This window comes from Aotus nancymaae, unplaced genomic scaffold (assembly GCF_030222135.1).
Source record: "Aotus nancymaae isolate 86718 unplaced genomic scaffold, 86718_ANA_hifiasm-v0.15.2.pri h1tg000029l, whole genome shotgun sequence".
NCBI classification, from domain to species: domain Eukaryota; kingdom Metazoa; phylum Chordata; class Mammalia; order Primates; family Aotidae; genus Aotus; species Aotus nancymaae.
This window is the reverse complement of record NW_026988442.1, coordinates 88,823,511-88,967,689: the sequence shown is the minus strand read 5'-3', so window position 1 is coordinate 88,967,689 and position 144,179 is coordinate 88,823,511.

Genomic DNA, 144,179 nt, shown 5'->3' with positions numbered 1-144,179 from the left:
GGGGTCTGATTGGGGGAAATAGGGGAGGGACAGCAGGGGATGGGGAGTTGGGGAGAGATAGCATGGGGAGAAATGCCAGATATAGGTGAAGGGGAGGAAGGCAGCAAATCACACTGCCACGTGTGTATCTATGCAAAAATCTTGCATGTTCTTCACATGTACCCCAAAACCTAAAATGCAATAAAAAAAATTAAAAAAAAAAAAAAGAAATCGTTTTTACCTTGGGAAACAGGCATCCTGTCCCTTTCCAATGTCTATGTTGTCTAGACTTGACTTTTGTCCGATTTGGTTTTCTCTGAGTCTTTGGGCTTTGACTTTTAAAGGTGTTTTTCTGAAGCCATCTCCAAGAAGGGTAAAAACTTCTTGATGCTGCTGTCCTCTCTTTCTTTCTTTTTCTGGACAGCACTAGCAGGCCATTTCTGTTTTGTGTCACCTTCTGATGGTGGCTTTTTGTTTTCATCTTTGGAGAGAGCCTATGTGATTTCTCGCTGGTCAAAGCAGGACTTCTCACCAGTCTTCCACTCGTGAAGTACTTTGTCTTATGGAAAGATTTATGCTTCTTGGTTTGAACACAGCCCCTTCTTGACTGACTCTTGATCTGTCCTAAAGGGCCTTTCCAAGTTTCTGGTGTGGAACAATGGGTCCTCCACCAGGAATCTCTAATAGTCCACAGACAGCGATGGGATCTGAACATGGCCATAAACAGAAGATTCCCGGTTTGAAGATAAGCTGATGAAACTTGGTGGCACCACATTCTTTCATTTCTCTTCTCCCGACTTTGAAACAGTTTGGAGATCTCTTAATCTCTGAAAGTGCTCTGTGCTTTTTTTTCTGTCTGTGGTCTGGGTCTTACGACTGGAGGTTTTTCAGTTGTCATTTCCTCCTCCTTCTGAAGAGCAATCCTGTGGCACTTTCTGGAGTTGTACTTCTTCAATTCCAGTTCATTGCACAAGGAGTAACTCCTTTCACTGTCATGCTGAATCTCTGGCAAAGCTCCTAAAATGCTTGTGATTTTTTTTATGAAGCTATTCACTATTATCTTAACTCCAGTCCCTTTAAGGATGTCTATTATAAGAGGCAAGGTAGAGAGTTACTGCAATTTTTTCTATAGGTTCTTAGGATACAGGTTTGTGGCCATGGCACCTGCAGCTTCTCCACTTCTTGGAACACAAACTCCACCACCACGTCTTCTGCACTGGTGTGGCTGCCCTACAAAACTGGAATCCTGTCTCATCCTTGGGAGGTAGCACTGCTCTCTGAGTGTGCACCCTATGAGTGACTTCTCTGGTGTGCAGTCCAAGACGGAGTGAAGTCCTATGTCGACACTGGCCTTATAAATCCTGACCTGCACCACCCATTCTCCTACCTTTCTCTGGGATGAAGAGCTACACCTTAATTAATACCCACAGGTGGTCCACATAGGATGCCTGGAGTCAGCAGGAATGAATCAGTAACCACTCTAGCTTGAGTGCTACACACCAATGGTCAACTATCTTAATTTCAACTGCAACACAACCTGAGGAAGTAAGCCATATTGTACCAGTTTTACTGATGAGGAAACTGAGGCTCAGAAAGCTCAAATTAACTTGCCTGTAGTCACACAGAAAAAGCACAGATAAAATTTTAATCTAGTCTAGGTCCAGAGTGAGCACATGCCTCTAATAGGACTAGAAATGGAAACTGAGAGAGAAAAAAATTACTCTAAGGTCAAATAGCTTAGCCTCAGACAGTAAAAGTTCATGTGTCTGATTTACTCCCCATAAAATGTCTGCTACATAGACATCAAATAAATTCTTCTTCAATGAATAAATGAATGGTCATTTGCTCTGATGACCTGTCCATTGGCAGTAGGGCTTGGGTCAGACTAGTCTAAGACGCTATCTTTTAGGGTAGTTATTTTTTTCCTATAGGGCTAAATTAGTTTATTACTATTATTACTACTAATGATAACAAATAGTCTCAAATTAAAATTTTTGCATTGATTAAATCTTATTTGATTAGATAACACTAGATTATATCTTACACAAATCTCAAGCACTTGTGTTACACCTATCTTGACTTCTCATCCAAAACCAGAAAACCCAGTGGTTGATCTTCCTTGATTTCTTTTCCTTTAAATAGAATAGTTTCATAGAGCAATTTTAGGTTCATAGCACACTTGAGAGGAAGATATTGAAACATTCCTTATATCCCTTTATCGCATACATGCACAGCCTGCCCCACTATGAACATCCCCCACTAGAGTGGTACAATTGTGACAATTGATAAACCTACAATGACATGTTATTACCCAAAGACCGTAGATTGCATTAGGGTTCCCTTTGGGGATTGTAAATTCTATGAGTTTTAAGAAGTGTATAATGATAAATCTGCATCATGGTACAATACGGAGTAATTTCACTTCTCTAAAAGTCCTCTGTGCTTTGCCAATTCATCCTCTTCAAATAACACCATATTGCTTCCTAGTTAGTGTAACTGTCCAATTTTCCCCTCCTGTCACTTGTATCATTGTTGTCATTTATTCCACTTTTACACATATGTTATACACATATTTTGTCCACTTTTTACACATTTACAACAAATATGCATATATTTATTTTTATAAAAGTGGTGTAAGAATGGTGAAAAATTTTATTTATTTTTACTTATTTCTTATGCAGTGCCTTTTCTTTCTTTATATGGGTCTGAATTTCTAATCTATACAATTTACTTTTTTTTGAGGAGTTTTTTTTTTGTTGTTGTTAAACACTTCATGCAAAGCAGGCCTACAGACAACGAATTCCCTCAGTGTTTGTTTGTCTAAGAAAGTCCTTGTTTTTCCACTTTTAATGGATAAATTTGCAGGGTACAGAATTCTAGGTAGTTGGGATTTCCCTCCCTACCCTTTCAATATTTCACTCCACTCTTTTCTTGGCATGGTTTCTGCAAAAGAGTTGAATAAAATCCTAAAGTTTATTCTTCTCTAGGCAGGTTTTTTTTTTTCCCTCTGTCTTGTTTCAAGATTTGTTTTCTTATTGTTTATATTCTGCTGTTGGAATATGATATGACCAGGTGTAGGCTTTTGTTTGTATTTTCCATTTATCCTGCTTGTTGTTCTCTGAGCTTCCTGAATATGTGGCTTGATGTTTGACATTGATTTAGAGAAATGTTCAGTCATTATTATTTTCTTTTATATATATAAATATATATTTTTATATTTCATATATATATTTTACATGCATGTTACATCTTTTGTAGCTATCCACAGTTCTTGGATATTCTGTTTGGTATTTATTTTTTAATCTTTTTCTTTACTTTTTATTTTTGAAAATTTTAACAGGCCTATCTTAAAGTTTAGAGATTATTTATTTAGCCATGTCCAATCTACTAATAGGCCAATGCATTCTTCATTTCTGTTACAGTGCTTTTAATCTCTAGTACTCTTGGGGTTTTCCTTAGAATTTCCATCTCTCTGCTGCTTACATTACTCATTCGTTCTTCCATACTGTCTATTTATTCCATTAGATCCCTTATCATACTAATCATAGTTATTTTAAACTCATTGTCTAATAATCCCAACATACCTACCACAGCTGAGTTTGGTCCTGAGGCTTGCTTTGTCTCTTTAAACTGACTTCTGTTTTGCATTTTCCTATAATATGCCTTGCAATTTTTTTGAAAACTAGACATGATGTACTGGGTCAAAGGAACTCTGGCAAATATGCCTTTAGTAATATAGTGGTGAGGACTGTGGGGAGGCACTATTATTAGGTATTAGCTGTATAGCGTTCCCATGCCCCCTTGGCTGTTAACTTTACAAATGCCTTTCCTTTTATTTTGTTTTTCAAAGCCTTTGGTGGGACATGGCTGGAGAAGTTGGGTATTGTTCTTTCCTGCAGGCTGTTTAGGCTTTTTTTTTTTTTTTTTTTTTTTTTTGGTAACATCGCAGTAGGGAAGTGCATTAGTAAAATAATTTCTCTTGAGGGAAAATCTTACTAAAAATAGAATGCTCTGTTGTATTTCAAACTAGACACTTTTCCCTTATCCCTTCTTGAAGCATAAGGGGAATTTTCTCTGATTTCACTATGACAACCTAGCAGAACTCCAGGAAGTAAAAAGTATAAAATGTGGCTGCTCACACCCCCATCTGCAGAGTCATTAACTCACAGATTTGTCCATATCAGGCCTCCAGCAATTTGTCAATTATAGCTTAGGTTTTCCTACTCCAGCACTGCCTCAGCAGTCAGATACGTTTTCACTACCATCTTTGATCCATGTTTTCACAATGCCCATTTGTGTTTAATTTCATTGAGAGTCCTCTCATAATATACAAGTTATTTGGGTTAGGGAGTTCAGGTCAGTTTATCTCGTGTGTGTATTGACTAGACAAAGACTCTAAAACACTACCTAGATGATAGGAAGAAATCAAATAACAGTTTTTCAGAGTTGACCGCATGTCAGCCCTGAGGGTACAAGGCCTGCTCAGCACATGGCCTGCTCAGTACATAATCAAGAAATATTAGGATATGTATGCTTGGTGATAATAGGAATGGGTGTTATGGAAAGGAGGGAGGAATCACTGAAGTAATTTACTAAAATTCTGGAAAGTGAGGCTAGGTCCACAGTGTGGAGGACGTTGGGCAAGGAAAGCAATGGGAAACTGTCAAGATTTGGCTACCTACTCACCACCCTACCTAAGCACCAGAACAGGGTAAGAGTCCCTATTTTCCAATGATCAAACTAAGATTTTTTTGACTATACTGTATTGCCACAAAAATGGTTGCATTTTGCTTTTATCTCATTTTAATGGCAACAATATTGCCTGCAAGAAGTGCCCATTCGTGTGAATAAGTGATATTTTCAGCTCTGGTCAGTATATTGGGTCGTATTTATGTATATGAGAGCCCAGCTTTTCCAGTGTCCTGGGATTTCCATAGGTGAGTTCACATTCAGAAGGCTCTGGGACACCAAATAGATGCAGGCAAAGTCTTGGCTTGCAAATGAACTTGGATTATGTTTGTGGTAATTAGTAGGGTTAGCACATCATGTATGGCTAATAGAAGAACTTGGAACAAAATCCTGGAATAAATTATATGTATAGTAAGAGAACTACATCCAGAAAGCAAATCCCAGTACCACCGTTTACCAGTTCTAAGCAACAGCAATAAAAACAAACAAATAGACAAAACGAAAAACCATGAAAGTGATATGCTGCTCGAGTCTACTAAAGTGAATTAAATAAAAATATTTACTTTTACTTCCCAGAGCCTTTAATCAATGATAAGTAAAATATATACCAGGAACCAGATTTTCTTACAATTTCAAATCTGAAAATAAATCAAAATGGCATTTGTCTTTCAGCTGGCAGCAGATTTTGAGTGAAAAAGCCTTTCCCATAATTCAGCTTCCCAACATATTTCTTCATCATAACTAAAACTCCCTTAAGGTAAGGTGCCCTATGCTGCCATCTCTGTGTGTGGCACAGTTCAGAGCACCAATAAAGTGCTCAGCAAATATTTTCAGTCTAAAATAAATTGAACTTAAATTTCAACAGGGATGGTAGAATCATGATAACTTATTTAATGAAAGCAAATGGAGTTATTTATTTCTGATGTGTGGGCCAATCATGTCAGAAGGAAGGAAAAGAAAAAGTTCTAATAAAGTTAATTTAACAAGCCAAAGCATATTTATTTATTAGGAGACTTTGGTGTCATTCCTCCAACAAGCTCCAATCTGTGCATGAAATTTTAAAAGCATAAAATATTCACAGATAGTACTGAACTGGTTGGGGGAAAATGTCAGGAAAAAATTAGTGATGCTTGAGAAAAGTTGGGAAGAGCAGGACACAGCAACTTTTAAAAATTGACTTCACACCAACAACTCTAAGGCACACGGAAAATTTTATAAACATATATATAACTCAGTAAATTGCTGTAAAGTTAACAGCTACTTTATATAACTACCTCCATAAAGGGAAAGAGCATCACCAAAACTCCCAGTGGCCTCTGCGCACCACTTTACCCTCTTCATCCATGGAGGTTAACTAATTATGCCAGGTATAGAAAAATCTTTTTTGCTTTGCTTGTTAGCCTTACCATCTTATGAATCATCCACAAATAAAACTATTTAGCTTTGCATGTTCTTTATTATTATATAAATTAAATCATACTGAGTATATTTATATATTTTAATTGATAATAGTAATATTTGAAAATATCATCTATTTATGATATATTTTATCTTTAAAAAATAATAAATATATTTATTAGCTCTGTTCAATGACAAGGCCTAAAAATAATGATCAAGTCAGTAACAACCACACCTTGAGACAGATAAAATAATATTCTACCTAAATGAACCAAAAGGCTTCTTAAAAAAGTAAATGGCTCATCTCTGGTATAGAGCAAGAAATATACTAGGTAAGTTTGAAATGACTTGTTACGTCTGAAAATGTGGATACTATCAAGGACTATGGGAAAAAAAAATATGCAGGTCTTAGAGATAAGAAGGAGCTTGTTAGTACAAGTAAACTCAGCAATTGAAAGATGATAGATGCATGAGTGGACGAAGGAATGTATGTAAGGTCGGATGGATGAACCGTTGAATTCATATGTACTCAATTAAATGGCATTTGAATCTGCCTTTGAGCATGTTTATCCCATGCCGGTTATAAGTTCCGGTTGAGGTTTTAAGGTCCAATTGAGCTTTTTCTTTGAGTGACAGCTATCAACTCCATTTATGTAATTAGAGCAACAGACCCATGAAAAGTAAAAAATTAAAAAATAATAATAGGCCATACTTGTAAAACAAATTTACAAGAAAAAAATACAAGCCCATCAAAAAGAGAGTAAAGGATATGAACAGACAATTCTCAAAAGAAGATATTTATGCAGCCAACAAACATATGAAAAAAAGCTCATCACTGGTCATTAGAGAAATGCACATCAAAAGCACAATGAGATACCATCTCACACCAGTTAGAATGGGGATCATTAAAAAGTAAGGAAACAACAGACACTGGAGAGGATGTAGAGAAATAGGGAGTGTAAATTAGTTCAACCATTGTGGAAGACAGTGTGGCGATTACCCAAGAATTTAGAACCAGAAATATCATTTGACCCAGCAATCCCAGTACAGGGTATGTACTCAAAGGATTATAAATCATTCTAAGATAAACACACATGCACACGTATGTTTATTGCAACACCATTCACAATAACAAAGACTTGGAACCAACCCAAATGATCATCAATGATAGACTAGATAAAGAAAATGTGGCACATATACACCATGGAATACTATGCAGTCATAAAAAAGGATGAGTTCATGTCCTTTGCAGGAACATGGATAAATCTGGAAACCACCATTCTCAGCAAACTGACAGAAGAACGGAAAACCAAACACCACTGTATGTTCTCACTCATAGTGGGTGTTGAACAATGAGAACACATGGACACAGGGAGGGGAACATCACACACTGAGGCCTGTCAGGGCGTTGGGGGCTAGGGGAGGGATAGCAGGGGGTGATAAGGGAGAGATAACATTAGGAGAAATACCTAATGTAGATGACGGGGTGATCCACACCCCATGTGGATGCAGCAAACCACCATAGCAAGTGTATAACTACGTGTTCTTCACATGTACTGCAGAACTTAAAGTACATATATATAGATAGATAGACAGATGTAAAAAAAATAAATACATAATACATAAAATTGCAGAAGATAGCATGTTCTTAATATATCCTAATGGCTATTTGTGAAATTTTGGTCATTAGTTGTTTTGCTTCATAAACAATTATAATTCTTTATGTTGGATAATATAATTTCTTGGTAACAATTTTCAATGGCTCCACGTTACCCACAGAATATAATTTAAGTTCCTTATATAGCCCTAATTCTCTGGTTTCTTCCTCCCTTTCCTGCTTCATCTTTCTCCTGTCTTTCCCTTCACTGGCAGCAATTTGAAAACACTTTGTTAGTGTCCTGGGTATGCTGTGCTATTTCTCTTTTGAATGGCTTTGGTGAGAACAGTGTCCCCTGCACTTAAGTGCTGCCCTTTGCCTCTGTTGGTTAACTCCTAAGACATCTTTAACAAGCAAGACTTACTTCTGCAGTAAACTTTGCCTGGTACTTTGGTTACTGACATTTGACACAAAAGATGCCATGTGCGCTTCCAGGGCCTAGCAAAGGGCCGGAAGTAGGGCGAGTATTCAACCAGTATTTATTTATTACATTTTGTAGTTAATGGTACATAGGTTTTCCCCACTACCTTTTGTTTGTTTGTTTGTTTTTTGGATTTTCAATCAAGACAGGAAAATTTTATTATTTCAATCAGGTTTTTGTTGACTGTAAGAGAACTTAAACTATTCATATATCACATACAATTATTCATGGAGTGCACATATCTATATTTAAAATATCTTTACATTCTAACTCAGATAGTTTTTAAAAAATGATTGTATCTAGGGAGGCTAGTATCTCTAATTAAAACAGAAAAGTCTTATTTACAAGAGCAGAACTGTAAACAAGCACGTGGATTATTATTAGGCGAATATTTGGCCACTATTTTTATACATGAGCGTAGGGTGAATCTTTAACCAGAAGAGGCACATTTATGTGCAATCATTTATATAATCACCAGAAAACTTTATATTAAACAGATGTTTTGTGTAGCACAAGGTGAAGAAACTGTCTTCAAAATGCATCTAGAAATGAAGTAAATTAAGCACATTTTTGGGCTTCCTGTAGAAATAGCTCATAATGCTTTTTTCCTTGCCTTTAATTTCATACCTTTTTAAGCCCAGTAGGAAATATTACTTTAACTAAGTTCTTTTTTCTTCTCTGGTAACGTTTATTATAATTGTTTTTATTGAAATTTGTTTTACCTCCTGAAGTGCTGAGATACCGGCTATGTGTATCCATCAAAATTTTATTGCATTATCTTGTAACCTTTTAAAATAATTGATCAGACAATAAAAATAAAAATGGACATCAATTATGTCGAGGAAAGTTTTACTTTACTTCCTTTTCAACTTGATACATTTTTCTTCCTCAAATGCTTTGAAATTACTAAGAGCAATGTGATGATACCAATAATAAATTTGGGGAACTAAGTTGAATGGATATAAAATGACAAACTTAACTGCATTTATATTAAACACTTTTCTTCTCATCAGAATGAGATGAGAAAATTAATAAGTAAACCAGTAAATTCTACCCAGATGTATTGTGTTCTACAACTGAAATTGATATTTGATGATATTATCACCAACATTTTATTCCAATCTCTAAGAAAAATGATTTAGAAAAATAACTGGACTACATCCAAAGGATGTTTATTAAAATTTTATACATTTTGAAAGATATAACCAATGACTTATATGTTACCTTGTATTCTGTACTGTTTTTAATTTATTTTACATATTTATTAATATATATTTTTCTTATCTGTTTTTTAAATAACATTTCCATTTATAATACTGAAGAGTGTATAATCTAATTCATCCAGGAAAATTTTAATTTTCTAGGTTTTCTCATTAATTCTTGACTATCCTGAAAGTAAAATAAACCTTTATGATTAATTTTATGCTATATTTAAAATTTTTTTTTAAAACTCAGCAATTTATTATGCATTGGAGAATTTTATGCAATTCTCCAATCAGATGTTGGGATCAGATGTCTGGAAATTTAACATATTTGAGTAACTGGTGGGACATTTTTGTGCCTAAAGTTTCCTGTCTATAATATTAGAATTTATTAATTAATATATCTCATAGTTGAATCATTATGAGGTTATTTAGACAATTATATCTTTCATCAGCTTTCAAGTATTGTTTATACTCGAAATAATATTACAAAACACAGTCTATGGGATCCCATTCTTCTTGACTGCTGGAAATCCAGTTTTTCACAACACTAGATATTTCTGGGTACATGATGAAGATGGCCATAAATGAAATCTAAGTACTGCTTACCCCTTGGCAATCCATGTGGTTCTGGAGACTGATCTTTTTTTCTCTTGGAAGTCTTTAGTTTGCTTTGTATGATCACCTCTAGGTGCTCCTAAATTGCCCACAGGGCATGTTTATTTTCTATATTATTTTCAAGCTTAGATGGCTGTTTGGCTAATTCACCACAATCTCACCTGAGATCCAGTTGTACCATTTGATAAAGACTTGGTGATAATGAAAAGGAAGTAAAACCCACACATAGCTTATAACTAGATTTGACATTTTTGAGGATCAGAAGGCCCAGGCATGACATTAAATATGTAGTTAATTATACAGCAAACTCCACTCAACTTTTAACATTAGGGTTATGGAGAACCTACTGTAAACCAGGCACTGTCATGGTCACTAGAACTACCTTAAGCAAACAGATAAAAATCCATTCTCTTTCAAAGCCTACATCCTACTGGGGAAATAGACAAATATAATAGAATATACTTTTTTAAATTGTCATTTTGAAAATGTCAGTACTATCAAAACTATATTGGGTTCAGGTTGCTTTAGAGTTTTTATGCATAGTCTTATTTTAAATGGAATACTCGGTGTTGACTTTATGGAGAAATTACATTTGAGTAAAGACAGGAAGCATTGAGAGAATTCATTGTGTAGATAAATTTGGACAAGCACAGAGGAAACAGGCAATGCAAAGACTCTGGGGTAAGATCTCGCCTGGTCTTTTTTTTTTTTTTTTTAATTGTGCTAAAATATATGTAGATTGATCCTTTTAACAATTTTTAAATCTACAGTTCAGTAGCATGAAGTCCATTCATATTGTGTAAATGTCATCACCATCTATTTCCAAAACATTTTGTTTTTATTTTGTCAAACCGAAATTCCCAAAATAAAACTTGGTACTCAGTGGCAATAACTTACCATTATCCCCTTTCTCCAGTGCCTGACAGCCACAATTCTATTTTCCATCTCTATAAACTTGAGTATTAGGTACCTCATATAAGTGGACTCATATGGTGTATGTCCTTTAATGACCGCCTTATTTCATTGTCATGATGTCTTCAAGGTTTATCCATCTTGTAGCAAGTATCAGAATGTACTTCCTTTTTAATGTGAAATAATGTTCCAGTGTATGTATGTCCTGCATTTTGTTTATCCATTCATCTGTTAATGGACACTTAGGTTGCTTCCAACTTTCACCTATTACTTGTAATGCTTCTATGAAACATAGTCATACAAACACATGTGTGAGTCTCTGTTTTCAATTAGTTTTACATATACTCAGAAGGTGTCAAGCTGAATCATATGGTAATGTTACTTTGAAGTTTTTGATGAATCACAACGTGTTTTTCATAGCAGCTGGCCCATTTTACGTTCTGACCAGCAGTACACAAAATTTTAAATTTTGACACATCATTAACATTTTCTGGGTTTTTTTTGTTTGTTTGTTTGTTTTTCATTCTTAAAGATGTTATTTTTAAGAGAGATTTTAGGTTCAGAAGAAAATTAAGAGGAAGGTACAGATATTCCTCATATATCTCTAGGCACATACAGGTATAGCCTCCTTCATTATCAATATCTCTTGTCAGAGTGGTACATTTATCGCAACTGATTAACCTATATTGACACATCAAAATCACCCAAAATCCATAGTTTATATATTAGATTTCACTCCTGGTGTAGGATAGGTCTGTTTGCAATCAACGGCTTAAAAAAATCTGAGAATGTCAATTTCTCTTCGCTTTGAAGGATATTTTCACTAAATATGAAATTATCTGCTGACACCATTTTTGTTTGTTTGCTAGTTTTCTTTCAACAGTTTAAATACATTATTCCATTGTCTTGTGGCCTGCAACATTTCTGTTGAGAAATCTGCTCATTGTCTTATTGAGGATCCCTTGTACATGAATAGTTAATTCTCCTTTGCTGCTTTCAGGATTCTCTTTGTCTTTTGCTTTCAACTATCTGATTAGAATGAGTCTTGCAGTGTGTCTCCTTGGTTTTATCCTAGAACTTGTGTTCCTTGTATTTGTGTATTTATTTATTTCCCTAAATTTGGGAAGTATTTGGCCATTACTACTTTCAGTAAGCTTTCCACTCCTCTTACACTTCTTCTTCCAGAATTTCCATAAAATGTATATTGGTCTTCTTGGTGATGTTCCACAATATTTTAAGCTCTATACACTTATTTTTATTGCTTTTTCTTTTCACCTCTCAGACTTGATCATTTCAAATGGCCTGTCTTTAAATTCCCTAATTATTTAATGTGCTGGTTTCAATCTGCTGTTGAATCCATGTAGTTAAAAATGTCAATTAAGTTATTACATTTTTCAATTCAGGAATTTCTGTTTGGTACTTTAAAAATAATTTCTATTTGTTGATATGCTCATTTTGTTCCTATGTATTTTTTTCTGATTTCTTTTAGTTATTTATTTATTTTTCTTTTGCTTTTTGAGCATATTTTAGACAGTTGTTTTAAAGTCTTTTCTGGTAAGCCTAAAGTTGGTGTTTCTTCAGCAACATTTTCTGAAGATGTATGTATCTGTTCCCTTAGTGGATCCTATTTTTCCTTTTCTTGTATGTGCCTTGAAATTTTCTGTTAAATTGGGTGTCTTAGTCCATTTTGTGCTCTTATAATACCACAGACTAATTTGTAATGAACACAATTATTTTGATTTACAGTTCTGGAGGCTGGAAAGTTTAATATCAAGGTGCTGCCAACTTATAAGGACCTTCTTGCTGTGTCACCGCAATGCAAAAGGCAAAAGGGCAAAGGAAGAGTCAACTCCTGAAAGCCTGGTCATTAAGGTATTGAATGTACCTATGAGGGAGTAACCCTCATGACTCAATCACCTTTTCAAAGTTCTATCTCTCAATACTATTTGATTGGCAATTAAATTTTAACATGAGTTTTGGAAGGGACAAGTATTCAAACCATAGTATTAGGCATTTGAAGAGACATTTACCTTTCCTTATGTTTGCAGACTGACTCTTGCGTGAGAAGACATTTTTAATCAACTGGCATGGAGTCTTAAGCTCTTCTCAGCCCTTTTCTACACGTGTCTTTCCTAGACCTGAGTGTATCTGTTTTCTGGTTTATTTGTGTGCTGTTTTCTTCCAATTCATTAGTATACACAGTTGCTTTTCAATATACTAACTTCCCTAACAGTCTTACCCCTGCCCCCTGTTTCTTTTTACTGTCTTAGCTATTCTATTATATTTCCTTGCCTGAAATATCTTGTTCCCAGGCATCTGCAAGTCTGTAGTTCATTTTCAGTTTTCACGACCTGAACCCATTGCTTCTCCTGGCTTTTAGCCTTTTGAGATCTGAGTTAGGTGAAACAGAGAAAAATCCCTTAGTTAGCCTTTTTACAAGGTGGAAATTGCAAATTTGATCTACTCTGCTTCCTATGGTTTCTTGATGGGGAGTGGGGCCAGCTTGTCAGTCCCCTAAAACTGTGAGACATTGTGCTAGGGAGAAGAGGAAACAAGGGTGAGTCAAATCACAGTGACATTTCTTGTATGTTTTCAAGCTTTTTCTTTGTTTCTTCACTTGGATGCTGTAGATATTTGACTAATTTTCAGTCAAATAATTATTTTAGTCAGTTTCTAGTTGTTTATTTAGTGTCTCCATAGAAGAACACGAGCCTAAAGACTCGTGCAATGTGAGTAAAGGAAAACAATCCAAGTCTATTGGACTGAGCCATTGGAAGGATTAGTTGTCATTGATCTCAAGTAAGTTTTAAAAGCAAAGAACATCAGGAATTGTTTTAGATGAGTTATTCCCATTTTGTGGGTGGTTAACTAGTGCCTTTTGAAAATAGCCATACTCTAGGAATTCGACTATATTTAAATTTCTAAGAGAAAAGTTTTTTCTCCATATAATCTAAGTCTGGCTTCCCCATTTCTCACCTCCCTTCCAAAATCAAGCCACATCTTAGTATATTTATGCTGGAAGCATTTTTTTTTTCTTTTCCCAGGGAAAACCTCATCAACAAGTCATATCCTCCCACACTGATTAAATATAACAATGACATAAAAATATTATAGTCTGACATTATTACTTCCATAAATAATATCCTGTGTAGGACATTAACATTCCCATCCAAGTTGAATTTTGGCAATCTCTTTAAAGTTACTTGTTATAATCCTCACATGTCTTTTATGGCCTTTTCCAGCTATTTCATCTTAGCTTCTCACTTCCCAGGAGAAACTGCTCAAACAAGAACATGCAAATATCTCAAGATCCAGCAACAGTGTGTTGCTTACAGTTCAATCTGTGTATATCTGTCAGACAAAAGAAAATCTCAGGCAGGTAGAATCAGGCTTAGCAACAATAGCTAAAACATTTAATTTTAATTTTTTTTTGTAATTTTTATTTTATTTTATTTTATTATTATACTTTAAGTTCTGGGGTACATGTGCAGAATGTGCAGGTTTGTTACACAGGCATACACATGCCATGGTGATTTGCTGCATCCATCCACCAGTCATCTACATTAGGTATTTCTCCTAATGTTATAGCTCCCCAATCCCCCCATCTCCTGCTATCCCTCTCTTAGCCCTCCCCACCCCTGAACAGACCCTGGTATGTGATTCTCCCCTCCCTGTGTCCATGTGTTCTCATTGTTTAATACCCACTTATGAATGAGAACATGTGGTGTGTGGTTTTCTGTTCTTGCGTTAGTTTGCTGAAAATGATGGTTTTCAACTTCATCCATGTCCCTGCAGAGGACATGAACTCAACATTTTTTATGGCTGCATGGTATTCCATGGTGTATATGTGCCACATTTTCTTAATCTACTCTATCATTGATGGGCATTTGGGTTGGTTCCAAGTCTTTGCTATTGTGAACACTGCCACAATAAACATACATGTGCATGTGTCTTTAAAATAGAATGATTTACACTCCTTTGGGTATATACCCAGTAATGGGAGTGCTGGGTCAAATGGTATTTCTATTTCTAGATCCTTGGGTAATCGCCACACTGTCTTCCACAATGGTTGAGCTAATTTACACTCCCACCAACAGAGTAAAAGTGTTCCTATTTCTCCACATCCTCTCCAGCATCTGTTGTCTCCAGATTTTTTAATGATCACCATTCTAACTGGTGTGAGATGGTATCTCAATGTGGTTTTGATTTGCATTTCTCTAATGACTGGTGATGATGATAATTTTTTCATGTTTGTTGGTTGTATAAATGTCTTCTTTTGAAAAGTGTTTTTTCATATCCTTCACCAACTTTTTGATGGGGTGGCTTATTTTTCTTATAAATTTGTTTGAGTTCTTTGTTGATTCTGGATATTCCCTTTGACAGATGGGTAGGTTGCAAGAACGTTTTCCCATTCTGTTGGTTGTCGGTTCACTCTAATGATAGTTTCTTTTGCTGTGCAGAACCTCTTAAGTTTAATTAGATCCATTTGTCTATTTTGGCTTTTTTTTTTTTTTTTTTGCCGTTGCTTTTGGTGTTTTAGTCATGAAGTCCTTGCCTATGCCTATGTTCTCAATGATATTGCCTAGGTTTTTTCCTAGGGTTATACCTAAAACACATAAAGTGATGCTCCCTATCAAACCCATCTGGACTCACCAACAGCATGCATCCAGTGTTACTTCACCTGTCTTCCCCAAGCAAAAAGAGATGAGTAATTTTTTGACATATTTATTGCTGTTGTTACTGAAAGTTTTATTTCAACCATGGCCCAATCTCAGATTAAGAAAAATTACTCCAAGTTTAGATTTAATTTATATTGCTTACTACATAGAAACTGCTTAAAACTCTTGGGTACTGTCTTTTTACTCACCATAATCTACCAGATTGTATTTACATTTAAATTCGGGGTTTAATTTCAGGGAATTACTTTTTCTATAATAATTAGCAACATTATTTGGAAAGTTCATAACATATTTTTTGGTAAATAAGAGGTACTTGCATAATATCATGTAAGTTTCTAGTGGCTGTTTTGCCTTCTTTTAATTTGCTGAAAAAACAATTGGAAGATATCCTTTCATCTTTAGTAGAAAGTGAGGATTTCCATGTGCTCTTGGGGGAAGGTTTAACTCTAGGAATCTATTTATAAGTTATAGATATTAAGTAAAAGGAGTATGTGGCCAAGGATTCTATAACAAGCTCTAACAAATTAGGCAAAGAACCAGCTCTGGTTCATGAGTTTACATGAAGAAGACTATGACCAAGAAGGTCAGCAGTAGAGGGAACAGCTAGTGAGTAAAGGGGCAATCATCTCTCCATCAGCTAAACAACAGAATGCAGCTACAAAAGGATGGCAAACCAGAAAGTCCATAAAAACTGGTGAGATGGGACCGGGGAGGAAGGACAGGTGTATATGGCGCTGAGAGAGAAAAATGCAGAGCTCGAGGCATGGCGGATTTCTAAACCAGAGTTTCCTGCATAGTCTGCATCTGGGTGAGGGAAGGCTTATAAACAAGTGGGGAGACAGGGAGAACCATGCAGTTCCCAAAAAGATGGAAGACCCAGACCCTGGGAAATTCCTAAGACCATAAACACACTTTTTAATCTGTTTGTGACTGACTTCCCTCAGGCCTCAACATTTAAATTCTTACCTCTTATAGAACTGTTTTTAACATTGCTTTTCTATGATTAAAGTGTATAAAATACTTTGTAAAATAATTCGTAAGACAAATCTTGAACAAAATAAAACTTCAAATTTGGCAATATTACTGTCACATAGAAAGTGAAGGGATGGAAAATATTGTAAACCATGTATTTTTATGATGTGTCTATTTAAATGCTTAGATTTAATCTCCAAATGGAGTAAAGTTAGGCCATTCACTTTGATTCAGATTTGATTAATGGTCTTCAGTCTTTCATTTAGAGAGTATGTTACCATTGATCTGACAAAGTATTTGTGCTATTTAAGTGTTTTGTGGGGAAAAACAAGACAATTTAGTAGGATATGTTACAACCACCTCTCAAATTGCTTGCCAAATTGCCTTACTCACACAGAAAGGTTTGAAATAAAAGAAACAGTGAAGCTGTGCTAAACAAAGATAAGTGAATAGTCTCGCATGTAATATGAATCACACAAAGGCAGTCGATTTGTTATTGCTGTGCTCTTTTACAGTATGTTTAAATATATTTATGCATCTCTTCATCAATGTTCTTTTTCCCATTTTTAATGCTTTCCAATTCCTGCAGTGATTAGGCAGCACCATATCTTCTGGATGATTTTACGTCATGTAATTTTGAGTGTTTTGCATAAATGCTTGGTGACTTTTTGAAAAAATAAATACATTATAATATTAATCATGTAATTATATTCTCATTTGCAATTCTCAGTGTTTTTCAAAAATAATGCTTTTTGGTAAAGGTTTTTTATAGGCTTAAACAAATTTTAAAAGCTTTTAATTTGCATGTAATGTACTTCCATTTTTAAATAATTTGGATGTCTATTTTCAATGCTACTTTAAAAAGTTTATTTTTTCCAGTATACCTAAGATTTTATTATTATTCTTCCACTGGAATAGTAGTGGACATTTAATTCCTTGCATAATGATAGCCATATCAATAATATTTGTCATATGTTTAACGCTTTATAGTATAGTCATGTGCTGTATAATGACATATTGGCCAAGGAGAAACCTCGTATCTTGTGGTAGTATTGTAAAATTATAATACCATATGTTTTCTGTCCCTTTTGTATGTTTAGATATGTTTAGATACACAAAATACTTAACCATTTTGTTACAATTGTCTATTCATCATATGCTGTACAGGTTTGTAGCCTAGGAACAATAGGTTATACAACACAGCCTAGGTGTGTAGTAGGCTATACCACTTTAGTCTGTGTAAGTACACTCTATTTATGATACACAATAAGGAAATCATCTAATGACACACTTCTCATAATGTATTCCTGTTATTAAGTGATACATGACTGTATACAAAAATGTTTTCATATAATCTATTATTGCCCTTAATCCACACCAAATATGAGTCAACAAAGATTGTACCATGTTGCTATTTATATCATTTTCTTTCTTTCTTTCTTTCTTTTTTTTTTTTTCTGAGATGGAGTCTCACTGTGTCACCTTGGCTGGAGTGCAATGGCGTGATCTCGATTCACTGAAACCTCCAACTCTCAGGTTCAAGCGATTCTCATGCCTCAGCCTTCTAAAGTAGCTATGATTACAGGCGTCTGCTACTACACCCAGTTAATTTTTGTATTTTTAGTAGAGACGGATTTTCACCATGTTGATCAAGCTGGTCTCAAACTCCCGATTTCAGGTGATCCGCCCGCCTTGGCCTCTCAAAGTGTTGGGATTACAAGCGTGAGCCACTGCGTGTGACTGATACTTATATCATTTTCTACTATAGAAGGCTCTCTCTCTCTTTATATATGTGTGTGTATATATATATGTATATACACATATATTTCTAAAGAATATATTATAAATACTCATATATACACATACACAATTTTTAATTAATAGAAAAAATGAACAAAAATATACATATAAACAGATACATACAATTCATATTTTGATAACTTGCATAATGGCAGCAAAATCATGTTCCAATTAATTGTGTACCTGCAATTTTTTTCTAGACTAAACTTGGATAACTTAAGAAATTTCTAGATATTATTTAGCTCTCTTTTTCTGCCACCAGAAAACAATATTTAAACTCTCCCTTTAATCTTTTCAAATTCAAATAGCTTATAATTAATTTTTAAGATTAGTGTTTTGTTTTGTTTGGTTTTTGTTCTTATTGGATGTTGGGCAACTTAATATATTTACTCATATGGAAACATATTTATCAATAATGAAGAAAGTCCATTAGCAATCGTATCTGGGATGTTCAGGTTTTTGGCTGTCTTTTGGCTTTTATAGGTCACTTATTTGTTTTCCTCAATTAGATTTAAGAAGAATCATATCTGCTAGACTCTCCAATACTGATTTGCCATGTACATCACTCAGAATTCTCTATATTTCAATTGTTAAAAAAAGAACAAAAATATACATAAGCAAAATGTAAGATTTATTTTCTTTAGAAAAAAATCTGTAGAGTAGACTTCAGGACTGGTTGACTCAAATACCCAAAATATGTCAACAGAATCTAATTTCTCTCTCTCTATAACTCAGCCCAATCTTATTTGTGTTGATTTTACTTTTAGATAATTTCTCTACTTTTATTTTAGATAAAATCTCCTGGTAGAGAAAATGGACACTCATTCTGCACCACATGTCTTCTAAGCTTCAAATACTACAACAACAGCAACAACAAAAACCCAGAAACTTCCATCATCAGCAAAAGTCAAAGGTTTCTAACTTGACTCTTATTGTCCCTAAATGGAGCATATAATCATTCTTAATCTATCGTAATTATGCAAAGTATGGAATATATTGATTGGCTTATGCCAATTAAGCCCTGTCCCTGAAGATTGAAGGAAGATCTGCTTACTCCAACTGGGGCTTGAGAGAAAAAATGTTGTCACACTGTTTTGGCAGGTTACAAAAGTAACAGATGATCCTTAAAATCATGTAATTATTTCTTTTGATGAACTTTTTGACATTGTTAGATAAACTGGTAATCTTGGGATACACATTTTCAAAGAAAAATACATTGAAAGAACTCGGCCAGGCATGGTGACTCTGCCTGTGAGCCTGTGATCTCAGTACTTTGGGAGGCTGAGGTGGGCAGATCATGAAGTCAGAAGTTTGAGAACAGCCTGACCAATGGTGAAAGCCCGTCTCTACTAAAAATACAAAAATTAGCTGGGTGTGGTGGCGTGCGTCTGTGGTCCAAGCTACTCGGGAAGCTGAGGTAGAAGAATCACTTGAACTTGGGAAGCAGAGGTTGCAGTGAGCCGAGATGGTGCTATTGCACTCCAGCGTGGGTGACAGACTGAGACTCTGTCTCAAAAAAAGAGATGAACTCGAAGAAAATATACCAGCTAGTAAGCAACAATGCTACAGACTGTTAATATTCACGTCTCCTATTCTGGGACATGAAGTTGCCCTGGGAAGAAGATTCTCAGTTCACAAAACTAATTTTTCAGTCTCCCCTTGCATACAAGTTTGGCCCTGGAACTAGGTCTCACCAAAGAAATAGCTCAAGTTATGTATATACGATAACCTTGAAATAGACCTAAAAGTCTCAGACATAGAAATTTACCTTTCTGGTCTTAAACATAGAAATCGACCCTTCTGATGGGGAGCCACCAAGATGGTTGAGAGGAGGCAGCTCTGGACTGCAGCTACCAGCAAGTGAGAGGCAGAGAACTAGAGGACTCCACGACTCCAGGCGAGGTGCTGGGTTCATTTTAGTGGGACTGGTAAAATGGTGAAAATAGTCCAGGGAAAGCAAGTCAAAGCAGGGCAAGAGCAGCCCAGGGAGGGTGAACTGACCCCACCAGGAAAGTGCAGCTGGCTCAGAGGGTCAGGGACTTAACCTCCTCGGCTCTCCCATTCAGATCCTGCACTTCTCTCATTGCTCCTGCAACCCACGGTCCACAAGATCCCTGCCAGACTGAGGGGTGCAGTGGGTTGTCAATACAAATCTGAGTGACATCTCCAGCCTGACTGACACTTCAAGTTGTTGGCATGGACCTGGGCAGAAGTTTAGACTAATACCAGCAGGACGGAGCTACTCATCCCACAGAAAAAGGCAGAGTTGAAAGCAGGGAAACAGGCCTTATGGCCTGGCAGGTCCCACTCCCACAAAATCCAAAAAACTGAAGCCCGCAAGCTAGAGAGTTTCACAGCAAATACATAGGTTTGACCCAGACCAGGAAGATTGAGCATGGAGAAGGAAAGATGTCGGCCATTGGGAAGGTGGGGCTAATCTCACCTGCCTAAACAAACTTCAGGGGAAGATCCCCCAGCAGCCTGACTGAATCTGAGGCAGCCCAACAGCACCTCTACAGGCAAAAAAAAAAAAAAAAACCTCATCCAGGAGATATACCTCCAACCTCAACAGAAAGGACATCCACTAGAGATTGCTCCTGAAATCACCAACTTCAAAGATCAAAGGGAGATAAATTCACTAAGATGGGAAGAAACCAGCACAAAAAGGATGAATATGTCAAAGACCAGAACATCTCTTCTCTTGCTAGGGACCACATCTCACCACCAAGGTAACAAAACAACATAGAGAATGAGTTTGATGATTTAACAGACGCAGGCTTTAGAAGGTGGGTAGGTGGGTAATAACAAACTTCACTGAATTAAAAGACCATGCTGTAACCCAATACAAAGGAACTAAGAACCTTGACAAAAGGTGAGACGAAATGTTAACTAGAATAAGGAGCTTAGAGAAAAACATAAATGACTTGAAGGAGTTGAAAAACACAGCATAAGAACTTCTCAAGGCTACACAAATTTCAACAGCAGAATCGATCAAGCAGAAGAAAGGCTATCAGAGATTGATGATCAAAAACAATGAAATAAAATGAGAAGGCAAGAATAGAGAAAAAAGAGTACAGTGGTATGGATCTGCAGTCCCATCTACTTGAGGGGACTGAGGTGGGAGGATCACTTAAGCCCAGGAGTTCGAGGCTACCACGAGCTATGATCACACCACTGAACTCCAGCCTGGGCAACAGAGTGAGACCCTGTCTCTAAAACAAAAACAAAAACAAGCAACCATGGTGAAAAAGTACAGACAAATCAGTAAATGAGCAAGGAAAGGAATGAATAAGTGAATGGGTTTACTGCAATGAAAAATCCTGTGATTCTCTCTGGTTGTAAGAAACATGGAGAGAGAATAAATGCCTTTGCTATGGTTGGCAAAAGTTGCCACATTCCCAGAATTCTCGAGTCATTTGAACAATGTGAATTACCAAGTTTTATGATAGATTCATCAATATGTTGCTTGCTCTCAGTATTCAGTACATACACTCGCAAGTCCCCGAATCATCCATGTGTTTATGTTTTTTAAATAGCTTATGCTAGCAATAACTGTCTTGCAGAAAATATTTCTTTAGGATAAATGGCCAGCTGATGTTAAGAGGAGTCTGCTACTTGAAACCATCAATACCACCCAGGAGGCTATTTGTCTCCCCACAAGTCCTGCAGAACAACTGTCACTGTTTAAATGCAGTGCATTTTAAATAATTGAGTTTTAATTTCCATAGAATTCAGTGAAAAAAGTAGATCAGTATAACTAAAATAGCCGAGGCAATAGGAATTGGTTGTGACACTTCATAAGTCCCTGTTTTCACTTAGTTTACTCTCAGCAAAAGAAGCTCTTTTCTACTGGTTGTGAGTATGTTCAAGGTTGAAAGCGCTTCTGTTTTGCTTTGTTTTGTTAAGGATGATGCTTAGCTCTAGTTGGCCAGCTATGACTAAAGATTGACAGAACCTACGGTTAGAAGGCTATTGAAGGTTAAAGGCCGAGTGCTTGGATTATGGACAGCTGCTCTGCTCATTGCTAGCGTAAGGACTCTGAGGCAGTTATTTAACGACTCACTCCTCTTCCTCCCTTACTCCCTTCCTTTTTTCTTCTTTTTCCTACCTTCTGTCTACGAAAAGAGTCAATCTCTGGAAAATATTTTAACAAATTTATTCTGAGCCAAATATGAGTGACCATGGCCCATGACACAGCCCTCAGGAGGTCCTGAGAACATGTGTCCAAGGTGGTCAGGATGCAGCTTGGTTTGATATATTTTAGGGAAGCAGGAGACAGCAATCAAATGCATTAAAGAAATACATTTGTTTGGTTCAGAAAGGCTGGACAACTCAAAGCAGTAGGTAAATTTAAACATTTCTCAAAGGCAATAGGTAAATTTAAATATTTTCTGATTGACAATTGCTTGAGTTTGTCTAAAGACCTGGGATCAATAGAAAGGAAACATTAGTTAGATAAAAGATTGTGGAGACCCAGGAGGTTCTTTTGAAGTCTTATACTGGCTGCCCTTAGAGACAACAGATGACAAATATTTCCTATTCAAACTTTTAAAAGGTGCTGGACTCTTACTTAAATCTCTTCAGGATTGGGAGAGCCTGGAAGAAAAGGATCTAGGGATGTCAATAAAGATTCTTTACATATGCACATTTCCTCCCACAAAGAACATCTTTGCAAAACCATTTCAAAATATGGCAAACAAATGTGCTTTTGGGATAAAACATTTTGATTTTCTTCTTTGTTATACCAAAGAATATATGTAAAACATGTATGTATGACATACATGTTACACCAGAGTCAGATTGGAAAATAAGCCACAATATATAGGGTTAAATAAAACCCATCTGATGAGAACTTATGGTTTGTAGAGAATGACTCCCCAGACCAGTTAGATAGGAATTTGGGTAATATTTAAAAATCAGCGTTTAGTCCTCACTTCCTTGCTTCTTTCCTTTATTCAAAATACATTTTTGAGCTTCAACATGTACCAGCACTGGAGCACTGGGATTCTAAATCAAATAACATGGTTTCTGCTTTTTAATAGCTTATTAGAAAATGGGATAATCTTATTGTTAGGTCCTCCAAAGATGGCAGCAGTGTTGTCAAGCCATTATGAACTCTGTAACCTACATGTTCACCTCCAGGTGGCTTCCTGAAGCCTGAAAGTCTAAAACAGTAAGAAAACTATAAAGAAGCACAACAGGTTTCTGTTTTAGCTGACAGATCAACCCACTGAGTCAACAATAACCAACCCTGAGCTGTAACATTGCCACGGCCTATAAAGCCTGCTCTGCCCCCCAGCCTCCAGGCTAACTCCCTTTTCCGACTCAGCTCTCTCACACCAGGGTGAATAAACAGCCTTGTTGCTCACACAAAGCATGGATGCTTGCTTAACATTTGGTGCCAAAACTAACCAGTTTGGCCTAATACGAGATGCCACCCAACAGTTAACTGAATATGCTTCTAAAATCAGGCAACGTCTTTCAGACTCCTGGAGTAATCTTTGGCTCTAGGCACCTTGGCTCTTCCTGCCGGCAGGTCCCCTTGTTTCTATCATTCTCCTCTTATTTGGACTCTGCCTCTTCTGACTAGTTTCTCAGTTCATACAAAATCACATTCAAGTCATCACCAATTGGTCAGTGCAACAAATGCTACTCCTAACAGCCCCCAATACCACCCCTTGCCCCCCAAATCTCTCTTCCAATTAGGCCCTGATGCTGCCCCAAATCCCACTCAAAGAAGCCCTGAGAAACATCATCCAGCTCCCCTCCTCTTCTTATTAAAACAAAAAGACAAGGATGTTAGGTCTCCCAAAGATGGCAGCACTGTTGTCAAGCCGTTATGAACTCGGGTAATCGGCATGTACACCTTTAGATGGCTTTCTGGAGCCTGGAAGTCTGAAACAATAAGAAAACCACCAAGAAGAAGGACAACAGGTTCCTGTTCCAGTCAACCGATCAACCTGAGCTGTCTGGCCTATAAAGTCTGCTCTGCCCCCCATCTCCATGCTAACTCCTGTTTTGGACTCAGCCCACTTGCACCGGGGTGAATAAACACCCTTGTTGCTCACATAAAGCCTGTTGAGGTTGCATCATCAATCAGATGCATGCTTAACACCTACTGCCTTGCAGAATTTATTGATAATATGGTAAAATATCTGGCCAGTAGGAAGTACTCACAAGTGGTAGCTAATTGTTCTTCTTTCTCTCCTCTCTCTGTCTTTCTGGAGGGGAGAATTTGGCTATTTGTCACTCAAGTAGTTTTTCAATATCTTCCATGCCTGGGAAGAGACATAAATCATTCATACTTGTCAATATCTCTGCTCATTAGCATTTTGGTGGACAAAAATGATTTATTGGTTAAAGCGAAAGTATCACCTGAGTTTAACATAATACTTTGGTATCAAAGCTAGTTTTCTTATCTTCAGATATTTAGTTTTCATTCAGTAGACTGGGATCTAAAGTTTAGTTCATGGAATCTCAAAACTGCATGGATTGTACAAAGTTTTAGAAGGGAGAATCCTGAGGCCCACTAGGCACTTGTGAGGTAACGGAAACAGGAGAGATGCATAGCTAGTCAGAGGCAAACCGCAGACTGCATACTCCCTGCTCAGTGATCCTAAACTATGCTGTGTCATCTGAACATACAGGCAGTGAGCAAGATTGTAGGAGCAGATCTGTAAGAAGGACTTGTGAAGAGAAATTGCGAAGCCCACTAGATGAGCATTTGTAAGAGCAAAACCAGGTGGCAGGTGGCGCTTCAGTTAGCCCTGACTTCAGAAGAGAGAGTCTCTGTAATCATGACACTGGACATGAGTGTAAGTCCTGGAGCCTGCAAGGAATTCATTAGGCAAACGAAAGCCAAGATCCATTAAATGATTTCAACAGGGCCTCAATCTTTACTTTTTCACAAAAGTAATGTTAAGTCTAATAGAATTTTAATTGGGATTTTTCTTTTCTTTAATAGCAACATTTAGAAAACAGACAACAACTTAGCTGCAGAATGCTAAAATACAGAAAATAGGTAGTCTTTGGATGGGTGGGAGGTGGTCAGATTTTAGACTGTGGCAGTCAAGGTGCAGACTTTGTGTCGTATGGATATTAGGTAATTGGACAGACATTCAAGTTTCATAAAATGTGAGATTACCTCTGTGGATGAGAAAATAATTGCTGTGAGTTAAACTTTCTAATTTTGAAGATGCTTGAAAGCAGAATGAAAGCCACTAAAGTCAATTCTAAAGTGATTTGAGATACATGAAATTCCAACGCCCTCTTTCTGCCCAGTAATCTTTGCAGGCAGCAACAATGCATAGTTTCAAGCTGTAAAGAAGATCAGTGTTCAAGGATTTGCTCTTACTTGGCAAAAAATAAAGTTATATTTTCTTGTCATTACCGTTTTCCTTCAAACAGAATAGATCAGAAATATACACATTTTTTCTTCTTTTTCATAAGAAGCCTGCTCCTTCGTATACGTGTGTTTGTGTGGGTTGATTCCTCAGTCTGGAATCCTTTGGTATTTTCCTTTCCAAATTTATCATTCTAAGCCCTATATCATCACTACTTGAGGCTGTCTCCTCTCTTTTATTTCTTGTCTTTCTGTGATTTCTTCTTCTTTTGACTTCAACGTTATTTGTGAAGTCAATTCTACTCCTTATGAGCTTATTGATTAACCACTTTGAATTGTCAACTGCACAGAAATAATGAAGAAGACATATAATTTAAGATCAGGAGATATTTGGTACATTATGATCCTACCTCTCATTAGCTATTTGAGCCTAAGTTTTTCATCTCCAAGTCAGGGAAGTTATGTGAATACAGTGGTCTGAATGTCCCTCAAAATTTACATGTTGAAATGTAATAGCTGTAATGATAGTATTAAGAAGTGGAGTCAGCCGGGTACGGTGGCTCATGCCTGTAATCCCAGCACTTTGGGAGACTGAGGTGGGCGGATCATGAGGTCAGGAGTTCGAGACCAGCTTGGCCAATAGGGTGAAACCCCGTCTCTATTAAAAATACAAAAATTAGCTTGTGGGTGTGATGGCATGCACTTGTAGTCGTAGCTACTCTACTCAGGAGGTTGAGGCAGAAAAATTGCTTGAACCCAGGAGGCAGAGGTTGCAGAGAGCTGAGATCGCGCCACTGCACTCCAGTCTGGGTGACAGAGTGAAACTCCACCTAAAAAAAGAAGAAGAAAGAAAAGAAAAAAAATGGAGTCTTTAGGAGGTGATTAAGTCAGAGGGTGACATTGACAGTGGATGGGATTAGGGTCCTTCTGAAAGGACTTGAGGAAGTGGTTTCATTCACCTGAGTCCCTACTGCTGTCTTAGGACGTGGTGTTCATTCTTTTGGGAGGGTGCAGCAACAAGGAGCCATGTTAGAAGCAGAAAGAACAGCCCTCGCCAGACCCCAAACCTGCCGCAGCCTTATGTTGGACTTCCCAGCCTCCAGATCGCTCAGACAATGAATTTTGTCCATTTGTGCTGCTGTAGCAGCACTACGCTCAGGTATTTCATTACGGCAGCACAAATCTGTTGACTAAAACAATAGGTAAAATATATATTATCTGTTAGAAGTGAGACAGTATTTAATTTGTGTTTCATGGTTTATTTTTTTATTTTACATATGTGTAATTTTTGAGGGAAAGAAGTTTATTTTAGCCATTTGCAATGTAACTATTGTTTTGAGTTAGAATTGAATCCTCAATAAATATTTGCATAATTACTTAACTATGCCAACCTCTATGTAAAATTGCAAGTATTTCCTTGTACAACTTCATACCACCTCATCTATGAATCTGATGGCTAGAAAATGAGACGCATGTCTATCTAAAATGTACCAGACTCACAGTCTTTCTCTCTTTTACAGGTAACAGTGGCTGGAAGATGCAGGGTCCTACCCTTAGCCTCCCTCCTAACATTAGAATGCAAGGGAAATGGATCTCAGCTGCTCAGCTGTATAAATTGCTTTCAATAACAAATTGCATTCATATGCATATACCCAGTAAGGGCTTTTAGGTGACAATGGCATTGATAATCACACACACACGCACACGCACACGTGTGCACACACACACAAATGATTGAGTCAAAGCTGGGAGGATCCAGTTTATGAAGTAAAAACCGAAGCATTAACATGTTTACCATGACCTAGCAATAGCTAGGGGGAACTATCCTTAAGCATTCTTACTCCATTTCATTTCTGCATATATCTTGTATTTGTCATAGCCCCAGGCAAGTTACAATAAAGAGAGCAACATATGGCATTTGAAGAGTGTCAACAAGGAGAGAGCATGATTTACAGAGGTACTATCCAGGGAAGAGATGGAGTAAATACTTATGCTAAGATGAGGAAATTGGTTCCAGTAGATAGTTAGGTCCTGTTTCTGTGTTCTGTGAAATTTATCCTTTTCTCGTTATTTTGCCATCTTCTCTTTTTTCTATTTTTTTCTCTATTGTTGAACAGACTGACCATTGAAACAGGATGTGCATATCGCACAAGAATATAGCTGACATTTTGTAACTTCCAGCAAGATGGATTTTGATGACCTATAAAAAGCACAGACTCAGTTTAAGGTCTATTGAGGTATTTCTGTGTGATGACCAAGAGGAGACAAACAAATTATAAATGATCAACTCTAGTTAAGTAAACGATTTGGTGTTAGGTAGAAAAACAAAATGTAAAGTTTCGGTCAATTTTTAAAACATTTAGATCCATCTCTTTTCACCTTTACTTATGATAATCGGGAAATATTGATAGTGATTTTGTAATCCTAGTAGAACCCTAAAACCAATGTAGACAACGATTGCTTTGCTATATATTGAGGCAATATCCTCCTTTGACATTTTTCAAGAGTACACTTTTTGTTTTAGGAAAATTAAAAGTTTTAAAATAAACCCAAATTTTTGGAATTCTTTGAAAAAATATAACTAGAAATTTCTCCAAGCTCCAAGGGAAACAAGGGTGCACCTAAAGAAATTAATAGGAATTGTGCTAGAAAAAGGAGTTTCAGGCTGAAAGTGTTTGGGAAAATCCACTTGGTCTATTTCTCTCTTTTTTTTTTTTTTTGAGACATAGTTGTGCTGTGTCTCCCAGGCTAGAGTGCAGTGACACCATCTTGGCTCACTATAACCTCTGCCTCCTGAGTTCAAGCGAGCACATTCAGCTAACTTTTGTATTTTTAGTAGAGATTGGATTTCACCATGTTGACCAGGCTGGTCTTGAACACCTGACCTCAAGTGATCTGTCCGCCTTAGCCTCCCACAGTGCTGGGATTATGGGTGTCAGCCACCATGCCTGGCCTGCTCTATGTCTCTTTGGAGATATTTGCTTAAGAATGAGCAGTCTCCAACACCGGAATAGCTTTTTTATTATAGGAAAGAGAAATGACTGTGATGATGAAACCGTGTTTGAGAGTTGTGATACTGGAACATACAGACCTGTGACAGTTTTCCTTTTATAAAATGCAGATAAATTGTTCAACTTTGGGGGTTTTAAAGCTGTTTAGAATAACAATGGCTATGTGATCTCAAACTAAGTAGGTAAAGTCTGTGAGCCTTACATACCTCATTTGTAAAAGGGGCACAATAGCATTTAATTCATAAAAATGTTTGGGGGAATGATTATGACAATATATGTAAAACGCTTGCAACTTTTTCTGGAATGTGAATGATAATTATTTGCGGTTATTATATTGTTATTATTATCATCCTCATCCTCATCAGTGAATCTAATGATGCATATATAAAGCGCCTAGCACATCTGGAGCACTGAAATGTTCTTGTTTCTAAGAGTAGCAACTGTCCTTTAGCACATTCTTGGTGTCAATCTGCCTCCTACATGTGATCTTCAATTTGGCCTCTGTCTGCATTTGTAACCCCATTTGCTAAACCTGTGCTTTTACTGGAGCCTCCACGCGTATGCCAGTATAAGCTTTATTAGTAGCTCAAGCCCAGACATCCAGACATTGCTTATAGAATTCCAGAACATAAACATAACATGACTACATGACTGAAACTCTTGACCATGACCTTTTGTCTAATGTCACAAAGATTTACCCCACCTTTGTCCAGATCTGCTTTTATAAACAATCCAAGAATACCTATGCATGCCAGGCACTGAGCCAGCTGCTGCACTTTTAAAGGTAAATAAAATTTGATTGCTGCTCTTCAGGAGACAGACAAATACAACAAGCTACCTGTTAAGTGCATGGTTAGGAATTAGAATCATGAAAGTACAGCGGGTGGGAGCTGTGTGGATTAAAAAAAAGAGCTGATATTTGATCCAGGTTTAGAAACAAGCATAATATATCAACTGTGAAAAAAAGGGAGAAAAGGAAATTTGAACAGAAGGAACAACATGAGCCAAAGCTAGGAGATACCAGTGTGCATAGTATATTTGGGGAAGAGTAAGTGATTCAGAGTAGCCTAATATAGGGTGTCTGAGGGTGGGGCTGGAGAGAGTGGCAAGAGATGATGCCAGAAAAATAATTTGGGACAAATTTTGAACAGTTTTAAATGATATACTGAGGAGTATTACTTTATTATAGACAGTGGTCAGTCATTGCACTTTTTTTTAGTAGCAGGGTGATGCAATTCAAATAATGTCTGAGAAAGACAATATTGTAGTGCTGGGGATAAAGCAGTGATATTAGGGCGACTAAACCACTGGAAAACTTCAACATCAGATAGAAGATGACGGTGTTAAGTGAGAAAGTGGCAGAGGAATCAGTATTCTGATTCTAAAGGTGTTTTGAAGGTAGAGCCACTAGTTCTGGGTGACTGGTTGTACCTGAGGGATTAAATAAAAGGAGGACTTAAAGATGATTCGAGGTTTTCACTACTGAAGACGTTTCTGGCCCTAAGTTTTGAAACTAAACCACATACTGAATATACACTTTTTTGTTGTTTTAATGAAAAAAACAATGTTATTTCTGATGCAGTTCTTGGCCAAAACAGCAATGAGTCAGTGTATATAATACAATTCAGATAAAGGGCCTGTCTATTTAAAGACTTCAACAAGATTAACATTTTAACTGACAGTACAGAGTCTAGTAAGTAAAAATTTAGGGCTGATTTGTTGGCTGAAAACTACTGTAACCAATAATAAATGTTCCTACAAAAAAACAGTCAAGAATATACAGGATCTAAATATGCATGAGGTCATTTTGTTTCAAGAGTCATAACTCAGGCTGGCATCTAAATTCTTCATGGAGATTATCTTCCATTTGTAAAAGCTTGTGGGACACAGCTGAAATCGTCCAGTTCTATTCAGAACCAATGAATATTTTATATTGGTTCATCTCCAAGTTGTAAAAGATTTACATCTTGAGAACATTAAAATTAACTTAAGAGATTAATGCACAATAAGAAAAAAGTAGCTTCACTTTAAAGTTAAAATCGGGGGGAAGGCCATGTTCTAGATTTGCATTCTTCCACTAAAGGCGTAACCCCGTCTATGGTGACTCTGTTATTGTATTGTCTTTGGGTCATACATCAACAGAATTTTATTGTATTTATTTAAATAATTAGTCTGTCAATTGTTTCTTTGATGAAATAGCTATTTCAAAAAAGTACTCTGGGGCAGAAATGATGAAGCCCTAGAAAAAAGAACTCATTCTCCGTAATTAAAAAGGACGTGGAGAGGAAGAAATCTCTAGACATTGAATTCAAATGTTGATGCATATTACAAAGAGTCCTTTCTTTCTTTCTTTGAAATATCAGAGTCAATAATACAGTGAAAAGCTCAATGACAATTGTCTTAAAAGCAAAATTGTTTGACTTTTATGGTGAATTTGAATCTGTGGTTGCTCAAAGGAAGAATTTATTTTAGAATTTCAAATAACTGGACCAGGATAAGAATCACTTGGAAAAGTCCAGTCCATCTAAATGCTTTTAGTGAAGTGGAAATAGTACATGAGAGCGACATTTATCTCGGTAGCAATTTCAAAGTTTCATCTAGAGTCAGGAGACTTTTAGTCATGATAATGAGTGAATGACACACAGAAGCTCTTAAAAGATTCCAAGTCAACTCCGGGTATGACCTTGAACAAGTTGTTTTCACTTTATGAACTCAATTTCCTCCTCTGAAAAATGGTTATAATATTTACTGAGCCAGGAGGCAGAGTAAATGTGATTATTTACATACATAGCACAGAGTAGTATCTTCATTGATAATACATGTAGAGTTCAAAGCAGTTCAATAACAGTGAAACATTTTGATTGATTTCAGGAATTAGTGCATTCTCTTTGTAGATCTGAATGCTAGCGTCCATGCAAGTGTTCACCTCTGAGTGTGTATGTGAGACAGAGGTAAAATAAACAGAGGAAGAAAGAGAGTAAGAGAGAATGAGAAAAAGTGTACGGGCACATGAAAGTCTTCTTGGTAGAGAAATTGATGAGCTGTCCATGGTCAAGATGGAAAGAAGGGTGAGCTGTTATTTTCCTCCTGAGCTGGCACATTAGCTCCTCTCAGGTTCAAGTTTTTTGATGTTTATGGTGAAAATCAGTGATAGAAAGCAAGATTTTCATATCCATTCTATTCTGCAGCCTGCTGAGCCCAACCAGGGAACGGCGTTACGCCTTCTTCCTACCCCAGAGATGACTGTGAGTCTTTTGGTTTTCATGACTGCAGAGTAAAATCTACCATGAATTTATATCCTGGTACACTCCAACTACTACGTTATAGGACAAAAGGGCATGGCAGGATCACCTTTAATTTTCAAATTAATAATAATATACAAAACAATAATTATATACAAGACAGACTAGGCCCTTCATATCCACTAACACAGAGGTCTCAACTGAATAGAAGGATGATCTCAGTCCCCCATATTCCCTGAAATTCAGGGATGCTCCAGAGTGCCAGCTGGCTTATTCCCACCTGCTGCCCCTCACCATGCTGACTCCGCCCAGGTCTGCAGTTCTGCCTTTGATCTTGCTTGTCCCCATTGGCTGCTATAAAGAGAGAAAGTTCACCAAGTCTGCACCGAGGATATATTTCTAGATCCTCTCAAGCTTCAGGCCTTGATGGGAGATGTAGGTAGAGAAGGAGGTCAGAAAAAGTGTTCTACTGTGTTCTCTGAGGGGCTTGCAGGGGGTGGGGAAAGATGGGGGCAGTTTTGACACATTTTTTTTTCTAGTTCCCGGAAGAATTTATTTTTTCCAGTCTTTTACATTTCTGTGTATCTTCTCGATTTCTCTCTTTCACCAAGGAGCTCAAAATCAATCTAGATCTTAAAAGCAACAACCTTTAAGAGGCAGACGCTCATATCTACCTCACCAGGTTTCTGTAAAGATGAACTGTGATACTCTATGGGACTACTCTGAAACAGTGCATGGCACAGAATGAGTATTCAATAAATGAAAGCGACATCACCATCACTGCTATTAGGATTGCTCTTGTGACTAGAAAACGTATTTGTGTTTTATTAGTTTATTTTTTTATGAGAAACTAAACAGACAAGAGTCCTAAGGAGGGACGCTATCTGTCACTGTCTGGGGATGTTCCTAAGGCATCTGGAGAGGCTCTTTAGTGTTATGTCTCATCGTCCAAGATTTTCTGTTGTGAGCCATTTTCAGGATTACACTTCTGAAAAGAAGGTAGGATGACGTGTTAGAAATGTGCTTTGAAGAAGTGAGAATCTTCACAGTGAATGATTAAGATTTCTTGAGAATGTGAGATAAGAGAATAATTGCAGAGGACCTGTTAGGTTAATGATATCCTGTCTTTCGCACATGGAGGAAGCATAGTTCACCTCCCTTAAATTGACTTTTTATGTCAAATGTCAGAAAAATGTTCAGTTTTACTCAGTGTTTGATCTATATCAGGAGCCTCATGTCAATGTTAAAGTCAAGGCCATTGTTATACTAAAATCTCAGCTCAGGCACTGCATAAGTTTGTGTACCACCAAACAGAATATAATTTTCTTTTATTTTTCTAATTTTTTGTTTCTGTCTGTGGGGAAATGACTTTATTCTGTCAACATCAAGCAGTGACAAAAGCATTAGGCCTGACCATTTGGTTGCAAAAGGATTTTATCCACATTCATGATTATGACGATTTTTCTATTTGTCCTAAATGTCCCTTAGTACAGTGATTCTCAAGAAGTAGTCTCCACGCACTGTAAATATGTGTGAGAATCCTCTGGAAGGCTTGTTAAAATAGAGATTACGAGACCTGGATCCTGGAATGTTTGGTGTGATAGGTCCAGAGTGGGGGCCCAGAATTTGCATTTTGAGTATCTTCCCAGTTAATGCTTATGCTGTTGTTTCATGGTAACACATTAAAAACCATTATTCTGGAAGGTGTCTTTCTTATTGCAGACTTTAGCAAACAGAAGATAATGAGTCCGGGTTTCCTTTACTGAGAGATAATACATTCCTTACTGGATTTGGGATGCATTTTACTTCCTATGTCTCACTAAATTGGTTTGGCAACCGATATGCTTTGAACTTGCTTTTCAAACATGGGAATGAAAGGTCAGTAAACCTCTCTTGTAAATGGGTGGATATTAAATGTTTCAGGCTTTGTAGTTCACATATAATCTCTGTAGCAAACATTTAACTCAATTATCGTAGCATGAAAACGTCCATTGACAGTGTATAAACACATGCGATAACTGTATTCCAATAACACTTCTTTACAGATACTGACGTTTGAATTTCACATACATTTTGCATGCTATAGAACATTGCTATTCTTTTGATTTTGTTCAAATATGTAAATATATACATATGTATGTAAAAATCTTAATTCTCAAGGCATAGAAAAGCAGGGGGATAGGGTCAGGTTTGGCCCACAGATCTTACCTTGCTTACCCCTTGGACAGATTCATACATGCAATGCATTTAATGATTAATAAGATGTATTTGTGTTATCAGCATAACAGATGATAGTCAAGAAGGATGATTTTTTTTTTTTTTCCATACAGCACAAGCTTCCAAGGACCAAACTGGTGGCTTCAGAATTACCTGTGAAGATTATTATATACATATTTTTTCAATAGATGAGAGCTTTCTGTGTTGCCCAGACTGGCCTCGAATGCAGTCTTGCCTCCTCAAGTGCCAAGACAACTGGGCTGAGCCACTGCAGTTCCCAAGATTATTATATTTACCCACTTTCTCTTTGCTACCAGCCCCAACCCAGGTTCTGACTTGCTAGGGTTGAGAGAGTTGGAGCATCTATTTTACAAATAAACAAACAATAACCTAAAAACATGCGTGATTATAATGGTCAGTGGGTTTTGAGAGTCGTCAGTCTTGTAGTATTCAGTATAGTCTTGAACAGACTAGATATTGATGAATATTAGATATCAGCCAAGTGCATTTTCATAAATAATCTAAATTATCAATCAATCAGTATAACATTCCAGTTTTTATATAAAATTTTGATTAAATTAATTACTTTGTTCTCAAGAACCTTTATTTTCATCTAATTCACATAACACTTTTAAAAGATGTTGCCTAATTTTTCTATTACTTCTCCACATCACTGCATCGTCTCTGTATGTACATCTCAGTGTCAACTTAAAGCTCCCAAGAAATTTGACTTCCCAGTCATTTTGTTGGACAGTGATGAAACATTTTACATTTTTAGTCCAATTTTTTGCTAGGACTCTGTATTACAATGTCTTAGAACGTAAAGACAGAAAGAAAAAATAAAATGGATTTTGTTAATGTGTACCTAGCCTGGGACACAGGAATTCTGCAGGTGGAGCTGACTGAGCAAGCAACTGCTCACATCTCAGTAGAATTAAACTTAATCTACCTATTGACTTTTAATCTCCAATTAAGAGTAAGCTGCTGAAAATAGATTTAGAAATAATGCCAAGCCAAATTATGTATTCAACAATGTCTGTGACATTTGTGGCAAATACTAATAGACACGAGTTAACCTGACCCCATGCTTTGTGTCATGCTGTTTGTACCAAGAAAAACAGCTCTGCTGAGTTATATTCTCTAAGCTGCAAAAGACAGGTAGACTGAAGAAATGTGCGGCATTAAGACGCAGGTCCTTGAGGGAATACAGTAATTAATGATGGCAAGGCAATTTCACCCCAAAGCACTGCATTATTGTTAAAAGTGTTATTATAATTGAATTACTTGGTTTATGGGGGAGGAAAAAGCTCACTCTGAATGTACAATCATCATTTGATGATGTGTCGAACAGTGTCACCAATCCTGGAATTTTTAATAAATGAATTCCTTATTCCATAGAACTTCCAAAATCTACCAAGAGGATGAGCTGCAGTGGCAATTCTAATCTCATTTGGCGGACTTGAATCATGGAATAGTTGTGATCTGGGTATTTAGAGTACAGCCTCAGTCACTTGATAGCCATAAGCACCGGTTCTTTCTTATACCATAATTTTTTCATACGAAAGATTGAGCTAATCCATCTGCTCTACCTACCTATAGGGATTAGTTGAGAACGAAATAAAATCTAAGAGTTTAAAAATTATTATATGGTAACTCTTCCTCAGCAAAGTTTATGTGAGTTGGATCTTTTTTGGATCTGGAGTCCTGGGTGCCAGATTTGAAATGAAGCATCCTTGCTGAGGAGAGGGAAAAGATAGAGGCTAAGAGCCAAACCCTTACATAAAGCTCGAATTTGGCCCAGCCAGGCAAACCACAGTACGTTGTTTATATCCATAGGAAGGCACAGGTCCAAAGCTGGGGGGCAAAACTTGTCCATGAACATGTCAGACAGTGTAAGGGCACAGAGTGTCAGAAAAACAAAATTCTGAAAAAAAAAGAGAAAAGTGCGTGCTCATTTTCTTGCATTCATGTTAAAGGGCGTCTACGGCCCTGCACCCAGATCCTTCCGCTTTGCTAACCGTGTGGGGCAGCCCCCTTACTCTGCAGTTTCACTCCCCTTTGTAACATGCATCATGAACCACTTCCTCAGATGTATAAACGTGAAGCCTCACACATCTTGCTTTGTTGTTCTTGTTGTTTCTTGGTGGCTTGCTTTTATTTTTATATTTTTCATAGTGACTTTTGGTCAGTTAAGCCTCAAGGGTTGGCAGCAAATGGAATGAAATGTTGTCAGACTAAAATCTATTTATTCCCCTTCCCAGATTTATGGTTCATCACATCTCTCCATTTATATGTTTATGTACATTTCTATCTTTTGACATAATTGCATTTTACGGAATTTATCTAAGATATTTTTCTAATACTAAGAGGATCGTATGCTCTCAAAACTTTATTTGCATTTTAAAGAAGTGATTTCATTGTTTTTCTTCACTTAAAAGGAATACTTGGCTTTCATTTGACTTTAGAATCAGTTACATCAGGGTTTCAATCTTCACATGGCTTATTATTTGCTATATAGCATTGGACAAATTTCATATTGTTCTGGGTTCCAGTTTTCTTTCTTGTAGGATGAAAATAAGACAATAACTTCATGGATTTAAGATAAAGATAAATTTACCTGTATTTAAAGCACCAAACATAGTGCCTCGGCATAAATAAAATATTCAAAATTGTTTTCTTTAAGGAAAAAAAGATACATAAATGAGACATTAATATCCATTTTCAAAAGACAATGTCAGAAATAGAAAGCAGAGAGTGTTGTTTTCTGTAACCACAGAACATGGTGTTAGACTAAGAGAAAGCCCTTACTTTCTTGTGTATCAGGGTGAAATTTGCTAGAGCCTGAAGATAAACAGCAATTTTCTTTCATTGTCCTTTGAATATGGTTTGTACCTTTTAACCCTTCCATCCCTTTCTGCCGGTCAAATGCCTACCCAAACTTCCAGTCTGAGTTCAGTCTTGTCTTCCAACAAACCTTTCTTCATTATCAAGGACACAGTCTTTCATTTTGGCATTCATTAGTCTACATCTTATAACATGTTTCCATATTATTTTTCAGTAGTCACCAAACACTAGTTAGGTCAGAGGAATCACCTGGCTTTTATTATGAATACAGATGAAAATCTTGTTAGAAAAAGAAAATATAATCAAATAATTTCTGCGGGCAACCAACAGAGTTTATTCACATCTCTATAACCTTATCCACTAACTCCAGAGATTTTTATTTGGGACCTGGTAACTCTATGTCTAGGAAACATTTTCTGTGGTGTCCACGTAGCCACAGATTTGAGGTCCTTTATGTGAATATAAATGTTAATATTGTAGGTTGATGTAGCCTGAGGGCAGTTTTATCCCTTTTACTCTTTCATGCTTCCCCTGTCTTACATGCTCCCACAGTGTGGTTCAGCCCTCAATCTGTGGTCAAAAATGGGACTCCTGGAAATCTCCCTGCATATGCCAATATTTGTATGTCACCCAAAATAATTAGATCTGAATCTATAGGGGTGGGGTCCAGTGCTTCCCAGGTGATTCCAGTGTGCAGTCATGGGGGAAGTGGCTTTTCAATAAGTATTTACTGACATTCCTTAGGAGAATAATTCATAGCAAACTATGATAAGTTGTGCTAGGGTAAAGAGAGGCATCAATTCTCTTAATAAAATGCCAAGGATGCTAAAATAAGCTAAAGAAAGGATGTAGCTAAAGTAGTTCAAATAAGAAAAAATTAGAATACAAACAAAGGCTACTGGTTGTTGACTGCATTTACCTGTCACACCTCCTGGGTTTCTCAATCTCAATCAAAATGACTCCAGATGTTTGCCTCCTCCACCTACACTGCCTCATATCATCACCACGGAGAAGGAGCTCCTATAGGAGTAAAGTATAAAATCAGATTCTCAAATTAGGTCTTTCTCTCTTTTCTTGTTCTTAGATTAACACAGAACATGCCTATTTAACTCTCAACCAAGAAGGGCTCAGAGAAGCCATTGTAACAACTCTGAAGGTAGATATTAAATTAGCAGAGTTTTCTGGGCATGAGCTGGCTCCAGGAGAGTGGGAGGGCAGAGAGAGTTATTGAAGATTCCTAGTTGCCTAGTGAAAATTGCCACAGTAGAAAATAACATTTAAATATTGCATCTGGCACCCATACATCAATAAAGTCAGTGCAGATGCCTAGCATCTTTCGTCTTTATCATGACAGAGGGCAATGAAAAGAGATTCCATTTACCACTCTTATTTATTACTTTTATACTAGATAGAGGTCCGTATTAGTACAAAAATGCAAGGAAAATATATAAATGACATACGTATTGGAACAACAAAAAAACTACCACTATTAGCAGACAGTAAGATTATATATGTAGGGTATCCCATGAAATGTTACAAAGAAACTCCTAGAACTCAGATGTGAGTTTAACAATATATCACAGGATTCAAAGTCAATAGACAAAAAAGCTATTGTAGTTTTTATACATTAGCGATAAATAATTATAAGTATCTAAAGTCGTCCAACTCATAGAAGCAAATAATAGAATGGTCATTACCAAGGACTAATAGCAGAGCAAAATGGAAAATTACTGTTTGATTGGTTTAAAGTATCAGTTATGCAAGGCGACTTCATTCTAGAGATTTGCTGTGGAGCATAGTACCTATAGTCAAAAATATTGCATTATGCACTAAAATTTGTTAAGTGGGAAATATCGTATTAAGTGTTCTTAGTAAAAAACAATAAGAAACTAAATGATATTAAACAGACAAATAAACCAAAACCAAAGGGACATAAAAAAGCTTTTGAAGGTGATGTATATCTGTATTATCTTGATTATGGCAATGGTTTCGTAGGTGTATGCTTATGTTCAAACTTATCAAAATACGTAATTAAACACATGCAGCTTGCTGCCTGTCAATTAAACCTCAATAAAGCTATTTAAAAAATGAATCCACTAATACTCTCAGAGAATTGGCTTTAAGATTGTTAGCTCCCTAAGACACCATGGCTCATTTCAATCACTTCTTTGTGATGACAAATCTTTCCATATATAAGACTTCAGGTATCCAATCTCTGAAAGAAAGAGTTGAATTACACAACTTTCTTAAGACATGTTTATTAGGAAAAGTCCGATATTCCAATATAGCAAGGACATTAGTGTAGGACAATCTGAATGCAAGTAAGTTCTGGCTTCAACGTTTCTTGGTGGTTTCAGCTCAAGGAGTTTCCAGAACAAAAACACTACTGTAATGAGCATGAAGTACAAATGTAAGGAATGATTATTTTCTATTTCTTTTTTTTTTTTTTTTAATTTTTTTATTTTATTTCTTTTTCTTTTAAGATGGGGTTTCACCATGATGGCCAGGCTGGTCTTGAACTTCTGACCTCAGGTGATCCACCCACCTCAGCCTCCCAAAGTGCTAGGATTACAGGCGTGAGTCACCACGCCCGGCCTATTTCTTAATTCGTTGTTTTTTTGTATATTGCACTGTCTGGAACTGTTGAGCACACTCATACTCATGCTTCTTTACAATTTTTGTAGTCAGAAAACATTAAGGTGCTTTCTCCCTTCACTTAAGAAGCCAAGTATTGAGCTATGGTTATTGACTAAAGCTCGAATGGTTCTTCACATATTCAACAAATATTTACTGAGGTATCACTGTGTGCCAGACACTGAGCTAGGTACTGAGGCTACCACACAGGCAACACAAATGTGTGTCTACTGCTGTGAAGCTCATAGCAAAAACACGGGAAATTTTTATAAAATAATCCAGCCTGGACAAAATAGTAAAATTCCATCTCTCAAAAAAAAATTAATTATAGTAGCTGGACATGGTGGGGCACACCTGTGGTTTTAGCTACTTAGGATGCTGAGTCACGAGGATGGCTTGAGGCCAGGTCCAGGCTGCAGTGAGCTATGATCCCACCATTGCACTCCAGCCTAAGTGACAAAGTGAGACCCTGTCTCTAAAAATAAATAAATAAATACAAATAATTAAAATAAATACAAAATAATACAAAATAAAGATATATTTGAGACTGCTGCAAGTTCTCAGAAGGGAAAACAGAGTATTTCATGAAATGTATTACACTTTCCAAAGTTTATAATTAGCCATGGGAAACAATGGAAGACATTTTAATTTCTTTTCGGCTATGGAGAAAGTTCAGCCACGTGGAGAGTCAGAGCTTGGTAATGGCATCACACAAGCAAAGCCAAGGCTTTTCTAATTCTGTGCCCTTCTACCTTGCCATATCACCATGAGCAATTTTAAAGGAAGAGACATTGAACTTTTACCCATCTAATTATTAGAATGTTTTGGAATTACTGCAGTATGTCAATGAGTCAATGTCAAATATGTCAAGCTGTCAGGAACATTAAACAAAAATTGGCAGGTGAAAAGGTGATTCAGGCAATTAAATCCCAGCTATATGCTTTGGCCGGAATGTGTATTCTCAGAGAAGCTAGAGAGACAGAATAGAAAAAAAGAAAAAAAGCTGCCCCTTTATAAAACATAGAAATTCTGGTTATGCTTTCAGAAAAACAAGCAAACAAACAAACAAACAAAAAAACCTTCTTCAAATCAATTCAGTTTACTTTTGTTATTAGAGAACATTTAGCAAGTTCCAGCATTTCAAGCCAGATGGTATTCCTCAAGGATGTAAGAGAGGAGATTTCTAACTGTAACGTGAACAAATACTAGTAATTTTCACCATCATTATATATGTCTTTTTCTTCCTAACCAAGGAGTTAAGTACAATAATGGCATATATAATTAATGTCAGTCTTAATTCTCTAATCTTAAGAGGTTTATTCACTGCAAAATCACATTTGTCTACAGATGATTATCTTTTATCCTAAGATACCCTCAAGAATAAGCTGCTCTAATTGAATATGCACATATTCAGGTTTCTTTTTTTACACTTTGGAACTCATCAATTTGCATATGTCACAAAGCTTCCTATATCATTACAATAACTGGATCTTAAGAAGAGAATGCATGTGGTTTCTCTTCAAAAACTGATGTCTGAGCTTTACCAAGACATTTACCTGGAGAGCTGTGAAGACAGGCTGCAGAATGGCTGACCAATAGACTAGGCATATGTGCATACTAGGATATGCATCCTCCTCAGTAGGACACACAGGTTATTAAATAGCAAAACTTCCCAGTCTTGGCTACTACTTCCCTGTCATGCACTGAGGATGTGGTAGAGGAAGGAGCTTTCCCTATTGAGCCTCCACTGTGTGACATTTACTGTACCAGGTACTGAGGAATAAAGTAAAACTAAGATACTGATAATCACAGCCACAACCAAACCATTCATAGTTTTCAGTACTACACAATCAGTAGGAAATACAAATAGAGCAAAAGATAACTGTGATGCAATGAAAATGTGATGTTATATGGTCCTGCAGACAGCAGAGGACTGACTAATTCAGACCTGTTGGGGACAGTAGCCAAATAAACCTCCAGAAGGACACACGTGAAGTAAGTTCAGAGAAAAACAGTGTTGAAGGGCGTAACCAGGTCTACAAAGCGTAAGATGTGAAGTGGGTAGGATCAGAAGATAAAAGGCCATTAGGGACTCTATTGTAAAGGAACTTGGTTGTATTTGGTAAGCAACATAAAATCATCTAGGAATTTCCAGCAAGGAAATGACATGGTCATATGTCTCTGCCATTCTAATACTGACTGTTTTTGAGAGTAGCTACTGCAATCTTACAGCCTTACGGGGGAGATAAGTGATAGTCTCACCTTATACACTATCGGAGAAGATAAAAACATGTGAATGTAATCAAATCATATTAGGGAGGTGGAAGTATGTGCCCTCAAACGGATTTTAAAGTTTTCGAGATCCCAGGCTCGAAAGAGAAGCCAAAACAAGAGCACGCAAGGATGCATATGGGAAGAGGTTTGCTGGAGAAATGATGATTTCAGCTGTAGATACGTTGTTTATGATTTCTTTGGGATAGGTAGGTAATCAGAGTTGTTTAAAAGATCAAATATATTGCCTCCCTAAAGTTCCAAATACAGTCATATCTTGGGTTGTTATTTCAATGTATGAATTTTCGGGAACACAATTCAGTCCATAACAACCCTGGATGCAAAATTTGGGTTGAAGGACTCAATTTGAGTTGGTAAGATACAATGAGAAAAGAAATTTTCTTCCTTTACTTCTTCAACCTGGATTTAGCATCAAAAAATATTGGCAACTATTCTGGCACACATGGGATGAGATTGTCTCCCAATGAAGTAGATTTTAGGGAAGTGAAATCAAGGACTGGAGAAAGGAAAAAAGTGATGTTGGCTAAACATCTGGGTTCTAGAGCAAACTTCACTGGAAACACCCCCTAATATTTTAACTCCATGAATATTTAATTTCTATTTTGGTTTTCAGAAGTCTGGGTTACATTTTCTGTCACTTACAAATAAGCAGTTCAGAGACAACCAGCAATGGAGCAGAAAGTCACAGGAATTCTCTCTGCTTCTCTTAGGATGCACAAACACTCCTTTTCTTTCTGCACAACTGCTTCGTTCTCTCTCTGCAGACCAGCTAAATGCCTCTTTGATGCACGTGTTTGCAAATGGACTTTATATTTCCAGAGATACAGTAATTTACTCCTCCAAAACCTGTACTCAACTGACCAAAACCTAAGAGTCCTAATTACAAGTGTTCTAAATATAAAAGCTTGGTAGGCATCATTAATTCAGAAGTTCACCCTGGTCTTGGAAGCTGTGACGTTGTAAGAAGTCGCCCTCTGGAGGATAAGCCCGGTTTCTACATCATCTTAAATACAGGTGGGTAAAAACCCCTAAACACTAGAAAGGCAATTGTGTTGATTATCAGCTCCTCATCTACCAAATGGTAGTGGAGCTGTATTGAACTTCAGTGCTTATAGGTGATTCAGGTCATTTAGTCTGTCACTTATATGGTTTTTTGTTGTTGTTGTTATTGTTGTTTGTTTTTTGAGATGGAGTCTCTCTCTGTCACCCAAGCTGGAGTGCAGTGGTGTGATCTCAGCTCACCACACCTCCGCCTCCCAGGTTCCTGACTCAGCCTTTAGAGTAGCTGGGATTATAGGCATGCACCACCACGCCTGGCTAACTTTTGTATTTCAGTAGAGACGGGGTTTCACTCTGTTGGCCAGGCCGGTCTCGAACTCCTGACCTCAAGTGATACACCTACCTTGGCATCCCAAAGTGCTGGGATTACAGGTGTGAGCCACCATGCCTTCCCCACTTACATATCTTTTACTGTCAGAATTCTAATGTTCAGAGAAGCGGGAACCCTATCACAATTATAATGTCTAAATGTTTAGTTTCTATAAATGTCAAGAGGTATAGCATACAAACTGTAATTTGTTTTTTAATGAGAACTACAAAAATAGTTTCTTCTTCAAGTTTTTAAGTACAGGTTTTGCTTTCCTAATTAGAAAAAAAGAGGAAACTGAATCACAGAGTTGAGAGAAAGAAAATTCATAGCACATTAAAAAAAAAAAAGCCTTATTTGAATCAGTACCCAGAAAATATTGTCAGAATAGTCAGTAGGTGCCAATGTGTTTACATTTAGGGATATGAGCATGTGATGAGTGCCACATCACCTGCAGTGAGAGAAAACAAGTGTGAAATGAGATCTCTAAGTTGAAGATCTCATTAAGGAGAACGAGGCAAAGTGAAGGCCCGCAGCCCACAGTCTCCAGACATGAATTTCTCAGATATTACAAAATTATACAAATAGGTAGTTCTGGTTCTTGGTCATGAGATCTGAGGAGCAGAACAGGAAATTGAAGCTTTCAGCTGTGTCCATACAACTTCTCCAAGGGAAGTAGATGATTAATTTCCTTTATACTAATGTTCATGATGGCAGCCACTCTTGTCATGGGTGAGTGTGTCTGTGGGCGACCATACAAATAAGCACAGACAGTCTTTTGGTTCTGATATATTTCGCATTAATCTATCCATAGAAATCTAGTCCAGTACCACTACTATTTAACTGAGACATCTACTTTTTAAAACGTTAAGTTAAATATTTTATTGTTATAAGAAATCAGCATTATTTTTAAAATGAACTAAAATAAATCATTTTTCCAACCCTAATTCCTATGTTTAATCCTAAAAGATAAAATCATCTAATATTTTTTGTATAATCTGTGAGAAAATTTCCTTGTGTACACTAACATATGAGTGTTTTTTCATTTTGTTTTCCTGTTTGATTATACCTTTCACTTAATATTTCTTGAAAACTTATAAATTCTCCTTATTGTTTTTATAGCTTCAGCATACCTATCTTAGAATTAATTCACTATTCTTTTCTTTATTAACGTTTAGACTAGTTCCAGTTTTATTTATGTTATTCAAGACATATTTGTGTTATTTCTTGAATTTTTGTTTGATTGTAATTGCTATTACAGGCAATGCCTCAAAAAAAGTCCTGATATACAGATTTTTCCAACACATGAAAATATGCATTTAAGACTAATTCTTAGAAATAGAATATTAGCTATTGATGGGTAATGCTAGATTGCCCTTCACTGACGCTGTATATAATATACACTAACAGTACATAATGTGCCTATATCCAAACCCTGTTGTAGACTGAACTGTTAAATTTATTGTTGTTTAGATCCACTCCATGATTTCTTACATTTTATATTTGATACATCATAAAAGGAGATAGCTAAGTTTATTCATCATTATAGAGTTGTATTTTTACTGTTTTCTTTGTGTTTTTATTTATACATTTTAATGCAATATATGTAAGGAATGATTTCAAGCGTATGGGTATTTAATATTCATAATATGTGTTTATATAATAAAGCATGGCCAACAATTATTTTTTTCTTTTAAAGGGTCAGATAGTAAATATGTTTGGCTCTTTGGTTCATATAGTATCTGTATCAACTGACTGATAAGTTCCTTATATCAAAAGACATAATCATAAAATTATATTCTGCTTGTATAATTATCTTACCTCAGTTGCTATTATGTTCTAAGCATTTTTGTTTATATAATAGCCTATTTTAACTTTTTAAATTTTGATACTTTTGGAAGATGTATAATCTTCTTTATTAGCTGATTATTGTATAACTTAAGAATGTGCTTGAACATATATATATGTGTATATATATATATATATTTTTTTTTGATACAGAGTCTCACTCTGTTGCCCAGGCTGGATTGCAATGGCACAATAACAGGCTCACTGCATCCTCGACCTCCTGGGCTCAAGCGATCCTTTCATCTCAGTTCCCTACGTAATTGAGACTACAGACATGTGCCACCATGACCAGCTAATTTTTATATTTTTTGTAGAGTTGAGGGGCTGTCTCATAATATTGCTGAGGCTAGTGATCCTCTCTCCTTGGCCTCACAAAGTAGTAAGATTACAGCATGAGCCACTGTGCCTGCCCTTAAACATGATTTGATTTGTTTTTTTTTTTAAGCAGTATTATTAACTGTGGAATAAAAAATGCACAGGTAGCAAATTTATATTAAGTCTGTCTTTTAAAATATAAATTACATTTTAGAAACCTAGGTACCACAGATTCTTATTTTGCTTCAATTATATGTTTAAAACTATTTAATTTTTAAAATAATTCTCCATATATATTTTTTTAAATTCAAAAAAAGCCATTTTTAGGAAACAATAGTGGGTGCTTTTCTTTCCTGTATTCTTTTTTTTTTTTTTTTTTTTTTTTTGAGATGTAGTCTTGCTCTTTCACTCAGGCTGGAGGGTAGTGGTGCAATTTTGGCTCACTGCAACCTCTGCCTCCTGGGTTCAAGCAATTCTCCTGCCTCAGCCTCCCTAGTAGCAGGGATTACAGGTGCGCGCCACCACTCCCAGCTAATTTTTGTATTTTTAGTAGAGACGGGGTTTCACCATGTTGGCCAGGATGGTCTCAATGTCTTGACCGCGTGATCCACCTGCCTCAGCCTCCCAAAGTGCTGGGATTACAGGCATGAGCCATCGCTCCTGGCCAACTCTTCTGTTTTTGAATCATTCTTGAACATGTGGAGAATGCTCATTGTGTCTTTGTATTTGAACAACAATGTTCTAGTTACCAAATTTTTGTCTTACACTTTGTTCTCATGAATTGTTTGTAGACTTTCTTCCACTGTTTTCTACAGTTAGTTGTTGCTGGACAGGATACAATTAACCTGAATTGTTTCTTCCTGTAAATTATTTGACATACACATTTTTCGACTGAATTAACAAAAAGTGTGTTGTGTTTTTTTTCTTAAATAAGGTTCTGTAGCTTCAAGTGGATACATCATAGGTTAATTATTCTTATCAAGTTTCCTAGATAGAGTACATGTTTTCAAAATACAGATTCGGGTTTTTTTTTTTTAAGAAGTTTTCTCTGCTATTTTTTTCATAGTTTTATGTTCTATCTGTTGCATTCTTCTAGCTCAGGGATAAAAAATATGTTGGATTAGAAACTTTTTAGATTTCTATCATTCTTTCTCTTATTATTTGGAACACTACCTTTTTTTCAATTTATTTTTCTGGATGTTATAAATTTTATTTGATATCTATAATTCTGTTTTAATCAATGACTTTCTCTTTTTGTTTATATAATGGATGTTCACACCAGTGGTGTGATTGTTTTAAACTTAATTCTTGCTGAATTTCATCAATTGCTGTTTACATCTGCCTTTGTATGGCTGTATTATTAAACTTTCTTAAAATTTCAAAGTGTACTTAGTATGTTTAATATCATATAGAAATGTGTCTTAACATCTACTTTCTGATATGATTCTTCTATTATTCTATATTCATTTTATACTTTTAACTCATTTCTTTCTCTCTCTCTCTTTTTTTTTTTTTTTTTTTGCAATTTGTAGCCATAGACTTCATTCTGATTCTCTTATGATTCTTAGTCATCTCTGAATAACACATATGTTTTCTAGGACAGCTATTTTCTGAAGAATATTTTAGGGAAGAGCTAAGGGTATAAGCTGGAGGCAGGAGGCTTGAACTAGTCTACGTTGTTTCACTTGCTCATGGATTCTGCTATGTAGTTTATTGCAGAGGTCATGTGTCCAGTTTTCTTCATCCCTTTGAGTAACATGTCTCAATAGCTAATTGTCAAAGCCTGTATGACACAGTGTGTTTGTGTATGCTGGTGTTTTACTGATATTTCCTCATGTTAGTGAGATCAGTAGTCATTTAACTGTGTTTCACTCACTGTCTATGGAGCTCAGATAGAGGACACTTCCATCTGATGCCTCATTTAGGCTTGCCCAGTGTCTCTCTGAGATACATAATGTGGTTAGAGGCATTTTTATCTCCCCCACACTCTCTAGACTTAGGCATCTAAAACGAGGAGCTTTGTTGGACCTTTCAAAGTAATAGTCCCCATTTTGAAGACTCCCAACATGCTGTGCAGTATTTTTTAAAGTAAAAGGCTATTCATAATATGTTTCCCATTTCACCAGTATTGTACAGAAGTGCAAACATATTCCTTATGTTTCGTCTTATGAAAATTTTCAGTGTCCTTTAAGATTATTCCAAGTCCATCTGAAAGGGTTGGTTTAGTGGGGCTGAAGGTCATTTGGTTTCAGGAGAAAAAGAAGTTAAGATGTGTTCCTGGACTCTACCATATTAACTAGGTGATCCTTATAAGTCAAATGCCTGCATATGAAAATATGGAAGTTGCTGAGTCATCAGAGCTATCAGAGAATGCTTTTAAATTAAGGGAAAAAAAGCACCAAGGATGATTGTAAGCTCATTTTTACATTTGGAAACGTAACCTCCTTCCTTGTACTTGCATAATCTCCCTCCTTGCACCTCCCTTCACAAAAGTTGGTGTAATGCTTTTGGTGGAAGTCCTGGAGCACAGAACTTGGTTTATATGCCTCTTAAAATAGTCTGACAATTTTAATTGCGTTTTTTCCAATGTTATGCAATTTTTCTTCTTTGGACTGAGTTATTTGAAGGTAGAGATTTTTTAAATTTGTCTTTATTTTGTCAGTACGTAAGACACCTGGCATTGAGAAGGTGTTTAATAATGGTTGACTAAAATAATGAATAATTGAGTGTAGAGGCATTATCTCACTGACAAAATAAAGTTTATTTAAAGTACATGTTTGTCAAAAGTGGATGCAATCAACATAAAATTGCTTAAGTGAAACTTTATTGGATTTGGTTTTTTGTACAGTATATCCCACATCTGTCTCCTCTGATGCTTCCTCCTTTTCCCCACAAACCCCAGTATTGTGGGGAAAAGGAGGAAGCATCAGAGGAGACAGATGTGGGATAAATTTTAGTTTTATTGTCTAAAATTTGGATAAATCTAAATTTTAGATTTATTTCACATCTAAAATTATATTCATTGATTCTCTTCTGATTTTTAACTACACTCACACCTTAAATGATCTCATTTGGCCCCATGGCTTTAAATACTATTGGATATATGGACCTCCAATTTATATACTCATTCTAAACCACTTTCATGAACTTCAGACTGTATACTTACCTTCCTATTCAATGTTTCCATTCACATGTGCAAATCATATTTCAAACTGAACATTCTCAAAACCTAATTCCTAATTCACACTGGCCCTCATGTACCCACCAACTTGCTCCTTCTGGAGCTTTCCCTATCTCAGTTCATGGCAGCCTTCCATGTACCCAGGCCGAATGCTAAACTCTTTTATTACTACTCTCTTTCTCTCATTCCAAAAGGCCAATTCTTTAGGAAATCTTACTTACTTTCAAAATATGTCTCAATTTCTATTACTTCTCACTGTTTCTATTTGTATATAATATGTTGAATCTTAATACATCTTCCCGTATCTATGCTTGACACCCTCAAGTCTCGTCTCAAGCCAGCAGCAAAAAAGATCCTGTTAAAGCTTAAATAAGATCCTTCAACTTCAAAACCCATCAGTGGCTGCCAGTATCTCTCACTGCTGACCGCCTGTAACCCCTGATGACAGAACATGTATGTGTTTGTAGGGGGAGAGGGAAGAGTCATATGTAAATATCCCTAATCTACAGGTGACTGCAGATTCCTGTTTCAGGGTGGGAAGAAGTGGCAATATGTGGCCCCTAAACTGTGGACTTACCAGAGGTGGGGGACATGGGCTTTGAGATCAGAAACACTGGGCATTTAGTCTAGCACTGTCACATTCCAGCTGTAAGATCTTTAGAAAATTACTTAGTATGACAAAAATGTCTCACGAGGATTGAAGGAGACAAGATGATATCAACTGATTAAAGTAAATATTTTAAATCTTCAATAAATGTTCAGTCCTCATCAAGCACTTTTGAATAGTCATAAAATACAGAAAACCCTACGTTTATAAAACAGACGCAGTATTTTCATTGGGAGATCATCTTGAAGCTAACCTGAATCAATGAGTTAAAGAGAAAGAGAAGTGATTCTCAGGAACTGATTCTTTCTGCGTTTATCGTTCATTCTCTGTCATGTATAAGCAGATCAAGCAGAGATATAGGTGAACATATATTAACCACATCACATGGTGTTGGCTTGAAAAAGGTACAGCCAGAGAAAAATGAAGTTCCTAACTCAGATGACTTTGATTTAGAGAATAACTTAAAAAAAACCAAAGGGAAAGTTGCCTAATTTTTCTATAAAAATTACATTTTTATCTACGACCTTTGTGTTCTTCATTTTTTCTTCCTATTTTTACCCATTGCTTTAACCTCTCCTATTTTTGAATATGATTAATCATCAGTGGGAAAACAGAATTTTATTTCAGACAATTGGCAGGATAAAGCTATCTGAAATTATGAATCATCTCCAAACTTCTAGTGTGAAGCTCACATATACATTCTTTATTTGATGGGATTTATGTAACAGTTTTTCTCTTAAGAGCTTAAAGGAGCTGAGCAGTCATAGTCTATGTTCCTGTCACTGTCCTTTGTGATCCCAGATGCCCTCTCTGGATTTGTTTTTTAGACAAATTCCATTCAGGGCTGGATATCTCTTCGGATGTATAGGTGCATATGGCAGAAAGAAGCATCTTCAAATAACTTCTTCTGAATATGTGCTTATAAAACCATTTTTGTGTTAAACTCTTCCATTCACTGAAAAAAGAAACAGTTAATGATGAGTCATTCTGAATGCAAGCTTCTATTTATTTTACAGTACTGGATTTCTCTATGGGCCTATAGGCAGGTGTGGCAAAATAAATAAGTAAAAGGACAGGTGAAATAGATGGTAAGAATCTGGAGAATCTGTAATCGATTTCTCAATTTCTTTATTGCACATGCTTTCTGGAAGTATTTAGGAATTATGAAAAAAGGCACAACACTTTAGTAAATGAAATGTTCTAGCTAATAATTAGCATGTTCCAGCCTCACTTATATGACTGTGTCTTCTACATGATCCTTATTGTTTCAGGCATAACAGGCTCCACACTATTCTTTCTATATACCAAGCTCATTTCCTCTTTGTCTTTTGCTCATCATGGCTCCCTCTTGCCAAACTTTTCTATACATACGTCCCTAATTCCTCCAAAACTCATTGACTGCAAACTTCTCTCTACTTCTGTTGAACTTGCAACTGGTCCAGATTGGGCATGGATTGGACAGAAGTTACATGGATTGGACAGAAGTTCGTCACCTCAAGAACTTGAAATTATGTCAATGTGGTTATTAGGAAATTTATTTGGCTATTTGTAGCAAAGGGCAAAACATCAATAGCTTAAAAGAATAGAAGTTTATTTCTCTCTTTATCAAATCAGCCCAGACAAAAACTGCATAGAGCTAATATTGAAGTTCCTGGTAGTAGGATTACAGAAATTCTTCACATTTATTTTTCTGACAGTCTCAGTATGTGACTTAAATCTTTAGAGGAATGTGAATGTTGTCCTTCCCATCACTCCATGTTCAGTCCACCTAACATTGCTTTGTATAACTCTTTCCTCAGATGTTACTTACAAAGTGCATCCATAGAAACATTGGTAAGACTTTTAATAGGTGGCCAACTGAACAATATATATGTATTTAATATATGGTCAAGCTGCACACAAGTTGTTGTGTGGATGGTCATGAGAATAGCTGGAATTTAGAGTTTTGAATGTATAAAGAAATGGGGTGGGCCAGGTGTGGTGGCTCACGCCTGTAATCCCAGCACTTTGGGAGGCCGAGGCGGGCGGATCACGAGGTCAAGAGATTGAGACCATCCTGGTCAACATGGTAAAACCCCGTCTCTGCTAAAAATACAAAAATTAGCTGGATGTGGTGGTGAGTGCCTGTAGTCCCAGCTACTCAGGAGGCTGAGGCAGGAGAATTGCTTGAACCCGGGAAGCGGAGGTTGCGGTGAGCCAAGATTGTGCCACTGCACTCCAGTCTGGCACCTGGTGACGGAGCGAGACTCTATCTCAAAAAAAAAAAAAAAAAAGAAAAAGAAAAAAAAGAAATGGGGTCAATGGATGCTGACGTGCCAGATACCATTCATCTTCCCATAAATGTAATCTCCCACTAGAGAGAGAATGTTTGGGTCTCCTTTATGCAATATGCCAACATGTTTTGCAGTTTTGTTTCTATTTATTGTGAATTGTTTGGTTGGCATGTTAGTCTTAAACATTGGTCTCAGGAGCTTTGTTAGCATGAACTGGCATCTAAAAATCCCATCAAACAAGTCTAAGTTCCAGAGCCTGAAGGACTACAGTCCAGCAGATGGTGGATATCACCATGGGAACTGCCATCTCACAGGGTGTCCTGGTATCCAACCAGCATCTATCCTTTTTTCACCAACATGTATCTGCAAAGCCATGTGCCAAGAGATCTTATTTCAACTTATAAATGCTCTCTCTCCCAGACATTTAGATACTCAGTCATAGTCTACTGAAACCAAGGGCATATCCCCTATTGGGAAACAGAATCCTGGTTTATCATTTAATCTGCAGAGTTGGCTCAGTTCTCCAGAGTTTCTTGGACTTCACACTAGGTCATTTTAATAGCAATTAAATTTTCTTCTTTATTCCTAAATTTTGAAATCCTATTTTATTACATTTCTTCCTCAATATACCTGCGCTGTACCAAAAAGCAATTGTTAGGTACATGAATTGACCTGTATTGCTTATATAAATGTTAAAACTAAAGGAAGTGAAATATATATCTCCTCATTTCAAATATGAACTTCTTTATGAAAGACTGTGACTTGTGCTGTAAGTGGAAATGCTATCATTTATCAACTAGTGCATATAATTTATACTTTATACTTTATGCATCAGATCATTATATAATAATATATTTATAGTGTAGTAGATATCAAAGATAGTAACTATGTTAACTGCTTTAATCTTTAGAAAGGTCCTGAAATCTGTCTATCTGCAACTTAAGTATCCAGATGAAGATGCTGCTGAAGTAAAGACATAATCATATGCTCAAGTTCATTTTCAGAGTTCTTGGAGGAACATTCTGATTAAGATCTATATGCTTGAAATTATTGCACTCCTTTGCCTATTTGATCCAACAAAAAACATGGTTCACTCTATACTTTTTCTAACTGTAATACAATATGTATTTATTGGTTGCAAAAATATTGAGTTCATCAGTGTATCTAGGATCAATATTAAGAAAATTTATTTTCCATTATGTGTGGACACTTATCAAAATTGTACTATAATGGACAAAATTATCTTCATTTAGGTTTTCAGATTATTTGAAATATTTTTAAAAAAAAATTGCAAAGAAATGTATGATGTTTGCAAAATACAGAAAATTGGAGTTAAAAAGAAGAAAATTGATTTTTTTGCAAAATACATGAATTATCAAGTGATGTCTAATAATACATTCTCTTGTGTGGGCATTGAGATTCCAAAATTTCAGAAACCAGTTTTACAGTTAACTTTTTTGTTGTGGTTTTGTATCTTGGTACATTAGGTAGGCTGGGGTTGGCTTGGATGTGTCTGAGGTTACAGAAGTATCAATTGAAATTCTTTATATTTTGACAGGTATGGGCAATTCCTAGATTAAAATTAGAAATTTTCACATACATCCCTTCTCTATTACCTAGATGATTTTTGGTTTTAATGTTGTATCTCTTACTCTTATCTTAATTTTATGTCTCTTACAGAATTTCAATGTAAGTAGAGAGCATTGAGACTGAGCTCTTTGGATGCAGTGTTAGGTCCACGTTCATATTCTGCCACTTACTGGCTAGCTGGCATTGGGGAAGTTGCACAAACTTTATTGCAGGAAAAATGGTTAGAAACTACCTATATACATTATTGTGATGATGAAATATATTTGCAAATGTAAAAAACTACAGCATAAACTCTAATATATTTTACATTAAAATAAATGCTAGTAGAATTACTATTATTATCATATGTTGGACTAAACTAAAATCCTTCTCCCTTAAGTTTATTTTCTATAAATTGATTCTCATTGCTGAATTAACTACCAATTAAAAAATAATTTTGTAGGAAAATAATTAGGTGTATATATTTATAGGGTTCATGAGATATTTTGATATAAGCACATCATGGGAAATTGTGTATTCATCCCCACAAGTATTTATTCTTTGTGTTACAACCAATTCAAATATATTCTTTTCATTATTCTTAAATGTAAATTAAGCTATCATTGACTGTAGCCCTCCTGTTGTGCTATTAAATACTGTCTTATTAGTTCTTCCTATTTATTATTATTATTATTTGTAGCCATTAATCATCCTCACATCTCCTCTGAACTTGCACTACCCTTTCCAGCTTCTGGTAACCAGCCTTCTATTCTCTCTGTCAGAGAGTTCAATTATTTTCATTTTTACATCTCTCAAATAATTGAGAATATACAATGTTTGTCTTTCTGAACCTGGCTCACCTCACTTAACATAAAGTCCTCTGATTCTATCCATGTTGTGGCAAATGAAAGAATCTCATTCTTTTTTATAGCTGAATAATATTCCATTGTGTATAAGCACCGCATTTTCTTCATTCATTCATCTGTTGATGAACACTTAAGTTGTTTCCAAATCTTGACTATGGTGAACACTGCTGCAGCAAACATGGGAGTGCAGATGTTTCTTCAATATACTGATTTCCTTTCTTTTGGATATATAACCAGCAATGGTATTGCTGGATCAGACAGCAGCTCTAGTTTGAGTGTTTTTCAGGAACCTCCAAACTGTTCTCCATAGGGGTTGCACTAATTTACAGTCCTACCAATAATGAACAACTGTTCCCTTTTCCTCACATCCTCACCAGGATTTGTTGTTGCATGCTTTTTAGATATAAGCCACTTTTTTTTTTTTTTGAGACGGAGTTTTGCTCTTGTTACCCAGGCTGGAGTGCAATGGTGCGATCTCGGCTCACCGCAACCTCTGCCTCCTGGGTTCAGGGCAATTCTTCCTGCCTCAGCCTCCTTAGATATAAGCCATTTTAACTGGTGTGAGATGATATCTCATAGCAGTTTTTGTTTGCATTTCTCTGGTGATCAATTATATTGATTTCTTTTTCATATGCCTGTTTTCCATTTGCATGTCTTTTGAAAAATATCTATTAAAATCCCTTGTCCATTTTTAATAGGATTACTAGGATTTTACCTATGCAGTTGTTTGAGCTCCTTATATAGTATGCTAATTATGGGTAGTTTGCAAATAATTTCTCTCATTCTATGGGTTGTCTCTTCAATTTATTGATTGTTTATTTTGCTATACAGAAGCTTTAAAGTTGATGTGATTCTATTTGTCCATTTTCACTTTAGTTGCCTATGCTTGTAGGGTATTACTCAATACATTTTTGTCCAGACCAATGTCCTGGAGATGCTCTCCAATTATTTTTTGTGGTAGTTTTATAGTTTGAGACCTAGATTTAAATCTTTAATGCATTTTGATTTGATTTTGTATAAAGCAAGGTACAGCTCACATTTTATACTTCTGCACATTGATATCCAGTTTTCCCAGGAACATTTATTGAAGACTGTGTTTTCCCCAATGCATATTATTGGCACTTTGCTGAAAATGAATTCACCTTAGGTGTATGGATTTATTTGTGAGTTTTCTATTCTATTTCATTGGCCAAATACATCTGCTTGTCTGCCAGTACCATGATGCTTTGATTATTATACCTGTATAGCACTATTTGAAGTCAGGTAATGTGGTCCCAGCAGTTTTGTTCTTTTTTCTCAGGAAATCTTTGAATAGTCTTGGTCTCCTGTGATTCCATATATATTTCAGGATTGGTTTTTCTATTTCTGTAAAGAATGTAATTGTTATTTTGATAGCAGTTTCATTGAATCTGTAGATTAATTTGGACAGTATGGATATTATAATAATACCAATTATTTCAATCCATGAACATGGAATATTGTTTCATTTTTGTGTCCTCTTCAATTTCTTTCATCAATGTTTTATAGTTTTCATTGTGGAAATCTTTAACTTCTATGGTTAATTCCTAGGTATATTATTTGTGACTATTGTAAATGAGATTACTTCTTTATTTCTTTTTCAGGTTGTTCACTATTAGCATATAGAAATGTTACAGAATTTTTATGTTGTTTAAATTTTTTTTTATTTTCATAGGTTTTTGGGGAACAGGTGGTATTTGATTACATGAGTAAGTTCTTTAGTGGTGATGTGTGAGATTTTGGTGCACCCATAGTCTGGGCAGTTTACATTGAACCCAATTTGTAGGTTTTTCTATATTGATTTTCAACCTTGCAACTTTACTGAATTTATCAGTCTAATAGTTTTTTGATGGAGCCTTTAGGTTTTTACAAATACAAGATAATATCATTTTCAAACAAGGGCAATTTGACTTCATTTCTAATTTGGATGCCCTTTCTTCATTTCTCTTGTCTGATTGCTCTAGGTAAGACTTTCAGTATCATGATGAACAATAGTGGTGAAAGTGAGCATCCTTGTTCTGTTTCAGATCTAAGAGGAAAAACTTTCATTTTTTTCCCCATTCAGCAAAGTACTAGCTGTGGGTCTGTCATACATGACTTTTTTTTTTAAATGTTGAGGTATGCTTTTTGTATACCCAGTTTTTTGAGGGTTTTCATGATGAAGGGATGTTGAACTTTATCAAATGCTTTTTCAGCATTAATCGAAATTATCATATGGTTTTTGTTCTTCATTTTGTTGATATGATGTATCAAACTGATTGATTTGGTTACCTTCAACCATCCTTGCATCCCTGGGACAAATCCCACTTGGTCATGATGGTGTATATTTTTCTCATTGAATTTGGTTTATTAGGATTTTGTTGAGAATTTTTAAGTCAGTATTCATCAGAGATACTGACCTATATTTTTCTTTTTTTGACTTGTCCTTATCTGGTTTTGGTATCAGGGTAATGCTGGTCTTATAGAATGAGTTTGGAAGTATTCTCTCTTCTAATTTTTGGAAGATTTTGAGTAGAATTTGTATTTATTCTTTAAATATTTTGTAGAATTCCCCAGTAAAGTCATTAGGTTCCAGCCTTTAACTTACTGGGAGAGTTTATATTGTGGTTTCTACATTGTTACTTTTTAATTATCTCTTCAGATTTTGAATTTCTTCATGGTTCAATCTTGGTAGGTTGTATGTACCTAGGAATTTATCCATGTCTTTTAGGTTTGCCAACTTATTGGAATATAGCTGCTTATAGTATACACTAATGATCCTTTGAATTTCAGTGGTATGATTTCTACAGTTGTAATGTCTCTTTTTTTATCTTTGATTTTATTTGTTTTGGTATTCTCTTTCTTCCTTAGACTGGATAAAGGTTTGCCAATTTTGTTTCTCTTTTTAAAAAAACTAAATTTTTGCTTCATTAATCTTTTGTATTTTTTTCCTTTTCAAATTTATTCATTTCTGCTCGAATCTTTAATTTTTTGGTAATAATTTTTATTTCAATTTTTTTCTTGATTTTCTAGTTCTTCAAGATGCATTGTTAGATTGTTTATTTGAGGGTTTTCATTTATGATATAGGGACTTGTAGCTATAACTTTCTCACTTCTGGTATCCCATAAGTTTTGGAATGTTGTGTCTCCATCATTCATTTATTACAGGAAACTTTTTAATTGTCTTATTAATATTTGTAGTGACCCACTGGTCATTCGAGAGCACATTTTTAAATTTCTACATGTTTATATCCTTTCCAAAATTCCTCATCATTGATTTTTAGTTTTATTTCACTATGGTCAGAAAAAATGCTTGACATTTCAACTTTTGTTAATGTTATATGACTTGCTTTGTGACCTAATATATGGCTTTTTTTTTAAAGATGATCCATGTGCTGGGGAGAAAAATGTGTATTCTGTAGCTTTTTCATGAAATGTTCTGTAAATATATATTAGGTTCATTGTTCTGTAGTGCAGATTAAGTCTGATGTTTCTCTGTTGATTTTCAGTCTGGGAAATCTGTCCTATGCTGAATATAGTGAATCGTCTCCAACTATTATTTTATTTGCTCTGTCTCTTTCTTTAAGTCTAATAATATTTGCTTCATATACCTGAGTGCTCTGGGTTTGGATGCATATATATTTACAATTATTATACCCTCTGGCTAAAATGACCCCTTTATCATTATATAATGACACTTTTTGTCTCTTCTTATAGTTTTTGTGTTAAAATCTATTTTCTCTGATGTAAGTATATCTACTCTTGCTCTTTTTAAGTCTCTATTAGCATTAAATATCTTTTTCTATCCCTTCATTTTCAGTTTATGTGTATCTTTGTAGGTGAAGTATGTTTGTTGCAGGCAATGGAAAATTGGGTCTTGTTTTTTTATTCATTCAGTCACTCTATGACTTTTGATTGAAGAGTTTAGTCCATTTACATTTAATATTATTGCTGATAAGGACTGACTCCTGCCATTTTGTTATTTACTTTCTGGTTTCTTGTAATTTTCTCTTCCTTCTTTCCTTCCTTACTATCTTGTGGTTAGTGAAGATGATTGTCTCTGGTGGTATGGTTTAATTTCTTGTGTTTTATTTTTTGTTTGTTAGTTCTATATTTTTTGATTTGGGGTTACCATGAGGTTTGCACACACTACCTTATAACCCACTACTTTAAACCGATGAAAACTTAACACTAATTGCATAATGAACATTAAAAAAAAACTAGTAAAAACCTCACACATTAATTTCATCCTCCTACTTTTTAACTTTTTGTTGTTTTTCTTTATGTTTTATTGTACTGCCTGTGTCTGGAAGAGTTGTTGTGGTTTTTTTGATTGGTTTATTATTTAGTCTTTTTATCTAAGTCAAGAGAAGCTTACACACCATAATCACAGTGGCACACTATTCTGTGTTATTCAGTGTGCTTACTGTTATCAATGAGTTTTGTACATCAGGATGATTTCTTCTTACTCATTAATGTCTTTTCTTTTAGATTGAATGACCCCCTTTAGCATTTCTTGTAGGACACATCTGGTGTTGATTAAATCCCTCAGCTTTTCCTTGTCTGAAAAAGTCTTTATTTCTTCATCATGTTTGAAGGATATTTTCGCCAGATATACCATGCTAGGATAAACTTTTTTAAAAAATCTTTTATTTAAGCACTTTAAATATGTCCACTACTTGCTCCTTGCCTGTAAGTTTTCCATTGAAAAGTCTTCTGCCAGATATATTGGAGTGCCATTGTGTGTTATTTGTTTCATTTCTCTTTCTACTTCTAGGATCCTTCCTTTATCCCTCATCTTTTGGAGTCTTATTATTAAATGCTTTGAGGTAGTTTTCCTTGGATTAAATCTTGGTGTCCTAGCTCCTTTTACTTGAATGTTGATATCATTCTTTAGGTTTAGGAAGTTCTCTGATAATATCTCTTTGAACAAATTTTCTACCCCTATCTCTTTCTTTCTCTGCCTCCTCTTTAAGACCAATAACTCTTAGACTTGCCCTTTTAGGACTATCTTCTAGATTTTGTAGCTAGTGCTTCATTGTTTCTTTTTGAGATGGAATCTCAACCTGTCACTCAGACTAGAGTGCAATGGCACAATCTTGGCTCACTGCAACCTCTGCCTCCTAGGTTCAAATGATTCTCCCGCCTCAGCCTCCCGAGTAGCTGGGATTACAGGCACCTGCCACCATGCCCAGCTAATTTTTGTATTTTTAGTAGAGACAGGGTTTCACCATGTTGCCCAGACTGATCTCAAATTCCTGACCTCGTGATCCACCCACCTTCATCTCCCACATTGTTTTTAGTCTTTTATTCTTTTGTCTCTTCCAACTGTATATTTTCAAATAGTCTGTCTTCATAATCACTAATTTTCTTTTGTGTGGTCAATTCTACTATTAAGAGACTCTGATGCATTCTTTAGCATGTCAGTTGCATTTTTCAGATCTAGAATGTCTGCTTGATTTTTTAAATTATTTCAATCTCTTTGTTAAATTTGTCTGATAGAATTTCTGAATTCCTTCTCTGTGTTATCTTCAATTTATTTGAGTTTCCTTGAAACAGCTGTGTTGAATTCTCTGTCTGAAAAGCCATATATCTCTGTTTCTCCAGGATTCGTTTCTGGTGCCTTATTTAGTTTATTTGGTAAGCCCATGTTTCCCGGGATGATGTTGATGCTTATAGATGTTTCTCAGTGTCTGCTCATTGAAGAGTTGGTTATTTATTGTTGACGTCACAGTTTTGGTTTTTTATACCTTCCCTTCTTGAGAAGGCTTTCCAAGTGTTTGAGGGAACATGAACCCTAAACTCAATGATGCAGTTTCTGCAGACTCATAGATTAGCCAACTTGGTGGTCTTAGATAAGATCTGGAAGATTTCTCTGTATTACAAGGCAGAAATTTTTGTTCTTTTCCCTTACTTTCTCCTAAATATATGGATGCTCTCTCTTTGCTGAGCCATCTGGAACTGAAAATGTGGTGAAGTAAGCACCACTGTGGCAATTGCTGGGGCTGCACTGGGTCAGACCTGAAACCAGCACAACACTGAGTCTTGGCCAAGATTCTTTTCTTAAGGATGGCAAGTTCCCCCAGGATGGATCCGAGCATACTTATTTCCAAGAGATACTGTTTGCATTTCAGGGTTTGGAGTACAAAGTCTTAGCAATGTACATAATATTCTATTCTACTGTGGCTAAACTGGCACTCCAACCAGAATACAAAGTCCTTCCCACTGTCCTCTTCCCTTTGTGCAGGCAGAGAAGTCTCTTTGCTAGTGGCCACCATCACCAACAATCCACAGGGGCTTCTGCCAGGCCACTGCTGATGTTTCTTTAAAGACCAAAGACTCTTCTATCAGTTTGTGGTGAATGTTGCCGGGCCTGCGAGTCACCCTCCATGGCAATGTGCTCTACTCTGGCCAAGGGCAGATCCAGAAGTGCTGTCCAAGAGCCTTGGTCTGTACTTGGGGACCCCAAAAGTCTACTTGTTGCTCTAACCCACCATGATCGAGCTGGTACCTAGGGTACAAAGCAAAATCTACTTTACTTTTCCCTCTGCTTTTCTCAAACAGAAAAAGTCTTTCACCATGGCCACTGTAGCTGGGAGTGTACAGTCACACCTGAAACTAGTGTGTCTCAAGGCCCAAGGCCCATGGCAAACTCCCTGGGTATCACTGCTGGTTATTCAGGGCCTGGGTGCCATTTAGTCAGCAGCTGTTGAATCTTGCCAGGACTGGGTCATTCTTTTCAAGGTAGTAGTTCCCTTTTGGCACACTGTGTGTCTAGAAGTGTCCAGGGCTTGGAGTGGGGGCCATATGACTCTGCTCACTGCCCTGTCCTACTGTGGCTCAGCTGATATCCCAGTTGCAAGATAAAGTCCTCTTTACTCTGTGCTCTCCTCTTCTGAAACAGAGGGGAGGAGTCACTTTCATTGCTACAAGCTTTACTGCTGGAGTTTGGGGGAGGGATGGCACTAGCCCTCTCTTTGCCATGCCAGCTAGTATCTCCTTAGGTCATATGCCACCCTAGTTCACTGGCTCTAAACCTAGCCTAGCACTAGGAGTTGCTAGGAATTCCAGTCTTTGTGTCCTAGACTGCCTTTAAAGTTTACCTAGTAGGATCCCAGAGCACTTTGGCCTGCAGTGGCAAGGTTTACAAAAAATTCAAGCTCTGACTTCTGGCAGGGGCAATTCCTCTTGGTATCAGACTGGTCCAAATACTTCCTCCAAGTTCAAGGTCGCTGACTGATCCCAGCATGGCTTTTTTCTCTGCTATGACAAGGTAGCCCTGAGTTCAATATAAAGTCCCCCAATTGCTGTGCTCTCCCTCCCCAAAGTGCACAGGTTCCCATGCTGCATAGCTGCTGCAGGGGAATGGGTAAAGTGTGGCACCTGTGGTTCAAGACTGTCTTTCCTGCCTTCCTCAATGCCCCTTTTCATAATATTAAGTTGAAAATTTGGTACTGTGATTGCTCACCTGATTTTTTCTTTTATGTGATGGTGCTTTTCTGTGTGCAGATAGTTGTTAAAATGTGGCATTCTGGTGGGGGAACAAACAATGCAGGCTTCTATTCTGTCATCTCGCATCACCCTCTGAATAATTCCAAGCTTTTTTCATTGTTTAGTATAATAGTTAGGCAGTCTCATTAAGGCCTGGACTTTTTATTTTTTAAAAAGTGAAAAGGAGAAAACTCAAGGATCTCGTGATTGTATGACTCAGTGCATCAAAATACACCATGCTTTGGTTAAAGAAGGCAGGTCCAATCTATGTGCTTTACAGTATCTACATTGGCAATTTCCAATTGAAATTAGCAACCTTATTTTTGTTTCATCTAACTTGAACTTTGCACTGCTTCTGAATGGTTATTTTAGTAGAGACTTTAAGACATCATGAGTTTTATTGACCAAAAGGAGAATGAAAACATTTGTTAATTGTCTTCTATGAAGCAAACACTCTTTAATATATTTAATATATGCCATGGTTTTCAGGTGACACAATAGCCTTCTGAAGTGCATATCATAATCCTTTTTTTTCTTTTTTTGAGTTGGAATTTTGCTCTTGTTGACCATGCTGTAGTACAATGGCTTGATCTCGGCTCACTGCAACCTCAGCCTTCTGGGTTCAAGCAATTCTCCTGCCTGAGCCTCCCGAGTAGCTGGGATTACAGGTGCCTGCCACCATGCCCAGCTAACTTTATTTAATGTATTTTTAGTAGAGACAGGGTTTTACCATGTTGGCCAGGCTGGTCTTGAACTCCTGATCTCAGATGATCCACCTGCCTTGGCCTCCCAAATTGCTGGAATTACAGTTGTGAGCCACTGTGCCCAGCCAATCCCACTTTACATAGGCTCCAAATAATTTATTAGTTGGCCCATGAGTGCTCATCTGAAAAGTAGTGAAACTAGATTTCTATTGCACAGATTAACTGAAAATAAGTCTTGGTTTCATCATTTTCAAGTGAGTTGAACTTATTCAGTTATTTAGCATTCACTACTTTGTTTCTGTATATATTAAATTGGAAATCAAACAAAAATATGTCATGGAATTGTAAGAATTGAATAATATCATGAGTATAAACACACAATAACCTGGACAGCAAAAATTTAAATGTCCTTGAAATACGAGGACATCAAAGGGAAAAGGTACATATACACTGTACAGAGTTTTATGGCAGAGCTATAATGAAAATGCTTGATATCACAGAGAAAAGGGATGCGAGATTTTATAGAGAAAGATACATAAGCAAGACTACAAAGACTGCACATAATGCTGCCATGTCACAGAGAAGCAGAAATGAGCACCACGGGTAGAAATCAGAGTGGGTATTTGAGAGGAATGGTTAATACACTTGACCTTGAATCGTGGCATTCGGGCAGTAGACTGGAGCCAGAAGACCACTACAAATCAATGTGGAATCTTTACAGAAAAAAACACTTAAAGTTTAAATGTCTATATTGTCAGAGTTACTACAAATTTGCTGGAAATTTTTTAAATTAATTTTTAAGTTAAAGTTTAAAATTAATATGCCGTATATTTTTATTCAATAAATGTGCTGTATTTATTCAAAAAATACATATAGCACATTGCAAATATTTATCCATGTAATTTTCATGACAATCCTGGGGGAAGGTATTGTAAGCATCCCCATTTTAGAGACAAAAAACTGAGTCATACAAGAAAGTTGTCCAAGAAAAAAAGCAATGAACACTTGGTAAAGGTGACAAGATAGATTTTATTCATACTACTTTAGTAAGGGAGAGAGACTCCAGTATAAACTAAGCTTAACTCCAACTAAGATAAATGTGATTTAAATTATTTAAGAAATAACAGGATTCCTCAAGGATCTAGAAATAGAAATATCATTTGACCCAGCAATCCCATTACTGAGTATATACCCAAAGAATTATAAGTCATTATGCACACATATGTTCATTGTGGCACTGTTTACAATAACAAAGACCTGGAACCAACCCAAATGCCCATCAATAATAGACTGGACAAAGAAATTGTTGCACATCTACACCATGGAATACTATGCAGCCATAAAAAACAACAAGTTCGTATCCTTTGTAGAGACATGGATGAATCTAGACACCATCATTCTCAGCAAAATGACACAAGAACAGAAAACCAAACATCCCATGTTTTCACTCATAGGTGGGTGATGAACAATGAGAACACTAGGGCACAGGGAAGGGAACAAAACTCACAGGGCTAGGTCAGGGGGGTAGAGGGGAGGGGAAGGGAGGGACAGCAGGGGGCAGGGAGGGATAACACCTGGAGAAATGCCTGATGTAGGTGGTGTAGGCGCCGGGGTGGGGTGATGGAGTCAGCAAGCCACGATGTCATGTATGCACCTATGCAACAATCCTGTAGGATGCAGGAAATGCACATGTACCCCAGATCCCAAATTACAAAGAAAAGAGAAAGAAATAACAAGAAAGGGCCATAAAGAGGCTATGGGGGAGTGAAAAAGGGCAACTAAATTGAGGTTGGAGATCCGAAGAGAACAAAAAGAGGGCTAAGGGAAATAGAAACTTATAGGAGAGGGCATTAATTAATAACTACTGGGAGACAGTTGGCAACTGGATAGGACAAAATATATTTTGCAGTTGGTAGCGTTGTATTTTATTGATGAAAGACTCAGTATGGGTGGGGACTATGGACACCGTTAGGAACATGACATATTATAGGGGAGGCCAGGGTAAAATTTGGTCAGTCCTCTTAGCACAGTGTTTAGGCGAGTCCTTTGTGCTACTAGAGAGTTCACAGTTTACTGTGTCCTCATTCTCACAGCTAGTAACTGGCCGAGTTGGGATTCCAGCACCAGCCTTCTGGCTCCTACGTGTATGCCTCTCTTCTCAAGACTTGCTTGCTAATTCTCAAACTTTGCATTTACTCCCCTGTGGCTCAGTGGATGCATTTTCAGATTCTTCAAGCCTTTCTAGTGGCCAAGATGTTTCGGAAAAATCTCAGGTGCATCTGTAGTATCTGTTTTGGCCTCTTGAATATGATTCCTATATATTTTTGACATTACATTGTTTATGTATCACCAAGGGCTGAGTTCCTCTTTTTCCTCAGAAGATTTACTGAAAAAGCAACTTGCAAAATGAAGATTAATTGGAAACGAGGCATAGCAAATTTATTTACTGTGTGTACACGGGAGACTTTAGAACGAAAACTTAGAGATACAGAGGAAATCGTCTTTTTTATGCTTAGGTTAACAAAGTGTGCACAGCTATGTAGAAATATGATTCGACAAAATGGATATGATTTAATGCTAGTAGACTGAGTGGGGAAACCCAGCAAGGCTTGTGTGTCTAGATTCTTCTTAGCTTGTCTGAGCATGCATTCCTTTCTCTGTGTGGGTCAGGACCCTCTCTGGAATAGGGGGAATAGGAGTCTTATGAGCTATAGTCAAACAAGGTAGGTCAAATAATTTCTTTTCAGTGAGTTTTTATCCAGAAAGATGGAGAGAAAATTAGAGGAATATTTCTAGGTCATGTGACTGGTTTTTGGGAAAGGGATTATGGTTTCTACGACTTGTCTTGGGAAAGAAAGATTCTCATTTCTATGGCTAGCCTAGAGGGAGAAGGGGACTGAGAGAACACGCAGGAGAAGGTCAGAGAAAAACTTTTGCTTTTGAGACTGCTTCTAGGACCTTCATTTTGGGGTACTGTTTTCCGAACTCTAACATTTAAATCACTGAAAGTGTTTCTTCCTGGTCCTTATGAAGCTGGATTAGATTTTGTTTTTGCCCATTTTGTTCTACAGGGTCACAATCATTCTCTTGGATGAAAAAAAGTGAAAGTGAAATAACTGAATTGCTTGACCTTCTTTATCTTCTAAGGAAAACAGAATAAAAATCCACCATGATCACAACCATCAAGAAGTCAACAAAATTCTGTTTTAAGCCTCCTCTTCAGTGTGTTTGTTAGTTTCTCTTGACTTGACCTTTGATTTAAATGACCGTTTATTTCACCAGTCTTCTTTCTGTTTTACTAGATTGGGCTTTTCCTGGCTTCTTGTTACCCAGGTTCACAACACATAAATTGTACCTAATAGACAAAATCATTCATACATATATTGATTTATTCTTTCTAAAAATTTGTATGAAAAAGAGAGAGAAAGAGAGCACAAGAATGAGAAAGACAGAAAAAGAGAGAAAGAGTTCTAGAATGTAGTGCATGCCCATGCTGCCTTAGATGAGTTAGGACTGCTTCAGCTGTTTCCCTCCATTGGAAGTACTCAAGGGTCTGGAAATCATCACTGACTTTTTAGTCTTTCTGGGAGGGAGTCCAGATGGCTCAAAGAGGGCAACTATCTCTTCTCATAAGCAAAAGGAACTTTCAAGTACAATGTGATAAAGTCATTTTTTTTAAAAAAAAAAGAGAAGAAGGGATAAATTTACATGAGTTCTCAAAAACTGAAAAAATAAAGAAATGTAAGATCTCTAAAAAATCCAGGCAGGTGGTAAGAGTGAAAATAAAAATCTAATTCCAAACCATCTTGGAATACTCTTAGGTTGAATAATTGAGCAAAATAGAACAAATAGCATGAACGTTTTGAAATAGCCTTGAGCCATGGATATCGAGCTATGATTGATTTTGTCATTAGCAAATTGAGCAGCTTCAACTTTCCATACATTTGTCCTCCTCATCATTTATCATCTACAGGCTGATGAAAGGGAGGAGCTGATTTCTGTGCACAAATTAAACCAAAAGGAAGAAAAATCTCTATTAAACATTTAAAACACACACACAATCAAAACACTCAGGTTCTGCACTTCACGACACCTTAATTTCCATCAGCCAGTGCAGCTGTGTGCTTCCCACAGAGCAAAATCTCATGAAGGGTATATTAATTAAGTCATTATGCCCTGAGAGATAGGTATAATTACAAATCTTCTCACCATACTATTTTGAGTTTCCAAAATTCAGTAAGTTAGAGGTTGAGTGTTTTTTTTTTTTTTTCAAGATGTCACTGGGGGGAAAAAAAAAGCCAATAACTACAACAAAAGCCCACAGAGGGGAAAAATAGTTGCATTCCCTGTTCCAAGAGGGCTGTCAGTGAGTAGTCCTGCAGAGAGGAGCCGTTTGCAGCTCAATTTGAGAACTACTGTCACAAACTTCCAGCAAGAATAACTCACACATGATCAGGTGCACGCAGATGTGAGAGGTGATGGCCCTAAAAGAAAATGACCAAAAGGAAACGAAGGTTGGAGAGTCTTCCTTTCTTCTATCTCCACGGGGATGCAATGTATGCTTTTAAAACAGAGACAAGCTAAAGCAAGATGGTTCACCATCCCCTCTGATCTCCTTATGAGAAATGCAATGAAAGGTTATCTTTAGTAGGTTGTGTGGAATGCTACTAGTGCCAAGAAGAATATTGTGTTCGCTAATCCACAGAGTTTACTTGTATTTAAGATCAGAAATTTTGAACAATAAGGAAATAGGATTGCGTATTTACTGTAACATGCAATTATATTTTTCTTCAGTTAGATATACAACCCAGTCTTCCAATAAATAGATGGAAACTTTTAAGATCAGAAATGGGAAAATCCAGTTAGTTAGGGATGAAATCCCAATTTAATAGATTCTAGCCAAACCAGCCTTATACCCGTGGATATTGAGACAATAACATATAAATGCTGCTAAAGTAAAGATTGTATAGCTTCTTTAAGTTGAAAAATTAGCTTCCTTCACACCTTGGGAATCAATTTTGTGTATAGAATAACTTATTCCAAAATGTAAGATCTTCTAAGATGTTCCCTATTTTTAAATTCAAGTTCAAGTTGAGTGACCTGCACTTGTATTGTCTGTGCTAAGAGTTTACCTGTGCTTATGTGCATTATGTCTCTTGCTATACACTGTCATTTTAGTCTTTGTTAATGTTTACCTCTCTCAACAAGAATATAAGAATCCTGAAAACAGATTTGATGTCTTTTGATTTTGCCTGAACTCCTTGGCGTGGCATGTGTGGCTCCCCTGGAAGCTGGCCTCACTCTAGCTTTCCATTCTTACTTCCAGAGTGCTCCTTATAACGACCTTCCCTTCAGTTCAGTTTGTCAAAGGAAATAGAGCAGAGTAGGTAAGTGGGAAATTTCAGTTACACCTTCAACTTTGGACAAGTTACTTAACCTCATTTTGTCTCAGTTTTCACAGCTATAAAAAGAGGATAAAGAACCTACCTCACCAGGTTGAGAAACTTCAGTGACTTCATCCATATAAAACTGTCACTTTATTGTTCACAAGCAGTAAGCACTTAATCAATGCTACCTATCATCATTTTACCACTATTTCTTTGTGTGCTTTTCAACTTCTACAATTTTACTTATTCTACAACATGATTGCCTGAGTTAGCCTTTCTATTCCTCCTCAAGGAGCAAGATGATGCCTTTCCTCTCTGAAGATATATATATATATATTTTTGAGACGGAGTCTTGTCTTGTTGTCGCCAGGCCGGAGTGCAGTGGCGCAATCTCGGCTCACCGCAACCTCCGCCTCCTGGGTTCAAGTGATTCTTCCGCCTCAGTCTCCGGAGTAGCTAGGACCACAGGCACGTGCCACCACGCCCGGCTAATTTCTTTGTGTTTTTAGTAGAGACGGGGTTTCACCGTGTTGGCCAGGATGGTCTCGATCTCTTGACCTCGTGATCCACCCGCCTCGGCCTCCCAAAGTGCTGGGATTACATGTGTGAGCCACCGCGCCCAGCCTGAAGATATTCTTGATCGCTCCAGCCTAATCGGCTATAGTTAATCTCAGAATTAGAAATCCTAGTAAACATCTTGTCAGTTTTTTTTTTGGCGGAGGGGATCTCACTCTGTTGTCCAGGCTGGACTGCAGTGGTGTGATCTCAGGATCTCAGTTCATTGCAGCCTTTGCCTTGCAGTTTGAAACATTCTCCCATTTCAACCTCTGAGTAGCTGGGATTATAGGGGCGTGCCACCATGCTTGGCTAATTTTTGCATTTTTAGTAGAGATAGGGTTTAACCGGGTTGGCCAGGCTGGTCTCAAACTCCTGACCTCAGGTGATCCACCCGCCTTGGCTTCCCAAAGTGTTGGGATTACAGGCGTGAGCCACTGTGCCTGCCAGCTCTTTCTTATATAAATAAAATAAAATAAACTACATGGTTACCATGTTACATGTTACTTTGCAATTCTTTACAATGACAGTCACATTAAAAAACTCACAGACTATTTGTTAATATGCCTCTTCTGTGAGCACTTCGATACCACCTGCTTCCCGATTTCTTACACTATTGTCTGTTTGTGCCATTTATTGCCTAATAGCTCTAATTATTTCGTGAACATCTGTTTGCATATAATCACACACTAATTCACAGGGCACCGCTGTTATGGGATGCGCACCACTTAAAACTTTCGCTTAGGCCAGGTACAGTGGCTCATGCCTGTAATCCCAGCACTTTGGGAGGATGAGGCAGGTGGATTACCTGAGGTCAGGAGGTCAAGACCAGCCTGGCCAACATGGTGAAAACCCGTCTCCACTAAAAATACAAAAATTAGCTGGGCATGGTGGCATGCGCTTATAATCCCAGCTACTCGGGAGGCGAAAGCAGGAGAATTGTTTGAACCTGGGAGGTGGAGGTTTCAGTGAGCTGAGATTGCACCACTGCACTTCAGCCTGGGTGACAGAGAGAGACTCCGTCTCAAAAACAAAAACAAACAAACAAACAAAAAACCTTTTGCTTAAGTGGACACCTTTCACTGTTATCAACGGAGCTTGTTTAAAATCCATCTGAATTGTTCTTTGAGTCACTGATTATGTAATGCCCCAGAGATGAGGGCAGGAGCATGGGTTGGCATCTGGCATAAATAAGGAAATCATTCAGGCTGGTGCATGTCTCTACCAGGAATTTATGAGGAAAGGGATTCAGTTTCTTCTTTGTTTATGGAATCTGAATGGGGAAGGAATAAAACCTTCTGGGGAGTATGGACAGTGGTTCTTTTAAACGGTGGGTACCAGAACAGTCTATGCTTGGCCTCTCCTATCTCATAACTCAAAGCAAGTCAAGTTTGGCTTACTAACTTCAAAAAGAGTGCAATTCTACCATTTGGCTAAAAGGAGAAAATGATTGAAATACTTGGAGTGACAGCATTAAAGATAATCTTGTCTATCTGTGCATATAGCTAGACATTATTGGCTGAAATAAACAGAATATGACTTATTACAGGAAACTTTTTTACTGTCAAGTTGCCTACTGTTCATCCCAATTAAACTTTTGTAGTTATGCTATTAACCCAACTCTGAACCTAAAGCATCCTTCACAAGTCAATCAAATAAAGAAGGACCAATGATATTATGCCTATAGTGGCTTGCCTGTTTCTCTGCCCTGACTGTGTCTTCCCTCCCACGTGATGTTTCCCTACTTCTACCTCGAGTTTCCTCTGGACCTGCCAGCAATCAGAAAGCACTTGGACAGGTGAGACTCCATGGGGGATAAATGACAATGTCCCCCTTCCTTATCTTTTTCAAAGCTATCATTTCCCCGGCATTGTTGACTGACCCATCAGCTGGGTGAGACAGTAGGCCCATGGAAGAAGAAGCCAAATTAGGGATGTTTATGGAGAGAGGATTTATAGGTTTGACTTGGATGCAAGGCTGTAAGACAGAGGTGGCTTAGCAACTGACACAAGTATTTTATCATTTTTTTGTTGTTGTGGTTGCTCAGGGTCGATAAGAAAAAGACTGGCAAGCAATCAAGAGACTTTTCGGACAGCTGAAATGACATATGTGAGTATGGAGGGAATGGTGGAAGTATTCTTGATAAAATAAACTGTATATCCTTGTGCAAAATTTGATAGAGGTTCACTAATGCTGCTTTGACTTTTCAAGTAACCTCTGCAGAAAATCTCTGTGTTCTTTGGGGAAACCTTTATCTTGGATGAAGAACAGCTCCTGTATAGGTAATACTCATATACAACATATGCACACAATCTCCATTTGGGCTTATTAATCATTTTTACTGTGGCCAAATTATTCAAGGCTATAAGATATAATGAAAGAAAGATCTTGTTAATACCAAAATGTCCAAGAGAGTACTTAGGAAAATTAAATAGACTGGAAAACATATGCTCAATGTCTTACAAATTAAAATTTGTAAATAAATGATTCTCATTTAATCACATGGCAAATTACAGAGATATTTTTGGTAAAAATGATTGCATCAAAGTGTCTGACAAGAATTTCCTACTGATTGAGCTATTCGACTTGCTGCATGAGTAGTTTTAGAGTTTTTATTTGTCATTAATCTTTTTAAACACTTAGTTTATTACTTTACTCAAGAGTTCTGATTTTAAGTCAATTACATTGTAAATTTTAAAATACAGCTTAATATCTAAAGCATGGAAATCTGTAACCAACTTTCAAGCTCACATCCTCCTTGGTCCTGATATTATTATATGCCCATTGTTGGATAGTAAATGAAACTCTCACTTTTTGAGGAACGTTGTCAGTTTGCGGCTACAATTTTATGCAGATGTTCTGTGGATTTATTGGATTTGATAAGAAAAAAGAAATCAAAGCTCTAACTGACAGCAGGTAGTGGCCACACATAGGCAGATAGGAACTATTTGACCCGTAGTTAGTTGTGAGTTAATCCATTAAAGTGAGGCCATTAGAACTGAATGCGTGTCCCATAAAGGGATAAGCATTTAGAAAAAATGGAAGAACAACGGGAAGCCACATCCTGATTCAGTCCTGTGGCAGCAGGCTAGTATCCATAAGAAGCTGTGTTCTCAGTTTTCTAATACATGTAACCTATCTTTTCCCACTTACCTTGCATCTATGTAGGACAAGGCAACTAGATTTGGAACAATAAAGATGCATATCTAGGACATGAGCATCTTTTCAGCTATTTTCAACTTAAAATAACAACTCTCTTCTTGGGCCTTGACATTTTTCCCCTTTCATTATCTAAAATGCAGATGCAGCAATCAGTCAATTTTTGCCACACTGTGGAGCACAACAGTCTAGAGATTGTTGCAGCAGCAAGGTGGAAAGGACTCGGGACTCTGGAAACTACGAAAAAAAACTGACCAGTCATCTTTCATGAACTGCACTGCCATGTTACAGGAACAAACTTATTTAAACTTCTCTGTTTTAGGGTCTCCTTTCTTTTTTTTTTTTTCTTCCTTTAATGGTGGATCATTTACCATAATTAATAAAAGTCACTTGATTAAAGGTGTTTGCAATCTTGCTAAGTCTGATAAGGAACATTTATTTAACTTGGGTTTCATATAAAAGCCATTAGTGGGGATCACGCTTTGATACCTATAAAAATGATCCCAGGAACTGTATGTTATTGTATGAGTATTTTTGTTGTTGTTGCTGTTGTTGTTTTAGGAACCAACAAGGTACTACTTCCTTTTTTATGACCTTAATCTTACTCCTCGATTTTATGGAATTAATGGATATGACACAAAAGCTATCAGGATCAATAAAAATGAGACCTTAGAAAAAAGGCTACCTTTCAAATGCAGGATCATGTGTTCAGATACTGAGATATCCAGTTGATTAATATTCTCTCTTAACATCATTTAATCTAACTTCCTGAAATTTAGCCTGTGCCAAATGTCCCTTTCTATTGTATTTGTTCAAATGTATAACATAGATATAATGGTAAATGTACTCTTACCATGAAGTGAAATTTTTATCAAATCCCTTCTGGCATTATGTAATTCAGGTCATATAAAGGTATGGGATAAAATTGCATGCACTTTAGGAACTACATCAAAACTATAATTCATTCTTGCATACTTCAGTGAGGAGAAATTAGAGATGGTTCAGGCTACCAAATAATTAAGATATAACTTGACAACAGAAGATGATTAGGTGGGAAAAAAAACAGCTATATTAAATGCTTCTTTCTCAACTTTTTGCTTCCTCCTTTCTCTGCAAAACATGAATGCAGTTAGTATCCAAATGAGAAGCATGGATATCTTAAGTTTTATACATTTTCAGATTCACTGTTGGAGGGGTTAGCTTTTAGGTAAATTTCTTCTTGCTTTTCTGCATTTAAATTAAGTTCTGATCCCTATCAGCCATTTCCCTCAATGTAATCTTAATAAAGTAGCCAGAGATATCAGTTTCTGCCACTTACGTGATACATCACTCATTCTATGTTCAAATTATTTTCGCTTCCTCTCACAATCCTAAGATTATCCATCATTATCTGTGGCCATAAAATATTAGCATCCCTAATAAATATAAAAGGGAAACACATGAGAATAAAAATAATTATTAATCTCTTCATCTTAAATTTACATCATATTTCCTGAATATGTTTACCTGGGTATATTTTCAAATATATATATATTTGTAAATATATATATTTACAAATGTATAAATCTATATTTATATATATAGTATATGTATATTTACAAATATATATACTATATATACACCATATAGATACTATGTATATTCATAATATATATACTATATATATTTGTAAATATACATATACTATAAATGTATATTAAATATATCTAATATATTTACATATATATTTACATATATACATATATAGTATATGTAAATTTACATATATAGATATATAGTATATATATTTGTATACTATATATATTATAAAAGAACAAGTGTGCTCCTTTATATATATATAAAAATATATTTGTATGAATATATTTGTAAATATGTATATATACTTCATGCACATATACACGTGCATGTGTGTGTGTGTGTATATATATATATATATATATGATGCATGGCTTAATTAATATGTTTGTGCTGTTGAGGCTAAAGAACTATGAACAGGATTTAACGTGAATGTTTCCCTTGGGGGATCTAGACAGAAACTCACTGATAAAAAGGTACAACACAGACACGCCCCAAAGACAAAGCAGTGAAGAACTAAATTGACAATCCCAGGTTGAATAAGCAGAAGAAACACCTGTGATGTGGAGGAAAAGAGAATAAATGTGTACCAGATAAAATATCAAGTTAATCTCACGATTATGCTCTATAATTAGAAATGTGGCATAACATTAAAATCACATGGATGTTTGATGTGCAGTTTGATGTGCAGTTTCCTGAAAACAACTGGATCAACCCAGACAAGCTTTCTGAACTAGAAGATCTTCTGCCATCTAGACCAGAAGTTCTTAACGTAATTGGAGAAACAGAGGAGGTAGAGCTTCAGGAATCTGATAGCACTCGAATCTCAGGAGATGGTCAGAGGGGTGAAGCCTATAATGATATCTCTGATGAACAAAGCAGCAGCCATCATGGACCTGGAGTGCAGTGTGCACATCAGTAAACTCAGCAGACAGATTGCACAGGTGGATTTTCTTTCCACATTTGCCTGATTTATTCTTAGCGATCCAGCTGGAGTGTCTTATCAATCCAGATGAACTGAGGGACATTTGTTGGTCTACGTGTAACTTTTAAAATTGGTATAGTATCTACAGAGTGTATAATTTAAACTAACCACAAGGTTAGTTTGGTATTTCAGAGTTAATGCACCATAGGAAGCATGAAGGTCACACTCTCAATTTAGAGGCTGAAAGCTCTGTACTCTGAAACCAATTTGGTCTTTGCAGTTGCATTGATAGCAAATTGGTCTCTGATAATTTGGTTTAAATAATTAACTATTTGCTCAAAAATATATGTTAATCATGCCCATTTTTTTCAGCAGTTACTAATCGTGTTATAGAATAAAATGAGTCTATTCTCATTAATAAGTCCTTGAACATACTCATCAAATAAATAGATTTTTAAGAGTTTTCTGGTTTAGGTTTCTGACAATTATTCATACTAGGGCTGCAATATTGAAAAATATGAAGGAATTAAGTGTTTAAGTATAAGGAATGCAGTAGAAATAATTAAATGCTTTGCATTAATATACACAACACATAAAATAGTTTAATAGTCTATGAATAGCTGTACATTTAGATTCTTCCTAAAATTATCAATTGTTTTACTGGATTTCAGTAAAACTGCATGATAACCGGAAGAGAAAGGTGAGTGAAAGGCAAAATTGTAAAGTTAGAAAATATTTTTAAGACATCTATTTATTTAAATGAACTTCTCCGTATAAAGAGAATGTTCTTTTCAGGCTTGGTGGTCATGGACTATTTTAGTGCACAACCTATGTTAGAGAATGTTTGTCCTCATTCCCAGGCCTCATGCATCTAGTTACAGTCCTGTGACTAATTCTGGCCAATAGTTTATAGAGGGAAGTAGCATAAGTCACTTTCAGGGCTTTTTAAATAACTCATAAGATCCTCGAAATTTCACTTTTCCTGCCAGGATATGGCAGACCCTCAGTTCCAGATGACGTGACCAAGAATGGAAGTGGCCTTGATTCCTGAGTCACTGCATGGAGAGCAGCCCTGAGGAGCTTCCCAGTCCCATTTGAATGTGATGTGAGCAAGAATTTAGCATTTATAATATTAATCTACTGAAAATTCAGGATCTGTCTGTTGTAGTAGCTTCTGTAATGTACCATGAATACTACAGAAATTGGCACTAGGAGTAGAGTGTTGTCAAAAAACTAACCCTGATATATGCTGCATTTGCTTCACGGTCAGGTGAAAAAAATTGTGAAAAACTGATCTTAGAGGCTTGAAAATCTGTTAAATATTCGGATTAAACAACCAGACAACTGAGGGGAACAAGTGTGCTCCTTCACCTTTCAACCTTCCATTTTGCATCATTTCGTTGAGAAACTGAGAACTGAGTGAGTAGGTGAGTAGGAAGCAAAGAATAATGTCCATGTGAGAAGTGAGACTGAAATTTGCAGGTGATTTATTAGCCCCAAACTGAGACTTGGACTCATAGATTAGACATTTATTAGATAACAGCAGAAAATACGTTGCTAAAAAATTAACTTAGATTTAGTCTTTGGCAATCAGAAAAATGAAAAACATGTATATTTTTTTAAATATCTGATTTTAGGTATTGAAATGCTATCAAAGTTACCCGGGATTTTAAAAACAAAGAAAGATCCTGGCAAAAGGAAAATACCCAATAATATGTTTTTCCATCTGCTTCACTGTTTTCCCCCTCAGGGCATTTTCAGATGCCTAAGTTATGTGGGTTCCAGAGGATGAAAAACTGAAAGAAGGCAGCCTCAAAGAAACCGAGAAGCTGGTCAAAGCTTGTGACAATTACAGTGCTTTGGGGACAAGAATTAGAATTCGAAGCAATTGAGAAAGCCACAAAAGGGTCAGAATACCTGAAAGGATTGAAGTGTAAAAAAGTGAGTTCAAAATTTGGCAGAAGATGTCTTTAACAAAAAAAGCTGATTTGTAGTAACTGGCATAGTGGCTGAAAGCCATACAGAAACTGGTGGCTGATAAGCTGGCCAGAGATTTGGGTGGTCTCACGGAACTGGGGGTAGGGGACAGGAGGAGATGAAAATTGTAATTCAGGTTCTTCTCAGGGAGATTGGCCTTCGTTAACCACCTAAGCTTCATCTGAAAGTCCTACAGGGTGCATATTTTTAAACAGCAGATAAACTGGCTGTACTGAATATACTTTCAAATCTTAACTTGAATGCATGCTATTCTTGACGAAATTTTATTTGAGGCTGTATTATTTCAGATCTGGAATATAAACAGTATGTTAATTTTTGTATGGTACTATTTAACATCTTCCTAACTGAAAGTGTCATAGTATGTGACCTCATTTACTTGATTATTTGTGCCATGTTTTCTTAGTCCTTATATTTTCCAAGATCTCTGCCAGACAGTAGACAAAGGTGACTAGGACACCATTCATTTTTTCCTAGGAGTTCACAGTCAAATGGAGAGGCATCCATGAAGGCAGAAACTGTACTGGAGAAGATGTAGCATGATGGGAAAAATCACAGGGAGATGTGAAGATGCAGGAGGCTCTCAATCTAAAATTGTGCCTGTGGAGTCACTGCTGCCTTACCCTCCTCACTAAGGAAAGCACTAAACTTGATCATCTGATTCTATAAAGGACTTCATAAATCATTGACCATCATATCTGAATATTATTAATCCATTCAAGCTGCTATAACAGAACACCATAGACCAGGTAGCTTATAAACAACCTAATCGCCTGGAGCCTGGGGTGTCTGAGATCAAGGCACCAGCAGATTCTGTGTCTGGTGAGGGCTCCATTTACTGGTTTGTAAACAGAATCTTTTTACTGTAACCTTGCATAGTGGAAGATGCAAGGGAACATCTTGGGGTCTCTTTTGTAAGGGCATTAATGCCAACCATGAGGGCCCGGCCCACATTACCTGATCACCTCCCAAAGGCTCCACCTCCTACTGCCATTTCCCAATAGGTTAGGATTTCAACATACGAATTTTAAGGGGACAAACTCGGTCCATAGCAATACATATGTCATAAAATATTATCCCCATTTCACAGATTAGAGAAGTGAAATTTATTAAGGTTGGTGGATTTGACTAGGCCACAGAGCTAAAAAGTGAGTAAAGCAGAATTTAAAACTAGTTCAGTTACCCCAAAACACTACATGGCTCAAGAACCTAAAAATAAGAACATAAAGAATAATGAAGTGACTAAGCTTTAGGCTTCATTTTTATTCCTCATCAATGACAAGCCCAAGGATGACCACTTAGTAACTCCTCAATTATTTAGATAGATTATACTTCTTCTACTCACATTAACCTGAGGTGTAAATTCAAATGGAAAGAGTGTAAACCAACTATAATTGCTCCAGCTTGGCTCTCATTTACGAAATGGTAGAGTGCAAAGCCAGCCTTATATTCCAATACTGTCAGTGCTGCAGTTGGGTCTCAAGTATTTCTGAGCACCAACAAATATTCTTCTCTGCTATTTTCAGAAATAACTTTGGGTCCTTGTCCTGAATTTTCTTGTTTCAACAGATATTTCAGTGTACTGTTCAGCACTAACTTTCTGTGGCTGTTTTGGCTCCTTGCATGGATTTTTATCTCTTACAGGTCCTTTTTTTGTACTCAGATAAGCTCTGTTGTGTTGTTCGAGAGGGGAATATTTTCTCTCTCCCTTTTGGATTATGAAGTAGCAAAGGTTCTCACTTTTTCACATAGGCAAGTTAACTTCTATGGTATTATTTATACAGTCCTATCTTGCAGGTACTTGGATATTGGCCACAGAATATGATTCCAAAGATGTGCTGGATGACTTACAGCAAGATCTAGTTAAAATTGCTCTACAACTTCCCTCTCTAAGATTGGTAGAATTTGAATTTGTATCACATACATATTCCTCCACCTCTTCTACTTAGAGAGAATTTATTTCTTCACATTTTTATTTTTATAAAACATAGACTCTTTACTCTGGGAGTCCTTCAAATGTGTTTCACTTAAGAGCTAATACTGGACTTCAATGCTGTCCCTAGAATCACCTGTTGCATTTCTTTTTTTAGAATATACATATATTTAAATTTTTATTTTTTCGGGGTACATAGTAGGTGTATGTATTTATGAAGTAGATGAGATGTTTTGATACAGGCATGCAATGTGTAATACACTGTGAGGACAGGTATCCATCCCCTCAAGCAATTATCCTTTGTGTTAAAAACAATCCAGTTATGTAACTAAAAGATATGCTTGTTTAGTTATTTTAATGTTGCATTTATTTCTATTGATCAATTGATAGTACAATGGGAGAAAAACCACTGGAAGATGCTCTCGAGCCTATCTTTCCCCAGAGTGTCCTAGTTAACCAGCTTCCCTAGGGGCACCTTTTTCTCTTTCCTCCAATTCCCATCCATGATGAGTCTTAGACACCACGAGATACTTGTGCAGATTATTCTGGCAGTGTTCTTACAAGACGGATAGCAGAAGCATATGCATTATGCCTATGGCTAATGGCATAGGCCAGATACAGAGAGGGGTCAGATGACTCCCCTGATTGTGAAGGTATCCATCCAGAGACCATTCTCAGAGTTTAGAGGACTCTTAACTGCTTTTCTTTACCTGTATACGGTTCGGGTCAGTTACCAGGTGTTTCTTTCATGAAGGAAGTTTAAGCAATTCTTGTAAGGGTAAGATTTGTTTAAAGTTCATTTTGCATCTGTGCTAAAGTGGCCTTGCTCCTAGGGAAACCAGTGTTTTCAGATCTCATTATTATAAAGATCAGGTAATCCCTAGGCAAGGGTGAGAATTCCCCACACCACATTACATCACATTGCTAAGGGACACAGAATGTAGGCCCCGTGAGATGTTTGAGTGAGAGGTGAGTCTCATGGTTATCATTAATTGTATAGCCATGATATGTCACTTAAAGTATACAGCAAACTCATCATGTAATGTGGCTTCTGTTATATGGGTTAGATGATTATGTTGGGATGATGCAGCTTTGAGATTGGAGTTCAATACCTTGACTGAAGTGGACGGTGAAATAACATCTGCCGCCACCTGAGCTCTACTGGTAAAGATCACAAATACACCTGCTCAGCTCTCTACAAGCACATGTCCTCTCAGTTTCCCTCTATGCCAGTGGAACAGTAGGGCCAAGCTCTGCAGTCTTGCCACTTCGGCAGTACTTATGACCTACAGACAGAAATACGGTCTCTGACTGAGCGGTAAGAATGGCCAGTGCCTTTCAGCCATAGGCTCTGGCAGCACGCCCGTTTCATTCCCCCCATTAGCAGATATCAGCCACAACAGATTGGATGAGGCTATGGGAAAACCCTTCAGCTGGAAGCAATGTTTTTTTCTCTTTGAGCCTGGGTATATCAGGAAGCAACTGTAAAAAACTTTGCTTATTAAATGTTGCCAATTCTCGATTTTTAGGCATAACAAAAAGGTAATAACCTGAGCTGATCTGTAACTTGAGTGCAGCCTCTGGCCCTTACAATTCTGAGTTGATATTTAGATCAACAGTCAAATATTTTTAGAAATGATGAAAAAATCTAGTTAAGGGTAATGGCAACTAGACTTTACAATGATCATTTTTACTCCCTGAATTATTTTTTCTCACACTTGATCACCTATGTTAGCAAACTATAGTTTGCTATTTGCTAAACAGTTCTACCTACTGGGTTTTCAGTTGGAAAAAGAGAAAGGAGACATTTGTTAGTGATATATGAATTTGGCAAAGATAATTGATTCATTTCCGATTCCCACTGGCAATAGGGTAGCAAAATACAGAAATTTAAAAAAATAGACTTTTCCAGTTATTCCAAAAGAGATGCTATGAGAGAAACTATGACTTATCCCTAAAATGGGTAAGAATTGATAAGAATATTTGTTACATGTGTGCAAGCCTCCATATTTGTAGTAGATTTAGTTCAGTGCTGCCTGAAGAAAACATAGCTGGGAATCAGCAACCTCACAGTTTATTTCTATTCTTATGCTTCAAAGGAATTATTTAGAATATTATGAAGGAGTTATAATTTTAAATGTAGCTAATGTGTCTCTGTAAGCACCATTATTGCAGATGGTAGGGAGTTGCATCTCCTATTTGTAATAATAGCAGTGAGAGCAATGCAATTCATCAGAGACATTTCATGAGACAGGAAAAAGTGCTGATTGCAACCAAATGGAACTAGAAGATAAAGGACACCAGTGTAGCATGGGAAAGGATTCTAAAGAAAATTAATGTGTCCCCAAAGGGCTACCTACTACTTAATAATAAACATGCTTTGAGCAAAAGAGAGTAAATGAATGTGAATAAAGGGCAAAAGTTAATCCAAACAACTCTACTAAATGGGAAGAGATATCAACTAAAGAGGCAAGGAAATATGCAGAATAAAAATATGGGATTACAAATGTAGGAATGGGTCCCTTGCAATGACGTGTTTTATCCTCTCTGTGTTTATAAATACTTCCCATCTTCAGTGCATTCCTCAATCACCACTTCTTCCAGGAAGTCATCCCAAGAAACTCAAACTTGCTTCAACTTGGCCTTCGTGTCCTGGGGTATTCATGTGGCAATAAGTGCTTTGTCTCTGTATCTTGAGGGTGGAGCGGGGGAATGTCAGATAAGAAGGGAGAAGCAAGTCATACCACTTTGTAGAACACAGGTCTCCTTCCCCCACTCTTTCCACTTTACTAAATGACAACTGCACTTTTCTTGTTGCTCAGGACATAAAAGTTAAGTCATTCTGGACTCTACTTTTTTTCTTATATATAGGCCTTCCTTTATCGATTTAGCAAAAAGTAAAGATCTAGCTATTAACTAGTTTCCACTGTTATTAACATTTTACATTAGTATGGAAAATTTGTAACTATTAATAAATTTTGACATATTTTATTAATTAGGTTCATACTTCATTCAATTTGCCTTAGTGTTTACTAATGAGTAAATACTTTTTAAAAAATTATAGTATCCCATCCAGGATCTGACATCACATTTATGCTATGGACTGAATGTTTGTGTTTCTCCCAAATTAAAATTTTGAGGCCATGATGTGATGGGATTTTAAGGTGGGATCTTTTAAAGGTAATTGGACTTGGATAAGGTCATGACAGGGAAATTCCCACAATGGGATTGGTGACCTGATAAGCAGATGAAGAGATCTCTTCTGATCTAAGAGATAAAAAGATACTCTCTACAAACCAAGAAGAGGGCCCTTACCAGACACCTAGTCTCCTGGTGCCTTGATCCTGGATGAACTAGCCTCTAGAATCATAGGGAAAGATGTTTTCTGTTTAAGCCAGCCGGTCTACTGTATTTTAATTACTACATCTTGAACTGATGAAGGTAATTTAACAATCATATCTGCTTGTACTCTTCTTGTCTGTGCCTGTTTCTCAGATTTGCCTTGTTTTTGATGATCTTGCCAATTTTGAGGGGTAATGGTCAGGTATATTGTAGGATGTTTCTCTGTTAGAATTTGCTTTTCTCTTTATATGGCTGCATAGTATTCTATGGTGTATATGTGCCACATTTTCTTTATCCAGTCTATCATTGATGGGCATTTGGGTTGGTTTCAGGTCCTTCCTATTGTAAACAGAACCACAAGGAACATACGTGTGCATGTGTCTTTATAATGGAGACATTAATAATCCTTTGGGTATATACCCAGTAATGTGATTGCTGGGTCAAATGGAATTTCTATTTCTAGGTCCTTGAGGAATCACCACACTGTCATCCACAATGGTTGAACTAATTTACACTCCCACCAACAGTGTAAAAGTGTTTCTTTTTTTGCCATATCCTCTCCAGCATCTGTTGTCTCCAGATTTTTTAATGATCTCCATTCTAACTGGTGTAAGATGGTATCTCAGTGTGGTTTTGATTTGCATTTCTCTAATGACCAGTTATGATGAGCATTTTTTCATATGCTTGTTGGCCTCATGTATATCTTCTTTTGTAAAGTGTCTGTTCATATCTTTTGCCCACTTTTGAATGGGTTTGTTTGTTTTTTTCTTGTAAATCTGCTTTAGTTTTTTGTAGATTTGGATATTAGCCCTTTGTCAGATGGGTAGATTGCAAAAAATACGTTTTTAAGTCATAAAAAAGCAGAGTACAGAATGACGTACATAGCATGTTAAAAATAAGTAAAAACTATGAAGATAAATGTAAGTATTTGTAGACACATTTAAATCTTTAGATGAATACACGAATACAAAAATGTGATTACCCATTTTGGGTGGGGAAGAACTGGTTACATAGGGACAGACACAGAAACGATTTTCTCATGTATTTATCAGAATACTTGAACTATGATGATGTGTTACCTACTCAAATAAATAAATAAATAAATATAATCTAGGAAGATAAATATGCAGAAGGATATCTGGGATAAATTATCACTACTTATGCTCTTTTTTTTTTTCATCCAGCCCAAAATGTCACACTACTTGCTCTTTATAGTAGAAGTACAGATGATAGAACAACTTTGAGTTTACATTTGCACACTTCTGTATTGCACCATTTTCAAGGCATAAAGTACTTTTGTCATTAAATTATCTACTTTTTTTAAAAAAAGTATTTGTCCAACATTTATAAATGACAGGACAGAAAATTGAACAGGAACAACTTTGTGCAATATTTAAGGGAAACAACCAATGGTTCTATATTCTTTTTAGCTTCCATAGAGTTGTATCCTATAAATAAATAACCAAGTGTCATTTGGATGTTTAAGTTTAGGTATGGTTTGGCTGTGTACCCACCGAAATCTCATCTTAAGTTCCCACCTGTTGTGGGAGGAACCTGGTGGGAGGTAATTGAATCATGGGAGGAGGTCTTTCCCATGCTGTTCTCGTGATAGTGAATAAATCTCACAAGATCGGACAGCTTTATAAGGAGAAGTTATCCTACATGAGCTCTTTTGTTTTTGCCTGCTGCCATCCATGTAAGATGTGACTTGCTCCTCTTGCCTTCTGCCATGATTGTGAGGCCTCCCCAGCCACGTGGAACTGTAAGTACATTAAACCTTTTTCCTGTATAAATTACCAGTCTCCAGTATGTCTTTATTAGCAGTGTGAAAACAGACTAATACAGAAAATTGGTACCAGTAGAGTAGGGTGCTCCTGAAAAGATATCTGAAAATGTGGAAGCAAATTTGGAACTGAGTAACAGGCAGAGGTTGAAACAGTTTGGAGGACTCAGAAGAAGACAGGAAAATGTGGAAAGTTTGGAACTCTCTAGAGGCTTGTTGAATGGCTTTACCCAAAATGCTGATAGTGATATGGCTAATAAAATCTAGGCTGAGGTGGTCTCAGATGGAAATGAGGAACTTGTTGGGAATTGGAGCAATGGTGACTCTATTTATGATTTAGCAAAGAGACTGGTGGCATTTTGTCCCTGCCCTAGAGATATGTGGAACTTTTAACTTGAGAGAGATTATTTGGGGTATCTGGCAAAACAAATTTCTAAGCAGCAAAGCATTCAAGAGGTGACTTCGGTGCTGTTAAAGGCATTCAATTTTATAAGGGAAGCAGAGCATAAAGTTTGGAAAATTTGTAGCCTGACAATGCAATAGAAAAGAAAATCCTATTTTCTGAGGAGGAATTCAAACTGGCTATAGCAACTTGCATAAGTATCAAGGAGCCTAGGGACTTGTGTGCAGCCTTAGGGACTTGGTGCCCTGTGTCCCAGATGCTCCAGCCATGGCTGAAATGTAGAGCCTGGGCTGTGGCTTCAGGGGATGCAAGCCTCAAATCTTGACAGTTTTCACATAGAGTTGAGCCTGCCAGTGCACAGAAGTCAAGAATTGGAGTTTGGAGTTTGAGAACCTCAGCCTAGAATTCAAAGGTTGTATGGAAATGCCTGGATGTCCAGACAGAAGTTTGCTGCAGGGGTGGGGCTTTCATGGAGAACCTCTGCTAGGACAGTGCAGAAGGGAAATGTGGGGCAGGAGCCCCCACACAGAGTTCCTACTGGGGAACCACCTAGCAGAGCTTCTTCTCAGAGGGTCACTGTCCTCCAGACTCCAGAATAGTAGATCCACTGACAGCTTGCAACTTGCATCTGGAAAAACTGCAGACACTTAATGTCAGCTGGTGAAGGCAGCCAGAAAGGAGTCCCTGCAAAGCCACAGGGGTGGAGCTGCCCAAGAACCTACCTCTTGCATCAGTATGTCCTGGATGTGAGAACTGGAGTCAAAAGAGATCATTTTGGAGCTTTAAGATTTGATTGCCTTGCTAGATTTTGGGCTTGCATGGGGACTGTAACCCCATTGTTTTGGCCAGTTTCTCTCACTTAAAATGGCTGTATCTACCCAATGTCTGTACCCCGTTGTATCTAGGAAGTAACTAGCTTGCTTTTGATTTTATAGGCTCATAAGCAGAAAGGACTTGTCTTGTCTCAGATGAGACTTTGGAGTTGGACTTTTGAGTTAATGCTGGAATGAGTTAAGACTTTGTAAGACCATTGGTATGGCATAATTAGTTTTGATATGTCCTAAGGTAATAGGACATAATTATGTCCTAAGAAGGACATAAGATTTGGGAGGGATCCGGGGTAGAATAATATGGTTTGGCTCTGTCCCTGCCCAAATCTCATCTTAAATTCCCACCTGTTGTGGGAGGTAAATGAGCAGGTCTTTTCCACGCTGTTCTCATTATAGTGAATAAGTATCAAGAGATCTGAAGGTTTGATAAGGGGGAGTTTCCCTGCACAAGCTCTTTTTTGCCTGCTGTCATCCATATAAGATGTGGCGTGCTCCTCTTTGCCTTCTGCCTTAATTGTGAGGTCACCCCAGTCATGTGGAACTATAAGTCCATTAAGCCTTTTTTTTCTGTATAAATTACCCAGTCCCTGGTATGTCTTTATTACCAGAATGAAGAACAGACTAATATAAGTTTCCATTATTTGACATCTTTATTTTGTTCCAAGTATTAGTTGCCTATTACTGTTATAACAAGTTACCACAACTTAGTGATTAAATGTAGCACCTATTTATTAGCTCACATTTCTGTGGATCAGCAGTCCACATACAGCCTGGTTCAGCTTCCCCTGCCCTAGGCTGAAATCAAGGCATACGCAGGACTGCCTTCCTTACTGCAGACTGGAGGAGAATCTGTTTCCAGGTTCTTTCAGATTGTTGATAGTGTTTAACTTCATTTTAGAGCTGGCTATCACCTGGTGGTTGTACTGTCTTTCTGGCTCCCACCCACATCTTTTTGGTTTGTGGCCCCCAGGAATGGTGGGCTAAGTCCTTCTCCCACTCCCCTTCTGCTGTGTCTGCAACCTGAGGAACATCTCTTCTTTCATGGGCCCATGTGACCTTAATGGACCCACTTGTAGCATCCAGGACAATCTTACTGTTTCAAGGTCTGTAACCTTACTCAAATCTGCAAAGTCCCTTTTTCTATGTGACTTAACATGTTCACAGGTTCTGAGGATTAAGACATGGGCATCGAGGTGAGGGGAAAACTATATTCTGTCCATTACATTCCTATTTTTCTGCCCTTATACTCAGAAAATTCATTTTACCTGAGAAGTCCAGGAAAAGGGACTTTATCTCTGAAACACAAAACGTACAGTATGAAGTATAGTGCTCTACATCAAAGGCAATACAAATGTGAGGAAAATGATGATAAATATTGAGCTTTTGGTTTTTCTGCATTGCCTTCTCCAGATTAGTTATTATTTGAGATAATGCCAGAGCACTAATTAAACAATCAAAATATAATACCATTTTTACTATAAAGTAACTATGACTTTAACTTTTTGAGCTACCACTATTTTCATCAATTGTTCTGAAAAAATAAATAAATAAATAGTGTGATAATTAGTGGGAAAAACCAGACAAATTAAATAATTCATTTAGTCTTTTAAATGTCTTGCCTCAGAGACATGCACTACATCCTGTTTCTGCCTAGTCTTCCTCTCAGAACTGTATTCCATTGCAAATTGGAGAGTTAAATAACTTTCTAAAATTTTGCCTAATCATGTAAATCTTTTATAACTATTAGACTCATGATAGCATGCCCAACACTTCTCTATTTACTGTCATCAGCAAATTGTTTTCTTTCATTTTTAGATCATTAATTGTGATGTTTTGGTTACTGAACATTTCCTCGTCCCAAAACTCTTCATTAAGAATCTGCTGGCACCAGAATCCTAGGGGCATTTATCAGCTCCAGTTGGCCTCAGTCCTTCAGCCCACTTTGCTTATATGGGAGCCTCATTAAATCTGACTGCAATTTGAATAGTATGACCAGGCTCTGAGATATTGTCAGAGACCACCAGAGACTTCCAGGGGACCAAAGTGAACTTAGTACTGTCTGAATAAAAATTAGATCCACTGATTGCCTTGAGTCATAACTCTATATACCACAGAATAATAAGTCTGAGGTGGGAATAGGGATGGAGAGGGTGGGTGTGTATGAAAAATATTTAGATAATAATATTAGCATGACTTGAAATGGAATAGCTGTTCCATTTCAAGGGATTGAAAGTCATCCCCAAGTTATAATTGTTTTGCCTTCAATAAGAAAAAGTGATGTGGTTTTCTTAGATAATATACGATAGAAAGAACAGTAGGATGGTTATGTATTGATGATAGTAGTGAAGAGTTATGTTTTTTTAAGCATATTTTTGATACATCTCAGAAAGTTCTAAATAGTGATGTGCAGTAAGCATTTCCATCCACTTATCTGAATTTCAATAGTGCCATGTGAGTTTAGATTTAGATTCTATCATCGTACAGTTGTCCCCCCATATCCAAGATTTCACTTTCTAAGGTTTCAGTTACCTAGAGTCAACCTCAGTGAAAATATTAAATGAAAAATTTCAGAAACAATGATTTTGAGAAGTGTGATGAAATCTTGTGCCCGAGATGTAAATCATCCCTTTGTCCAGTATATCCATGCTGTAGAGGCTGTCTACCCGTTAGCAACTTAGCAGCTCTCGTGGTTATCAGATTTACTGTTGCAGCATTGCAGGTCTTGTGGCCAAGTCACCCTTATTTTACTTAACAATGGCCTCAACGTGCAATGGAAGGGGTGCTGGCAATTTGGATATGCCAAAAAGAAGCCACAAAGTGCTTCCTTTAAGTGAAAAAGTGAAAGTTCTCCACCTAATAAGGAACAAAGATCACGGACCGAGGCTGCTAAGACTCAAAGTAAGAACAAATCTTCTATCTGTGAAGTTGTGAAAAAGGAAAAAGAAATGATTGGTTGTTTTGCCATTTCCCCTCAAACTGCAGAAGTTACAGCTGGACTGTGTGATGAGTGCACAATAAAATAAAATATAAAGTCTTGCTTAATTAAGATGAAAAAGGCATTAAACTTGTGAGTGGAAAAGATAAACAGAAACATTTTCCAATTTAGGGCAATTAAGCTTGGTATTATTTGTGGTTTCAGGCATCTACTAGGGTCTTGGAATGTATTCTTCAGTAAAAAGGGGAGGCTACTGTGTAGATAGCAATACAGGTGAATGAACTTCCTCAAAAAGAAGTTGTATAGACTAAAAGAGAAGAAGGTGATATGGAGAACCCTGAGGTCAACATTGGAGTCTCCATACCACCTTACCACCTTGTTCTCCTGTCATGACAAAGTACCCTAAACTGAGTGGCTCATAATAACAGGATTTTATTTCTTACGTTGTGAAGGCTGGGAGTCCGAGAACAGGTGGTAGCTTGGTTGGCTTCCAAATTCCACACTAACAGCATGCTCGCCAATCAGAAATGCCTCAGTGTTTTCTTCTTTTTACTCTATACTATGAACTATCTGTGTCCTCCCATAATTCATATGTTAAAACCCTAACTCCACTGTGATGTGTTAGGTGAGTTGGAGTCTTTGGGAGGTAATTAAGTCATAAGAGTACAGTGCCCATAACGGAAACACCTGAGAGCTTGCTGCCTCTTCTCTGTCCAGGTTCCTGCTCGTGGGCAAGGTCACCTGAGCACCCAGGCGACAACAGCTGTGTGAGGATCCAGAAGAGAGCCCTCATCAGGTACCAGATCTTCTGCATCTTTGATCTTGGACTTTTCAGTCTCCAGACTTCGAGAGAAATAAATGTCTTTTCTTCAAGTCATTTAGTGTATGGTGTTTGCTATGGTGACCTGAGCTAAAATACTCTCAACCTCACTTTCCTTTCATTCATCTTTGAACCTCTGTTGAAATGAATGTGATAGCAGAGGGATTCCTTTACATCAAAAAGTTATAAATAAACAGTTTTTGGAAATTTTGTCTGAAACTTTTATTTTTATCAGAACTCAGCCACATAACTTCAGCCATCTGGGAGACTTGAGAATGCCATCTAGTTATAACCACAAAGAAGAAACAACAAATCTGATCATAAGTAGACAGCTCTGCCGTGTGAATCCAAGAGGCAGTGATGGAAAATAATGGTTATTTATTATAGTAATGTAACAATGAAACCTGCACGTAAACCTAATGCCAAGTGCAATAGTGTTCTCAGCAGTAAATCCCTCAGCAGTACTTGAAACTGTCAACACTTTCTTTCTTCTTGAATTATTCCCTTCTCTTGACAAGACACTGTTCTAATAACCCATTCTCTCTGGAGAGTTGAATCAACTTCTTTAATTTTAATTCATCTTCAAATGCTGATGATTTTTAGATATCCTTCCACTCAGACCTACCTCCTGAGTTTTAGGGGCAGGCTTTAATCCTTTAGTAGCTAAATCTGGGAAGTTCACATTCCAAAATAAATTAAGAAATACAGGTCATCTCCCCACCTCCCTTCCTGAGGTGTTTTGTCTTTGTTTTTTCTTTTTTCAAGACAGAAATCTAAGTATCACCTTGATTTTTTTCTCTCTATTATCCCCCTTTGCTAATCAATCACACATCGTGTCATTTTGTTCTCTCTAGTGCCTTTTGATTTATATGCTTTTCTCCACCCCCAATGCTATTGTTTTAATTCAGTTTATTTCACCATCATCTTCATTAAGGCCTTTCAAAAATTCTCCTAACTGATTTCCATTTAGGCCTTTCCACTGCTCATTGCTAATCTTTACATTGCAATCAGGATAATATCGCTAAAATACAAATAGGAAGATGTTGCTGTAGGTGTGGTTTCCGCGAGTAAACCAGAGCTTTTGCACTGTCAGTATTGATCTCCTTATGGCATAATTGTGTTAAGAGAGTAACATCCTTTTTTTCTGATGTTGGCCTTACTACCAAATGGCCCTGTTAGAACTTGGTGCTTCAGTATGCACCAGAATCCAGGAAAAGAGGGAAACCAAAGGTGAAGGGAGAATATCTAATCTCAACATTAAGATAATAGTAATTTAGTTAGTAATTATAAAAACATTCTGTGTTTGAACACCCATTCAAGATAATTTAATTGAAAATGAGATCTCGTGATATTTTATTCTCAAGTTTCCTGTTCTTGGAATTAGGGTTATTCTCCCCAGGTATTTTGAGCGTATTATTCATTTTAATTGATTCTAGTTTGACTTCTATAACGGGCTCTTTTAAGTTATTAATAGAAACAGTTACCTTACCCAAAGGGAAGTGCTGCGTCTCTGGCCTAGTTGGAAAGCCTCACGATGGGGCCTTCCAACCCAGCATTAGCCATTTTCTCTAACGTATTTGTGGAGACTTGTTTTAAGATGGGGCTTATAAACAGAAGAAGCAAAGCAAGGCATCAACGGACAGCTCTGAAGGGGATAAAAGGCATGTCCCTGTGAGTTTTAGGATATTGATAGAAAATGCTTTTTACAGTTTCATCTTTCCCCAATATTCAATATTTGAAGCTTCTATTATCGGATATATCAAGTTGCAAGCAGATAGCTGGAAAGAGAAGCAAAAACAAATTAAGCCCAAGTATCTTATTTCTGTAGATAAGAAAAATTAAGCTCACAATGTAGAAAAGCCATGCTCAAAATGCTGTAGTTAAAATAAACATATCAGAAGGTAGATTTCTTGTAGTGTTCTTAACACAATAAAATAAATATAAGAAAGAGAGAGAGAGAGAGAATTTCCCATCTGTATGATTTTCCCAATGGATGCACTATTATCTTTACGTAATATTTATTCATTTTTTTATTGTTGCATAACAAGTTACCACAGATTAGTAGTTTAAAACTATGAATGTCCATTATCTCACAGTTTCTGTGGGTCAGGAATCTGGACACAGTTTATCCAAATCCTCTATTCAGGGTCTCACATCAAGCTATCAGCTTGGGCCGTGGTTTCACCTGAAGTGTAGGGCCCACTTCTAAGATTACATCATATTTGGCAGATTCAATTCCTCATGACTGTAAAAATCATAGGAACTAGCTTCTCTCAAGACAGCTGGACATTTTCTCATGCTTCTAGGACCTTATTTCAGGGTTCCTCTGATTAGGTTCAGGTCAGGCCCACCCGGGATATCTTTCTTTGATTACTTCAAAGTCAAATAATTAAGAATCTTAATTGCATTTGCAAAATTCCTTCACCTTTGTCACATAACATAACTAACCAAGAGAAGGGTAGCTTATCATATTCACAAGGTTTTCAATTTCCTCTGGATAGTTTAATAGCATAGCGACACAAAGAGGATTAAGTATAAATATATTGAATCAAACATCCTGACTTTAGAAATTGTCTCTGGCACTTGATGACTAATTATTTCTGCAAATGGCTTAGTCTTTACCTAGCTTTTAAATCTTAGTTTTTTTCTTCTGCAAAATTAGAATGAAGTCCATTCACATACCAGATACTGTTTTGAATTGCCTCTTGAACTCACAGTAACTCTTTGTGAGAGTCTTCACCTCTCAGCATTGGAAATGCCCAGCAGCTTCTGTTGTATCTTACACAGCATTTCTGAATACACGGGATTTGATCAAATGTGGAATATCAAGCTGGGTCTATCAAAATTTCTCTTTCAGAAATTTGTAATCGAGACCCATAGAGCCCAATTTAGCCTACATTGTTTCTGGAGAAGTTAAAAACTGGGAATCTATGAGGATAGCTGTCTTCTACCACTACATGGAGAAAGTAGAGAAAACTAACTTGCAAAGAGCAATAAATACTGTTGACATGCTAAAAAGAAATTTTAAAAATCGCAGACAAGAGATCATATGAATGAGGTCAAGGGGGAAGAAGAAACCTCAGGAAAAGCTGCCAAGGTGAGAGTGAGAAAAGGTTGAGTAAGGAAGATGAAAGAGTACAAGAAAGAGCAACTTTGCAGGTGAACTAAGAAACAGTTTCTAACGTTCAATTTTTTTAAAATTTTGGTTTAAGTTATTAAGGTATTAATAAATTAAGTTATTAATCATTCAACAGATATTTACTGAGTACACATCATGCCCAAGACACATTTTTGACTGCTTCAGAAACATCTGTGAAGAAGAAAGGGCCCCTATGTTTCAATCCGTCTCTTTAGCAATTTCCTTGGTTTGTCTGTCACATCTTTTCATTGACATAAATAAAGTGAATCAAACCAAACTGAATACGCTGATTTGTTTGTTTTTTTCTAGTCCCACCACAGGTAAGAAACCAAGTAGTTCACACTGGAACATTCCATTCTCCCCACAGTGTGGGAAGATCTGAGTGATGTGTGGCATTTAATAACACTCAGAAAAGTGGTTACTATACATTATGCTTCACAAAGCTACTCTGTGCACACATGAACAAACATAGATACATTATGCAATTGATCGGAGACAGAAATAATTGAGGTAGTGATACAGAAAAGGTACATGCTACCCATTCCAAGACGTTTGACATAAAAACAGGTCTTTTAGTTAAATATATTTTTGATTGTTGAAGGAAGTTTAAAATTTCATTTATCTGCTCTTTTCCTACATACAGTGGCTATTTTAAAAATATTTAAAGATCTGAGTCTAGAATAGAAATGAGAAACTATATATTTCTTGCCATTTAAGGAAGTTCGCCACCTCTTGGATGGTTTATTTAAAGTCAATGCTATCTTTTTTTATATTGTGTTAATATATAATATGGTTATTAATCTTTTTATACTTGGACCAAGAAACTTCAATTTTTTCTGTCCTGTAACTTCAAAAAAATGTTAATTTTACATCCTTTTGTTTCTCTATTTTACATAAGGTTATAAAACTCATGTGAATTTAAATATTGGCATCTGCTAAGGAATTAATATTAATAAAATGGGTGCTATGACCCTTGCCCAAATTGATTTCGTATATCTGTGTGTGTGTGTGTGTGTGTGTACACGTGCATTAAAGTAATGAAGTGGAAACTTTTAAAGTCTGATCTGAGACCAAAATTGAGACTAGTTTTCATTTCTGGGTTTAAATTAAAAGTCTGCTAACATTAGAGGGAATAAGGTAGGAATCAAGCCTTACAAAACAGCCCTTGATTGGCAATTAGCAATTAGAAAATTTCAGAATGTTCAGGGGGTAATTTTGGATAAGTATCTAAGCCCATGGCTGCATGTCTGATCCTTTGCCAAAGTTTTCAAGTACCAGAGTTGCAAAGCTGAGAGAAAAATTTCCTGGTTACAGGTTGCCTCCAGGGATGTTTTTGATATTTGCTCTATTAAGGCACAAAAGATTTCATGGTTCTTTGGAGGTGTGATCCATTTGGAAGCAAGAGCATAGACTCAAGTAGTAGGCAATTAAAAAAATAATCACAATGACTTATTCAGTACCTCCATTGTACTTGGTGTCTTTCTCAGCCTGAGAAATAAATAGTTAATACTTACATTTTTCAAATGGTTAGAGATGCTGAATGTCTCACCCTAAGTCACAAATGTCTAAGCAGCATAAGAATCCAGTTGTATCTGGTCACAAAGTTTACAATAAGCAAAGCCTGTATCATGAAAGGGGCATCATTCTTTCTCATGGAGACTGTGATGCAGGGAAAATAAGCTAACCAATTTGCAAACGGGCTAGATAGGTTGAAGAGAACTTGCTAAAATTGTGCTGCTACACAGCAACACGGCTAATTTATGCCAAGCACTGTATGAGACTTTTAAGACATGTAGATGAGTAAAACAAACAATTTTTGGCCCTTTAGAGTTTAGTTTTACAAGGGTTGATACACTTTTAATAATACCTATTATGAAGAAGTGAATTATATGGTATCTTAACAGATGATGGAAAAAATTAACATGTTATTGAGATCTGGACTGCAATTTGAAACGGAATGATCAGGCTGGGCACAGGGGCTCACCCCTGTAATCCCAGCACTTTGGGAGACTGAGGGCGGTGGATCACTTGAGGTCGGGAGTTGGAGACCAGACAGGCCAAAATAGTGAAACCCCATCTCTACCAAAAATACAAAAATTAGCTGGGCATAGTGGTGTGTGCCTGTAGTCCCAGCTTCTTGGGAGGCTGAGGCAGGAGAATTGCTCGAACCCAGGAGTAGGAGGCTGCAGTGGGCCGAGATTGTGCCACTGCACTCCAGCCTGGGTGACAGAGTGAAACTCTGTTTCAAAAAAAAAAAAAAAAGTCACCATAGGGCTCATTGGGATACAAACTATTAAGCCACTGTTCAAAGACTGAAAGAGGAGAGTTAGATATGATTGTTGGGTGAAAGATAACTCTTCAAAGACACAGACCAAAAATTATGCTGGACGTAATCTCAACTTTTTTCCAAGTATAAAAATCCACTTCAAATCTATCTATTTTTAGCTCTTCTAGAGGCCATGGCCATGATCTTCCTTTTTCTCTTTCTTCTTTTGCCCATTCAGTGACAACTTCTAATTCTGCATTCTTCCCATCTTCTATTTTCCTTTATTCTCATCGCTATTATTATTCATCTTTAATTTTTCAAACAGCATGTTTTCGTTTGATTTAATGTTTAACTTACAATCTTTTGCTCTTTCAACTCAAAAGCTTCCATAGATAATACTGCACAGTGAAGGATGTGTGAGCAACTTTATTTTTCCGTTCAGATTCTAATAATGACGTCTTATTTTTGCTTAACGGTTATTAAGTCTTGACTCCTAAGACTTATTCCTCACTCTTGTTCAGTATCCAAGAAGCTGTCATCTATAGACTTACAGAACCTGGCTGTCTTGCCATGTTACATCCAATTGGGTTTATTCAGATCACAGGACAAATGAAGCAAGTGATCATCCTTGCTTTCCTTCAAGTTAGACCAATTTTTCAATGATCCATCAGGGCCACAGCTTCTGTTGGATAGGTGTCTCTTCCAGCTGAAGTTATGAGGACAGTAGTGACTGTGTGCAATAAAGAGATACTTCACCATCCATTATGAGTTATTCTTACTACTGTGCACACTTTTGTAAATAGTCCCTTTATGAAACTCTCTTTGAATGCCCATGTTAAATGGGCCATTTGTTTCCAGGTGGAACCCTGATCTATAGGATCATCATCTTTCTCATCATATTCCATAACAGAGACAGTGTCTAAGATAAATAATTACAGCAGATATAATTGATGCAGATAGAAATGTTGCCATCATGCTTATACAGTTTACTTAAATTTTTAGGCTAATATTTGTTTTATATACACTACATGACAAATACTAAATTAAGTGCTTCCTCTCCATTGTGCCATTAGTTCCATATAACAGCCTTGAGAAGTGGGAATCGCACCATTTCATAGATGAGGAAACTGAGGTTTGGAAAGAACATAGAATTTGTCCACATAACAAAGCTAGTAATTGTTTGAAATAGAATATTAGCCCAGTTATCCATGACTTCAAAGTTCATATTGCACCTAAATAAATTTTTGGAGAGAAGCTCTTCATCAGTATATTCAAAATAAGTAGATCTCATAAATGACTTGACATATTGCAAATGTCACCAAGAAGTTCCGTAGCAATAAATTTCTTGTTAACTGATCTTAACAAATTCCAATGAATAAAGATAAAATAAACCTCAAACAGAAGGGCTAAATGTCAGAAGGCAGGCTGAAAGAAGGACTTTTCTTATGAGTATAGCACTACATCAAGCCATTTAAAATTGTAAGTCAGCTTAGATTACAAAGATGAATGAACACTATATACACTGTAATCCCTTTAGGAACTGGAAATTTATCTGAAACCATGCAGTGTTAGGAACTTTAGAATTCTTAAATCTTTCTCACTGACAATGCAGCTGATGCATCTTGATAGATGACACGTAGGGTTATAGTTAAAATTTTCAAGAAAACTGAGATCAAAACAAAGTTCTGCTAATTTTACTAGCTCTTTAATCATGGGCAAGTCACTTGACCTGCCTTAGTCTCTCTTTCTTGGCATGAAAAATAGATATAATAATGTCTACATTATAGGAATTTTTTTTCTTTTTCTTTTTCTTTTTTTTTTTTTTGAGACAGAGTCTTGCTCTGTCTCCCAGCCTGGAGTGCAGTGCTGCAATCTCGGCTCACTGCTACCTCCACCTCCAGGGTCAAGCAATTCTCCTGCCTCAGCCTCTTGAGTAGCTTGGGTACAGGTACATGCCAACTCACCTGGATAATTTTTGTATTTTTAGTAGAGATGAGGTTTCACCATCGTGGCCAGTGAAAGCATTATTCACAATAGCCAAGATTTGGAAGCAACCTAAGTGTCCTCCAATAGACAAGTGGATAAACAAGATGTGGCCAAGCTGGTCTTGAACTCATGACTTTGTGATTCACCTGCCTTGGCCTCCCAAAGTGCTAGGATTACAGATGTGAGCCACCACACCTGGAATTTTTAGTATGTTAAAAAAAACTAAGTCAAAACATTTTAAATACTAAAAAATGAATAGAATAATTATGTTAAGGAAAATAGGCATTATCAAAAAAGGGTAAGAGGAATACTTGGAGGGACAATATCACTGTTTTGAAATTTTAAGAATTTCCCTTCACTCACAGAATATTTTATTATTGATTTATTTATATGTTACTACTTTTTGAGAACTTATCTCTGAAGCACCAGTGCACTACTAGTAAAAACTTACACTTGCCTCTGATCAGACAAAAAAGTTTTCTCTCTTAGCTTCCCAGCTAACAATCCTACTTCCTTTTGGGGGTATAGTAGAGGGTAGAAAGAAGGTGAAACTCAGTCATGAAACGACAAATGTGAAATAGTACATCATTTTCTATTACATTCTTTATCTATGTCCTGATATTCTGACTCCTTTCAAGTCGAATTTGAGATGATTTATAATAAAAGTGTTAAAAATAAAGTAATTGGAATAATGGTAAAGCATGTAAATTTTAAAATGTAAAAAGATATTAAATTAGAAAAGAGAGGGAATCAAAATATGAGGACTAAAATAATCTTTTTACTAGAAAATGACAATAGCTTCTGAGCTTCTAGCCAGCCTGAACAAAAAGAGAAAAATAAGGCTCATTATATAAATGCAAAAAAACATGAAAAAATCTTCAAAATATGCACATTACATATTTGTAGAAGCTTAGGAAAATAGCTTTATTGTTTACTCTAATTAGAAAAACAATTAGAATTATTGATAATTTATTATTTAATAATTATAAAAGTAATGTGTTTTCATTTCAAAAACTTAAAATATGGACTTGTATTAAAAATAAAATAAAATACCCATAAAATCAAAGTCCAGAGAAAGTAAACAATAATGTGGGCATGTGCTGTATTTTCAAAATTATTTCTATGCATACATTTTTATAAAAATTGGATGCAATTATATTCATAATGCAGCTTTTGCTTATTACAATATATCATGGATTTTCATAATATCAGTAAATAAAGGTATTCAGTTATTTTAATGATGATATAACATTTTTGTATGAATATTAAGTGATCAAACCGTCCTATGTGTATGTATGTTTTCACAGACAGACAGACAGAGAGACAGAATTTCCTTCCCCTTATTGTTTTTCTTTTTAAAACAGTGCTTCAATAAGCATCTTTGTTTATATCTTGTCTATTTCTCCTAGTGTTTCCTTAGAATCACATTTCTGGGCAAAAGCTTACAATAGAACTCTTCATTAATAATAAAAAAGAAGCAAATGAAAGTTTGTTTTTATTACTTTCATCAATGCCATTGAGTACAAGTGAGTACATATGTATTTGTGTATATACTTATTTATATTTCCCAGTCTCATAGGCAAAGCATGAAATTTTGGTATTTCCTTGAAATTCTTTGCTGGTGAGGATGTCTTTTTAAACACATTTCACTTTTTCCATTAATATGCTTAGCCCATTTTTCTAAAATGTCCTTTTATTTCCTTATTGATCTCTTAAAAGTTTCTAAATATTAGCAATATTAATCCTTTGCTGTCATATCTGAATTATTCATATTCTTTCATTAGTTCACTTTTTGGCCTTTAATTTGTTGTCTGTACTAACTATTAAGAAACATTGCATTTTTAAGTGGCTAGGTCTATCAGTATTTCCCTTTGCACATTTTACTTTACTGTGAATCTTAAAACTTCTCCAATACTATGAACATATATATGCACACATGCATGTGTGTCTGTGTACATTTCCTTCCTAAATTTGACTCCACTAGATTTGGAATGTAATTTATACTTTCAAATATAGTCATCCCACAGTTATTTTGGTGAAAATTATAAAGTAACTATAGATGGAAACAAAAGAAACAAAATTTGAAAATATTGACCTAAATCGATTTTTCACTTTTAATTTCTGTGGATAGATAGTGGATGTATGTATTTATGGGGTTCATGAGATATTTTGATACAAGCATACAATGTGTAATAATCACATCATGGTGAATGAGGTATCCATCAAGTCAAGCATTTATTCTTTCTTTGTGTTATTACATTCCAATTATGCTTTTCTAGTTATTTTTAAATGTACAGTAAACTATTGTTGATTATAGTGCCCTGTTGTGCTATCAAATACTAGATCTATTCAAATCTAGATCAAATACTAGATTAATTATGTTGTTGTACCCATTAACCATTCCTATTTCTTTCTCTTTCCCCTCCTCCCCTTCCCAGCCTCTGTAAAATAACTTAGTGTTTTCTAAGGAAAATGCTCATTACTTGTTTTCTTTTAAAAATATTGTATCTATTTGCATCTATTCTCCAGAGATTGTACCTGCTAGTAAAATTTAGAATTATTTTGTCAAACTATAATGTAAATAGCAAAAATCCACTAAGAATTTGACTTAAATTTTTCATTTAATTATATCCTATCACCAATGAATTCAAATGCCAGTTTTACCACACACTAAGTTCCTATCTCTGGAAGTTCTGCTTAAAATTGTTGACTAATCCAAGAACAGAGAATGTTTATCAATTTATTCCAATTTTCTTTATGTCCATGAGTAAAGTTTAATATTCTCTTCATACAAATCTTCCAAATTATTGTTTGCTTTTTTATGTTAAATGTATTAATATCTTACTACTGCATTTGGGGCTTTCCTTTTTATTACATTTTAAATTATTTACTGCTGATCTATAGACAACCTTACGTATTTATCTATGTATTCTATTGGCTTCCTTCACTGCTTAGATCACACACACACTTGCGCACACACACACAAACACACACACACATGATTATTTATTTTTAATACTTACATGTCTCTTTGATTTGCCAGGGAGACAATCACATCCACTATCATTCATGCTTGTTTTACTTTTTTTTCCCCAATAGTTATACACACATAGACATGAATTTCCAACAATGATGATTATTAGTTGCAAAATAGACTTCTTTTTCTTCTTTCTGACTTTAATTCAGCAAATTTTCACCATTTCATCTTGTAAAAGGATATTTGCTACTGTTCTTCCATGGACAAACTTAATTGTTCTGCTTTACCAATACTTGAAAAAACGTGTAGATATTAGATCTTACAAAAGCTTTTCAGCTTCTTTCTGGCTGGATTTATAGTGTTCAAACAGAGGTAGTAGTAGTCTCCCATTGAAAGCACTTGAATGTGGTGTGAAAGTGGGAGGCAGAGTTTTTAGTTGTTCCAGTAACTGGAGACTACCCCTGGAATTTACTGGAAAGTGACAGAAATACCAATGGTCCTTCCACGCATAGCATCATCATGTTCAACTGCAGTCAGTGTCCCTGTTGAGAAATACTGATCCAGTTTATGTTTCTTTTTCTACTTTAATACATTAACAATATAAACTACATTATTAAACTTCATGCTTTTAAAAATTGCATTCCCTTATGACACTGTAATTGATTATGACTTGCTAAATTAGATTTGATAATATTTTATTTCAGGTTTTTACATCTGTATTTATAAAAGTGATTGAACTAGATTTTTTTTACAAGATACTTTCACACACACACATACACACACACACACACATCAGTTTCCTCACAGTATTATGAAACGCTCATATGTAAGGGCTGTTTTTGCTGTCTTTTTCTATATTCTTTGTTGATTCTGATTTTTTTTTTTTTTTTTTTTTTTTTTTTTGAGACGGAGTTTCCCTCTTGTTACCCAGGCTGGAGTGCAAATGGCGCGATCTCGGCTCACCGCAACCTCCGCCTCCTGGGTTCAGGCAATTCTCCTGCCTCAGCCTCCTGAGTAGCTGGGATTACAGGCACGCGCCACCATGCCCAGCTAATTTTTTTTTGTATTAGTAGAGACGGGGTTTCACTATGTTGACCAGGATGGTCTCGATCTGTTGACCTCGTGATCCACCCGCCTCGGCCTCCCAAAGTGCTGGGATTACAGGCGTGAGCCACCGCGCCCGGCCAATTCTGATTTTCTTTTGCATTTTTTTCTTTACTTCTGTTTTATCAATCATGTTTACCCCCACCTCCATAACCATTTGAGAGATATAAATCCTAGATTTAGCCTGCTAATAGTTTAATTATATATTTGAATTTAAATTTTCATATCAAGATCAAGAATTTTAATTATGTTTTATGGAGTTACATTTTGGAATTTCTTCTTTCTGGCATATTTTGCTTATCTTTCTTTGTAGAGTGAAATCTAATTCAGAAAACGTTAATGAAAAGGGGATTAGGGAGACTGTATGAATGGAAGCAGGGCTGAGAAAATCCCAAGAAAGTCTCACCTGAGTTTGGTGAATGGTGTTATGGAAGTAAGCTTTTAATTTCCCTTTCTCTACTCTCATCTCTACCATACCTCTATAAATGTCTTTATCAAGCCCCTCTTTATTTCCAGTATTGGTAGGATGGTTTTTCTCTACATGATTTGGATACTTTTAACAGATTTAAAAAGACAGGTTTGTGTAGGTTTCTTCCTATGTTTTGTCTCATATCAAACTCTAAGGAATTGATCACACAGCTCCTAATAAGGAGAGCATAAAGTAAAATCACACACAGTGTTTCAGTTACAAAATATTAATTTTTATGTTTTAGTTTCTTAGTCTTTTAGTTAATAATAATTTATCCAAATGTTTAAAACTTTAAATATAGTAAAACTAAAAGAGGTAAAACACTTTGCCAACTAGGACTGATGCATCTAATTTCCTGAATTATAGTTAATAATTTCATATTGAGGAATCCTCAAGGACCTAGAAATAGAAATTCCATTTGACCCAGCAATCCCATTACTGGGCATATATCCAAAGGATTATAAATCGTTCTACTATAAGGACACATGCACACGAACGTTCATAGCAGCACAGTTTACAATAGCAAAGACCTGGAACCAACCCAAATGCCCATCGATGATAGACTGGACGGGAAAAATGTGGCACATATACACCATGGAATATTATGCAGCCATTAAAAACGAGGAGTTCGCGTCCTTTGTAGGGACATGGATGAACCTGGAAACCATCATTCTCAGCAAACTGACACAAGAACACAAAATCAAACACCACATGTTCTCACTCATAGGCGGGTGTTGAACAAGGAGAACACATGGACACAGGGAGGGGAGCACTATACACGGGGGTCTGTTGTGGGGGAGTGGGGGGGACAGCGGGGGGGTGGAGAGTTGGGGAGGGATAGCATGGGGAGAAATGCCAGATATGGGTGAAGGGGAGGAAGGCAGCAAATCACACTGCCACGTATGCACCTATGCAACAACCTTGCATGTTTTTCACATGTACCCCAAAACCTAAAATGCAATTAAATATATATATATATAAAATAAAAAAAAAATAAAAAAAAGGAAAAGAAAATAATAATTTCATATTATAAACTCTTGGTAAAAGTAATAAATACATGACAGATATACACATGCACATGTGTATTATACAATAGTAGTACATATTTCTATTTCTTTTTGTTCTTTAATAAAATCTGCCTCATTCTTATTGCCATCTATGGAATACTCTGTCATTGTATTTTTAGCATAAGTTAGTTAAATCATCCTCTACTGTGGGTAAATGTTAAGCTAATTTTATTTTATTTTTTCTATTAAAATATTATTTTACCATCCAACTTTCTATAACTTGAGATGCTTACGTTAAATTCTTCTGTTCAAATTGTTGTGTTGAAGGTTATACCTATTTATGATAGCGAATATTGCTTAACTGCTCTCAAAATTGTCAAATATTTTACTTATTCACTGTTGTATCCCTGGTACCTAGTCAAATTCATAGGAAGTAGAATGGTGGTTGCTAGAGGATAGGAGTCAGGGAATGGGGAGCTCTTGTTTAATGATGAAGAGTTTCAGTTTTACAAGATGAAAAGGGTTATGAAGATACATGGTAATGATGATTTCACAGCATAATGAATCCATTTAATACTTCTGAACTGCACGTTTAAAAATGGTCATGATAATGCATCTTATGTTATTTGTATCTTACTGCAATTTAAAAAATTAATAAAAAAGAAATACATGCAAGACAAAATTATGTGGGAATTCTGATGAAGAGAAAACTAATTCTGACTGGGTAAGCAGAAAAGAGAAGGGTTCATATATCAACATATATGAGGGTAGCCTCCAAATCTTACTGCCCTGGTGTTCTACTTCATACAAGCCCTTGGAAATAAAGTCACTTTAAAGTTATTGAATGAACGGGTGACTGAATGAGTAATTATGTTCTGTATATATATTTTCATTGCTCAGATTGGAATTCAAAAGAAAGAGACTGTATCTGCTACCTCAAAAAGGACATTTGCATGCATTGGTAAATAGCAGTGGGCCAAATGTATTCCAAAGGGAATCTGGTTTGGCCATTAATTTTTTTTTTTAAGTGAAGAACATTTGAAAGGAAAATCTAAGACTTCCATTAGTTAGCTGCTTCCTACACTTCACACACAGGCACGTATGAGTAGCTATGTCTAGATTAATCTATGTTATCTATCTACCTAGCTTCTGTCATCTATCTGTCTGTCTAGCTAGCTAAGTTTATTATTTCTGATGTATGTAAAGCTACTTAACAAACAAATAAATAGGATTTTTTTTAAGCTAGAGGATAAAATTTTAAAAAGATATTTGCTTAGTCTTATAGTGTCATCTTACAAATTACTTACTAATTGTGAAGGGAGAAATAGAGACTTTACAGAAGTTAAACCTGGCAGAAGTCATCTTACGAAGGTGATCAAAGTTAAGATCACCAATATTGGTTAAGTCAATATTGCAATGTCCTTCCTGATGGGATGCAATGAGAAAAAGCATAGCAAGTCTGTGATATTTCTGCCAAAACCCTACCCATAATCTAATGTCAAGAAAATGTCAGAAAAACTCCAACTGGGAAATTTAAAAGAACCAAAAATGTCTTGTATCTATAAAAAATGTCAATGTCCTGGATAAATAAAATACGGCACACATATACACCATGGAATACTATGCAGCTATAAAAAGAAACAAGATCATGTCCTTTGCAGGAACATGGATCTTGCTGGAAGCCATTACCCTCAGCAAACTAATGGTGGAACAGAAAACCAAACACTGCATCTTTTCACTGATAAGTGGGAGCTGAATGATGAGAACACATGGACACACAGAAGGGAACAACACACACTAGGGCCTGTCAGGGAGTCAGGGAAGGGGGAGCATCAAGATAAATAGCTAATGCATGACTTAATACTTACGTAGTGGGTTGATAGGTGCAGCAAACCACCATGGTACACATTTACCTTTATAACAAACCTGCACATCCTGCATGTGTATCCCAGAACTTAAAAATAAAATTAAATTAAATTTAAAAAAAGTCAGTGTCAAAATAGTCAAAAACAGACTGAGAAATTCTCCAGACTGAAAGATGCTAAACAGACATCACACAAGTGCAACATATTAATTGCAATTCCCTTGGCTTATAACACACAATATTGGGACAGTTGATAAAATTCTAACAATGTCTGCAGGTTAGATCATGCTCTTCTGTCAGTCCTAACTTCTGGATTTTAATAGTGTTCTATTTTTATGTAAGAGGATGAAAGTTTTAACTTTAGGAAACACACTCCTAAAGTATTTAGGAGTAAAATAGATTTATATTTGCAACTTAGTCTCATAAGGAAAAGAGAGAGAGAGATGATTACATGGATAGACAAATAGATGATAGAAAACAGTGATAGATAATATAGATTGATATAGACATATCTACCTATGCATTCAGATATCTATCTAACTATCTGGAAGGGGTGACCATGATAAAGCAAATATAGAAATAGGTTAACAATAACATTTGGGAGTTTGGGTAAAAGACATATGATAATTCTTTCTATTAGTCTTAGAACTTTTTTTAAGTCTGAACATTTGTCAAAAGATAATCTAAAAACAGATAGAAGCACAGGAGCACTCAGATACATAAAGCAAGTTTTAATGACCTACAAAGAGACTTAGACTCCCACACAATAATAGTAGGAGACTTTCACACTCCACTGTCAATATTAGACAGATCAAGGAGACAGAAACTTAACAAGGATATTCAGGACTTGAACTCAGGTCTGGACCAAGCAGACCTAATAGACATCTGCAGAACTCCCCACCCTAATCCACACAATATACATTCTTCTCAGCACCACATTGCACTTACTCTAAAATTGACCACATAATTGGAAGTAAATCACTCCTCAGCAAATGCAAAAGAATGGAAATAATAACGAACAGTCTCTTAGACCACAGTGCAATCAAATTAGAACTCAGAATTAAGAAACTAACTCAGAACCACACAATTTCATGGAAACCAAACAACTGGCTCCTGAATGTTGACTGGATAAACAATGAAATGAAGGCAGAAAGAAAGATGTTCTTTGAAACCGACGAGAACGAAGACACAACATACCAGAATCTCTGGGACACATTTACAGCAGTGTCTACAGGGAAATTTATAGCAATAAATGCCCATATGAGAATCGAGGAAAGATCTAAAATCAGCACTCTATCACAAGATTGAAAGAGCTAGAAGAGCAAGATCAAAAAAAATCTCAAAACCTAGCAGAAGACAAGAAATAACTAAGATCAGAGCAGAACTGAAGGAAGCAGAGATATAAAAAACGCTACCAAAAATCAATAAATCCAGGAGCTGTTTTTTTGAAAGGATCAACAAAATAGACAGACCATTAGCCAGATTAATTAAAAAAAAAAAAAGAGAGAGAGAGAGAGAGAAGAATCAAATAGGTGCAATACAAAACAATAAAGGGAATATCATCACCACTTCCAAAGAAATACAAATTACCTTCAGAGATTAGTACAAACAACTCTATGCACATAAACCAGTAAATCTGGAAGACATAGATAAATTCCTGGACACTTGTACACTCCCAAGCCTAAACCAGGAAGAAGTTGAAACCCTGAAGAGATGAATAACAAGGGCTGAAGTTGAGGCAGCAATTAATACCCTACCAACCAAAAAAAGTCCAGGTCCAGACACTCTCACAGCCAAATTTTACACAGATGTACAAAGAGGAGCTGGTACCATTCCTTCTGAAACTATTCCAAACAGTACAAAAAGAGGGAATCTTTCCCAAATCATTTTATGGGACCAACATCATCCTGATACCAAACCCGGCAGAGACTCAACAAGAAAAGAAAACTTCAGGCCAATATCCATTATGAACATAGATACAAATATCTTCAATGAAATACTGGCAAACCAATTGCAACAGCACATCAAAAAGCTTATCCATTACAATTAGGTAGACTTCATCCCAGGGATGCAAGGCTGGTTCAACATACACAAGTCTATAAATGCAATCCACCACATAAACAGAACCAAAGACAAAATCCACATGATTATCTCAATAGATGCAGAAAAGGTCTTTGACAAAATTCAACAGCCCCCTTTATGCTAAAAAGTCTGAATAAACTAGGTATCAATGGAATATATCTCAGAATAATAAAAGCTATTTACAACAAACCCTCAGTCAATATCATACTGAACAGGCAAAAGCTGGAAGAATTCCCTTTGAAATCTGGCACTAGACAAGGATGCCCTCTCTCACCACTCTTATTCAATATAGTATTGAAAGTTCTAGCCAGAGAAATTAGGTAAGAAAAAGAAATAAACGGTATTGAATTAGGAAAGGAAGAAGTCAAATTGTCTCTATTTGCAGGTGACACGATTGTATATTTAGAAGACCCCATCATCTAAGCCCAAAATCTCCTTAAGCTGATAAGCAACTTCAGCAGAGTCTCAGGATACAAAATCAATGTGCATAAATCACAAGCATTCCTATACACCAATAACAGACAAGCAGAGAGCCAAATCAAAAGTGAACTCCCATTCACAATTGCTAGAAAGCAAATAAAATACCTAGGAATACAACTAACAAAAAATGTAGAGAACTTCTTCAAGGAAAACTGCAAACCACTGCTCAAGGAAATAAGAGAGGACACAAACAGATGGAAAATCATTCCATGCTCATGGTCAGGAAGAATCAATATTGTGAAAATGGCCATACTAATCAAAGTAGTTTATAGATTCAGCATTCCCCATCAAGCTACCAATGACTGTCTTCGCAGAACTGGAAAAAACAACCTTAAACATCATATGGAACCAAAAGAGAGCCCACATAGCCCAGACAATCCTAAGCAAAAAGAACAAAGCTAGAGGCATCACGCTGCCTGACTTCAAACTATACTACAAGACTGCAGTGATCACAACAGCATGGTACTGGTACCAAAACAGATACAGACCAAAGGAAAAGAACAGAGGCCTTGGAGGCAACTCCACACATCTACAGCCATCTGATCTTTGAACAAACCTGACAAAAGCAGGCAATTGGGAAAGGATTCCCTGTTTAATAAATGGTGTTGGGAAAACTGGCTAGCCATGTGCAGAAAACAGAAACTGGACCTCTTCGTGACACCTTACACTAAAATTAACTCCAAGTGGATTAAAGACTTAAACGTAAGTCCTAACGTCATAAAAACCCTAGAAGGAAACCTAGGCAAAACCATTCAGGATACAGGCATAGGCAAGGACTTCATGACTAAAACATCACAAGCATTGGCAACAAAAGCCAAAATAGACAGATGGGATGTAATTAAACTCCAGAGCTTCTGTACAGCAAAAGAAACAATCATTAGAGTGAATCGGCAACCAAAAGATTGGGAAAAAATTTTTGATCTACCCATCTGACAAAGGGCTAATATCCGGAATCTACAAAGAACTAAAACAGATTTACAAGAAATAAACAAACCCATTCAAAAGTGGGAGAAGGATATAAACAGAAACTTTTCAAAATAAGACATTTATAAGGCCAACAAGCATATGAAAAAATGCTCATCATCACTGGTCATTAGAGAATTGCAAATCAAAACCACACTGAGATACCATCTCACACCAGTTAGAATGGTGATCATTAAAAAATCTGGAGACAATAGATGCTGGAGAGGATGTGGAGAAATAAGAACACTTTTACACTGTTGGTGGGAGTGTAAATTAGTGCAACCATTGTGGAAGACAGTGGTGATTCCTCAAGGACCTAGAAACAGAAATTCCATTTGACCCAACAATCCCGTTACTGTGTATATATCCAAAGGATTATAAATCGTTCTATTATAAAGACACATGCACGGGTATGTTCATTGCGTAACTGTTTACAATAGCAAAGACCTGGAACCAACCCAAATGCCCATCAATGATAGACCGGACAGGGAAAATGTGGCACATATACATCATGGTATACTATGCAGCCATTAAAAAAAGATGAGTTTGTGTCCTTTGTAGGGACATGGATGAATCTGGAAATCAATATTCTCAGCATACTGACACAGAACAGAAAATCAAACACTGCATGTTCTCACTCATAAGCGGGTGTTGAACAATGAGAACACATGAACACAGGGAGGGGAGCATCACAAACAGGGTCTGTTGTGGGGATGACTAGGGGTGGGACAGTGGGGCACGGGGAGGTTGGGAGGGATAACATGGGGAGGCGCAACTTTGCATATTCAGGTAAATTCTGTAGTACAAAAGTATTGTGGCATGTTTTTGGAAACCTGACTGCCGATGCTTTATGCATTTTGATACCCTGTTTTGAGAGAACTACTTTGTTTTGAGAGAACTAACTGAAATGTAATGATTTTCATTTGCGTAGACTGATATAGGTTCTAGTGCACTTGAGTTATATCTGGACGCTACTAAGGAATCACATTTTCCGTGACTGAGTTGCTTTTAGGTGACTTCTTGATACTCAGCTTCAGGATGTTGATGTCCATGACTTTGACTGAGCTTCCAGGGAAGCAGTCCACGACAGAGGTATGAGAGGCTACATGCAAGAGTGAAAGAAGAAACTGTCGAGGAATGGGGAAATGTGTCTTTCTTTTGCAAGAAGTTTCAGCTCCAGAGGAGAATAAACAAGTGTGAGAGTCTACAAGTGAAGGGAAGGAAGAAATTTTCACATTATGAATGGATTCCTGGAAACAGCTTTTAATTTAGCAGTCACACACACACAAAAAAACCCTCCCCACCAAAAAAGTTTCTTCGGTTCCAGAGCTACAATATAGCAATGTGATCTTGATAAAATCATTTCAACAAAACATTGAATGCACCTACCAAACTTTTATGAGAACACTGTGGCTTATTCAGGAGATCTCAAAAGGGGCCTTATCAGCCTTGCTGGTGGTTTGGATTCCTCCACTCTCTGAACATAGATGCCTAGATGGGCAATGGGCACTGAACCATTGAGAGTTCATACGAGCTCACGAGTCCATATGAAAATTTTGAGTTGGAACTAAGAGAAATTGGATTCAGCTTTTTGGATGGAGATGTAAATATTGAAGCTTATTCCAGAATGTCTATGAGTCTTCCAGTGACAACAGCTTCATCAACAATAACAAGCAACTAACAACAAAAGGTACTGAAAATGTAGTGACAAGTTCATCTATTCTCTTTGGTCTGTTCTTTTCCTTCAGTAGAAGTATAATAATGGTGTGGATTTTGGAATGGCAGAAAGCCTATAGAAACATAAAGGGAATCGTGATTTATAGACTCTGAAGTTATCTATCACAGGGAGATTAAATATTCAGCCACATATTTTCAAGTATCATCCTTAAACTGTAGGAACAATGGGGCACTTTCTGATTTTTTTAAATCTATAAATTGTAGCATACTTTGGCTGTTTTAAATTAGTATTCATAGCTCCATCATCCTCAGGGAGAGAGCCTACATTAAGACAGAGAAGCCAGAGTATTGTCAGTTCCAATAATTGATTACAATATTGAGAACAATAACAATAAAACACACCTAGAGTTCAGAAGAAGGTGGGACATAGGACATTAGAGGAAAATGTGAAAGTGAAAGCTTTCAACTCAATTGCGTGGTGCAATAGGGGTTGCTTAATCTTCGTTTTTTGTTGAGTGTTAGGAAGTATGGAGATATTTCAATCTTCTTTGAATGTACAAATATTAAGTCAATTATTGCCAATTTGAGGGCAACATATTTAATTTTTCTAGTACATTTACAAAGGCCCACATTAACTACCACACTTCAAGTTTTGGCCAATTTTTTTCTTTTTTAACTTTTTGAAATTCTTCCACATGGAACACGACGACCTGAGTAGAGATACTACATCTGGAAGATCTGCCTCAAAAGTACTTGCTACGATGCTTTAAATGGAAAGAAATAAAATATTGAAAGAATGGATTTGCTGGAGTCACACTCAAAAAAGCAATCGTACGCGAAGCTGAGAATGACAGAATGGAAATGTAATATAAACGATCCAAAGCATAGTTATTTGTTTTTGTACAATCGTTTTATACTATTGTTTAAGCCTGTGACACAGCAGAAACAAAGGTTTGCTGCTTTGGATAGAAAACATTAAGATGCTTTTAATACTTACTGGCTTCATTTAGTTATAGATACCTATTTCACAGGGCTCACTTGAGGCAGAATTTTAAGAAGATCCAAGTTTTGTTTAAGCTCCTTGTACCTCAGTATTCGGCATCTCCCCTCCCACTGTTTAATAAATTTTCCAACCTGGGACAATCAGTGAATTAATTACCTTCACCACCCTCTCATGAGATGCTTCATAGTTTGGAAAGAAACGTGTATTTCAGGCTCCCCTGTCCACACTTCTCATCAAAATAAACTCACTATAAACCCTAACTCATCAATACCTGTGTGTGTATATTTATGTATATAATGTGTATACATATATATTGTGTGTGTATAATGTATATCATGTATATGATAATGACCACCTGGATTAATTTTACTGGATTTGCTACCCAACCCTGGTAGGATATTAACCTTCTAATGAGAGATTTGCAAAATAAAAGATTTCATGTCAAGGGAGCAAATCTGATGAAACTTACTTTAGGAACTCGGCAGAAGTTTTGTGACTTGCAACCCAATTCCCTTTTAACGGTTCAAGGCGATCCTCTTAAAAAATTGTCTGAATCTGCCAGCTTTGGCTATGTCCCTGAAGAGTAAGAATGAATATGACATGTTGATTCTTGAAGTGGCCAAATAAATCACCTGACGGTAAAGTTCTACCATGGATGAGGATGGGAGTGAGAGGAATGCACTAGGGAATGCAGGGACAGAATCCTAGGAAAAGACAAGGGCCTGGACACAAAGAAGCAGATCAAAATGTGGCTCTGGGTACAAAGTGAGAGTGAATGTGCAGGAAGTGAATAAAGTCATCAGGACTAGGAAGAGCAAAAGATCAAGGGAAACAGCATTTGGAGAAAGATAATGATGCCAGCTTTGGACCAAGTGAGGTTGAAGTTTCAGTGAGGCACACAGTTGTGCCTGGCAGGTAATCCAAGTTCTTAGTAGTTGGTATTAAGCTTATCATGTGCTGTGGCTCATGCCAAGTCCATCCATATAAAGACATCCATGCTAGAATGAGAAAGACGAAAAACTCTCAGAGTCTGTTTCTGAGATACAGCAGGTCCTGAGATGCTTATCTAAATTTCAGAAACTTGGGCAAAAATTTGGAGATTATATTCATAAGATTGAAGAGACGCAGCATTTAATAATACAGCAAAGCATAAAAACAAAACCAAGACAACCTAAAACCCCAAGGCTATTTGTATTGCAGGTGAATAGGGAGCTCAGTGGTGGTCTCCAGAACTTGGCAGATGCTGTCCCCTCTTCATGGAATGCCCCTACCCCAGCTTGACTAAGGCAGCACCATGTGAGCCTCCTGGCTCTAACCAACACTTGATAATAATGATTTAATCTTTTTTTTTTTGAGACAGAATCTCACTCTGTCACCCAGGCTGGCATGCAATGGCGTGACCTCGTGATCTTGGCTCTCTGCAACCTCTGCCTCCCAGGCTCAAGAGATTCTCATGCCTCAGTCTCCTGAGTAGCTGGGACTACAGGCATGCACCACCACACCCTGCTAATTATTTTTTTGTATTTTTAGTAAGGTCAGGGTTTCACCATGTTGGTCAGGTTGGTCTCAAACTCCTGACCTCAAATAATTCTGCCCATCTTGGCCTCCCAAAGTGCTGGGATTACAGGTGTGAGCCATCACGTCTGGCCTGATTTCTTTCTTCTTTGAAATATTGCTAATTATTTCTCATATGTTTCTACAACTGTACTTAGTTGTATACATAGCTGAATGTGAACATATTTAATTAAACTAAACTTCTTTTGGTTTTTTAGTGCTACTATAACAAGTTACCACAAATATAGTGGCTTAAAGCAACGCAGATACAATGTCTTATAGTACTGGAAGTCAGATGTCTAAATTGAATTATACTGGGCTAAAGTCAACTTTGTCAGCAGGGTTTCATTTCTTCCTGGAAGGCCCTGGCTTCTTCCAGCTCCTGGAGGCTGCCCACATTCCTTGCCTGCGCCACTCTCATCTCAAGACCAGCAAGAGATGGAAGAGATTTTTTGTTTGTTTGTTTTGTTTTTATTCCACACAGCATTGCTTGGACACAGATTGTTCCCCTTTTCCATCTTTTTTTAAAGAAAACTTTTATTTTCAATTCAGGGGTACATGTGTGTGTGTGTTACATAGGCAAACGTGTGTCATGGGGATTTGTTGTGCTGATTATTTCACGACTCAGGCATGAAGCATAGTACCCATTAGTTATTTTTCCTGATCCTCTCCCTCCTGCCACCCTCCACCCTCTGATAGGCCCCAGGGTGTGTTGTTCCCCGCTACGTGTCCATGTGTTCTCATCATTTAGCTCCCACTGCAAGTGAAAATATACAGCATTTGGTTTTCTCCTCCTGTGTTAGTTTGCTAAGGATAACGGCCTCTAGCTCTATCCATGTCCCTGCAAAGGACATGATCTCATTCTTTTAATGGCTACATAATATTCCATGGTGCATATGTACCACATTTTCTTTATTTTATTTTATTTAATAATTTAATTTCATTCTATTCTTTTATATATATATATATATATATATATATATATATATATATATATATATATATAATTGCATTTTAGGTTCTGGGGTACCTGTGCAGATCATGCAGGAGTGTTGCATAGGTACATACATGGCAATGTGATTTACTGCCTCCATCCCGGTCACCTATATTTGGCATTTCTCTCCATGTTATCCCTCCCCAACCTCCCCATGCCCCACTGTCCCTCCCCTATTCCCCCTCAACAGACCCCAGTGTGTGACACTCCCCTCCATATCCATGTGTTCTCATTGTTCAACACCTATGAGTGAGAACATGCAGTGTTTGATTTTCTGTTCTTGTGTCAGTTTGCTGAGAACGATGGTTTCCAGATTCATCTATGTCCTTAAAAAGGACACAAACTCATCATTTTTTATGGCTGCATAGTATTCCATGGTGTATATGTGCCACATTTTCCCTGTCCAGTCTAACATCGTTGGGCATTTGGGTTGGCTCCAGGTGTTTGCTATTGAAAACAGTGCCTCAATGAACATACCTGTGTATGTGTCTTTATAATAGAATGATTTATTATTATTATTTTATTGTATTTTAGTTTTGGAGTACACGTGAAGAACATGCAAAATTGTTGCATAGGTACACACGTGGCAGTGTGATTTGCCGCCTTCTTCCCCTTCACCTATATATGGCATTTCTCCCCATGCTCTCTCTCCCCACCTCCCCACCCCCCACTGTCCCTCCCCTATTTCCCCCCAGCAGACCCCTGTGTGTAGTGCTCCCCTTCCTGTGTCCGTGTGTTCTCATTGTTCAACACCCACCTGTGAGTGAGAACATGCAGTGTTTGATTTTCTGTTCTTGTGTCAGTTTGTTGAGAATGATGGTTTCCAGGTTCATCCACATCCCTACAAAGGACACGAACTCATCATTTTTGATGGCTACATAATATTCCATGGTGTATATGTGCCACATTTTCCCTGTCCAGTCTATCATCAATGGGCATTTGGGTTGGTTCCAGGTCTTTGCTATTGTAAATTGTGCTGCAATGAACATTCGTGTGCCTGTGTCCTTACAGTAGAACGATTTATAATCCTTTGGACATATACCCAGTAATGGGATTGCTGGGTCAAATGGAATTTCTATTTCTAGGTCCTTGAGGAATCGCCACTGTCTTCCACAATGGTTGCACTAATTTACACTCCCACCAACAGTGTAAAAGTGTTCCTATTTCTCCACATCCTCTCCAGCATCTGTTGTCTCCAGATTTTTAAATTATCACCATTCTAACTGGTGTGAGATGGTATCTCAATGTGGTTTTGATTTGCATTTCTCTAATGACCAGTGATGATGAGCATTTTTTCATATGTTCGTTGGCCTCATTCATATATCTCTTCTTTTGAAAAGTGTCTGTTCATATCCTTCTCCCACTTTTGAATGGGGTTGTTTTTTCTTGTAAATCTATTTTAGTTCTTTGTAGATTCTGGATATTAGCCCTTTGTCAGATGGGTAGATTGCAAAAATTTTTTCCCATTTTGTTGATTGTTGATTCATTCTAATGATTGTTTCTTTAGCTGTGCAGAAGCTGTGGAGTTTGATTAGATCCCATTTGTCTATTTTGGCTTTTGTTGCCAATGCTTGTGGTGTTTTAGTCATGAAGTCCTTGCCTATGCCTATGTCCTGAATGGTTTTACCTAGGTTTTCTTCTAAGGTTTTCATGATGTTAGGTCTTATGTTTGTTTTTAATCCATCTGGAGTTTCTTTATTCGGTCTATCACTGATGAACATTTAGGTTGATTTCTTTGTTATTATGAATAGTGCTGCAGTGAACGTATATGTACATGTGTTTTTATAATAGAACATTTTGTATACCATTAAAATACCTTTGTTATTACATTGGGCTCAGATAATCTGGGATATTCTCTTTATCTTAAGATCAGCAGACTACCAATTGTAACTTTATCTGCAAACTTCATCTGTCTAACCCCAATTAACATAATATATTCACCATTTCCAGGGATAAGGATACAGATATTTTTGAGGAGACATCATTCTTCCTACAGCAAACAGGAAATTTCTTATAGGCAAAAATAATATTTATTTTCATATATATTCATATATACAAAAAGAAATACAGAAATATATCCCTTTGAAAGAAGACAACTAACTGAACATATTCTGCCTAAATATAGAAACATTTAGAGGTGTTCAACATTTAATTACATCAGCGTATACTTAAAATCAGCCATTATAAAAAACGTCTACCTAGGGAAAAATTGATTCAGCGTCATCAATTTAAGAGCTCTAAATCCAGATTTTCACTGGAGCATAGAAGGGCTTCATTGCCTAAGATGCTGTATTTGTAAGAGCATCTTGCATCTAACGGATTAAGTTTCCCAGTCCTAAGCAGGAGTTAAGATTAAGTACACAGACATCCCCAGCTAGACCTGTTAGAATTACATATCTGAAATACATAATGTATAATATAGCTCTAATTATAGATATATAATGTGTAATATATCTCTACAGTGATGTCTCTTTGGAAAAATAAAGACCTACATGTGGCTGAGTGAAAGACTAGCCTCTGGACAGCCATGATTCTCTCAAATGTGTTCAACTGCCAGTGGCTGGCTGCAGTTTTAAATTCACCTCACCCATTTAACTTCCTCGTGTCAAAATGTACCTGATGGCTGTGATGTGACATGCTCCTGCCTTCAGTGATGGTGCTACAGGTTTTAGATTAGAATGACTTAAGGGCAACAGTCTTGCTGACAGAAGGGCTACAAGATTTGTCTTGAAACTTTGTTTTATTAAAAGCGTGTTATTTTTTTATTTCAACTGTATAGGTTTCAAGAATGACTTTGGAGGGGCCTGTGGGGATGATGGGGGACTCTCATCCCTGGGCCCCTGTTTCAAGAGGAGCTGACATAATCACCATCAGAGTAAGAGGTTCCATGAAACATGAATGAATCTTATACTAAAATGCTCAGTGTTTTCTTCCCTTAATGCATGTGTTCTAATCTATGAACTGAAGAATAAAAAACTTCAAAGTAAAAAGCAAGTAATAAAGGAAGACAGAAAAGAGAAAAAAAGGTAGGGCTAGAGACTGTATCTTTTGCCTCTGTGTCAGGGAGAGGTTTTGGAGTCTTAGGGCACAGGCTCAGGCCTTCAGTGCTTATGTCTAGCTTATGGAAACACTCAGTAGGCAGTGAATGTTGTTAATCTTCCCACAATTATATTTATTTATTTATTTTTAAAATTTATATAGATTTTGCCCTTTTTCTAAACTCTTCACTTGAAGGAGTCTCCTCACTTTCCTAGTTCAAATTTTCTTTCTGTGATTATAATAAATTTTTTATAAAAGAATAAAATATTTTTGTTTTTGCATCCTGGAAAAAGGGGTATGCCTTTAACTTTGCAGCAGGGTCAGATTTTACCTTTGATCCCCTGAAAAGGAACTGTTGCAAATGTATTTTAAGAATTGAGTGTCTGGGGATAGTTCTCTTTTATTAACATATGTCTTCCCCTTTTCTGTAAATATAAAACATACATTATTTTCTTCAATGCTTTTAAACATATTGGAAGAACTCAAAATGGCTTAAAGTGCTTAGAAAAAATGTCATTTGATAATATAATATAAATGAACTCACACTACTTAGCTAAATGTTTTTTGAAATTACCTATAATTTTAAAAATTCAAGTGAAAATACATTTGCAAAGGTGCTTGAAGATTCAATAGATTCTGGATGTTTTGAAATTCAGCTGCAGTTGGTTAACATGTTCAGATCTGTCCACTTGCACCCAGCTGGTGCGCTGTACCTGGAATCTCAACCAGATCTTTCATCTTCAGAGTCCAAAGCAACTTTCATGTGTAAATTCATTAAGCATCACTCCAATGTCCTTCAGTATTTTATTTTAAAACATCAGGAGAGAAGAGGAATAACATGGTAAGGCTGTGTTACTTGATACACAATATACTGCATTTGGAATAACCACCACTTACAAAAACATCTCAGAAGCATGCCAAGGGATTTGTTTCTAAGAACAACTATAGGGAACAGACAGAAAAACTAATATCTATTCTGTATGACCAATGTTACACCAACCAAAACTTTAGTACATTACTATTTAATCCTAGCACAAAATAACCATCATTATCCCTAGTCTACAGAAAAAGTATTTGAGTCTACAGAGATGATGCAACTTGCTCAAAGTGTTAAGAAATGATGAAGGCAAGGTTAAGAATGAGTCGTTTCCACATACCCAATGAGCACTCTGAATTATATGGTATCATACTACCTACAGAGAAGGTATAAAAGCTGGACTTCTGAGCTGTCTCTCTCCTCTTTGAAATATTCTTGTCTCCATGATATCCTAAATTTACTCTCAATGTTTTTTTCTTACAACCATAGGCTGGGATTCTGTCCTATATCTCTGATTGAAACTGAAGCCCAGAATAGAATTTAATGTCATCATGTTTTAATATGTATTTGATAAGTAGTGAAGAAATTCGTTGTTAATTAAGCACTTTTCTGCATTAGACAATCAGTGGAGGAGGAACTTTAAGGGAAAAGTTTTCTTGCTTCTTTTGAATCACTTTATTTCCAACTTGTACTGAGTGAGTCCTTAGCCTGGATATTTCTTAACAACAATCCAACACAAATAACATTTCAATCTCTAAAGATTTGGCTAATTGATACTACAGTTAAACTGAATATTAAAAAACTCAAGTATGCTAATGTGTCACATCAGGAATGTTTAGAGATTATGTAATTTCTACATCCATATTATTTCAGAAATCTCTGGTCACCTATAACCTATCCTTGAACCAGACTAAGTAAAATGTTTTAGAATTTATGTTATAGTTCAGAGCAATCATTCTTATGTCTAATGCCAATTCTAGATAATTAAGGAATATTTGAACATACGAAATTATGTTAAACATATTTAATGCAGTTAACTGGAAATTGTATATTATTACTTTTTAATTTGTTTATATAAATAAATGACTTTTAGAAATACAAATGCTTTAGACCTCTACAAAATCTTTTGGTTATTCTATCAAAATGAAGACATCTACACTACTTAACATCTTTAAATAGTTCCCTTGTAAATGTCAGTTTGAACAGGAGAATCTGGAGCAAATAATGTTTTATATATTTTTCAATTCTTAAAGATATGTTGGGTTATCACTATATTTTTAAAATTACTTTTTAATGGACAAGCCCACTTATTTATTCAATAATTATCCTGTATAGTGCCTGCTCTGTACCAGACACTGTTCCAGATAATTGGCTGCTCAGTGGCGAATCAACTGTGAGGGATGGAATGGAAATATGGAGGCAATTAATACACAAAAAAGAGATAAAGGCAGCCTAGACAAAGAGATTCTGTCTATTTATAATATAAACATAATTTATATTTATATACATTTAAATGTTCATATAAACATCAATATGGTAATATAAACGTAAATATATATGCATATTTTATTTTTTAAAGAAGTTTTAAGAACATACTGATGGATTGCAAATATAGTAGCAAAGAAAATGAGGAATTAAAGGTGTTGTCAAGATGATTGTTTTTAGGCATGATCAGAACAGGAAGATAATTTGTCACTTACTTGAATGGCAGATGACTTAATAAGAAACTGGTGTGGGGGAAGCAAAAGAAGTTCGGTTTGGGATATATTACATTTGAGATTTACTCTCATAAATTTGTGATGAGAGCATAAATTTTTGAAACATTGAAAAACTGTCTAGCTGAATCTATTAAAATAAATTTGTGTATACACATACCCAAGAATTCTACTCTGAGATCTTTGCCAAAGAGGGGATATATAAATTTCACTAAAACACATGCACAAGAAATTTCATAGCAGCAATAGTTTTAACACCAAAACCCTAGAAGCAGAATAAATAATAATCAGTAATAAATTACAATATATTTGTGCAATAGATTATATAGTGATATGACCATTTACAACATCTTGAATGCATTGCACAAATAATGTCATGACAAAACAGACACAAAAGAGTGTATGTTGTATGATTTCATTTATGTAAGATTTACTATATTGATAACTTGAGGGGTGGTACTTATTAGCAAAGAGCAAAAGATGGGCCACTATGATGCTAATAAACAACTGTGCTTTTATAATTTTATTGAACTGTACAATCATATTTTATACACACTTAGCTATTTACCTTTTAATCAAATAAAATTCACATTATTTTTGAGGTACCTAATAAACTTTAAAATTGAGATGATGAATAGACAGTTGTATATATGGTCCTAGAGTTTTAGAGAAGGTCTGGGCTGGATATACAGCAAGGAGCTCTCTATGTAAGATATAAAGACTATATGAAATTCCAAAAGGATATATAGAGTAAAGAAATAGGATGTAAAGATGAATCTTGTGCACCTCAATGTTAAAATTTAGAAACACCAGTTATTGCTTATAAATTAGTATGAGAAAGGGTCATCAGAGTGATGAGGATTGCTAAGTAGGTAGGGTCCAAAAGCCAAACTAAACATCATATAAATGGGTGAAAGCTAGAGGCATTCCCCTTGAAAACTGGCACAAGACAAGGACGCCCACCCTCACCACTCCTATTCAACATAATATTGGAAGTCCTGGCCTGGGCAATTAGGCAAGAGAAAGAAATAAAGGCATCCAAATAGGAAGAGAGGAAGTCAAACTGTCCTGTTTGAAGATGATATAATCCTATATCTAGAAAACCCTGTTGTCTCAGCCCAAAAGCTTCTTAAGCCTGTATACAACTTCAGCAAAGTCTCAGAATAGAAAATCAATGTGCAAGAATTATTCCCATTAAACTACCATTGAATTTTTCACAGAATTAGAAAAAACTTTTTTAAAATTCGTATGTAACCAAAAAAAGAGTTCATATAGCCAAGACATTTTTTAGCAAAATAACAAAGCTGGAGGCAACATGCTACCAGACTCCAAGCTATACTACACAGCTACAATAACCAAAACAGCATGATACTGGTGCAAAAAAAAGACACACAGACCAATGAAAGAGAACAGAGAACTCAGACATAAGACTGCACATCTACAGCCATCTGATTTATGACAAACCTGACAAAAATAAGCAATAGGGAAAGGATTTCCTATTTCATAAATAATGCTGGGAGAACTGACTATCTATATACAGAAAATTGAAATTGTAATCCTTCTTCACACCTTACACAAAAATTAACTCAAGATGGATTAAGACTTAAATGTAAAACCCAAAACTAAAAATCCTAGAAGAAACTCTAGGCAATACAACTTACAACATAGGCACAAGTAAAGAGGACTTCATGATGAAAACACCAAAAGCAATTGCAACAAAACCAAAAATTGAAAAATGGAATATAATTAAACTAAAGAGCTTCTGCACAGCAAAAGAAACTATCATTAGAGCAAACACGCAACCTACAGAGTGGGAGAAAATTTTACCAATCTATCTGACAAAGGTCTAATATCCAGAATCTACAAGGAGCTTAAGCAAATTTACAAGAAAAAAAAAACACTAAAAAATTAGCAAAGGACATGAACAGACACTTCTCAAAAGTAGGCATTCATGCAGCCAACAAACATATGGAATAAAGCTCAACATCACTGATCATTAGATAAATTCAAATCAAACCACAATGAAATACCATCTCACACCAGTCAGAATGGTAATTATTTAAAAGTCAAGAAACAACAGAGGCTGATGAGGTTGTAAAGAAATAGGAATGCTTTTACATTGTTGGTTGGAATGCAATTTATTTCAACCATTGTGGAAGATGGTGTGGCGATTCCTCAAATATCTAAAACTGGAAATATCATCTGACCCAGTGATCCCATTACTGGGTATATACTCAAAGGAATACAGATCATTGTATTACAGAGATGCATGCATGAGTATGTTTATTGCAGCACTATGCACAATAGAAAAAACAGAATCAATGCAAATGCTCATTAAAGATAGACTGGATAAAGAAAATGTACATATACACCATGGAATACAATGTAGCCATAAAAAAGAATGAGATTATGTCTTTTGCAGGGACATGGATTAAGCTAGAAGCCATTACCCTGAGCAACGTATCACAAGAATAGAAAACCAAACACCTCCTGTTCTCACTTATAAGTGGGAGCTGAACAATAAGAACACATGAACTCAGGGAGGGGAACAATACACCCTGAGGGCTGTTGGGGTGGGGTGGGGGGAGGAAGAGCATTAGGAAAAGTAGCTAATGCATTCTGGTCTTCATACCTAGGTGATGGGTTGATAGGTGCAACAAACTATCATCGCACATATTTACCTATGTAACAAACCTGCACATCCTGCACATGTACCCCAAAACTAAAAATAAAATAAAATAAATTTAAAACATTGCTAGCATACCTGTACACTAACAAAAGACAAGCTGAGAGCCAAATCAGCAATAAACTCCCATTCACAGTAGCCACAAATAGTATAAAATACCTAGAAATACAGCTAACAAGAAAGATGAAAGATCTCTACAAGGAGAACTACAAACTTCTGCTTAAAGAAATCAGAGATGAAACTTGTTTAATGGAAACCATTCCATGCTCATGGAGATGAAGAATCAATATTGTTAAAATGGCCATACTGCCCAAAGCAATTTCTAGATTCAATGATATTCCAATTAAACTACCACTGAGATTCTTCCAGAAATAGAGAAAACTATTTTAAAATTCATACATATATAAAAAAAAAGCCTGAATAGCCAAGGTAATCCTAAGCAAAAAACAAAACAAATCAAACAAACAAAAAAGCTGACTTCAAACTATGCAATAGGGCTACAGTAACCAAAGCAAGATGGTACTGATATAAAAACAGATATATAGACTAATAGAACAGAATAGAGAGCACAGAAATAAGACCACACATCTACAACTATCTGATCTTCGACAAACCTGACAAAAACAAGCAATGGGAAAGGATTCTCTATTCAATACATGGTGCTGAGATAACTGGCTAGCCATATTCAGAAAATTAAAACTGAACTCTTTCCTTACACTATATAAAACATTAACTCAAGATGGATTAAAGACTTAAATGTAAAACCTAATGCTATAAAAACTCTGGAAGACAACCTAGGCAATACCATTTAGGATATAGGCATGAAGATGTCCAAAGCAATTGCAACAAAAGCAAAATTTGACAAACGGGATTTAATTAAACTAAAGAGCTTCTGCACAGCAAAATAAACTATCAACAGAATAAACAGACAACCTACAGAATGGGAGAAAATATTTGTAAACTGTGCATCTTACAAAGGATGGTTATCCAGCTGCTATTTACAAGAAAAATAACCAAATAAATGCATAAAACAGTGGGCAAAGGACATGAACAGACATTTTTTTAAAAGAAGACATACATACAACCAAGAATCATGAAAAAAAGCTCAACATCTCTGATTATTAGAGAAATGCAAATAAAAACCACAATGAGATATCATCTCGCACCAGTCAGCATGGCTATTATTAAAAATTCGAGGAAAATATGGCACATTTACACCACGGAATACTATGTAGCCATAAAGAATGATGAGCTCATGTCCTTTGTAGGGACATGGATGAATCTGGAAACCATTATTCTCAGCAAACTGACACCATAACAGAAAATCAAACACCTCATGTCCTCACTCATAGTCGGGTGCATGTCCTCACTCATGGTCAGGTGTTGAACAATGAGAACACACGGACACAGGGAGGGGAGCATCACACACTGGGGTCTGTTGGGGAGGAATAGGGGAGGGACAGCAGGGGTAGGGAGGTTGAGGAGGGATAAAATGGGGAGAAATGCTAGATATAGGTGACGAGGGGATGGAGGTAGCAAACCACTTTGCCATGTATGTACCTAGGCAACAATCCTGCATGTTCTGCACATGTACCCCAGAACCTAAAGTGCATATGTGTGTGTGTGTGTGTGTGTGTGTCAAAAAATAACAGATGCTAGTGAGGTTGTGGAGAGACAGGAATGCCTATTTCAGGCATTGTGGAAGAGAGTGCGGCAATTCCCCCAAAAAACCTAAAGACAGAAATACAATTTGAAGTCTGGTTGTGGTGGCTTATGCCTGTCATCTTAACACTTTGGGGGGCCGAGGTGGGTGGATCACTTGAGACTAGAAGTTTGAGACCAGTCTGGGCAACATGGCAAAATTCTATCTCTACAAAGAATACAAAAATTAGCTGATCATAGTAGTGTGCACCTATAGTCCTGGCTACTCAGGAGGCTGAGGCCTGAGAATTGCTTAAATCTGCTAGCTGGAGGTTGCAGTGAGCCAAGATCATGCCACTGTACTCCAAGATGGGTAACAGAGTGAGAACTCGCCTCAAAAAAGGGAAAAAAAAAAGATAAGCCATTCAACCCAGTAGTCTTATAGCTGGGTATACACCCAAAGGAATATAGATCATTCTATTATAAAGATACATTCCCATGTATGTTTATTGCAGCACAATTAACAATTGTACAGATGCAAAATTGACCTAAATCAATAATAGACTAGATAAAGAAAATGTAGTACATAGTCACCATGGGATACTATGCAGCCATAAAAAATGAGATCATGTCCTTTGCAGGGACATGGATGGAGCTGAAAGACATTACCCTTAGCAAACTAACACAAGAGCAGAAAACCGAATTCCACACGTTCTCTTTTATAAGTGGGAGCTTAGTGATGAGAACAAATGGACGCACAAATGGGAACAACATACGCTGGGGCCTATTAGAGGGAAGGAGGAGGGGGAGAATGAGGAAAAGTAACTAATGGAGACTAGGCTTAATACCTGAGTGATCAAATAATCTGTGCAACACACCACCATGACACAAGATTATCTATATAACAAACCTGCACTTGTACCTCTGAACTTAAAATAAAGGTTACAAAAAAAAGAGGAAAAGAAATTGGCTTATCAAATAATGCAGCTAGGTGAAGCAATATGACTTAGTAGAGAAAATTGGAAAAAAATATTCATTTAAAAGAAAGTATAGTCTGGGTATGGTGGCTCACACCTGTTATCCCAGCATTTTGGGAGGCTGAGGTGGGAGAATCACTTGAGGCCAGGAATTTGAGACCAGCCTGGGAAACATAGTGAGACCCTAGCTCTACAAAATAAAAATTAAAATAATAAATTAAAGATAATAAAATAAAGTAGAACATAGTAATCATAGTTAGAAAAACAGTATTATATAATGAAAATTTTGCTAAGAGGGTAGCTATAATAATAATAAGTAAAGTGGGTGAGGAGAATTTTGGAGGTGATGGATATGTTTATGGCATGGATTGTGATGATAGTTTCAGGGGTGTACACTTACATACAAACTCATAAGATTCAGATATCAAATACATATAGCTTTTTGAATGTTAAACCTACCTCAGTAAAGTAATTTTTAAAAAGGAACTAGCTATAATCACATCTAACCAGATTTCAGTAAAAACTCAAGCATATGAGAGCTTTGGAGTTTTAGAAGTATTATAAAGACAATTCTTTTCATTCTCTGAATCGTTCTCAAATTTGATTGTGTTTTTTTTTTTTTGAATGAAAAAATAGAGAGAGAGAGAAAGAAATAGGGGAGATTCACTAGAGAAATAATATTAGAAGACCTTACAAAAAGGAACCTAGTGCACAAACGAAGAGGTCATCCTTGAATAGGTTGAGGGAGGGCCCCTATATAGCAAGGAGAACAAATTGAATAAATATCAGTTAGCAAGTAAAGGGTGAGCAAGGTAGACATTTTTTATGATGGGTTATAGTGTCTTGGAGGAATAGGAAGGTCTTCACCTAAAAACAAATAGAAGAAAATAAAGGTTTGAGAAAAGAGGAGAAGGTACTAAAGCCTCTTCTAAAAGAATATGAAATTGATGAATATAGAGAGAGTAGGAGAATTTCTGCAGAGCGCCAGAAGGCTCACTTCTTATTTTAGTTCATATACTAAAAGTAGAATAAGGCCAGGAACGATAGCTTATGCCTGTAATCCCAGTGCTTTGGGAGGTTGAGGTGGGAGGATTGCTTGAGGCTTGGAATTTGAGACCAGCCTATGGAACACAGTAAGACCCCTTCTTTACAAAAAATTTTAAAATTTATCTGAACGTGGTTGTTAGCACCTTTAGTCTTCAGTAATCGGGAGGCTGAGGCATGAGGAACCATTGAGCACAGGAGTTCAAGGATACAGTGAGCTATGATCGCACCACTGCAGTCTAGGCTGGGTGACAGAACAAAATTCTGTTCCTCAATAAAGACAAAATAAAACAAAAAATAAAATAAATTATTTAGAGAAGAGTGTGGTAAACATGTGTATCCTCCATTTGCAAAAAAATGGATAAAGCTAATGAAAAATCAATGCCCTGTGTTGGAGGAGTTGTTAATGAAAAATTGTCTTATTATCACCAAGGAGGTGATAACAAAACAGAGATTAATCTGACAAAGGTTTACCAAGTCATGAAGGCAGTTAGCTTTTTCCTTATGACTTATGTTCCTTCATTATTGTTTCACTCCTTTTAATATAAAACATTAAAAATAAGAATTGAAACAAATATCAAAAAGTTAGGAGGTGCCAAGAAAATACCACATTTTGGATAAAATTTTTATCTACAGGAGAGTATCGAATAAAAGAGCAGACGTTTTCCAGTTTCAGAAAATTAAAAACAGTGTGATGCGTGTTTATGTGTATGTGATTTTATTTGTATGTGTTTTCATACCACCAATTTTAATTATACGTTTCCTTGACTGTAAAGATATAAGAGGCAAGGAGTCCTTCATTGTTCACTAATTGTGTACTTAAGAGAAGTCTCAGGCAGCGATTGTAAATTGCTGCTTTACTCCAATGTTTGGGATTTGCGGTGCAAATAATCGCAGATGCATCTGTTCTCATATAAAGCAAACTGCTTCTGCTAAAATAAACAGACACAGTGAGCATTAAAATCATCATGGTGAATTTGGATGATTAGAATTTGGTAGCTTCTGCTTTTGATATAAAATATCTTTAAAATCATATATATGTATATATATACCCACCTATATAACCATATTCATAAGACAATGAAGGCAGAGATAATGCAAATCCTTACTGTCTACATGAGCATATCAAGCCACTTGCTACAAATGATAATTTTTTTAAAAAACTGAATGCTTTAAAAAATAATGTAGAGAGAGTAGCACCAGCAGAATGATATTGTAGGCGGCCACCAATGCCCATCCTTCCACAGAAAAAAAGCAAAAAAAATAAGCAAAATAAATAGAATCAGCTTTTTCAGAACACTGAAAAATGGGCAAAATTTCATAGCAACTAAACACTGAATCAAGAAAAGCCAATTTTAAAATGCTGGAAAAGCTGTGTTGCATTTACATTTCCCCTTCCCCGTCTGTCTCTGCTTTTAATAATGAGTAGCGTATCATGAGTGAGGATCAATTTTGTAAGAGAGTATTTAAATAATACTTTAATACGACAAATACTACTATTCAAATATAATAAGCCTATAAAAACACTATAAACTAGACCCTACCCACAAAATAGTATACCTAATAAGAGAAGAATCCACATTGTAATTAAGTGAACAAGAAACACTCTCCATGAAGGAGAATGTTAATGTTTATTAAACCTTGGTTTAATATATTTTTAAAAATTATACAAAAGATCTTTTCCAATTGCAATGAAATAAACCTAGATGTAAATGACAGAAAGAAAACTGAAAAAATGTATGAATATGTGGAATTTAAACACCACACTCTCAATAACCCAACAGATCAAAGAAGAAAACAAAAGATAATGTAGAAAAGATTATACTTAGAGATAAATGAAAATGGAAAGACACAGTGAAGGCAGTACTCAGAAGAAAATTTATAGCAGTAACTACATTGTTTTAAAGTAAAGATTTCAAATCAATAATGTAGCATTAAACCTCAAGGAAGCATAAAAACAAAAGGAAATTAATTCAAAAGCTAGCAAAAAAAGAGAAAAACAGGGATTAGAATGTAAATAAATGAAGTAAAGAGTAGAAAAGCAGTAAGATGAGTTAATAAAATCAAAAGTTGATTCTTGGAAACATCAGCAAAATGGATACATTTTTAGTTAGAACTGACAGAAAAAAATAGAAAGGATATCTCCTGCAGCCCCCCACCCCCAAGGACCTGGTGTGTGATGTTTCCCTCCCTGTGTCCCTGTGTTCTCATTGTTCAATACCCACTTATGAGTGAGATCATGCAGTGTTTGGTTTTCTCTTCTTGTGTCAGTTTGCTGAGAATGATGGTTTCCAGTTTCATCCATGTCCCTGCATGAACTCATCCTTTGTATGGCTGCATAATATTCCATGGTGTATATGTGCCACATTTGGGTAGGAGGGATTGGGGAGGGATAGCATTAGGAGAAGTACGTAACGTAGATGATAGGACAAATGGATACAGCAAACCAACACCATGGCATATGTATACCTATGTAACAAACCTATAGGATCTGCACATGTACCCCACAACTTAAGGTATATAAAAAAGGAAAAATATCAACAACAACAAAAAAGAATTCATTGTCAAAATAAGATCATAGAAATGTACTCTGTATTCTTTTTTTTTTGAGACAGTCTCGCTCTGTGCCAGGCTAGAGTATAGTGGCATGATCTCGGCTCACTGTAACCTCCGCCTCCCAGGTTCAAAGGGATTCTCCTGCTTCAGCCTTCTGAGTAGCTGGGACGACATGGGTGCAGCACTATGTCCAGCTAATTTTTGTAGTTTTAGTAGAGATGGGGTTTCATTATGTTGGCCAGGATGGTCTCGATATCTTGACCTCATGATCTGCCTGCCTCAGCCTCCCAAAGTGCTGGGATTACAGGCATGAACCACTGAGCCCAGCCAGCCCTATTCTATAGGCTTCTAAGAGATTTATAGTTTTAGCTCTCATATGGATCTATTTCTGGTTAATTTTTGTGCATGATGTAATATGAATACAACTTCATTATTTCACATGAGAATAACCATTAGTTTTAGTGTCATTTGTTGAAGATATTATTCTTTCATCTATTTAACACTTTTCCCCCTTGTCAAAATTAAATTGACCATAGATGTATGAGCCTCTTTATGGCTTCTCAATTCCATTTCATTCATTTGTATGTCTATTCTTATGTTAGTACCACATTTTCTTGATTGCTGTAACTTTTTAGTAAGTATTGAAAATGAGAAGTGTGAGATTTCAAATTGATTGTTATATTTCAATATCATTTTGATTATTCTGGGCCCTTTATATTTCATATGAATTTGAGGATCAGCTTTTTTCACATCTGCAAAAAGACCATTAAAATGTAATTTGAAAAGTATTAAATCTTTTAAAAGTTTTGGATATTATTGCCACTTTAACAATATTAAATTTTCCAGTTCATGAAAATAATAGAAAGGATATCAATAACTAAAATTAGAAACACAAGTAGGGACATTACTAATGACTTTGCATAAAGAAAGACAGATTATTGAAAAACGCTATGAAAAGTTAAATGCCAACAAATTAGATAACCTTTCAGGAATAGAACAATTTTTAGAAACACAAAAGTTATAAAAACTAAAGAAGCCATAGAAAACTGAAACATACTGCCACAGTCATTTATAGATTCAATGCTATTCCCATCAAGCTACCATTGACCTTCTTTGCAGAATTATAAAAAAATACTTAAATTTTATATGGAACCAAAAAAGAGTCTGTATACCCAAGACTACCCTAAGCAAAAAGAACAAAGCTGGAGGCATTATGCTACCTGACTTCAAATATACTACAAGGCTACAGTAACCAAAAGAGCATGGTACTGGTACCAAAACAGATATATAGACCAGTGGAACAGAATGGAGACCTCAGAAATAACACCACATATCTACAGCCATCTGATCTTCAACAAACCTAACAAAAACAAGCAATGGGGAAAGGATTCCCTATTTAATAAATGGTGCTGGGAAAACTGGCTAGCCATATGCAGAAAACTGAAACTGGACCCATGCCTCACACCTTATACAAAAATTAACTCAAGGTGAATTAAAGACGTAAATGTAAGACCTGAAACCATAAAAACCCTAGGAGAAAACCTAGGCAATACCATTCAGGACATAGGCGTGGACAAAGACTTCATGATTAAAACACCAAAAGCAATTCCAACAAAAGTCGAAATTGATCTAGTTAAACTAAGAAGCTTCTATACAGCAAAAGAAACTAGCATCAGTGTGAACAGGCAACCTACAGAATGGGAGAAAAATTTTGCAATCTATACATCTGACAAAGGACTAATATCCAGAATCTACAAGGAACTTAAACAAATTTACAAGAAAAAAAAAAAAAAAAAAAAACAACCATCCAGGCACAATGGTACATGCCTGTAGTCCCAGCACTTTGGGAGGCTGAGTGGGGGCAGATCACGAGATCAGGAGTTCAAGACCAGCCTGATCTCTACTAAAAATACAAAAATTATCTGGGTGTGGTGGTGTGTGCCTTTAGTCCAAGTTACTCAGGAGGCTGAGGCAGGAGAATAGCTTGAACCTGGGAGGTGGAGGTTGCAGTTAGCTGGTATCACGCCACTGCACTCCAGCTTGGGCAACAGAGCGAGACACCATCTCAAATGAAAAAAAGGAAAACAAACATCAAAAAGTGGGCAAAGGATATGAACAGACACTTCTCAAGAGAAGAGGTTTATGTGGCCAACAAACATGTGATAAAAACCTCCTCATCACTGGTCATTAGAGAAATGCAAATCAAAAATATAATGAGATACCATCTCATACCAGTTAGAATGGCTATTACTAAAAAGTCAAGAAACCACAGATGCTGGCAAGGCTGTGGAGAAATAGGAACGCTTTTACACTGTTAGGGGGAGGGTAAATTACTTCAACCATTGTGGAATACAGGGTGACAATTCCTTAAGGATCTAGAACCAGAAATACCATTTAACCCAGCAAGCGCACTACTGGGTATACACCCAAAGGATTATAAATCATTCTACTCTAAAGACACATGCACACATACGTTTATTGCAGCACTGTTCACAATAGCAAAGACTTGGAACCAACCCAGATGCCCATCATTGATAGACTGAATAAAGAAAATGTGGCACATATACACCATGGAATACTATGCAACCATAAAAAAGAATCAATTCATGTTCTTTGCAGGGATATGGATGAAGCTGGTAGCCATCATTTTCAGCAAACTAACACAGGAACAGAAAACCTAACACTGTGGTTCTCACTCAAAAGTGGGAGTTGAACAGTGAGAACACCTTGACCCAAGGAGGGGAACATCACATACCATAGCCTGTCAGGGGTTGCGGGCAAGGGGAGGGAGAGCATTAGGACAAATACTGAATGCATTTGGGGCTTAAAACCTAGATAACGGGTTGATAGATGCAGCAAACAACCTTGGCACATGTAAGCCTATGTAACAAACCTGCATGCTCTACACATGTATCCCAGAACTTAAAGTAAAATTTAAAAAGTAAATAAATAAGATCTTAAAAAGATAAAGACAATTAAGTAAAAAGAAAAGCTAAAACATACGTATAAAAAGTAAAAAGACTGAATTGAAAATGAAATAAAATAATAATAGCACAACAGAAAAATTCATCTCAGAAAAAAATTCCCAGGACCAAATGTCTTCCATTAAATATTAAAAGAATAATCGACACCAAACACTCTCAAAATTCTCCAAAAAGTAGAAAATACTTTTTAACTTATTCTATAAAGTTAACATTACCTTAATACAAAAGGAAGATAAAGACATTGCAAGAAAATATAATGCTGAAACAAATATATAATGCAGATATAAATCCTTAAGAGTAGCAAATAGACTACAGCAACATACTAAAGTAATTGTAAACTGGGAACAAGTGAAATATTAATATATACAGGGTATATAAAGACAGTCCAGGACAAGAAAATCAATTGATGTAATATGATACATGATCAAAGGAAAAAAACATAATTATCTCAATATATACAGAAATAGCCTTTGATGAAACCAAACACCCTTTCCCGATGACACCCTGCTAAACAAAGGAGAGAAATGAACATTACCAACATAATCAAGTGCATTGATGAAAAACTCACAGCTGATATCATACTCACCGGTGAAAGACTAAAATATTTCCCTCCAAGAACAGGATCAGACAAGGATGCTTGCTTTTACAACCAATATTCATCATTGTACTGGAATTCCTAACTAGAGAAATTAGGCATGAAAATAAATAAAAGGCACTCACATTGGAAAAGAAGATGTACAATTATTTCTACTTATACATGGCATAGTACTGCATCTAGGAAATTCAAAGTTATTTGCAAAAAAATGCTACTAATGCAAAAAATGATGTCAGCAAATTTGCAGGATACAAAATCAACATGCAAAAATAAGTTGTATTTTTCATTGCAGTTTATCATTTCTTCATGAATTGGAAGACTTAATATTTTCAAGATGTCAATACTATGAAAAGCAATGTAGACCTTTAATGCAATCACTTAAAATCTAAACGGCCTTCTCTGGAAAAATTAAAAAGCTCATCTGCAAATTTATATGAAATTGCAGGAAGCCCCAAACATCTAAAACAATCTTGTAAAAAAGAAATCAGAGGATTTATACTTTAAATTTTCAATACTTAATGCTAAGTTATAGTAATTACAACCGTGTGTTCCTATTAATATACACACTATGTTAGGCTAGACACATTAGGTTATGTTAGGCTAGACATACACACTGATGGAACCTGAGAGTTCAGAAATAAGCCCAGACATGTATCAATACCTGCATTTCAGTAAGGGTGCCAAGATCATTTGATCAGTAAACAATAAAACAAACAAACTAAAGAAACAATGATGCTTGAATAACTGAATAGCTACATGCAGAATAATACATTTGGACCTGTACCTCATACCATATACAAAAAATAACTCAAGTGAGTCCACAGCTGAAATATAAGAGCTTAAACCAAAATCTCTTAAAATCATTAGTCACTAGGGAAATGCAAATCAAAATCGCTAGATACACTTCATGCTACTAGGATAGCTATTTGTTTTTAAAAAAGAAAAACAATCAGTGTTATAGAAGGCGTGCTTAAATTATTAAATTAGAACCAACATACGTTGCTAGTGGAAATGTGAAATGGTTCCACTGCTGTGGAAAACAGTTTGGCAATCCTTCAAAAACTTAGGCATAAAATTATCCTGCAATGCCTCAGTTGCAGTCCTAGCTATATTCCTGCCAAAATCGAAAACAGACATTCAGACAATTACAGGTACATGATGATTGCTCAGAGCAGTACTTTTCACAATAGCCAAGAAGTAAAAAAAAGTCCAAACATCCCATCCACAGTGAATGGATAAACAAATCGATGCATATAGGTAAAATGGAATATTATTCAGCAATAGAAATTAACAACTAATATGCACTAAAATGTGGATGTACCTCTGAAATATTATATTATATAAAAGAACTAGATGCAAAAAATCTCATAGAATTCCACTTAGAAAAAAATATAAGGAAAAGACACATATAAAATAATTCACAAAATATCCAGAAAAGACAGAATGCAGGTTGGTGTTACCAGAAACTGAGCAGGGGAGCAATGGGAAAAAATTGCTTAATAGGCTAGGTGTATTACTTTGAAGTCATGGTGAAGTCATGATGGTAAATTCTTTGGAATTAGATTGAGATGGTGGTAGTTGTACAACACAAATATCATAAATGCCACTAAAGTGTTCACTTTAAAATGTTTGCAATTTTACATCATGTTAATTTCACCTCATAATTATTATAATTAAAAAAATACTTTGGACATATGACAATATATTTATAAATTTAAGGGTATTAAAATAAGTATCAAAAACCAGGACTTAATTCAAATACTTATTATAAATAAAGGCAGAAATATAGAGGAGCCGACATTTGCAGCCAAGTTTAATTTCTTTACTTGTAAATGTGAATTGTACTTTATTGTACATCCTTATTTGAGGACATATAACTTTTAGGTGTCCTATTTACATTCATTCAATAGACGTTTATTGGGTACCTACTAGGTACCAGCTCTGTTCTTGCTGATGGGGTTATAGAAGTGAATGAAACAGAAACTAACCCCCTTACTTTCCTGAAGAGCACATTCCAAATGAAGGAGAAAGATAATAAACAAAATGATGAAATAAAATCTGTAGTATGCTAGGTAGCCATGAGCTAAGATAAAACTTGAAGCTGAGAAATTTGTTAATAAGTGTGATATTGAGAATTTATATAAGGGAAGATAGTAAAAATGTTAGAGTGTTCTGGGAAATTCTCACTAAGTAGATAACATGTTCTAATAAATACCTGAAGGAAGCGAAGGAATGAGTCAAATGGATAACTTGGGAAGGAATAGCAAAGGCAAAGGTCTTGCTGACATTTTCTGAAATGAGCACGGAATTGCACCTGCAACAGAATGAGAGCAGAGGTGACAATGGAAGGCCCTGAAACTGGGGAGGAAGCTGGAATCCGGAATACACAGGGCCTTTTAGGGCATACAAATGCCATTTCACTATAAGTGGTATCAGATGAATCTGAGCAAGAAAACACCAAGACTGTTGTATCCTCACATCTTAATGTTATTGACCTGGACCTTGTGTGGAGGTCAGGTCGAAGGTGGGTCAATACAGACACAGAGAGATGAGTTAGGTTATAATCCAGGAGAAAATGACGGACCAAAAAGGTAGCTGACAAAATGCTACCACTGGTTGGATGGGAAATGGATAGGCAGTATTTACTGGAGAATTCAATAAGGATTGGTAAAGGAAGCGAGAAGCTGAAGATGATTCCAAACATTTTGATCTGGAAAACTGGAAGGGTGAAGTAAGCATCAAGCAAAAAAACAAGGGACAAGCAGGTTACAATAGCGACTCATGCATTTACCTCACCTATTTTAGGAAGACTTGTAAATTTAAGTGGTAAGAATGCATGTCAAACATATTTGGAATAACTCTCTCTCTCTCTCTCTCTCTCTCTCTCTCTCTCTCTCTCTCTCTCTCTCTGTATATGTGTGTGTGTGTGTGTGTGTGTGTGTGTATGCATACATGTATATGGATATCTATATGTATCCACATATATATGGATATATACCACATATATGTGTGTGCACATATATATGTTATACACATAATAATATGCCATATGTAAAGATATAAATATGCTCTTTGTTGCATTACATGAGAGAGGCTACACATTTAGATTATATCCAGATTTATAGCAGAGATCTAGAACTGAGCTTCCAGGTTTTAGGTCTTCCACTGTCAATTAATTTAATATGTCAGTGTATCAGTTTCCTAATTGTTGTGAGGATTAAATAAATTAATGTAGAGCTCTGAAAGTGGTGCCTTGCCCCAGTGGTAGGTATGTATGTATTGCTGTCATTAACATTGAAACATTATATGCACTTAAGAGCCTTGCAATAGCAGTGATGTAATTAAAAATATATAAGCAAAAAGTGACAAAGAACTAGAAAGTGTGCTAAAAACACATTTTCAGAAAAATAGTTCGAATATAGAACAGAAATTCTTTCTTACAAGGGTGATAATCTACTTCTTTCGATAAAGTATCCCTTTTAGAATTTTAACTACTATGTCAAAGAAAATTAGATTGATATCTTGGGATAAGCAATTAAAATGTTATATAGTATTTAATAGATTGATAACTGATATATTACAAACTTTCAGGTGTAGATTTGTATTAAAATATGAGATTAATTAAAGTTATTACAGCTCTTATTGTCACTCAATAGATTTACAGAGATGGAAAGAAATCCTGTGTCTCATATATTTTGGACACCAATATAAATTTGTATCCATGTAATTGGATGTGCCATTTCAGGTTTAGTCTGTGAGCTCTTATCTTTACTGGATCCTAAAATTTTTAGTTTTGTTTTCTGAAATGTAACTATTATATGCTAACAGAACCAAGACATACCAAAAAATACCAGCTGTTGGTTAGTGAAGTTAAGAATATATTGTGCTCTCTTTCTCTGTTTGTAAGCTTTCCATAATGAGCTTCTATTTATTTTATGTTCAGGAACAAATAAGTATATTTTGAAATACAATGCAGAAAAAGTTTTGAACTAAGAATAAAAGCAACTTGCAACATAATAGAATGGAATTATGAAGTTAGTAAAAAATATATGTATCTGTATACTGCTTTACTAAATTAAAATGTCATTTTAGTTAAATGAAAAGAGCTATTATTGTATTTTATTTTCTAACGTACTATATAGTAAACTCTATTTGAGAAAAGTAATGACTGTCTCCAATCAGAGCATGGATTTTTTACCAACCTATCATAGACAGCACACAAGAATTTACTGTGGACTGTACATTTACCTTTGATACACTCAGTGAAAATTGTAGAACATGTGATAGAAGTACTAAGATATATAAAATTTTCGTCACATAATATGTGGCCTTGAGCAAGTAACTTCTCTGTGTGTCTCCGTTTTATCATCTATAAAATGAAATAAATGTTCTGGAGTATCTCTCTTATTATCTAACCAGTTCAGGGTTTCTCAGGTATAATTTCAAACAAAGTTCAACTAACATTTTTCCCTGCTTGTGTAGACGTACATTAGAAACCCAGTAAATAAAATGTGTAAAGAATAAGTTAGAGCTGTCAAGAACATACACACCTGCACATATACACATCATCCGCTGTGCAAACTAACCTAAATTTATTTAGGTTTACAGATTTAAGATGACTATACAATGACTCAGAATAGAAAGGAGGTACAGCTACAAATGAATTACTAAGTGATACATCAACCTGCACCAGGAAAATCAAATGCAATTCTTCTTTTCTATTCATTGTATTTGCATACAGTACAATTTATAGGGAGAAAAAGGCATTCTTTCACTTCAAACAAGTCCCTGCTGCTTCCTGGACAGATAGGTTACGCTAGGTAACGATTCTTATGCACGACAGTGTGCTTACGCTTGTGATGTTTTCGTCTTTTAAATATGTACACACAAAATTAAAGGATTCTTTGGCTATTGCTATTCAGCCTCCATGTCTCAATTTCGAGGTACTTGAGGATTATTTTTATAAACGAAGTAGTGTGATCCTGTTTAAACAGAAGAATAAACAGAATGCTTCTGAGTTTGTGTTCGCGTTGGTTTTTAGGCACAGCCTCTCAAGCCTGGAGGGCTAGCAATGCACACTGGGCACCTTTCATAGGTCTGTTCTCAAGGGCAGCCTGTCTTGAAAATCTAACTCTAACAGTGGCTTCCATGGATAACACAACAAAGGTAAATTTGTTTTCTTCCTTTTTTCTTTTTTTTCGGAAGACCTTAGAAAGTATGAGTAAGTCATTTTTGTGAAGAAAAAAATGGTAGTAAGAAGAAAAGGAGGATAAGATAAGAAAAACAGAAAGAATAAAAACCATAGAGATCAGGAAAGAAAATAAAAGGGATAATAAGGGAGAAAAGTCACTGAGAGAAGAAGAAATGTTGAATAAAGTGAGTAAAAAAGAAACAAAGAGGAATTTAAAAAATTAAAGTGACAATGTATTATAGCTGTCCCACCTTCCCCCATATTCATTTTCTTCTTTTCTTTTAAAATATTTTTTTGTTTATAAGTATCTCCAATAATAAAAATGCAATTACTTGCTTTGATAGACAGTGATTACATTTTTACCCAAATTATTATTTTTTGTTTGTTTCTTACCAAAAAATTAGAGTATATTTTTTGTTTTCCCTTACAGTTAGTACTGACATGTGACTGGATTTCAGCCAATGGGAGTGTGGAGGGAATGATGGGTGCCACATGGCCACATTTGAGCTGAAGTGGTTAAGAAGTAAATGTGATTTCTCATACAGAAGGCAGAACTGAGTCTAAGACCATAAGGCACGAAGTGGAAGGAAAATGGGTTCCTGGAGCACTACAAGACTACAGATAAATACATAAGGTGGATAGTTATGTGAGTAAGTAATAAAATTTCATCTCTATTAAGATGTGGGTATTTATACAAATAATGCAGAAGCAAACTCCTTCCTGGACACTAGTAACAGTTATATTGCTCTGCTAAATTTCTCACTTGACAGAGGTATCTACACATGTGTTTTCTACTAAATAACCAGTATTTTGTTCGCCAACTTCCAAAGTCAGTTTTAATCCCTCTATCGTGTCATCTAATTGTGTTTTCCTAGTGACAAATGCTTTAATTTTGTGTAGTTGTAAGAGTTTGAGCCTTTATTTTTTGTAACTTGGAAACAATTTATTTATGATATTCTTGACCAACAATCATGTTTGGAAACTCTCACTACTACAGTGTGTTTGGAATTTGTAATCTTATTTTCTCCTTAACTGGACACTGTACAATCTCCCTGATAATTGTTTATTTCTGGCCACCATCCCTATCAACATCTCTACTATTGTTGGACATAACTTTAAACTGCTTCCTGTCCCTCCTAGATTCCAATTCACTTTCATAGCTTCAAATAAAAGTTAAATAAATGATTTTATGTATCTATATCATGATAAATATAGCTACATGTCTATATGTGGATGTCTATATCTATAGTTCTCTATCTATATATTTATATCTACATGTCAGTTCATATGTCTCCTACACCAAACCTGCTAATCTCCTTTGTCCTGATAAATGGAAAGCTCTCTAACTCTATTCAGTTACAAAACAAAAACAATAAAACCGGGATCTATTCCTGACATTTTACTTTTTGTACTAAATTCATCCAACAGTAGGCTCAACTGACTCTCCTTTAATAATTATGACCATCATCTCAATCATTACATTCTTAGTTTGTGCAGTCATCAATTTCTTGTATGTATTAGTATAGCCACTTTCATATAAAAAAAAACCCATATTAGTTTTTTTTTTTATCACAACTATAACAAATATCACAAACTCAGTGACTTAAAGCAACAAAACCTTATTATCTTACAAATCTTTCCACGGAAACATACAGTAATAAAATTCAGGTGTCAATATGTTGAATTTCTTTCCAGAGGCAGCAAAAAATCTGTTTTCTGCTCATGTGTATGGTTAGGAGAATTCAGCTGTTTCTGACTGTAGGACCAATGATCTATTTTATTTTTGGCTGTAAGCTGAGGGCCAGTCTCAGCCCTTAGAGGCTTCCCTGGGCCTGGATCATGGCCTTCTTCCTCCATCACCAAAGCAAACTCAGTTGGTGAAATAGTTCTCATGCTGCCATTCTTTTTCATGGCTGCATAGTAGTTCATTGTGTATAAATGCCACATTTTCTTTATCCAGTCTACTACTGATGGGCATTTGGGTTGGCTCCAAGTCTTTGCTATTGTAAATAGTAACAGTGCTATTGTAAATAGGAATAATGCTGCAATAAACATACACGTGCATGTACCTTTATAGTACAATCATTTATAATCCTTTGGGTATATACCTAGTAATGAGATTGCTGGATCAAATGGTATTTCCAGTTCTAGATCCTTGAGGAATCACCACACTGTTTTTCACAATGGTTGAACTAATTTACACTACTATCAACAGTGTAAAAACATTCCTATTTCACCACATCCTCTACAGCATCTGTTATTCCCTGACTTTTTAATGATTGCCATTCTAACTGGCAGATGATGGTATCTCACTGTAGTTTTCATTTGCATTTCTGTAATGACCAGTGAAGAGCTTTTTTTTCATATGTTTGTTGGTCACATAAATGTCTTCTTTTGAGAAGTGTCTGTTCATATCCTTCACCCACTTTTTGATTGGGTTGTTTTTTTCTTGTAAATTTGTTTAAGTTCCTTGTAGATTCTGGATATCAGATCTTTGTCAGATAGATAGATTGCAAAAATTTTCTTCCATTCTGTTACCTGTTCACTCTGATGATAGGTTTTTTTTTTAATTTTTTTTTTTTCTATACAGGTGCTCTTTAGTTTAATTAGATCCCATTTGTCAATTTTGGCTTTTGTTGCCATTGCTTTTGGTGTTTTATTTATGAAGCCTTTGCCCATGCCTATGTCCTGAATGGTATTGCCTAGATTTTCTTTTAAGGTTTTTTATGGTTTTAGGTCTTATGTTTAAGTCTTTAATCCATCTGGAGTTAATTTTAGTGTAAGGTGTCAGGAAGGGGTCCAGTTTCTGTTTTCTGCTCATGGTTAGCCAGTTTTCCCAACACCATTTATTAAACAGGGAATCATTTCCCCATTGTTTGTTTTTGTCAGATTTGTCAAAGATCAGATGGTTGTAGATGTGTGGTGTTATTTCTGAGGCCTCTGTTCTGTTCCACTGGTCTATATCTCTGTTCCAATTGTTCTGGTACTCTGTTTTGGTACCAGTACCATGCTATTTTGGTTACTGTAGCCTTGTAGAATATTTGAAGTCAGGTAACATGATGCCTCCAGCTTTGTTCTTTTTCCTTAGGATTGCCTTGGCTATATGAGCTATTTTGGTTCCATATGAAATGTAAAGTAGTTTTTTCTAATTCTGTGAAGAAAGTCAATGATAGCTTGAGGGAATAGGCATTGAATCTACACATTACTTTGGGCAGTATGACCATTTTCATGATATTTATTCTTCCTATCCATGAGCATGGAATGTTTTTCCATTTGTTTTTATCCTCCCTTATTTCCTTGAGCAGTGGTTTGTAGTTCTTCTTGAAGAGATGCTTCATGTCCCTTGTAAGTTTTATTCCTAGGTATTTTATTCTCTTTGTAGCAATTGTGAATGGGAGTTCATTCAGGATTTGGCTCTGTCCTTATCTATTATTGGTGTCTAAGAATGACTGTAATTTTTGCACATTGATTTTGTATCCTTTAACTTTGCTGAAGTTGCTTATCAGCTTAAGGAGTTTTGGGGCTGAGACGATGGGATTTTCTAAATATACAATCATGTCATTGCAAACAGAGACAATTTGACTTCCTGTCCTCCTATTTGAATATGTTTTATTTATTTCTCTTGCCTGATTGCCTTGGCCAGAACTTCCAATACTATGTGGAATAGAAATGGTGAGAGAGGACATCCTTCTTTTGTGCTGGTTTTCACATGGAATGTTTCCAGCTTTTGCACATTTAGAATGATATTGAAAACCAGGAAGTCAAAATATCTCTGTTCACTGATGATACAATTCCATAATAAGAAAACCCTAAAAATGTCTCCAAAAGACTCCTAAACCTGATAAACAACTTCAGTAAACTTTTAGGATACAAAATCAACATACAAAAATAAGTTGCATTAATGTATATAAATAACACTCAAGCTGAGCACTAAATCAAGAACAAATTCCATTTAAGATAGCCCCACACCCAAAATAAAATACATAAGAATACATATAACAATGGAACTGGAAGATCTCTATAAAGAAAACTACAAAACGCTACTGATAGAAATCACAGAAGACACAATCAAATGGAAAAAAATTATATGATGATAGATTGGAGAGATCAGTATCATTAATATTTTTATATTGCCCAAAGCAATCTAGAGATTCAGAAAAATTTATATTACCAATATCATTTTTCACAGAACTAAAAAAAAAAAATTCTAAAATTTATAGAGAACCAAAATCGAGCCCAGATAGTCAAAGCATCCTAAGCAAAAAGAACAAAGCTGGAGTTATCACATTATCTGACTTCAAATTATACTATTATACAAGGCTACAGTAATCAAAACAACATGGCACTGGCACAAAAACTAGACATAGACCAGTAAGACAGAATAGAGAGCCAGAATTAAAGCTGGACACTTATAATGAACTGATTTTCCAGAAATTGGACAAAAACAATGAAGAAAAGGCAATCTATTCAAAAAATGGTGCTGGAAAAACTGGCTAATCATATGCAGAAGAATGAAAGTAGACTCATACATCCTACCATATGCAAAACTTAACTCAAGATGGATTAAATACTTAAATGTAAGACCTAATTTTATAAAAATTCTAGAAGAAAACTTGGGAAATACTATTCTGGACATTGGCCTAGGGAAATAATTTATGACTAACCTAATTAGACCAAAGAGCTTGGACACAGCAAAAGAAACTATTGGCAGAGTACACCGACAACCTATAGAATGGGAGAAAATATTCACAAACTATGCATCTGACAAAAGGCTAACAACCAGAATCTACAAGGAACTTGGAAAAATCAATAAGAAAAAAATAAGCAACTTTATTTTTTAAAATGGAAAAAACATATGAGCAGATACTTCTCAAAAGAAGGCATACAAACTGCCAACACACATATGAAAAAATGTTCAACATCACTAATAATTGAAGTTCAAATCAAAACCACAATAAGATACCATCTTACACTTTAAGAATGGCTGTTATTAAAAAGTTAAAAAAGGCCAGGTACAGTGGCTCATGCCTATAAATCCAGCACTTTGGTAGGCAGAGGCAGGCAGATCACGAGGTCAGGAGTTCAAGACCAGCCTGGCCAATATGGTGAAACCCTGTCTCTACTAAAAATATTTTTTAAAAATCTAGCTGAATATGGTGTTGTGCACCTGTAGTCCCAGCTACTCAGGTGACTGAGACAGGAGAATTGCTTGAACACGGGAGGTGGAGGTTGCAGTGAGCTGAGATCGTGCCACTACACTACAGCCTGGGTGACAGAGTGAGCCTCTGACTCAATTAAAAAAAAAAAAGTAAAAAATAAAATAAAATATTTGAGAGTTTGCAAAGAAAATGGAATGCTTTTACACTGTTAGTGGAAATATAAATTACTTCAGCCCCTGTGGAAAGCTGTTTGGAGATTTATCAAAGAATTAAAAATGAAACTACCATTTGACCCAGCAATCCCATTACTGGGTATATACCCACCTCCAAAAACAAAGTTCTATCAAAAGAAGGCCTACATTCATATGTTTATTGCAGCACTATTCACAATAGAAAAGAGATAAAATCAGCCTGGGTGTTCATCAGTGGTGGACTGGATAAAGAAAATGCGTACCATGGAATACTATGCAGCCATAAAAATGTATGTTCTTTACAGCAATGTAGATGTAGCTGGAGGCCATTATCCTTAGGTGCATTAATGCAGAAACAGAAAATCAAATATCACATGCTCACTTTTATAAGAGGGAGCTGAATATTGATTCCACAGGAACATAAAGACGGAAATCATAGACATTGAAAACTTCAAAAGGTGGAAGAGAAGAAGGGGGGCAAGTGTTGAAAAACTGCCTATAGGCTACTATGTTCACTATTTGGGCGAGAGGTTCAAACAGAAGTAGAAACCTTAGCATCATCACACAATATACCCAGGTAGCAAACCTGCACATGTTCCCGTGAATCTAAAATAATTTAAAAATAAAATAAAATTTATAATTCTGATAAAAAAGATGTTTGCCAAAGTCATAGTATTTAGACATGCCATTCCTGCAATGCAAAACCTCCTCCACTTTCTTCCCAATTTAGTATTTGTTTGATGAAGTATCTTAATTATGCAAAATCTTAATTATCATCACTTCTTCCACATAAACTTAGTTACTGAAGCATTCAGCTTGGACTAGAAGCTCCCAAAATATTCCTTGAAATTTATTATGCTTCCTGTGTCCCATATGTTATATATTATAGCCTGATTAACCTTTTTGATTGAGTAATGAGGAGACAAAGCACATTATTTGTATTTTTAATCATTTATTTTCTTTGCTAAGATTTCTGTTAGTTTTAAAAATTAAGGGAAAAATAGCAGAAGTCAATAGCATGCCAACCTTCTATGAAAGTAATGCATGAGAAAGGAAAGGAGTGAGTTTAGAGCATAGAAACGATTGCAGGAAAGAGTCGTGAATAGGAGTAAGAGCAAAAGAGAAAAAGTGAGCATATGGTGATTTTCTGTGAGTATGGGTGCTCAGTGAAGAAGTGATGTGTAAAGAGGAATTTTTAGTAAGACTGTTATGTACTGTGGATTCCACTTCATTATCCCTACACTTGGATGATAACCTATAGTAAATATGTGAGCAGTGTGCTTAAATTACTCTGGTAGTAGATATGTAACTTAAAGTGAAAGAATAAATGCTTATTTTCATGTAGCTTATACTCATTTATTTTTTTTTACTAGGCCAGGAACTCTAGGAAAGCAGAGAGGACTTATTATCTATCTTCGTATGCTCAGATTTTAGTTCCACTTAGGTAATTAGAACATGTTTGAAAACGCAAATGAAGCTGTGGTTCTATAACATTTCTTCACCTTTTCTTTCCGATTTATCCTGTCTCTATTGACATAATCTCTAGGACATTTTCTTACTTAGCTGCATTTTGTCTTATAGAATACATAGAAAGCAGAACTTTTAAGTAAGGTACTTGGATATTTAGCTGAGAAGATTCCCAAGCAAATTGTTGATGATGCATCCTGGTTATTTCTTCTTATTTTTTTTTATAATAAAGTGACAGAGGAAAGAAAAAAAACTGAGGGAAGAAGTATTAAACACAAAGGAATAAGGACTAAATTATTTAGGAATTTCTCAGCCTGTCAAAATTTCAGAAAATACTAAAATCAAGAGATTCACTCAGAATAAATTATGATCATAAGAGAAAGTAAAAGGGATGGCTGGAAAAACCTCAGGTTATTACTTTGAAAATATAAAAAAGTCAGTGTTCTATCAGACAGATGGTTCTTTGAAGACATTAGGTATATGATTCATGGATTCTTCAGCCAATTAAGCAGACGTAAAAACTAGAGATAAAATAATTGAGGAAAGATCTGTGGAGAATCTCTTGTCTAATGGAGTACATTTCTGTGACATACATGAGAAAACCATAATATTTTAAAGAATTTTATACCAACAGAAACACTGCCAGCTGAGACTGAAAGGGTCAGAGAAGAAACAAAATTAAAGAAACCTATAGGGCTCCCACAGTTTCTACAGGCAGAAAATAGGCTGATAAAACTACTCGCTGCAAACATTTTCTACCTTTGAATAAAAAGGAATATGACTCCAAGGCCAGCTCTGTGAGCCCAAAGGGCAGAGAAATGAGTTGCAGCAGATTATTCCCAGGCTTTGAAATCTATTGGAGTTTTGCCACGTTAGATTTCAAAATTTCTTGGAGTAGTGACTTCTTTCATGTCTCATTTCTCCCCTTTTGAATGAGAATTTCTGTGACTGTTCTCCTATGCCTCTTTCACATTGTATTTTAGGAATAGATTACCTGTTTTTTACTTCCACAGGTCGATAAAGAGAGAGTAATTTTACTAAACATATTTTACAAGTGTCTAGAATGTAAATCTTTAAAGGCTAGGATGTATTCTGTGGTAGACGAATAATTGCCCATAAAAATGTTTACATTCCTGTAACTGGTGAATGTGTTACCTTACATGGCAAAGGATGGTTGCAGATGTGATTAAGTTAACAGTTTTGAGAAGCAAGTATTAGCCTGGATTATTTGGATTTGCCCAATATAATCACAAATTCTTATAAGAGGAAGGTAAGAGTGTCAAAGTAGAAAAGAATATGGTGTATCAATGGAGAAGAGGTTATAGTGATTTGGTCATGGGTCAAGGAATGCTGGTATCCTCTAGAAGCTAAAAGAGGCAAGAGATATATTTTACTTTAGAGGATCCATAAAGAACCAGTCCTGCTTACATCTTGATGTTAGTCCTGCAAGGCTAAATTTGGACTTGTGACCTACAAATCTTTAAGGAAATGTATTTTGTTATTTTAAAACAAACTTTGTGGTAATTTGTTACAGAACACTTAGGATTTTGTAAAAACAAACAAACAAACCATTTTTTTTCCCTTTTGGAAATACTTAATGTTTTATTTCTCTCAGTCATCAATGTTCAGATTAATGCCTGTATTATACCCTAAACCTCTCCAGATATCTATCTTTCTTCTCTAATCATTCTTGTCAATTTAGCTTGCATTCTTGTGTGTGTGTGTGTGTGTGTGTGTGAGAGAGAGAGAGAGAGAGAGAGAGAGACAGAGAGACAGAGAGACAGAGAGACAGAGAGACAGAGAGAGAGACTGAGACAGAGACAGAGACATAGAGAAACAGAGAGAAGGTGCTTTTTAGGTATATGTGTCTTGTATGTCCATGATATGGTTTGGCTGTGTCCCCACCCAAATCTCATCTTGAATTGTAGTTCTCATAATCCCCATGGGTCCTGGGAGGGACCTGGTGCGAGGTAATTTAATCATGGGGGTGGTTCCCCCATGCTATTCTCATGATAATGAGTCAGTTCTCAGGAGATCTGATGGTTTTATACAGGACGTTCCCCCTCTCTTAGCTCTCATTCTTCTCTCTCCTGCCACCTTGTGAAACAGACATGTTTACTTGCCCCTTGTCCATGTTTGTAAGTTTCTTGAGGCCTCTCCAGCCCTGCAGAACTGTGAGTCAATTAAATTTATTTCCTTTATTAATTACCCAGTCTTGAGTGTGTCTCTATAACAGTATGAGACTGGACTAATATATCCAGATTAGAGTATGGTAAAATCATTGGTCTTAAGGTTAATGACATTGGATGGAGAAATAATATAATTTGTAACCACAGAATATGGGAGATGTGTAAGAGAACAGAAAGTGCTAATAGTAGTGAGAACAGGACAACAGGTAAAAAATGGGATTGTCCAAAGCAAACTGGAATGTATGATCACCCTAAGAATAGTAAAGTTTCCACTCCAAAAAGGAGCCAAGGAGAACATGTAAAATAAATCAAATTCTTATGAGAACCCTAAATCACTGTGATAAGAAACTTTGAGAAGACAAATAAGAAGAGGAAACATGCAAAGCAAACATCAATTAGAAAGATAGGGAATGCGAGCAATGAGAAAGCCTGTTTTCTTGTTGGTTTCTAATACCTGCGTTTGCTTACACCCTGCATTTATGAGACCTCAGGCTGAAATAAATTAGCTTAAGGGGTTACAAGCAGGCTAGATCTCTGATGTTTTCCCAACTGCCTCCTGAGTTTCATACCAGTTGAATTCTGTTTGAGTCTCCCA